We start from the raw sequence: 102,056 nt of genomic DNA, 5'->3' as shown, positions 1-102,056 counted from the left end.
CTCTAAGTGGCTTACATTAGCAAACAAGAGACCATCATTATCTGTACTGTAGTCAAGACCACCTACACCGAGACCAAGTCATGACCAAGACTAGAGTCTATCGAGACTGAGGCAAGACCAAGACCTTTAGGGGTTTAGGCCAAGTCGAGACCAGAGCAACTCCCACACTGCATGGCACACAGTGAATTGTGGAACCTGCAAACGACAGGTTACTTGCACAGTTACTTGCCAATATCATTGTGTTGGTTACTAACACAGAGGAAGGTGTTGTTGTTTCACGTAGCGATGGGGATTTGATAACAGTACATGCAGATAGCAGAAGGGAGGGGGAGATGTAGGCAACCACTGACTTTGGCTTCATACCAACATCTGGTTAATCAGAATAAAACAAAGTAGCAGAAGAGCATTGAGAAACAATGTCATTGCTTCATAGGGGCATCCAGTCAGAAAATGCTCCGATGTCTAATACTGTATGGCCGCGACTAACAGCAAGACTTTCCTTATGATAAAAACACCAACACCAGTCGTGGTGTCATCTTCTGCGAGGAAGATGGAGATCATGTGATCATGTGAATCAATCTATGCACTTGGCTCCAAACCACAGGGGTTCTGTCCAGTCAGCTTACTATTAGGTACTACTTGCAACTATGGACGTGTTTAGGTGTGACCATAGCACAAGCACCAGCAACTGTCTATACTGTATATCAGAACTGACAAATTTATTTGACTGAAAGAAGAACAAAGACTAAAGGGTGGAAACGATGTTTTCACTCTTGAATTGCTTCAAGGAGAGTTTGAGTAACCAACTATCACTCCTGGTGCTCGCGTTCTCCCACTGTTGATCTGATTGGTTGAAGTTGGCCCGCGGTAGACGGCCTGCCCAAACAGTTTCCAAGGAAGATTACCATGGTTGTGTGCAACAAATAATCTGTCAAAAAAAGGTTAAAGAAACAGCCTGTTTATATTCAAGTGACAAAGCCTTGTAGTGGGTGTAGTTATTATGACTCTTGTCCGTCAGGAGCAAAGAAGGAATCAGTGTGAAGAGTGAAAAAGTCAGCAGGGAGAGGAGATCAGGATGGTTGGACGGGTAAACAACTCAGACCAGTGTTTGTTTCCTGTTTCTTACCAACAATCAATGCTAGTTTCTTCTAACCATGACCATCATCTTCCATGACCGCGACCAAGTGTGCATAAACATTACCTAACCCAAAGCCTCGGCAGATCAGAGGACAGTTTGACTTTTGAAACAGGGACTTGTGGTTAAGTAAGCACAGACAGATGATGTGGTCCTGCTGATAGGACAGATGGAAGAAAACAGATATTCACTGCTCGTTAAGCTGTCTGTAATAAAAACCTAAAAATGTGCAAACGAGAGGAAGTAAATCATTAGTGTGGCCGTATGAAAGCTAAATGAAGTGATCACACAGAGCAGGAGGGGACGGACAGGAGGTTTAATCAGCAGAGGAACAAGACTGTCTGTCAAGCTCCTCACCAGATCTCAGTTGTGATGAACAACTGTGTTATTTTCTGAATCAAAGAAAAGCGTTCTCTGGTTTTCTGTTGTTTCGGCTTTTTAGTTTGGTCAGAGATATTTATGTAAATAACCCAGATGCCTTTCCTGCTCTGCTCCCTCTCCTCCCTCTCTCTATCTCTGTGTTTCTCCTTGAACTTCCTCCTCAGTGCCTCCCTTTCTTCTATCAGCATCCCATTTACCCCCTTTCCTCTCTCCTCCTCCTCCTCCTCCTCTTTCTCTATCATCATAACTTCTTCCTCTCCCTCCCTCTGTCTCCTCCTGACATCCCCCTGAGCTCTGTCCCTCTCCTCGACAGCCTTGCCTCCCTCTCTTTACTACCTGCGTCCCTCAGTCTTCCTCCCCCGGTGTTTTCAATTTAGCAGCACTACGAACCAGTTCAGATTGTAACGCTATCAATTAGTCAGCAACTCCAGCACGTTTATTCAATGGGGCCGGTAGTGAGCTTTGGTGATTTACAGCCTGCGAGGGAGATGTAAGGGAGAGATGTGCAGACATGAGGCTGATATGGGTTTTTAAAGTCTGTGGGAACGGAGCCTATGTAGCATGTACCTTGAGGATTTGGTCCTGCGGTTTAAGGTCCCTGCAGTAATGTGGTGAAACCTCAATAAGATGAAACAGTTTGCAGAGGAAGGGAAGAAATGCAAAGGAAAGAGAACATGTTGGAGATTTTGTGGAAGGCTATATGCCTCTTTTCATATGTATTGGGTTTCAACCACAGCCTGTTTTGTGCAAGAGCTGCATTCTTGTGATATGCTATGGAAATGCTTTAAGATAAAAAACAGAAGGTATACATAATGTGTATTGATCTTGGATGTTGCTTTCAAAGAAAAAAACATAGCCTAATTCACTACGACACTGTTAAGAGTGATATGCAGGGCAGGTTTTGGTTAGGTTTGTTTCTGTTTGGTGTATTTCTACTGAAGCGAACAAATGTTGATGAGGTGATGTCACATGGCAGCATGTGGAGATGGAAGGGCATTATGTTGTTCAGCTGGAATAAAAGAAAAAACGTTCTTTTTCAGTAAACTCACCATAGAAAGCAGCACAAATCCATCATTGAAGAAATAGAGAACTTAGTTTCTACTCACTCATGGAAAGTCAGTTTAAGTTTTGTAGTCCACAAAACATTTCTGGAGCTTCACAGCAAAGCAACATTGCAGCATTGTCCTAAACAGCTGAAGAAGATGTAAGTAAGAAGTAAGTAAGTCTTCATTGTAGCTGAGAGAGGTGCACTGAGCACCCTGCCAGAAGTGGGTGCACGAGGTCGACCACACATCAAGTGTGTAAATAATTCAACCTAAAAATAAACTGTTTGCATATTTGAATAAATCTCAAGGCTTCCAAAGACATGGATTGTGCTGGACGGAGATTTCTTTTAGGTTGTTTTTTTTTAATCATGGATACATTTTTCCTTTAAGAGCAGACATGAGAATGACCCTTTTAAATTAATATTAAACACTGATGGGTGAATGGTCGTCATGTTAGTCTAACAGCGCAGGGTGCACGCGTCCTCTTATCATTTGATATGTTACACATCAGTGGCTCCTCTGTGCTTCATTCAGGTCCCTACAAAGAACTCAGTTTGGTTTTGTCCCATCCACAGACACAGAGGGAGAGAGGAGCAGATATTCAGTCCCAGTTAGATGTCATACACTGATACTATCATGTGTTCATATTTCATTGCACAACATTGGGTTTTAAGTGGACCTAATGACCGAGTTAAATCTGCAATTCCTAAAAGTGTTTCAACAAAAACGCTGGTCATTACCGCTAAATGGTAATTGATTGTTGGGTTGTATAAGACTGCATTAGTCTTGGCTAGGTGTACCCAATAAACTGGCTGCTGAGGCGAGCTGCTCCTTAAATCAAGTTTTCAACACCAATGATTGGAATCTTGAAGTATACTTTAGATTTATTACAATTGTTTTGGCCATCAATCCCATCACTAATAATAAGACTGTGCTCCCAGAGGTTATTGCTGGATCTGTGAAAGAGGTGGCAATGCTAACAGCAGTCAGACAAGGCAACAAATGTTCACAGTCATAGAGTTAGAGATGTATTAATCAAGGCCCAGGTCAGTGGCAAACCCCAGAAATTTCCCAGAGGGATGGCTAGATGAAAATCTTAGGGTGGCACATCAAAACCACCGACATACTTTCTTATTTTACAATTAAAGGATAACTTGTGTGCTACTGCATATGTGAAAAGTAGTGTAAATACTCTTTTGAAAGCTGCATGCAAATCTGATGAATTGTCCCCAGTGGAAAAGTTATATTGTGGGTAATGTAGGAGACAAGTTTTGGTTTTAAATCCATACAGTAGAACCAGAGATATCACCTTTCATCACACATCGTTCTTCTTTTGCAGAACCACTGAGTGTCATCACTGGAGGCAATTTTCAGATTGCATGCAACTTCCTGTGTTGCCACAAATGGCTCAATACTACTTTTATCACGTATGCAGTAGCACTACCCAGGACCTCTTGGACACTTTAATTAGCAGAGTTACCCTTTAATGTCACTATATGTCAGATGTGCATAGACTAATCCACAACAATCCTGTCTCACTGGTCTCAATGGTCATGGCCTCCTCTGGACACCCTTTACAGTGCCATGGCTCAAATGTTAGCCCATCATAGCCGATAAAGAATCGAAGGATTAACCAAACTATCTGTTGGAAACATTCATTTAAGTTTCCGTCCAATGTCCTAAAATTCAACTTTGACCGTTTGTACTCAGTAGTTAAATGACAAAACCTTTTTCTTTGTTCCAAGATCTCCTCCAAATAAAGCACCCTTGTGTGGTGTCTGCAGTTTTATTATAACTGCTAGAAATGATGTGCAGAACAATTAAAACACAACCAAAGTTGTAACAAACTGGATTTACCCTTAAATATCCTCAGTATATGTCACTTTTTTTTCTTTTCTTCTTTTTTTTTTTTACTTTTACTACATAGTAAGTATCAGCATGTGGCATGTAGTTGGAACAGCAGGGCATGTGTGTGTGTGTGTGTGTGTGTGTGTGTGTGTGTGTGTGTGTGTGTGTGTGTGTAACAGAGCAGGGGACCGGCCTGTTATGGGAGAACCAGAGAAGGGTTTGTTGGCTTGTCGGTACACACAGCCAATGGCCTGTCGCCTGTCACCAAGCCCCCGCCGTGTCTCTCAGTGTCTTCCTCTTAATTACCCATCATTCCTCTCGCGGCAAGGCCTCTCACAAATTACAGCGCATTGTCCCCCGCCGATCGGCCTGTCATCACGCGGCTCCACGTTTCAGAGTGCGGCTCATTGTGGACGGAGAGCAGAGCTGGGGGGCCCGGGGAGGGACTCACACACACACACACATACACACACACACACAGAACCTGTAATGTGTATCTGCATGCACACCCACCGATTAATTTAAATAGACATACCGTTAGTGTGTCCACACACACACACGCACGCACACAGGGGCCAGGCCCATTAGCCCTGGTGCCAGCTGACTCTGTGACCCAGACAGTTTTCTGCCATGTCAGCAGGACCAAATGACAGTGCTATGGTAGTAATACCCCCACACTCACACTCACACACACACACACACAATAGTGCAGAGCTGTCACTGTGGAGAATTAGACATCTTCTCTGTCAGTCAGCTGAATGAGTGCGTCGCCCCCGGAGACGAGTAGAGAGAAAGTGACCCCCTGTTTGAGCCGTGGACCAGCAGCAGAAGATTCAGTGTTTACAGCAGGACGCTGCAGCAAACAGCAAATGCAGATTTAGTGTTTGTGTTCCGATCAGTGACAAAGACGTCTTTTTCCCCTGTGGTCGAAGGATAAAGCTGGAGATAGGTTGTCTTATTACCAGCCATTACCAGCCACTTCTAGCAAAGGTCCAACTCTTGGTCACCCTCGCTGTAAGCCGCACTCTCATTCATTCCTACTGAAGATCTTAATGGTTAAAAACAAGTCAGAAATATTTCAATAGTTTTTTTCCAAAAAAAATAAAAAAATAAAAACATTTCCCCACACGGCTACCCACAGTAGTTTTTAACACTACTTACAAAGGAGACGATTGTACCTTTGTTAGTGGATTATACGCACTGTAGTGAGTATTTACATCAGTCAGATTTTGTGTGTAGAATTCCGTCAGAGTCTTGAATATGTACATCTAATGTAAAGAAAAAAACAGTCAACCTGTATAAAATGTTGCTAATTTACTTGAATAGTTTTTGGACAACAATGTAGCTGTATGGCACAGAGGAGGTTAGGCTTAACTACACAAAATGCTGCTCTGGCTTTTTTTATTTTCATGGTGTTTTTTGACAATAGCAAACAAATATTGAATATTACCAGACTAATCCTTATATATGTAAAATTATAACAAGACAATTGAGGCTATTACTGAAAAGATAGTGGCTCGATAACAACATGACCCACAATGTTGAATTTACCCTTTGAAATGTTCTATCAGTCAGCCAAGGAGGTAATAAATTCACTACATTATTTGGTGACTCTTTTTAATAACCATCACTAATAGATGGAACATTTATAGTATAATCAACTTTTGTTCGTTTTTTTTTTTTTTTACTGTTAACAAACAATGACATTTTTTATGAAATATTTGTTGAGCAATTGTTGATTGTAAATTTTGAACCTGATGTTTTATAAACATTTACAATTGCTTAATAAATAATTTATAAAGCATTTTGTTGTTAAATATCATCAGATGATTTACAAACCATATGTTTACAATTCATAGATGATGGTTATTATCAAGTGTTATCCAAAACTTGTGGAATTCATCTGAATTACTGCACCTTCATCACCTTTAGAAATGAAGTTGCAGGAGCTTTGTTGAGCTCAACGTCACCGCACATCAAACCATCAAAGAACAGTAGTTAATATCTCAAATACCATAAATACATCATCAATATTATGCTGCTGACAGGTATGCAAAAGTATATACTTTTTAAATCCCAGACCAAACATGTTTTTTCTTCTTCTTATCTCTTTTTTTTTTTTCTTTTAAGCTCCTTATTCCAGTTTTCGGTTTTAAGCAAAGCAGACATTTTCATTAATAAACTGAGATCTCTGTCACGGTTGTTCCCTCCTCCGGCTCACCTCGACAGACGCACAAACACAACTAGGAGGACTTCTGCGCTGACATCGTCCTTCAGCTTCATTCTCCCTCATTCAGACTCGCTGCAGCTTTGTTTATCTTGCAGGAGGAACTTTACCCGCGTCTGCCAAGTTGTTGCATCAGCCGAACGTTAAAAACCTATTGAAAAACAAACACATAGTAAACTTTAATTGTAGGCATTTGCCTTGGGTATTAGGACTCACAATTTTACTGGTTCTCTCTCTTATTACCTTAAAATGCAGGCGAAACACTGATTAATAATCACTAGCATATGCTGGGTGAAGCGTGGAAATCTTTTACTGTGGCATTAGGTGCAAATGAGATTAAAAGTGCAGTAATGGCTGCTCAGATATGTTCACTTTAAACTGCACCTCTGACTGCTTGTTTTCACTGAAATAGGCAAAAATGTTGAAAACAAATTCACTTTTATTGAAAATCTCATTTAGAGAAAAACACCGATCTTACTGTATCTTAGTTTAACTCCTGAGCTATGTCTTTGTACTGCCTTTCCACTGGAGATGTTGCCCTTCAGTGTTGCTAATATGGCAAAAAAGTGCCATGTGTATGAAGAATTTCGCACCCCGCAGCTCCAAAACAAATACCTCTTAATTATAAGCAATTGGCCCTCCTTCCCCACCGACCGCTGACTGGGACACATGAAAGCGTTGGTAATTGTAAGAGTTGCTGCGTTTATGTGGAGGGGTGGGGGGTGGGGGGGGACTGAATGTGACGCGGTTGTAAAAAATAAAAATGGAAGGCTCTCATTGAATACAATGACTTCCTTCCTCTCCCTCTCACGTCGCCTGAATCGCCCAAGCTGGGAAAGAGCTCCATTTGGCACTGATTAGGGAAGACGCAAATTTGAAGGAGGGGGCTTGGAGACCACAGGGGTTACACACATGTATCTGAAGCCACGACACTCCAGGCCCCCTCTAATTTAGATGTCTAAGAATTTGCTGTATGTGCTGCCTCATGCCAGTAAGTCTCAGTCTCACTGTAAATAAATGGCACAGGGCAGTGTGCAGTCACCCCCATTTGTAATCCATTAAAATATTTTCTCTGTGACATATTAATTAGAGTGTTGCGTTCGTGTCTTCTCGCCTGTGCATGAGGGGTGCTAAAGTTACACATGTGTATGTTTAAGAGTGTGTGTGTGTGTGTGTGTGTGTGTGTGTGTGTGTGTGTGTGTGTGTGTGTGTGTGTGTGTGTGTGTGTGTGTGTGTTTGGTTTCATTCATGCTGCATTATGTCCCAAATAGGGACAAGATAGCTGTGCACACATTTCAACCATTTGTATGCAGCGGTCTATCATTTAAAAACAGAGACCCATGTGTGACAATGACTCACACTGGAGGTTTAACTGAAACACACTCTGGGCTGAACGTTTTAACGAACAAATGTTGCAGTAGCCGCGATTCTAAACACTGAGGCCATCATGTGGTCTCAACATCCACCAGCCACCATTATCTGTAGCTGTATTTGTTCAACCGACTACATTACGTCTGTTTGTAACCATACTGGGAATGAGCTTGGCTTCAACTGGGAAGTAGGTGGTGCTTAAACAAAAAGAGGGCGGGGCTAACAAGGGGTTTCATTTCAGACTGATAAACCATTTAGCCAACAGCTACAGTGGTGGCTTTGAAAAGGGTGTGAGTATCGACTCCCTTTAGTTTAAGCCTTAAATTGATGTGAGTTGATTCAAATTTGTTATATGTACTATTATTATTATTATAAAACTATTCATAGAACAGCCTCAAAAATGGGCTTATACAATATCTGTACTCATTTCCTCTGAGCTCAAACTACAACAACAAATCAACTTCCTGTAAAATAAATAAATAAATAAAACCCCAAAACAAAAAAAACAAAAAAAACAAAAAAACCCAAACCATGTAGATGCTGTTTTGAAGCATTCTCTGAATATAATCTTGATGCTGTAGAATTGTGCATTATTTTCATTTCGTTAGCTTAACCATAGACAAACTTAAACCTATATTATTATTTCTTTTCTACTTTTTGGTCATTATAAGGGGCAGCAGAGAGAAGCTGTTGTCACCTTTTACTTTGTGTAAGTGTTGGCAAACACTTGCTTTCTGACATCCAGCAGAAAAAATGCAAAACATCCGATATTCATTTTCCTCTGTGTCGTTCGCCACCAACTCCTGAGAGAAATATCTGACACTTTGGCTTCTAAATGCATCAGTATGTTCACCAGTTAGTAATGGATTTTGCCCGTGGTCTGGTTCTGGTAGTGCGCAGTAAAAGAAATGCTGTGTGTGCTGCTGTTGATGACAGTGAGAGAGAATCAAAACAGTTCACTTGTGGGGTGTAAAATCAAAACAATGAGCTAAAAGACGCTTAAACCGTAACTTTTGATCAAACAAAATGGAAGCAAAAAGAGGATATAGCCATATTTCATGTGTTAATGTTGGTGATATAAGGTTGGCTTCTGGTTGTTGCAAAGTGAAACTATGGAGTATAATCTGTTCTAACATCGAGATCACTAGAGTAAAATATGCTGCAAACATACCTACCTTTTCTCTCAGTGACTTTTTCACAGAGGAGAAAAATGTGGGAGATTAAAGGGAAACACAGTCAAAACTCTGATTGGGAGAGCAAAAGCAAATCTATTTCAGCTTTAAACTAACTGAAATAGAATCAGTGAATCTCTGAATCTTTTTCGTTGATTTCCCTCCAGCGTGTCTTCTCTCTCTTCATGTGGATTATCTTTGTATCTCTTGGCCCACTCAGAGAATTACAGCACTAATAACTTTCATTCGAAGCCCCTGTAGCATCAGTAAAATGTTTACTACAAGAGAGCGCAGAGGTCCTTTGGTGAAGCCATGCGTTCGTTACAGAGCCTTTGACTCAATTCGGTGTGTATAAATATATCCATTTCATTATGGAGGCCAGTCAAATATTTGTTTCAGCGGTTTTCCCCCCATATAATGTAAATTGCTGCAAGCTGTTGCACTTGGAAAATGTTTTCTCATAATGCTTTTTCTGCCTTCACATAAATCACGGCTAAATGTTGCATTCAAATGACTACAGACAGGCAATTTATTCTTGGCTCCCCTCGTCCCCCTCGAGAGTGGCTTGTGGCAAGAGGGTCGCCTCGGTTTTTAATAGCGAGTGTCATTATTTGTTGACAGTTGTTCATCATCATTTCCAAATTTATTGTGTTTTCTTGAAAGTGTGTCTTTGTTTTCACTGCACTTATGACCACTGTCAAATGAAGTGAGGGGGTGAAAACATGTAGGCCACTGTGAGGCAATGAGCACATGACATGACATCTTTTTTTATTACGGTGAGGTTATGAGGAGATACATATCATGAGCGTCCTTATGTGTTGCTCAAGAGATACTCTCATAATTATCAATAACATGTTTTAACAAGAGCTTCTTGTCTCACACTTGGCTTCCGTGCTACTCGGTGCAACCAGACCCAGAGACCTGGAACACCACCTCAAATTGACAGTGACATTTTTATTCCCCTTAATAAAAGAGAGTTGCTTAAATTCTATATCATCTACGTGTAGCCAAAAGATCCGGTGGTGAAACTGTAGTTGCCTAATAACAGAAGGCCATGATTGTCCAGTGCAGCGTGAGTGCTGCGGCTGCTGCAGAGCCGCTCTGTGTCAGCTTTAACTTGGTCTCAGTGGGGTTTGCTGACAGTCGGCCCAGTGAGTCGATGTGCGTCGCCCGCTGAGGAATCTGTCAGCAGTGGCAATCAATGTTAATCCTGTGAAACTCTCTGCTTTAGCCGCCTGTTAACTGAAGTCCCAAATGATAATTACAATGTAGAGTATAAGTGGAAGTGATGGTGGTGTGTCGAGACGGCCTGTGCACTCTGGAACCAACCCGGAGACTGGGTGGAGTAAAGTGGACCCACCTGCTGATGTTAAAAAGACTGTTAACGCAGGCTGTAGACAGTGGCACTCACAGGTGGAATATGTAGGAGTTTATGACGCTGAATACAGGATAACATGTAACATGTAATGGCAGGTAATGTTTCTGCAAACCACTGATACATTCACATTTGTACATGTCAATTGCACCATATTGACATTTCTACAATACCCTCATATCACGCTTGTTGACCTGACCTTAATAGAGGGGATGGTGGTGGAGTTATAAGTCAGAAGCCCACCAAGCAAGTGACACTGTGTGAGACTGTGTTTCAATATCTGTCTTTGTTAAAATCACTGGTTATTTTCAACGATGCCTCAGGACAATTTCCAGTTGTGTTTGTAGCAATAAACACTGTGCGTTTTTGGAACATCATTAACACAGCAACTTACCAATAATAGTTTTTGTAATATAACAGTTTTGCTCCTCGTGGAAAAAGACCGGAAAAATACGCACAAGGGAGAAGTTATCATTTCTAACACATGTTAAGCTTTTTGAAAGTGTATATTTTAACCCAAACCATGTTTTCCAAAACCTTACTGAGTATTTGTTTTCCCTCAACCTTACCAAACTGTGACAGAAAACTGAAAAGAAACAGAAGAGAAATTGAACTTAATATAAAAAGAATTCAAGTGAAACTCTCGCCAAAAAGCAACCAAGGCTTTATTTGTGAATATATATGAGTCAAACCTTCGTGTAAAAGCATAGTTATGATGAAAGAGGCACTTTGAAGATTTACCCTAGTTTCGTTTTCAGGCAAGCTCATTTTCAATGGAGTGCACTGGGCACTGTTAAGCTAACATCAAAATAGCTATTTTTAAAATACCAAGAAGGCTCGGCACAACATGAATCTTTGCTCATAGCATCACCAGGGTCTCTACACATGAACACGAGCATTGAGAACATTGTTTGTGTACAAAACAATCACTGTAATGGTATGGTGGACTGCTGCTCAAGCTTTCCTGTTAGGGATCGATACTTTTTGACACAGTTACTGATGTGAGTTGTTCAAAACCCTTCTTTTTAGTAAACTCTGTGCACACAAACAATGTTCTCAATGCTCGTGTTAATGTGTGGAGACCCTGGTGATTAGGGTTGCCAACTGTAGAAGGTTGAAAAACTGAATCGTCCCGTATTTAGAAACAAAATTATGCATGCCTTAGTGAGCTGAAACGGGACGCACTTTGTCCCGTATTTCCATGAGAATCAAAATGGTCTTTAAAATATCAATGGAATCAATTAACAGGGCGTTGAAAATGAACATTTACGGTAATCTTATTACCAGCCCTCTCCTGCTCTGTGACCAATGAGCTGATGGCACATTCACACACAAGAATAACAATGCAGAATCCGGCTCTTCTCATTGGTCGAGGTACTGTTGCTTGCAAGAAGATACCGGAAGACAAGAGACTGGGGCAACTGGGAAAACAAACCAGCATGACAAGGATTCACAGAACACTGCAGACAGTACGCCTTCCACCACGAGCTGTAACGTTACTCCTCTGAGAAAAAAAAAAAAGAAAAGCCGGAAAAAATATAGACTCGAATGAGAAAAAGAAATATTGTGGCTGGAAAGTGTAGATAATTTCTGACTTTTTCTGTAGCCCATGGTAGACTGTTTGACATGAAACAACATGCTTCGAGTGGTTGACACATTAGAAACGTGAGGGACAACCAGGTGGACCCTTGACTGGTTTGTTGTCCACCAGGCAACACCGGAGGCAGATATGGTACGTAAAAAAAATAAGAATGTTTTTCAAGGGGACCCAATAGGGTCGACCGGCCCTGCCAACTAGGTGCCTTGTATTTCCAGGGAGTTGGCAACCCCACTAGTGATACTACGAGCAAAGTTTCATGTTGTGTCGAGCCTTCTTTGTGTTTTAAAAATAGCGATTTTGATGCTGGTGTAAGAGTGCCTGTAGCACTCCATTGAAAATGAGCTTGTCCAAAAACGAAACTATGGTAAATTTTAAAAGGGAGTCTTTCATCATAATTATACTTTTACACAAAGGTTTGACTCATATTTATTCACGTATAAAGCCCAGGTTGCTTTTTGGTGAGAGTTTCATTTTGATTGACCAGTGAGACAATATTTTCCAATCTGAACACAAACCCGGACCTTTGGGCTAGAGCCCTGTACTCAACCCTGTATAAAGCCACAACAGCTAGCTTGAAATGCCAACTTTTTTTTGCAATCACAAATGATGGTCCTGGAGCATTAACAATGACGTTCCAGGAACAACAACAACACAGCATCGTCCGACAGCTCATTTGTGTGTTTATGCTTTGCGCTAACTGGGTTAACTGCTGAACAATGGGCTCAGAGGCTGTTTACTGTGAGCAGAGTCAACCATCTCCCACTACCCCATGTCTCCTTTAAGAGACATGAGGTTTCTCCTGTAAGAAAACCCCTGCCATTATTATAATATGTGTAAACAACAAACATGGTTATTGCCCGTACACTACGAACTTGCTTAGCATTGGTTTTGTATCTGCGCCCGGCCTCGTTGAAGATTCTGGTCATGTGTGCTGTGTACAGGTGGGTAGGCAGGCATGTAGGAAGACAAGCAGGTAGGCTGTCCAGTCATTTCCCTCAATCCAGATGAAATGATTAATTGGGTCTGTTTGAGGCCTGCAATAGCCACAGGCTATTTTTTTGTTGTTGTTTATTACGTCACAGCATAAGATGTATTGATCAGTCTCAGGATGTTAAGAGATTTTCTACAAATATAACAAAAATGCTTCCAAAATAACTTACCAGCCCTCACTTTACATTCTTCACATTCTGAACAGTTTAACTGCAGTGCAGAGATCTCACTTAGTGGCTATTCCAGCATTACCAGTGACACAGAAATATGTTAGATAAATGAATGGCAGTTTGGTTTTGGAGCATCATGGTTCTTGGGCCTCAACGCCTTTTTCTGGAAGCCTACACGCTGGACGGGGTCCCTGGAACATGTCAGGGATTAGAAATTTGTCAGCGGTTGTAGATGTTGTCAGGGGCCCCAGAATATGTAGCCAGTAGCCACACCCCTGTTTGCTGGTCTGGACCTGGCAAAATTGTCATATTGTTAAAAACTGCTCTTAAATATATGGTCATGAAGAAAAGAGATATTTTACTAGTTCAATTTGAAAGAGTATGTTGATGGATCCTAATGCAGTTGTGTTATAAAAGGTTGGGCAACATTGGTTAGCTGGTACTTTGGCAGGAAATTACATCAACTTTGTTTTTTTGTGAGAGCTTTTCTGGCAAAGTAAATTCAGTCTCAAGTCCACTTGAAAAAACAAATTTGTTGTGATTAAAGGTTGGTTGTTTCTACAGCCCATTGTTATGATGAGCAATTCTAGTAATTGAGTGGATTTTAAATGATGATAATGATGAAGCGTAGCGGAAAGCGTTGTTTCTGAAATCACTTACTTATATCTACTTACTCATTTTTCACAACTTTCTATCCAGATGTAACTGACATGTCATTATTAGGAGTGGGTTCATTGCAATAAACAGCTGATGGCAGTAGTTCTCCAGTAGGGTGTGATCGAACCACTGCAGAAGAAGAGGTCGTATATTTATCACAGTTTGAACACTCAGTGACAGAAACGCGGTGCATTAACATAGTCATTTCGTAGAGGAGGAACATTCAGTGCTCTTGTCACAGTGAAGTGAAATCAATATGAACATTGTGTTCTTTTAATTAAACGATGGAATCCTAAACATGCTTTGTGTGTCAACACTGACACCAGCAGAGAGAGTTGGAGACACCCAGAGGGAGAGAAAGACAGGTCAGTTAGGACATCCTCAAATTAAGGAAGAGACAGACATGTGGAAACATACCGAGCTGAGAGAGAGACACACAATTCACCAACATGTGGTTTATATGTTGGATGTTTCATCAGATAAGGTTACAAATAGCATTAGGGACAGCAACCGAAGCTGTTAACTAACTAAAAATTATGCGTTACTGAGCTGAAACCATTAGGCGATTAGTAGATCAACAGAAAAGTAATAAGCAACTCATTTGATCAGTAAAAATAGTCAAACATCCATTGTGACAACTTCACAGTTGTGAGGATTTGTTGTTTTTCTATCCATGTGATCGTGAACTGCAGATCTTCAGGTTGGGTCTGTTGGTCAAATCAAGGAAGATATTTGATAGCATCTAACTGTGATCAACAATCAATCATTGAAATTATTATATGTTGTAAACCTCACATATCCACAGTAGTGCAGTTTACAAAAGTCTTCAGTTGATCTGTAGTGACGCTCCATTGGTTTAATGGTGCACATTAACCAGAGGGACTCTCTATGGCTATGTGTCAAGTAGTGGATCCTCCATTTCCCATAATGCAGCTTTCTAGCATCATTCGTTAGAACTCACCTTCTTGCCCAACAAGTAACAACTTCTGTTTACAACACAGGCTGTTTAATAGCTGTAGTCTTAACAGATGATAAATATGTTTTCAGACGTCAAGGGGAATAGTTTTCACAGGTTATGCTGTTGTCATTGATTGTGGTCAGCAAACAGATTACTATGTGTAAAATCCACAAAAACAAGACTCAGTGTGACTCTCCCAAAAAGTAAAAGGCACAGTATGAAATTTCTGCCACTAGGGGTCTCCCAATTAAAACAAAACAGTAGATGTTAGTAGTGAGGGTTCACTGGAGTTACTGTCTTCATTGTTAAACAGCAACCATTGTGGATTGAAATCAAAAAGTGACTCAGGCAGAAACGCTCAGAGACGGAAATGTTTGCAGATTATATTAACATTAGTCAGGCTCTCCGACTTCCCCCCTCACTCTATGACTCTCTCCTGGAGAGGTGAGCAAATGAAACGGGATGTTCTTTGAATGAAGCTGATTTCTTTGTTCTTGGTTTGAACATTGTTGGAAACAATGTGTACAAGCACACAACGCAATTTAGACACTTTAATGCAGAAATCTTGCACATATCTTTCAGCACATGTACATCAGACATTGACATTTGAAAGCTGTCGAAATGAGATATCATTCTGTTTTCCTCTGAGTGCTCCACTGTGATGTGAACATGGTGGAATTAGCAGTGATTATGATGAACAGAAAGCTCACAGCGAGAATATTCATCTTCATAAAACTAATGATAGCATCGTGCTGAAACCTCTTGTCTGGATCCATTTAGAAACCATGTTGGCTGACAGACAAATGTACTGTATGATGAACACAGTTTTGTTTGACTTTAACTTCTATACTCCAAGTTTCACACGGCATTTCTGCTGCATCATTACAGTGCAGCGTTCCCGCAGATGCGCAATTTCTGATAAGTCGTCTCGTGCTGCATCCGAGTCGTGGATTCAACAGATCTCCATTAATCACACCGTGACCTTCCCCTCAACCAGGCCCATCTAAAGCTCATTCATCCCCATTTGCCATGCAGCTCTGCGGGTCGATAATTGGCAAAGCAAAACACAGATTAAACCCAATTTGGAGGGTTTCAACTTGAAGCTTAGCAGAGACAGCCGGGCTCAGGCTGAACTGGAGTTCACTGGTCCTCTCTGCCTGTCTGAGGCTGCAGCGGGAGGGGACCGCAAAACCTAAATCAAACCAGGCTGTTCTCTGTGTTTGTGTTTGCGTGTGTCTTTGTGTGAGTGTGTGTCAGCGAGAGAGAGAGAAAAGGGGAAAAAAACACACTGAGGGTGAGTGTGTGTGTGTGTGTGTGTGTGTGTGTGTGTGTGTGTGTGTGTGTGTGTGTGTGTGTGTGTGTGTGTGCGTGCGTGCGTGTGTGTGTGTGTGTGCAGCGCATGCAACTGTGCACTTCTCCCTGCCATCCCTAATAGAAACCAACTTCCAGAGTTCAGACTCCATTTGTCTCATTAACCTATTAGCTTAAAGTTTAATTGCAGGATGTCGTAAAATGATTTGGTCTATGAGTAATGACAATATTTCGGCTCTGTAATGGCCAGAACAAAGCAAACTCAAGCTAAGCTAAGCAAAGCCGGTTGTTTTTCTTCCTCACGGCATGTCTGGGCTGCAGATTTGGGCCTTTACCTCGCCGTGTCGGTCGGATAATTGTTTACTGGCGAGGTTTTTGTTGCGTGAGGGCAACATCGCGGCAGGATAACAAACTAATGACTAATTTCATGGCTATTGAGTCATTTTAAGAAGACCATCATGAGGATCAACTTTAAAGAGCAACTGTAACTAATCTGATAGCAGGTATCAAAGGTATGGTCAAAAAGGTTTTAATTCCCTTGTTAAGTGGAAAAAATGAGGGTATTAGGTATTAGTCTTCATGTCAGCTTTTTAGTGACTTTAAAGGCTTCTAGGAAAACATAATCCAATTAAATTCTGTTTATCAAGCTAATGGTTCGAAATAAGCATACGGGAGACCACATTCCTCTCTGCAACCATGGGAGATGACCCCTAGGTGGCAGCGCACCTCATGAAACCTCCACCACTGTAACAACAACATCCCTCCAATTTCAAAACCCCCTCAATTGTCCTCGCTTTTATTTGCTCCGCAGGCCAGCGAACCTGGACGACAGAGTGTCCGAACACTCGATAAGTTATGATCAGCTGCCCCGGCCCTCGCTCCCGCCCTTTAAACAGCAGCTTGATAGGATCTGTGAGGCGCGCTGGGCATGTATAGTGTTACTCTCATCAAAGGGGACTGAATGGGGGTGAATGGAGGATGATGTGTGTACTGCCTCTGCTTAGTGGAGGCATTTCCAGCTGGCGCCAGGGCAGAGGAAACCCACTGAGACACACAACAACACACACAGACACAGGGGTCAGCCTGGATTCACCCTCCTCCTCCACCACCACCACCACCTCCATGCCTCTTGGCCTCCTCCGCCTCCTCTTCTTCTACCCAAACCCTCACCCCCCGCCTTCCCTTCCCAGGCCCGGCCGCCTCTCATCTGCTCCTTCTCTCTTGTTCATCTTTTCGTCTGCTTCTCTCTGCTGTCTCCCTTTCTCTGTCTCACTTTCTCTCTTCTTATTTATTAGACCTCTGAGAATTACTTTTACAAATGCTCTGAAGAGAAGTTCTCTGATGAGGGAGAGAGAAAAAAAAAGACATTTATTGATACAGGCGACTAAAGTCTCTCTGCCTCATCATCATTTTTGTTGTGTTCATTGGAAGAATAAGTTGAGGCTGTTACCGGTCCCAAAGTAAAAGTAAGTTAGCAAGTAAACAGTAAGTTCAAGTAGAAATCATTCACAGATTATTTTGTATAGAATCTGCTTCTTGTCATGTGATATGCATTATCATGTGTGCCTGTATAGACGGTGTTAAAACGCTCATCTGAACAGTTAATTTTATTTTAAAACCCTGTTTTAAAAAATTCCTGCAAACGCGTGGAATGGCCATTTTACTAAGTGACGTGTTACTGTCAGATTCTAATTTACAAAAAAAATTCTTGTTTTAAAGATTTGTTAAAAACAAATATCTCCATTATTTTTCTATTTTAAAAAAAAAAAAAAAAAAAAGTGAACCAAGAGTAAAATATAAAAGCCTAGTTCACCCTTTTGAGAGTATTCTTTAAAACACTGTTTTGAGAAGTCTTTTTCAGCCGTAAAGACTGAAAACTGAGTATCTGAATCTTCACCCTGGAGGGAGTCTGTCTCAAAAAGTCCATTTTCAGTGACCTAAAACACAGTTTACAGAAAAAGCTATGTTTTAAGAAGCACCGATGTAGGCGTCCCACTCTTTTGCCCTCAAGAGAATTATAAACACACTGCTGTTTTATAAGGTTTATTCAGTTTAAAAATGGAATTGCACAGAAAGTGTCTTCTCACTCATCTTTTTCTGTACTGCAGTTAGATCTATTCCTAAAAAACAAACCTCTGGAGCACTCGTATATTTAAGAGTATTTTTAGATAATAATGATAATACTGATAATGATAATACGTTTAATTCTTTAACACAGAAGTTGTACAGTTTTTGAAAATATACTTGTCATGACCTATCAAAAACCATGACAAATACTAGAATATGGCATTAACACAGAAAAACCAATTACTTATTTGGAACAAAAACCAAAAAACTAAGGAGATGAAGTGCTGTGAGGTACTCAGTCAGTCGGAGGTGCAGATGTACATGCAATAAAAAGCAATCATGAATGCTGAGTGTTGCATGGGAAAAATAGAAAAGACATGGATGTGGAGCACAGAGCGTAGGGAACAGTTTCCTCTTTCCCCTCTCCCATCAGAGCGCAAGAGGGGTGCGCTCTCATACTGGGAGCTCTGGGCTCTGTGCTCCCAATAAACCACGACCTGGCCACACCTGCTGGGCACCTGCAACCAAACACCAGCCCGTCAGCCACAGGAGAGGAGGCCGCCGCACGCTTATTCGCGTTCTTACCACAGTTTTCTGAAAGTGGTATCAATCATTTCGCACACAACCAGCAATTCCAGCCAGTCATTGCTAACTAAACTTCTAATCAAGATGTCATTTATGGATTTTGTTTCTCTGTCATCGCATCAAGTCTAAGACTACACAGTTATTTAACGCTGCAAATAGCCAAGCCTAAAAACTACTATAATAAGTTGCATTTTGATTACCTCTGCAGCCTTTCTGTCTACATATTTCTGCATCAGGATGTGCGGGGAATATTATTCCTGGCCTCTATGAGTCAAGTAATGTTCATGAGAAACTGTTTTACACATTTATAAGAAGTTCTACAACATCATGTCCTTATTGCAATAAATAGTGAGGTAATTCAATCAGGGGTCCCATGTGGACTGGATGAGTTGTGAGTCTGGACGGCCCTCAGCACCCGCAGAGTTCCAGTGGACGTGCCCAAAGTTCGGATAGTTGGATGCAGTCAAAAAGATCCCCGCCATTAAGATTACTCTCTTGTTCAGATTCATCTTTGTCGGTGCCAGTGCATAACCACGGTGAAGTGCTGTGGTGCAGGGGCATACACAAAGCATCAACTTATGGAAGGTGGAGACAGGAACTCCAAATGTCACATTTCAAAATTCCTAAGCCATGCCAACAATCCCTCAGTCCACAAAGGTTTGACTTTTGCTTATAGCTTGCTAGAGCACAGAAAAGCACTAGGATGACATGCTTGCACCTCCAACAGTATGGCTGGATTATAATAATGGAATTGTGGGTGGATTATGACGTCGCGGTGTGTAAAAGAACCTTCTCATCCGTCTCTCTGCAGGAAGGAGAACAAGAGTGTTTCCCAAGGTGCTTTCTCGTCTTTGTTTTCATCTCTTTCTTCCGCCCACATCTATCCGTCGTTGTTTTGCATTTTGCGAAATGCTGACACAGCTTCAGACGTAGCTGCGTCATAACACCTCCTGTCTGATCAGCTGCAGATGCACAGGAAGAGGAAGAGGAGCAGCGAGACAATACTGACATCACCACAAAGCTTCCTTCCCTCACTTTTCTCCAACATGTGAGTGACATCAGGGCACTCACATGTGACATCAGGGTTGAACAAATTCAACTCTGGTCGGACAAAAATGACTCTTGGCACGGCCCTCCCTGCCTCCCAGTCTTGTGAAGGGGGGGGACCCACGAACGGTCAGGACAAATTAAAAAGCCAACCTGCTATTTTACTGTTCAGATCTGTTGATGCTATAAAGCAGGAAAATGGGGTTTGGCGGCCTTAACATAACTACTCGGCTGATTTTACGTGATTTTCCCCCTGGCCCTGAATCTAAGCCTTTTTGGCACAACATGCCATACCTTGACCAAGCATGGGACCTGTAAATGCCCTAATAAATATTTTTTAGCACTTTATTTAGTTCCATGCCCTGGGCCAACTGCTTCTAAAGTATGTCACCCAGTAACAGAGGGGAGAAGAAAAACCCTAAAGGCTAAACAAGGCGTAATGTAGATTTAATTAACAAGCTAAGCATGGGCTCACACACACACACACACACACACATGCACACCCACACTAGGGCATAAACACACACATGGACACAGAAGCACAACGATGCAAAAAAAAAAAAAGAACAAACTTAAAACACACATACTGTATGTTAATGATTTCATAGTCATGCGCACACTTCTAACAAAGCAGCACACACACACAAACTTGAAGCCACACATCCCTGGCTTTAGAGCGATGGTGTGAAAATATGTGAGCGTAAATGAGATGCAGACAGGCTCACAGCAGTGAAGCCTGCAGAGGCAGAGAGAGGATGTGGCTTGGCTTTGAATTGCTAAACTAAAGTTTGAGGAGGAAGGAATCATATTTTGAATTCTGCGCATACTGATCGTCTCTGAGCAGCAGAGCGTAAATGGAGCCGTATTTTTTTTTGTGCTTACTTTGGATTAGATCTTTTTTTAAACATAAAAGTGAGAGAGATATTCAAATAATCTACTTAAGAAGAAGCACTGGATTGTGAAATTTTTAAAAAAAAAAATACTGAATTTCAAGTAAAAGGCGAGCATGTTAAAATGTTCCCCAAATAAAGTGTACAAACAGCATACAGGCTTTTGTCACTGGTAACACCCAAAAATAAATGTTACATGAGAACGATTGTGGGACATTTCACAAAAAAACTGGTATTTAAAGGAACTAATTGTGAATGACCCGTAAAAACGCAATAACTACAAGTTCATTTAAAAGCTGAATAATGGTGAGATAATTGTGAAGCAATGGAGGGTTACAAGTAAATTCTTAGCTCGATGTGTCACTTTGCCTGACGCTGATAATTCAAGGAATGACTCATGAAGAAAGTTTTAAATACCCTAGTGATTAAAACATATTTAATCTAGGGCTGTCATTAATGCACTAGAGGATTGGCCAAATTAATTCACGATTATATCATAGTAATATATGTTGAAACTTTGAGGTGAAAACATGCTCTCAGTGAAATTCACCTCAACTTTGTTTATTGTGTGTTTGGTCTGTTCTTGTCAAATGAACGTTTATTATGATAGGTAGGTGGAGAGAGAGTCTGTGTAAGCATTAATGTTGGTCATTTCAATGGGATTTTGCACAGCAGTAGTAAATGAAGGAGCCACACACTAGCCAGCTCACAGTTAACGGATACTGCAGCTTTCTCCTCTTCATTTTCTGTTGTATGGCGGTTGATGAGCAGTGTAAAGGTGTGTTACCGCTACCCACTTCAATAAAGTGCGAACAGAAAGAAACAGAAACAACTGAAGAGGCGCCAGATTGTTACACGATATCATTACATCTATTGTGAGCACAATTTCAATATTTCATTTTTCAAATATTGTCAACATCAGTTATCGATGACACTCATAATTCAGTCATGACATCTTATTGATAAATAATGCTGTTCTAATAAGTATTATTAGTGATGCTTTAATGTCTAAGCAGCATTTTACTGTTGTTGCAGGTTGAGGATGAGATAATTCCAACTATTTTATGTGATGCCGGACAATTTTTAGAAAATGTTATTGGCAGACAGGACGTGGGGGGAGAGACAGACGGGGTCTGACATGCAACAAAGATCCCCGGCTGGAATTTAACCATATTACAGTTATAAAACATGCACAGTAACCATTCAGCAACCAAGGTGCCCCTCTCCACCACATTTTAAAGGAAATGTTGTTTATTTGTGTTCAACAACATGTATTTCACAACTATAGTCCCTAGTTAGAGTAAACATATTAAAAATGTTCATACAGAAGTTACAATCACGTCTCACTTGATTATAACAATCATTAAAAGAAGGTGAATTTGTAGTTCATTACACTTTAGTTAATAGTTTGTTTTACAGTTAATAAACAGCTAACTGCTTTATTAACCATTTATTGAGCATTGTAAAGGTTTATAAAGGCTATCTAAATAATAATTATACAGTATTTACTAACCATTTACAAAGTATTACAAACATCAGTTGGGACTTCTAAATAAACAATTGCTTAATGAAGTTAAATAAAACATTTTTCATGGTTTCTTAACAGTGAAATAACTATCAAATAAAGTTTAATTAAGTTAAATAAGTTTGCCATTTATTAATGATGGCTGTTGTTACGTGTTATAATGTCCAACACTATAAGGTCGATAAAATTATCTGAAACTTTAAAATGCTATTGCATTTAATGGCTTTAATGATAATAATCTAATAACAGATTATACATAACAATATAAAGTAGATTTAGCATTTTTAGTTTTTATCATTAAAATATAGATGTATAAAAGATGAGCTCAGGGCTTTAACTTGTAATGGATTAGTTTCAAAGTGTGATATTACCACTATTCCTAAAGTAAAGGACCTGAGTGCTTCTTTGAGCTCTCAATAAACGTGGTGAAGTGAATATTCAAGAATTCATTCGCTCATGAAATGGAGAAAGTAGCACAAAGACACAAAATTGCACTTAAGGACAGCAAAAGTACTGCGATATATTTGACCCCTGCATCCATCTGAAATGTTACTTATAACTTATGATTTGACATAAAGAGACGAGAAGAAAAAAAAAGCCTTATGAATGTTCTCTGTTCAATCCGCCAACGTTTCATCGTTAATTCAGGTCATCGACAGAGAACTCAACACCTCAGTCATTTATTTCCATTCAGTCGGTGACGTCAGAGCAGATGGGTCTGATGTGGACGTTTGGCGCTTGAACCCGAAGGAACAAGCTGTGATGTGATCTCACATTCCTCCTGCTTACATGAACAGTTTTGTCCCAACATCAGAAATCTGGCATTTTGACCAAAAAGTGACTCTATACAGTCAAAGACACACAGAAAGGAAAGTTGTCTCAAAGTGAGTGATGGCAGATAATCACAAGATTTGTCAGAGGGTTATTTAAGATGACAGCTGACAGTCGCAAACTTGAGGAAAAACATTTGCTTCATTGTTTCCTGTCCTTTAAAACCGGATGTATGATGAATTAGAAAATAACTCAAGCCAGATTTGCCAGACACCAAATGACATACACCTAAATACTCTGTTAATTAAATAAATATAAATGTGAAGACAATAGAAGCTCGTAAGGTAGAACACTATAAGCATTAATCTACTGCATGATTAGAGCAGCTACTTCATACATTCATGATGAGTCACCCCCTGTGGTTACACTGTACATGTTCATTTACATTACAGAATACTTACAGCAACATGAATCAAAACCAACTTTAGGGAACAAAACTCAGATGGCGAACATTTTTTTTTACAATTAGCTTACAATCATGAGATCAATCAAGTAGATTGTTTGTAGTAATACATTAAAAGCTCTCAAGTTTTATCCATAATTACAGTAAGTAGCTCACATTATGAAGAAATGTTCAGTGGCTTCAGAGAGTGTTCACTTGTTGCACACTCTACTGAAATTTACATATTTATTCAAAATAACTGAACTGTTTTGACAATTACTCCAACACATAATTACCCACAGTGACATTGAGAAGATAAAAACACTAATACTGAATAATGAATGTGGTTTTAAATGTTCTGACGCTTTCCAAAGCCACTGTGTGATTCTGATTTAAAACAGCGAGTGTGCTTGTGGTTTGTGGAGTTAAAGTGCATAAACACACGTTCCTATGACTTTAGCTGCAGACGCACACAGAGCTGCAATTTACAGTCTCCAGATAAGAAGATGTGGACTCAACTCATTTCGGCCCGAATTTAAAACATTCTATTATGGTTCCTTGTCTTAATGGTTAAACTGTGAGCACATTCGCTGATGATTTCATACGTCCTCCTCTGAAACTAAATGAATAGACGGCGAGATAACGAGACGGAGTGATGAGGAGAAACTCATGATCTCATTAAAAACTTGTTATCTTCACTTCGCACTCCGAGCTCTCGCTTCTCTTCTCTCACCTCCGACTTTCTCACACAAGTACACAATAGTGTGCTCTCACACACACACACACACACACACACACACACACACACACACACACACACACACACACACACACACACACACAGTGCACATGACTGTAATATGTATATAGTACATATCTTCTCATATGCATTACAGCATCTACAGCGTACTGTTTTTACACACACACACACACACACACACACATACACACACACACACACACACACACACACATACTCACACAAACATGCAGATGGCAGAGTTTAGTCATGATTCGGTAACACTGTAAAAGTCAGGCACATTCTCCAACACTTTAATAACATTCCTGCCTCTAACCTCAACAACTCACCGCACACAGACACACACGCACGCACACACATGCACACACACGCACACACTACCACAGTTGGGTATTAGCTTGCTGTTTGTTTTTTTTTTTAAATATGAACTGAATATAACTGCATTGAAAACGAGTAAAGTTGTGGTTTACATTTTCAGTAGATGTGCAGACACCTTCCAGGTTTTGGAGCACCAAGTGATATATTGACCTGTGCGAGGAAAAGGGGAAATAAATCCTGAACACACACACGCACACAGACGGTTGAAAAATAACCTAAACTACCGCCCCATCATCATCATTTCCCTCAGCTCCTTCACTCCTCGCCCTCCGGCGCTCCTTTCAGCGGCTCGCTGCCTTGTTTGGCCAGCTCAGCCTCCTTCATGGCGGTGATGACTGGTAACCATGGTGGTGGCAGCTCAGGCCCCGTCCTCTTGACCTGGCTGAGGTGGCTGAGGGCCGCGTACAGCCCCCTGTTGGCGCTGCCGTGGAAGCCTGGCTCCTGCTGCTGTTGCTGCTCTGTGTAGTACATCTCCAGAGCTGCCGGGGTGCAGTGCTTCTGCTGTTAGAGACGAACATATCTTTGTTTAAATTTCGATGGCAAAGTACTGCGATTTGACATTGAAATTATTATTATTATGTGTTATTATGATAATTACTGACAGACTTGTCTGGGACGCGTGTGGTAAGTTTAAGTGAAATTAATGTTTTAACAAATTTGACAGCGTCAAACTCTGCTATCTATTTTACTCTAAAGGGGACCATTAATCCTTACTGAACCTCATACTGTACTGAAGCAGACTTGAAACTACTGATTGAGACCATGAACTCACTAGGAAACTGTTCACAGAGGTAATAAATCAAATGAGAAGCAGGGTTATTTTCTCAGAAGCTTACATAAAAAACATATAGCTCGAAGGATCACAGGTTTTAGTGGAACTCAATCATATTTTACAGAGAATATGTTTTCTGGTCTTCCCTCTGATGTCCTCCGGCTGCTCTGCCTGAACTCTGTGATTTACGGAGTTTCCTGAAAGCAACCTGTAACTGCTGCATGCTGTAGTTACAAGTTAGCTCCAAGGACATTACATTAAAACCTTGATACAGTGTTGGGGGAAGGACACAATTCATTCTGAAGAGGAGCTACTCAGTGGCGCATGAAGCCAAGAAAAATTCCAAGGAGATAAAATTACTCAGAAACACCATAGAGACACTAGAGACTTCCGCCAACCGAGCTGACTAACTTCCGGTTTAACGCTTGGCTAACTTGAATAGTGATAAAATGATTTAATCCAGATTTTATTGGACCGAATGGCTCAGATTATGATGTCGAATGAGTCATATCTAGTCATATCTTGGGGGCTGTGACACTTAAAAAGATTAATTCACCATTTTACAGCCACAGTGCATCACATGATGTTATTACACTATTTGGCCACTATGAAAGTTGGCTTCAGAGCCTGGCGCACTTCCTGAGGAGTCGGTTAGCTCTGTTAGCTTGACTCCACTCAAAGAAAGGTCTTTCGTCTGTGACGGCGGCGTAAGAGACAGTGTGGGTGACCTAAATCCAACCAACTGAACGTCCAGCCTGTTAGTGCTGTGTTTTCAGAAAAGGCCCACTGAGTTGTGTTGATGACCTTCGAGTGTTTCTCGACGGAGGATCCACTACCTGACCCTCCCTCACAGTGAGGAGTCCAACCTCTCAAAAGCCCAGCAGTGACTACGTCTCCCTCCATCCTCCTTCCTCGCTCCTCTTTTTATGTCTCCGACAACACATTAGCAGGAAAAAATGCTGAAAGCAACTGTAACCGGCAGAAACTTCAAAAGCCTTGCCGGAAGGTCCCCCCCTCCCCCTTCTCTTCCTCGCTTCCCCCCTCACTGTTAAGCCTTTAATCACAGTTTAGTCACGCTCAGCCCTAATTAAAGACCCCTCCGATTCACAGGCGGGCGTCCCAATCTCTGCCTGACCAGAAAGCGGGCTCGGTCGCCCCCTCCTTCTACCACTCTCTCCGTCGCTCTCATGCGCCCTCATTTTCCTACGCGAGACAGACTCTTTAACTAACATGTGTGGCAGTGCCGGCTCGCTACACGATGCCTCCAAGGTGTCGTTTGGAGATAATGAGTTTGCGTTTCTAGCCCCGGTTTTCAGAGAATCCTACTCAAGTGACTGATGAGCGGGTGTGTCGAGAAACAAAGTGCCAGCTGCATTGTAGACTGAGTAAGTTCCCTTTAAGTGGGTGTCGCACAGACTAATACAGCCTGAGTAATGCAATAAGAAGTCTGTGATATCCAAGGACGAGACTCTAATATGAACGGCCTCTGCTGGTCTGTGCTGAGACATTTAGCTGTTCTTTCTCTCCCTAAATGATGAAAATCCACTTGTGTGTGTGTGTGTGTTCCTACCTTCAGGATGAAACCCTCTGGGCAGGTAAGTTGGTCATACCACATGGCTTTGTACATGAGCAGGAGGAGCAGGCTGGTCAGAAAGGCCAAAGTGATGAAGATCAGACCTGTGATCTGAGCAAGACATACACACACACACAAAAATACATATATGGTAGCACTTCAGCGACAAGCATCATCAGCACCTATTCCTACTCCATTGAAAGACCAAAGCCAGGAACTAGTGTTAGTCTGTCTCTCAGTACTTTATAACTTTCCTACCCAGCCACAGGTTCCTACCGCAGGAAACTTTAATGTTTAAAAAAGGCTGAATAACTTCTGAAAACAGCTGGACTCTGTAGTTGTTAAGCAAAACTTACACAAACAGGAGAACACGGACGGTTTGTTAGGGACTATTTTCATCTGGGGATTAATACACATTTGCGATATACAGTTTTTCCCAATTGTTTAAACATGGTTCCTGAAACTACAGCTCATTTTCTCAAACATCTAAACACAACACTGAGATCACCATTTTGTCCAAAGACTGCATACTTCTTGCAAAATGAAACAAATGAATATGTCTAAAACACGACCATTAAAACACTTCTGGCCTCATGACGCCATGACACAGATTGTGTAGAAACTGTTTCCTTTTCCACCCTTTTTATTGTACCGGCATTAGTGTTCCTGCTCAAGTCTCCTCATTATAAAACTTGCAGACACGGACGCACATCTTGTCCTGAGCTCACCACTAACAACACGCTGTCTGCTCATGACATGTAACTACAGCACGTGAGTCTATTCTGCTGTCTCGCAAAATGCCAGCTGCTGTCGGTCCAGCACAGATATGGCCCTCCAGCCCTTGAAGACCAAAAGGAGCATTTCTGAATCTTTTTTTATTTTTTTATTTATACAAAACACTTAAGACTAGATTTTTTCACGGGGTTTTTTGACATCAGGAAAAACACAGAATATCGCCACACTTATCTATTAATGAGAACTGGAGCAGCGTGTCCGTTGTTGTACCTTGGCTTTATCTGAAACATCACTGTAGAAGTTGATATTCAGCTTCTTGATGCTGGGCACATACAGCTTGTTCTTCTTCTGCTGCTGCAGCTGATACTGTGTCGACGTCTTCACAATGACCTGAAATGCCAGAAACAACGCTCTGTCACTGTGACTCGAATCATAGTTGATGGATGATGTTGTCCTCCGTGTTCAGCTCCGGTTCAGCGATCCAGCTTCCACTGAAAAGTATTGTCCTGCACGTCTAAAAATACACAAGAGTTGTTTGAAAAATCAGCCAGTTTTAACTGATGCCTTTAAAAGACATCTGGAAGCTGCAAAGTGTGTTTTTTTTTTTTTTTTGATGTTAATGCTTCAGCAACATCTAATCAGCCTGTGGAACATCCTGTGCTCAATGCGTTTCATCCGACCAGAATGCGACTGTGTGTGGAGTATCATGCGTTCAGAGAGGTACGTGCATTGTGTGGGCAGCAGGTACAACAAGCCTCCTGAGCTCCTGTACCCACATCAATGATGTTTGTAGACGTGTAATCTGTTGGCTATTTCTGTCATGCCGTAATGCACGGTGTGTTGTGGTCGGCGGGCAACTTGGAAACAGTTTTCCAGAGAAAAACAAACATAAGAGGGCGGACATGTAAACAGACTGGCGAACACAGATCTAATGAGCTGTACTTGCCTTTTCTGCGAATGGCTGCTGAAGCTGGCTGACCTCCAGGGGTGTGATGAGGGGGATGTTATCAAAGCCGTCGTCCGCAGACGGCTGCTTCTCCAGCTTATCAGACAGATTACTTCCAAGCTTCACCATGGCTGCTCGGGTGCACGAAAATGCCTGGACGGATCTGGAGAGCAGGGGAGAGACAGCTCGGGTCAGACTGACTCTGACTGTTTGCTTTGTAACCAAATGTGACAGCACTGCTAGTAGCTCCTGCCGGGCACCCGAAGGAACGTGGAGAAGATGAAAGTGTGATGAGGAAAAACACAACAGGACAAGTGTAATGTAGAGCAAAAACTGAGGCCACAGAGTTATGGTTTTTTTTTGTGTGCGTGAAATGTATCAACAAGTATTGGTTAGATGGATGTGATTGACTGAATTTTTGTACTTTTCTTACATTTATCACCGAATGCCTGCAAAACTACAGGCATTCCCATCAGCCTCAGCTGTGCTCTGTGTTTCCTGATAATTAGCAAATGAAAGCATGCTAACACGCTAAACTAAAGCCATATCTACACATGCACTTTTACCCTGATATTCTCCGGACATAACCCTGAGGATCTGCATGTGTTGATGCGAATGTCCAAATCAGTTAAAGCAGACGTTAACCAGACTTTAAGCTGCCAGTTCACTTGTACAAAGTCTTTGTAGTGTCCAGTGGAGCCCATGTGTAAATAGAGCAGGTAATTGTCAAGAGGATTCACAGTGAGTGAGTGAGCATGTTGATGACGTCGCACAAAGTGTAGCTGCTTCGGACTCTTTTTCGCCCGCCTGTGTGCTGCTCTCCATCCTTTTGTTGATATTGTGAATCCATGCAATTACATTCAGGATATGCAGTCATCATTACTGATGAGTCTTTCTCCTCGTCCTCCTCCTGCACACTGTATTTCCAGAAGGTGAGAACACGTCCGACAAGGACAATCTCCTGTTGTGTTCTGCACGTTTTCGAGAGCATCTGCAGACAATGCCCAGACCTGACCATTAGTCCAGACAGTGTGTATCTACTGACTGATTTGGTGTAAGTCACTTAGTTTTTAAGACGTCTGTCTTCCCTTGAATATACTGGAATTACATGGCATTTGGCTTGTGGTGCTCAAAGTGCTAAAAAAAAAATACATTCGACAAACTCAGCAGCAAGGTTTCTCTACAGAAATCACGACCCATGCACTCAACCCACAGACCAACAGGGAAGTGTGCATCTACTCATGGATGAGAGGTTAGCCGACTAAGCTAACCATGCTAGCTAACGTTACAGCTCATCCGAGGAGGGCATCATTAATGTTTACATCCCGCTCTGTCACGAGTACAAGCCTCTCGACCATGAGCAGCTGCACGCATCTTTCTACAGTAGAAAGATTTGATGCTGCTTTTGAGTTTTATCACATGTATTATATTAACACCCCAAACTGAGTACCATCTAGTTCCATTATAACTGAAAGACGTCTCTGCAGCTGATGTCTCCAAAACACATCAACTCACACCAAAACACTCCAGGCGGGTAAATAGCAAAACAGGAAAGAGGAGAAATATGTATTTTTGATTTTTTTTTTTTAATTTTTGAGTCTCTTGAAGATGGTGAACAGCAAGTACACAGGGTTTTCCACCTGCTAATGCCACGACATTGTTCGTGTGAGTATGTTAGCGTGCTGACGTTAGCATCTGGCTCACAGGTCGACTGTACAACTTCACAAAGCCACTAGTGTACATGTCAGTCCTGTTAGCTTGCGAATCAAATGAAACATTTATATATAATCTATGAGTATATTTATATTCTCATAAAACCGCCGTGTGAAAACAACAGTCTGTTGTTTTACAGTAGGTTATGTGTTGGATTACTTCTTGGCTGGAAGCAGCAACTTTCTAGTGACTTTCACCGCTCACAGTAGCTTAGTTTTTATGAAAACGTCAAACTATTCCTTTAATGACTGACTAATTCAATGAGGTTAGAGTGGAATTATAACTATGTGGTTTTAATGGGGGATTATCTAAATGACTTCAGTCTTTTGTATTTGCAACCGTCCTCACTGGGAAGCTTTCCTGTGGCTTATCCAACCCAAGTAAACATGTTTCATAACTGCAGGGTATGATTAAGCTCATGTATCTCAGCACCATCTCTCCCCCCAACTCTTATCTGTAGTGTTTATAATCAAGTTATAAATCTAACGCGCCATCAACACAGCCCTGAACACCTCTGCGCTCCGATAATGATTCTATTTTCTGTCCTCCATCAAATGATCACCTAAATGTGGAGGGAAGAGGTGAGGACCCACTTATCTCATTCACACGGTGCAACACAACACCTTCCCTCAGCCAAGGACCCCACGGGCCCCGCTGACGCCAGCAACTCACAATGATGATACACGCAGCAGGAGGCTAAGAGCTCCGGTATTTATGCTGCAGGAGAAATCCCTGATGCACAGGAAATGTGTTCCTGATAAAGGAAACACAGGATCATGAGGCCACCGGACACATCAGCTGTAAATGGGCTGTCTGCTGTAGAGGGAAGTGGGAACACTGTGTGATCATACTGATGAACTATATGTTGTCACTTCAGGCTCTTTATGAAAAATTTCCAGCAGCGTCGCAGGACTGCTGGTGCAAAACAACCACCTCTAAAGTGAGTAAAAGAGCAGCAGTCTGTTCATATTGTAACAGTTAAAGAGCAGCTTTCGTCATGGGGATCTTGAACGTTACTCAAGTCATTGGTGTCCTTGGTGTGTGGGCGGCTAAAGTGGTCATCTGCGCTTCTGACCACCATGTTTCCCTCCCCACTGTCAGAGCGAAGTGTGGGTACGATGAATCATCCTGAATCTGTGATTAACAAATGAGCCGGGTGTCGCTGTCAAACGCTCCCACACTGTGGCAGGAAATGCATCCGGCAGCTCCACCAGGGCTGCGAATGGCATCTCTTAAATGCACACTCTAAATCCACTGTAAAGCCTGTTTGCACCAGAAATTACAGAGCGACCTGGTATTACATCTGTCCGCTGGCAGGACAGGGAGGAGGCGGCTTTCTGGAGGTTAAGACGGGCTGTGTTTTGCGAAAAAAGGAAAAAGGTATGAGTGGGCTGTTTTTAAGCGTGTGTGCCTCTCAAGTTCTTCAGGGTTCACTGGTCATGCATAGCCCCAAGTTGCTGCATTGAAGACAGCTGCGACAAGATGTACAGTACAGGGCAGTGTAACCAGAGAGACCTGAGATAGATAGATAGATAGATAGATAGATAGATAGATAGATAGATAGATAGATAGATAGATAGATAGATAGAAGCAGATTACAATTTCCAATCTAATTATCTTAAATTAAGAATCAATACATTTCTTTTTTTGCATACTTGGATGATCATAAATCTCACACTGTACATTTGCTACAAGGTGAGGCTTGTTTTTAATGACTTGCAGACTTCATTAAGGCAACCTGAAGCTACAAGGACAATCAATAAATGCGTTGTTTGTTTTTTTTTAATTGTAGCCTATTTATGTAAGGTGGAGGTAGGGCACATTAACAACGCCTGCCCCACGGACACACAACCCAACATGGCATTCATATACAGATGTGACGCCTGTCCATTCATTAGTTAAAGCGTATTGATGAATTACCTGTGCAAAAAAAAAGAAGAGAAAAAAAAAAGAAAGAAAACACTTCACCGTGTGAGGAAACAGCCCGTGTGTAAATGGAAAAAGCCGCAGCGGTGCAGGCTCTCCTCACCCGCAAAACACGCAACAGACAAATTACACACAGACATACAGGAGGTAGAAAAAAAGAGGAGATAAACTTACAGCGTTTTTCGGTGCTGTCCTGTCGGCCGTGTGTGTGTGTGTGTGGATGGGATCGGACCACACTGATGCTGACGGGGACTCGGTGTGAACGCCGGTTGCCGTGGTGATGTGTGATTCACGGCAGGACTGCGCATGTAATTCAGCCCGGAGCGGCTCCGTCCCTCAGTCCGCCCGTCCCTCGGTCCTCCGGAGGAAAACTGGCAGCTCAGCAGCCTGAGTGAATGAATGCGCATCTGAGCTGGTCGGGAAATTCTGCTTGGGAGGAAAGAAGAAGAAGCAGAGGAAGAAAGAAACCCCAGTCCGAGTCATATCTCGGTTTATCTGAGTGTTTGTCATCAGTGCGGTGAGGCAGCAGGGCCTCGGTCTGGAGCGGAAACACGCAGTGGGAATTATAAACCGCACAGTTGTTCAATAGCTGCACAACGATTTGATTTGCATTTGAAACACATGACTAATCGATCGATGAAAGACAAGCAATTATAGAAGCAAACATCGATGAATAGCAGCAGCCGCATGCAGCAGTGAGCCGTATATCATCATCCAAACTGAACTTGAATCAGCAACACTTACTCTGCGTTTATTCACTTATTTCAGGATGCTGCGTTTTTGTGAAAGTGAACGCTTCATAATAACCAGAACTAATAAACGGTACATTTCTTAATAATTCAAATGTATTTTTTTTTCCTGTAATAGTCATTTATTGAGCAGCTGTTTATTATGAAGATGTAACTGATGATCATAATATTTGTTTAATGTTTAATAAACACTGTGTGGTTCATCTGTAGACATCATCTGAGCGGCCATTTTGAAGTTGCACCTGATGCGTGCAAACCTTTACAATTGCTTAATACATTATTATTTTTATTTTTTTTATATATATAAAGGTTGTCTTTGTAAACAGTGATATAACTATTACCGGAAATTGAACTTACTATAAATTTACCCTTTATAAATGAGTGTTGTTAAAACTTGTCACCTTGTTCCCTCAAAGTAGTAGACAAAAACATTTGTCCACACTACAGGAGAGCATCCCGTGTGTGTGTTCAGTGTCTGCTAACCTCAGGGTGCAATTAAAACTACAGGACATTTATCTGTGGGCAGATCTGATGTGTTTCTAGACTGGAATATTTCTGTTTACTCTTACTGTTGCTCCACTACATTTGGTCTGTGCTTTTTACTGGACTACACTTATTATTTATTACGGCTGTAACTGGCTCTGGAAACACTCGGTAAATGTTGGGTCTCTGTGAGTGAATGAATTAAAAAGCAGGTTTAGACTGAAGAATGTCATGAGATAGCTTTTGTTGTGAGCTGATACCACACAAACAAAACTGACACGACTTGACTTCTCATGTATCAGTGTATAAACACTGAATAGAAGAGGAGTTAGTTGTGGACAAAGACACGAGTAAACATATATATCTGCCTACAACACTGAAGTGTGTTTTGAACCATTCATGACATGTTAATACACTGCTTATAAATCTAAATATGGCAACATCAAGTGTTGCCCTGGCTGCTTTGCAGATTAACATTTTTACAAACAAAGCTTGTGATTAACTTGGTGCCGGACCCCCCCAAAAATCCAGTGAGACGATTCCAAAAAAAGATGATGGGGCAGCACATTTCCAATTTCCAAATCAAAGAGGACAAAACACTCACATTTCACTTGTTTATTTGGCTCGCATCACATTAGATTATAGGATAAAACAAAGGATTATCTGTTGTGATGTGAGCCAAATAAACAAGTGAAGTGTGAGTATTTTGTCCTCCTTGACTTGGAAATCTTTCTGCTCAGAACCCCCTTGTTGAAGCACAACCTTCTTTTTCAATTTAACACATTTAACTTACACAGCAAAATGACACGACGGTTTATTAAAAGTACTGTAGTTCAAATTCTGCTCACGTATTCGTCCGTCAGTAATGCAGCATTCAAAAACGTCACCATGCTGCATGATTGCAGCTTGTTGTTACTAGAACCTCGGTGCTTTTTAAGCAGAATTCTGAACCGAGTACTTCAACTGGTGATGCAGTATGTTTACATTACGGTATAACTGTAATTAAAAGATCTGAAAAGTTCTTCCACCGCTGGCTGAAAATGTTGTGTGAAACACTTCAACCAAAGCTGCTGTGAATTTGTAACTAGCATTCTTTACTCGCTTTATATTATTTCATACTTCACCCAATTCAAAAATGAGCTCCTCCAGCTCCAGAGGTTTGTAATGGTGGACAGAGGGTCAGGGAGCAGCAGACACGGTGCAGCTCAGATACAGATATGCTGTGACCCGGATGACCTGACGACTCTTCAAAGACATATAGGAGCATTTGTGCATTTCTGGCTTATTGACTCTTGAATCAAAGACGCCCTACTGTGAGGAGGAGTTAGGTGGAGCGGCTTCCTGAGGGGTGTTTTGATCCACGGTGATGCGGTTCACTTCTCCCAGCGAAGGTGAGGAGGAGGTGACATGCAGAGGTGTGTGTCAGAGAGGAAGACAGGGATACTTTTGAGTATTTAGTCCTCCGCGAGTGAGTGTGAGTGTGAAACAAGCGCATGTTTGAGAGAGAGAGAGAGAGCACAGAGCGGCGTGTTGGAGAATGAGTGGGAAGAAGGAGCCAGGCTTGTCTGCAGATTTAGATCAACCTTTTCATGGGAGGAGGACCCATGCTGTTTTCCTCTTTGGCCGTGGCTGACTGTATGAATTCATTATGCCTTTAGTGGAGCACTCGTCCAAAAATCAGCAGTGAAACCCCCCGCGCCCCCCTGCAGACCCATCAATTGGGCCTACATTTATTATTTTGACCTTTCCTTTGCGGGGGAGTGACATCAAAGTGGATCCTCCACTCGTTGCTCTGGAAGGAGACGGAGGTGTCATCCTCACAGTGTGAGAGGCAGACTGCCGGCCTGCGCTGGTTTTGTTGTGCGTGAAGAGGAGAGACGGAGTCTGGGTCAGCGTAATTAAAATGAGAATCAATTAGGCTGCAGTGAATGGAGGAAGAAGTGGGGGAAACCAGGCGTGATGAATGTTTGTTTGTGTTTGCACAAATGTGTTTTACAGACCTTTGTGGCATTCTGAGGATTTGATCATTTCTCTTATACAAAGTTGGTATTTTAAACATGCATTACTCCTACTTTAGCTTTACACAAACACAATCAGTGTTCTTTATATTTAAAGAATGTAAGTACAAGCTGCCATACAGCTTGTAAATCATGTGGTAAATATTTTTATTTTCTATTTGCCTATTTTCAATATGTATTGTTTGGTGATAATAATAATAATGTTTTTTTATTGCTCATATCTTTTGCTTAAAAATCTACTAAACAAAAGCCATTTGTCCTTTTTTGCAAACAAAGCATAAGAAAAAAAGAATTCCTCTACAATAGAAAGGCAGTTCATTGTAGGTGAATCAGTTACCGTTGTTAATGGTCTTTCTTGGACAGGGAAATCTGCTACGGTTACCCGAGAGCACCAAAACTATTTTTGTCGTAAACTGGTTCCATTTGGCAAAGTGAGTCTTGACATTTAAAGGTTGAGGGAGAGACCAAAATATAAAACAAAAAGAGCAGCGTTGTCCTCAAAAACAAAAATAAAAGCCATAAAACTGTTTCGACTTTTCCATCTGCTGAAATAATAACTGTTTAAATGGGATTCTTTACCGTGAGATCAAATTATAACCAACAGAAACATATGGTTCTTTCTAAAAGTTGTTGGATTTTCAGGTCTAAACATGCCGACTCCACAGACCCATTCTTCACGTCCCTCTGGCTCAGAAACACTTCCACTGACTGTGGATTTGAAGCTTTGGTGTTTCTTTATTTGAGGTAGAGTGATGACGATGTGGTTAAAGGAAAAAGAAGAACAGACATTGGTGTTCACCATAAAAACAACAGAAGCACACTGCTTCCCTCAGTCTCCAGTGTTTTCACACAGCCACTAACTTTAACTACAAATTTGTATATTTCTCTAAGATCAAATTGATGTTGTTAGAAGAAGTTCTTTCGGTTAGACTGGTAAAGTTTTGATCGCTATTTAGTTTGAATTAAACTTTGCATTCATTTTTTCACAGGAGTAATTACAGATTTTCAGTGAGATCACACAATGCTTGTGGTCCTTGAAGGCAACACTTATTTTCACAGGAAAATAAAAAAACCTCATCCTCAGCCACATTTGTAGAGGCAGTGACTGACCTACGGTACAGGGTCTCCAACATTTATATGAGGATAAACAAGACACGGTAGCTCACACAGACCTGCAGAAGTATCTATCTAGTCCTTCACACAGCAGCTCCTGTTCTGAGCGCTCTGCTATCCACCTCCTCTCTGGCTCAGGGAGGCCCCGACTGTTTTCACTGCTCAAGTGGAGAGCCCATCTTCCAAACAACGTCGCCCTCTCCCAACTTTTAGAACTGATCCTGCCCACACTCTCTAAAAAATACCCCATCTGTCCGTCTCCCAATTCAATTCTGTTTCGTCCTCAGCATTCGTTGCTCTTTACGCAATGTAGTCACGCCAGTATTACACAGACGGGGGCCGTGGTGGTTCTCCCCTGGCTGTCGCAGATTTCTGTACAATTGAGGCAGATTATGCTGGTCTTAAAATTTTAAATACCAGTAAACACATCAGTGAAAGGCCTGAAATAAAATATATGGAATTAAGGATGTATGGTAATAAAAAGAACAAAAAAAACAACACATATATGTAAACTGTGAAGTAATGGGGATTGTAGTTTAGTACTGCAGCAATTTTCAAAATCTCCATTATAATAAAACTTGTTAGTTCTATTGTCTTAACAGAAACAAAAAGAGCACTTATCGGTATGCATCAACAGAGAATTGTCTTTTTTGGCATTTATTTAACCTTCGTTTTCACACTAATATAACTTTTTCAACTTGACAAAAGTTATATCTCTGATTAATTTGTACTCCATTTAATGGCTGCTGTACATTTTGTAATTAACTTAATGAAGTGAGTATGCTTGTGGATTTTATCCGTAAAACTCAAAAATGTTGGGACAGGCCACATAGTACAGTCAGCTGTTATGGTGTGGTTGACTTGGGCAGGGATGTTAAAATCAAAGTATTACAAAACACACAAACAAACAAACAAAAAAGTCTCACAAAGTATTCAAAACATAAAGCTGACGCTCATGTGGCAGAAATGTCTTTTCGAGCGAGAGTAAGACAAGCTCGAGTGAGGGTGCAGTAAGCTGTCAGCCAACTGCTTTATCAACAGGGCCATCTAGTGTCTGACGAGCCACACGGCCGCTCCAGTACACCTGATTGTGTAGTTGCAGCTTTAGTTGTCAGATGGATGAAGTCACACAGCTCAACCACGCTGACAGTGACACACCTCTGCATGAGGTGTTATTCATCATCTACAGATGGCAGCAGCACATCAGAGACAAGAGCTATCCAACATGGGAGTGAATTTGGTGATGAGGAAAATAGTGAAAAATAAAATTAACATTAACGTTTGAATGATTTTCAACAAACATGTTAGCGTGCTGTGAAGGATTTTTAACGCAAACAAATTAGATGTTACCTGTGAGTGAATGTTTTGGTTGAAGATTATATAAATTATTAATGATGGAAATATTCAAATAGAATAGAATAAATACATTTAATAAACTGTGTCTTATTTCAACATCCCTACATATAAAATACATTGAAGATAAGACAAGATGCAAGTAATGAAATTATTGGTGATGCAGGCTAGCAATTTGAGATAAATCTAAGGCCTACACCAAGAATAGATCTGACAAACCAGACGGGCGTCTGTGGCTCAGGAGGTCGACTGGTTGTCCAGAAATAAGAAGGTCGCTGGTACTGAAACCCAAATCGCACCTGATGAGCAGGTTGGCACCTTGGTGGTCTCTGCCAATGTGTGAGTGTGTGATTCTGATGAATATTGTCAGGCACAGTAGTCCCAGTCTATAACATATGAAACTGCTCATTAATTTGTGTTGTTAATGTTTATAAACACTTTTAACTATAATGTGTTACCAAATGATCACATAGAAACAGACCATGCTATTTTACCAGATTGTTTCCATTTCATTTTCAAGTCTTTTCAGCAACGGTTCATTTGTTTGTCCTGCAGGTGGGAGAAGTCTGAAAGGGACACGTGATGCTCTCTGAACTCATTTTGGCTGATCGCTGATACCAGTACACACCCATATTTATTCAAAGGTTTAAAATAGTTGAACAAATCATCTTAGAGTAGTCTTGAGGATCCTCCCGAGTCAAATGAATTATTAGGTTATTAGTCTTTGATAAACCAGGATGAATATTTTCTCTGACAGCCTGAACATTTTTATTTCAACTCTTCTAAGAAGATTCTCTCCTCCAGCAACACAGTGCTAAAACAAAACCCATTACCATTACCAAATTAAATTGTGCTCCAGCAGATCATAAGTAAAAGAACTTCACTGATGAGCAGTCTGAAGAACAAATGTGTAAAATGTTTACTTTCTCGACATTTTGTGATTTTATTTTGTTTACTTAATAGATTATTAGTAACAAATATCTCCCCACTGAAACTACCATCGTACTATCACCTCTTGCTGGTACGGAGTGTAAGAGACAGGACGGGCTGGCACGCTGACTTCAGCAGACAACATCAACATCTTCTGCATCAACACTGTTGTTTCTTCACACTCTTTTGATAATGCTGGTTCATTTTTTGGGGGTGTTTTAAACTAAAACACGTGGCTATATCTCACAAATTGCCCCTTTAAGTATTGTTTAGATATTGTTTCGGACTGACACACACAGGAACTCATCAAACTTGTCAGAACCTCAGAGGTTACATCAGTTTCAGTATAAAAAAAAAAACAAACCTTATTGTTGAGAGCTGTGTTGTGCACCAGGGGGACACATTCACACTCATAATAATGTCCGATAACACATTAACCCACAACTGAATTCCACTCAAAGGTGTTGATAAGCACACTTTAACATCAACACATGATGCAACCATATCAGCCTTGTCCCACGTGTATCTGGGGCGGAAAACATGGATGTGCTTGATTGTGAAAAGTAAGAAGCCACAAAGAAAAACTTACAACGATAGCGACGGCAGATAGAGAGGAGGGAAGGAAATCCAGCTGTGTGTGGAGCTGTTTCAGAGAGGATGTAGGTCAGAAAGAGACGCTCTGTATATCATGCAGCATTACAGTGGAGATACAAGCAGGCGTATTTAAACCATTGTGGTCCTGACAGAAGTTCTTAAGTATTTTGGTATCGTGTTCAGCTCAATCAGCCCTTTTCACAGCAGACATTTTGGCTTGACACAGTAGGGAACGCACATATGATACTAACAACATTAATGGTGGCACAAATGTACTTAAGCATCCCAGTGAGAGTGATCCAGCATGAAGAACACCAGGCCCGAAACTGGAGCAGCCACACAGAAATCAGAAATCATACATTTGATCGTTCCCATCTGTTCTTAAGTCTGTGAAAAAGGCCCAAACTTACAGCTGCAGCAGCAAACACACAGGGATCGAGGGATGGCACTCTGAACTCCACATCCTAACCGAAGCAGCAGTCTCAGGCACTTCATGACTGATGTGACCCAAGTAGGCAGCGACATTCACACAATACGGATATTAAGGATATTAACCCGAACGAGGAGTTAAAATTGGCAAGGAGTGTAAAACTACTCTAAAGGAAAGTTAGGTTGGATTGTTAGAAACCTTGGGTACTGGAGAGAAATTTGGACTGTGACCACATCCCAATATAAAACGAGCAAGCGAAGCTGGTCCAACAGGCTCTGGATGAGATAAAGCTCATCCAAGCTCTAGCTTTGGAGGCAGAATGTGTCATCCATTAATCGCAGGGTTGAGAGTTCAGTCCTGTCCACAAAAAGGCGAGCAGTGAATCTCAGCTGATGCTTCGACCAATGTCTTGCATAGCTGATCTGGTACCATCTGTGTGTGAGCATTTGTGAATATGAGTCAAATCCAAGGCTTCACTTAACAATCATTTTCATTGTCAGTTGCCTCTTGGTTCTATCGATTCATTTCTTTGTCTTTAAAAACGCCATAATTAGGAGTCAACTGGTGTGATCCTGATTTTGAAAAATCAAGGAGACCAATAACATCACTTGTGACGTGTAAGCAGATATGTCGTCGGGGCCACATTAAGTGATTTAATTCTACAACTTCCCGGAAATGAAAACTGAAATTTTCTTTTTGTCAGTTTTGTCTGACAAGTAGTCGAACAACAAAAGCTACATTCAAAATACAAGTGAGAAAAGCAGCAAATCCTGTTCGACCATCAATGACTAAAGCAAACAACCTAACAATCATAGGTCGGCAGAGTTCAGAGCCCAAAACCAGGTATACTTTAATCATCCACGATTTAAAATAAGACTAGATTCCAGACCCAAAGATGGCTCCTATTCAGTGCAATAAGAATTAGTCATCTGCCCCTCAAAACAAAAACCTTTTCTAGCTTCCAGGTTTACTTCCTGGTTATGAGGCCCGCTGAATATGTGCAGTAGCGATTCTCTCACTAACCCTCACCATGAGTTCCCATTACGCCAGCAGACGAAGTCTCAGCTTTTTAAATCAGTTTTTCTCAGTTTTACAAATATCAAACCTTCATGAGTCAAAAATTCATAACAGGCAGAGTCAGGACTGACCTTGTTTGCATTTCAGGGTCTCATGCCAGCTGTTTTACAGATGTCTCTTTGACAGTGGTGTTCTATGGGGAAAGGGCCACTGGCCAAAATTGGAAGCAAGGCTGAGCGTCGCCATCGTATCCCGGTCTAAATGTCAGAGGAGACTTCAGTTCCACTGCTGCGGTTTTGTTCTTGTGCTTGTGAAATATATAACAACTGTTGTTTCGAGGTGCTGCTTGAGTTTAGTTATGCCCTTAGTCAGTCAACCATTGCAGTAATGTTAGCTCCTGTCTTTGGATTACTGACAAGCCCAGATAACAGACTCGGATCCCCTCAAGGCTTCAAAGGTCCTGTGTGAAGGATTTACTGGCATCTGGCAGTGAGGTTCCAGATCATAATCAATGGAGGACTGCTCCCCTAACTCTCCCCGTCAAAGTGTGTAGGTGAACCTATGGTGGTAACACATGGCCAATCCCCCAAAATCCTACAGCCTAGACCTTTAAGTTCCTGTGACTCAAACACAACTTTAACAAAGCTTACACAGAAAAGTTTTCCATCTGTTGCACGAAACAAACATGTTGCATCAGGTATCAGTGGGATTCAAAGGGAAGTGTGGAGGGTGGAATAAGTGAGGGAGGGGTGAGGGAGATGAGGAGAAATGAAAGAAACAAAGAACAGGCTGACAGCAGACAGTGATGAAGAGGATGACTGGGGAATTGTGGAGGAGATAACAGAGCTGCACCATGTCTGGTACGATCAGAGAGCTGCTGGAGCTCAGCAGGTTCGGGTCATCGCCTCCCCTCGGCGGCAGACGATGGAGGGCCCAGAGCGAGCCGAGCTCTGCTACCCTCAGCTCCCGAACTCGTCCTGCAGGGGTCTAAAGCGTCCTCGCTCTGAGGCCGTGTCCCTCTACGCTCTGTTCTCCTGCATCACCCTGCTCACTGTAGCTCTCAACCTGCTCGTTATCATCTCCATCTCCCACTTCAGGCAGCTCCACACGCCCACCAACCTGCTCCTGCTCTCCCTGGCCATCTCCGACCTGCTGGTGGGGCTGCTGGTGATGCCGGTGGAGATGGTGCGCTTCACAGAAACCTGCTGGCTGCTGGGCGATCTCATGTGTGCTCTGTCTTACATTTTCGGCTTCACCCTCACATCAGCCTCTGTGGGGAACATGGTGCTCATATCCATCGACCGCTATGTAGCTATCTGTCACCCTCTGCAGTACCCCAACAAAATCACTCGCAGCAGAGTGGAGGTGTGTGTGTGTGTGTGCTGGGCCTGCTCACTCCTCTACAACGGGCTGATTCTGAAGGACCATCTCAGGCGCCCGGACAGACACAACTCCTGCCACGGGGAGTGTCTGGTGGTGATCAACTACGTCTCAGGAACTATCGACCTCGTGTTCACGTTCATCGGTCCGTGCTCGCTCATCATTGTTCTGTACATGAGAGTGTTTGTTGTGGCGGTGTCTCAGGCTCGAGCCATGCGGTCTCATGTTGCAGTCATCTCAGGCGGTACAGTTACAGTCACTGCAAAGAAATCAGAGAGAAAAGCAGCCAGGACTCTGGGTATTGTCATACTGATATTTCTGATGACCTTCTGTCCATATTACTACCCCTCTCTGGCAGGACAGGACATCTCAAACAGTGCTTCGTACTGGGCCATCGTGTCCTGGCTGTTGTTTTTTAACTCTTGTCTGAACCCTCTCATATACGCATTTTTCTACCCGTGGTTTAGGAAAGCTATCAAGTTCATTGTCACTCTGAGGATACTCGAACAGGACTCCTCACAGGCAAATATACTTTAAAGTCACTTACTCCAGTAACAATAATAAAACTGCTGTCTGTCATGTAAAAAACACTATATGCAGCACATGACATAGGGTCGGGTGTCTGATTTCACATTTTACATTTCCCTCTTTAAACAGCATGCCAGTCTGTACATTAGTACTCAGCACAGATGTAAATCAGAGCTGAAAAAAAAAATGAAGCAACAACATTTGGTAGTTTCAGCCTCATAAATGTTTCTGTCTTTTATCTTACATTATGGTATACTGAATATCTAAGATAACTAAAATCTGTTCTCATAAACATACAAATAAGGTCCCCAGAACACTGCTGGTTATGAAAATTGTGTTGTCCGTTAAGGTCAGTTTGTTTATTCAGTCATGAAAAATGAAGAGTTTGTTTAGGTATAAAAAAATATTACGATCTTTCTCTTTTGATTGAAAATTTTCCCTAATGCTACATAGTACACCTTTAATTCTTTATCTGTGTGGACCACAACAGGCTGAACCTGCTGAGCTCCTGTGACAAACACCGTATTTAGATTATAGACAACATAAATTAGAATCTGGTGACTTTTTCTCTATATAGCTGAAAAAATAAAAGCTGTCTAACTGCATCACCTCGTGTCATCCAGGTGTTGAGGGGGCAGAAAATGTGAAGCACTTCTTAAGTTGGATGTTTGATGATGTTCATTATTGTTGTCAGTGATTCCATTTACAAAGAAAAATGATCAAGGTGATCATACACGAGGGTTCAGGAGAATTACCAAACTCATGACGAAAACCATATTCACTCATCTCCCCTGGTTTGTAAAACTATTAATGCTCTTGTGAGAGCAAGACCTGCTTTCTGTCAGCTCAAAGAATTCAGAAGGATGAAACAAGCTGCGTCTTACGCAGAGATAAAACAAATGTCATCATGTATATTTTACCATAAAATACTGAGCTTTATTATGTAATTGAGCTCAAAGCAGTATACAGAGGAGAACTATCTGGAGGACAATCACCCTGTGTCTAAATGTTTGTTTCTTTTCAGATGTATAGTGTTCAAAACACCACAACAAAAATCTGTATTGACTTTGTTTTTCAAGATGATTGCATGTGACTAAATATAATAAAGACATCTGAGTAGAACACATTCTCGTTTATTTTTGTAAAAATAACAAAACATTTATATTAACAATTTGGTTTATCACAAAGGCATGTTAAAATATTAAACAGTTTTAAGAAAACACAAACACATTTGTTGGTGAAGTCCTCATCTTCTGGACTGAGAGCGGGTTTGTCTGACTTCTGTAATGAACACAATAAAAAATATGTTACACAAGCAGATTCATTTGTTTTCATTCATTCATTCACACAACTAAAGCAAGCCTGATTTACTGTGTAGTATGGAAAAGTAAAATAACAAAAAGAAACCTGAAAGAGCAACATATTTGTAATGGTGGAATGATCTTTTTCATGCATTCATCTGAATCATAAAATAAAAGCAGTATGCTGCACTAAAAGGCACTTCATCAGTAAATAAACAATAATTACCAGGGATTTCATGCGGCCAGAAGTCATCACAAGCAGGACACCGTGGCTCTGATCTTCCTTTAAAGTATCTTGCCACACATGGGTTGTGTATCTTTATCCCACATGAAGGATTCTCACAAATTTGGCACTGAAAATTAAAACAGACGTTTATCAATCCGATCCGATCGATACTGTGAGCAAAGTCATTTTGAATAAATGAGGTGTGACACGTAAGGATAATTTTCTTGGTAACAATGATGAAGGTAATCATGTAACTTGTAGTTCACGCAAAACACAGTTCTCCACAGTAATAATACACAGCATTTCTATTTTAGTAAGTAATTAAATGAAACAAGCGCCTAAAGGCTCCTATATGACGGGAATGGTTGCAATGTATTTAATTCAGGTATTTATCGCAGGAGTATAAGGATGACAGGCTCATCCCAATTTACCTGAAAAGCCATGTTGCGACAAATGTGACACATTTTCACCTGGTCCTGATACATTGTACGGATGTACGGCTCCATCTCGATTATACATCTGGTGGACAAAGTGTATTCACCCCGTTTCTAGATCAATGAGAAGAAATCAATTATTCAAAAAATTTCATTGCCAAAGTGGGAGCAAGATGAGGTTAGCGACCACAACGGGCAAACCTTGTCAACAAATGAAAATAATTTTATTTTTTATCTTTTTATTTACAATTTTATTTTGCCCGGATTTTGAACAGCAAAGTTTGGGAATATCAACAAATACTATTATTTGACTTTTTTCACCTCACAAAATTACAAAATTATCTTACACATCAGCCATCTACCTTCATCCTCCACTAAAAACATTTGATAGGACAAGCGATATGACTTAAAATATTATCACAATATTTTTAGGACATATTGTGATAAAAGATACATATCTCAGTATTTTAAAATCTTCTCAGAACACTAAATATACGTTAGGAATGGGCAACAAAATCAAACACCACAATTCTATTTTTACTAAATAGCCCAGTATTGACAATGCAACAATATTGTAGGGATGACAGTTGGTGCTACAAAACATTAACACAATGAGTTTTTTGATAAACAACCATCAGTAATGCGGATATAATGAAGTTGTTAAAGGCAAGTATCAGAACAAGTGGGACACCGGTAAGTTCAGATACTACATACTTTTACTGTAATTTAGCCTTTAAAACCTTAAAAGACAACACATCGCACATATCATGATATAAAGCTATACAGAATCTTGGACGATGAAGTCTATTTGATAATCCTCATCACCAATGTTAAGAGCATAGTTGGACATCTTTAGAGATATGCATCAGGAGTTGAAAAACTAAACTGACACTACTTATATATCTGTACAGCACCGGTTGACTTTGCACAGTATAGATGATAATCCAACTCATATGAAAGGCTACAAAAGTGTCTCTAAACAGTTGTGTGTCCATATTAAAAGTGCTTGAAGTTTGTAAAAAAAAGAAAAGAAAAAAACAAACACAAGAAGTTAAAATCAACTTTGGTATTTGTTTTACCTCATTCAGCCATTTGTCATGCACGAGTCGGTTCAAGACGTGCTCCGTCTCGCTCTTCTTCAGTTTTTTGGTGGTCAGGGTGTCGGCGCTGTTCAGGATGTCAGTGGAAGAGGCTTTGCCATTCTCAGAGCCCACGATCAGCTCAATCTGAGTATCAACAGCTCGAGTTCAGAAATAACAAATAACAGGTTTTGAAGAAGCTCTACTACTTACTGCTGAAACACGTCCCACTGAAATAAATACACATGATTTAGAACGGCCTACAAAGTTTACTTTTTCTTTCCGAAAATTCACTCACCGTTTTTCCGAACAGCTCCAGTTCATTGTCAGCATAATCTGAGGACATCCTGGTGACATCAGTCTCAGCCATGTTGACCTGGACAGGATTTAAGTGAAACTGTGATTAATAAAGCCTCCTGGTGACTCAACATGCTTTGGATGCAGACAAAGGTTTAGCAACCCATTTTTAATTTGCAGCTATTTTCACATTTCATACATCTTTCACCACCTACTGAGCAAATACTCAAACCGATAAATACAAAGGAGGCATAGCCGCCCCAGATATAAATATTCCCACCACTGTAGGTTTTAAACACCATGGTGTCATCCTCTATTCTGTTTGTCTCCGTATATACACCCTTCTGTTACTGACATACATCTGTAAATTGGACTTTTTCCAGTCATCCACTGTGAAATTCTAATATTTTAGGTGTTTGGCTTTTCTTCACTTCCTGAGATGTGGTTTAGAAACTGCTACTCATCCTCTGAGATCACCACAAGACAGCTTAATTTTTGACATTACATTTGCATATTAAAATATTACATTACTTCTTTAAGAAATTCTGTAACTGAGATACATTTGCTTTTCTAACTCTTAGGGAACTTGGCTTAATGTATTGATCTTCTGATGGTGTGGTCATTTTGAGACTAGACTAACAACTTAACTTTCATTTATCTTTCAAATCCTCAAGTTTTCTGATTATTTCCATGTTCATTCAATAGTATAAGAGATTTTCAATGTGATCACAGACTAATGGAACCTACTGTTGTGTTTTCCTGAGTCTTTGTAGAACATACAGACCAAAGAAAGCTGTTTTTTGTTGTGCTCCACAGCCTCGCATCTGTGTAACTTGCTCCCTCAATTCACCAACCAACCTGTGACTTCAAAAGAGTCACTAGTTAGGAATTCAGTTAAAGCCACTAACCAAGGCGTAGTACTGCTGACCGTTGTCCTCAGACATCCCTTTTCTTATCTGCATGAACATGGGCTGCAGCTTGGAGTTGATGGTCTCAATGAAATCATCCAGTTTGTCTGGGGTGTGCTGTGCTACAAAATAAAAAAGAAGAAAGACAAAGTGTGTTAGTTTCAACGATACACTTAGAGAAGCAGTAAGATGATTTGGAAACTAAAAGAATCGACACTGGTTTTAAATTCCTTTATTATTAAGTTTTCAATTTCTGTCTAGTTTATAATTTTTTGAATCAAGAGAAATTATTGTGTTCATGAAAATGTATGAACTTGAAATAGTTATTGTAAATGGCAATTCAAATATTCAGTTAAACTTCAAAGATTCATAAAAAAATACTTTCAAGGCATATTTATATTCTTGCCATTAAAGGATGTGCACAGGCCTAAACCTGCTGTTTGAAGCCTGTTTGCTACACAAGTGAACTCTCGAGCTACTCTGGTGTTGTGTAAGATGACTCACTGTTGTGGGTTTCACAACAATACTGATAGAGTGTCTTTGCCCCTTGTTGATCGATGATGCCACTGCCCATCATGGTCTGTAGGAACCTGCGATGGCTGTCTCCCATCTGTCGCGACATATTTCTGGACTGACCTTGACACACAGAACACAGACCTTGACACACAGAACACAGATATATATATATATATATATATATATATATATATATATATATATATATATATATATATATATATAGTAACAAAACCCCAAACACTTTTTATTTAGTATCATAAATGTAAGAATCTAGAACCAGAAGACTTTGATTCTCAAAATCAATGAATTTTCTTATGCATATCTAAAGACAACAAACTCACACAGGAGGTCTAACTCACCCCATCAGTCTCATCCTTTGTTTGGTAACAGCTATTAAAAGTCAACGTATTTTCCAAGGACATGCGTATCAATGAACACCACAAAATACATCATTATCTAGCTAACTATGAGATAAATTTGAAGCTACAAGCAGACATTTGACATCATTTATCTACTGACAGTGCAGAAAGTGATGTTGGCTAGCTAACGTCCATAGCAACATTAACGTCATCTAACTGTCAACCATTTGCCAAGTGTCGTCAGTAAACTGCACACATCGGTTATTTTCGGTTCAGTTTTATGACCTAATTTTTCTATCCTTTGCAGAGTCGAATGTCTTAAGTTAACTTAGTTTTATTTACCTTCTGCTTCCTGTAATACGCGCCTTCTCAGTTGGTTTTCCTCCTTCTTCTTCGTCTCTCCATACTTGTTATTTCCGGTTGCTTGCTGAGGCCTGTGTGGTGAGTTACCGCCACCTGCTGCTCACCACGTTCACCATGCCACTCAAAAATAAGTCAACATCTCTCCAAACACTGAACAATATACAAACTTTATGTGTAATTTTACTCACTTGTATACTCAAAGAAATGTAAACACAACTTTTTCGTAATTCTCAAAGAAAGATACGGTGGCCCTCAAGTGCAAATCATTACGGCAATTAGGAAAACACAACAGTGCTTACTGATGATTGTTGTGTTTTCTCCTCTGTTAAATTGATTTCCCATTTGCCTTTGTGTTTTGTGATTTATTGGCATAGATGTATGACCCTACTTGTTGTTGTGTTATATTTGTCGTTCTGTTTCCTTACTAGTTGTTATATGTTTTCCTATGCACTTCAGGGCCACCGTGAAACTGACATGGATGGAGGAGCAGTGACATGGAGTGCGGGGCTCTTGATGAAGCAATCGCCCCAAAGGTTTAATTTAGAGACGTTGAATCAGGACACACACAGGATCTGTTTACCTCACTGGTTTGTAAAGAAATGTCGTGACCTGCAAAGTTTAGTACCCATCTGTTGGTTTGATTGTTTACTTCAGGCCTAGAGGCTTCTTTTGTGAGGGCTTGCCTTTTGTATACAATAAAACCTGCTGAGTGTGAGTACTACCCCATACGTTCTGTGTGTATGTGTGCTTCTGCAGCACCACTCTGTAATATAAACCTCACACAGCTGCATGGACTGAGCAGGTTTCATGGATCTGTGTTTTAAAGAGAGGATACTCAAGGACTCATATTAGAGGCATGTTCTTTGGTGAAACTGTTCTTACTGTGTTTGACCTTTTAGCCGCACATTGAGTCCATGTAATCGTTGCCGTGGATCCATTGACAATAGTTCCCTGTGAAGCCAATAATAAATTGATGTCAACTGTATATTCTTTGATCAGTCATTGCAATCTATGTAAATATCATATTTAGATTAAGTGCTCTTTGGTGTTTCTGAGAGGCTATGAACGAAACTTAAAAGCAACACTAATGCACTTGTGTTTTGTTGTTGCGCGATTAACAAGCAAGTGGGGTGTGTGGGTAAGCAGGCAAGACAATGCCTTCAGTGTTACAGCAAGTAAAAGAAACATGATTTATTCTAAATGCTTTATTACTCTAACAAATTAAATAAGAACATATAATACAAGGTGTCTGAGTCTTCGATTACAATATAGCCTATTATTAACATTATTTAAATACAGTATCCAATGTCATCGAGCATTACTGTAGCATTTAACCTAATATTCCCAAACAGTATCCCAAATCTGCGTCAAAAATTGTCCAGTTCAAAAGGTGTCAGAAAACATCCAGGTGCTGATATTGATCAGTATGTTTCCATGAACACAAACAACTTAATTCATGTAAAAAGCATTTAGGTAAGAGTGTGATTAAACCGTTTACCTGGTTTGTGTCATTCTGCTGACACCAGTTTACCTAATATGTTTGCAAACTGATCAACTTTGTCATCTGGATTGTGGTGACTGTGATTTTGATGTACAGTACATATGTGAATTCTGTTATGGTGTCAACACTGTGAAAAAAGTCAGATTATTACCCTGGGAAGTTTATCGAATTATGAGCGCTTGCACAAACACACTGATTTTGAGGCTGTGTTCAAGATATTACTTAAGGGGACACCCACCAACTTGATGAAGGACCACCTACTGTCTGCAAAGAGTGACAACAGCCCAAGCTTAAGGTCTCCTGACAACACTGTCCCGTCCTTGCCTCCTGTTGGAGAGATTATCTTGACTTGTTAAAGTAACACTATTCTTACTGAATTACATGAAAATGTCTAGACCAACCTTTCCAATGTAAACAGGAGATTTGCAGTGCAAATGTATTTCCTCTCTCTGTCCAGTAGGCAGTAGGACCTTTCTCGAATAATAAAGGAAGGACATGACAGTGATCTCAGAGACAGCAAACACAGACTCCAGCATCAGCATTTTAACAATTACTTCATAGTGACATTTTCTTACTCACTGCCTGGAAAAGTTTGGGAATATTGTCCTTAACAACTTGTACTATCTTCCAAATGTGTTCAATTCACCAACCACTGGCATTTCTCTTAGTGAGCAACATAAATTCTAGAAAGAAACAAAATTCTTTCCGTCAAGTCAAAACTGGACAAAGAGCATGTGCAATGGAGATTATCCACTGTGTAATCAATCCTTAGTAATGTGGTAGTAAAGGCCAGGCAAATTACTCCTTCTCCCAGTTTTGGCCTCTTGTGGTGACTCGACAGCTTCTCCATCAAACGTCACCGGGCTTTGTTAGCTCAAATCTGGGCACAGCAGGCTTTTTCTTCTTTTCCTCTCTTTATTTTTTCAAGCCCAGCACTGCGATCGTCATATTCGTGTTTCTCCAAAGTGCCCATTGTTGACTCAGTGTGCTTTTTGTCCCCTCAAATGTCTTTATCCTTTTTAGTTGGCAGCAGTTGGCTGAGAAAACATCAAACCTGAGGAACAAATGTAAGAAAATAAGAGGATGATGACAAATAGAGGGAAGTATAGTCGTAAACAAAAGCCACCAGTGCTGCCTGTTGTGAAATAGTCAGCTGAGAACCACCGGTTTCCCTCCACAGAGACAGATGACTGATTGAGATCTACAGTCTTGCGAGTTTTCTTTAGAAATTACCCTTGTAATCTGTCTGAGCGTGTGCTGTACCTTGTGTTCTAGTGGCTGGTAGGAAACGGTCCATGTGTGTTGATAGACTGTTGCAACTTTTCCTCTTTGGCTCTTCTGCTGTGGCAAAGCTGTGGAATAACACAAACACGTTCAATACACCTTTCATCTTTTTATGTTCACTACTGAACATTTGATTACATCGACAATAAATAAATGTGTAAAAGCAATAGTTACACAAACACTGCACTCTTAGTTTCTCACCGTTCTTTTCTCCATGAAGCTGGTCAGAAATTCGTCGATGTCTGTGCGTCCCTCCAGGAAGTTTTCCGCTGTCTCCTCTGACTCCTCCTCAGCCTGGTGGGCTGCAACTTTTAACCGAGCCTGTAAAGTACTAAGACTGCAACTCTAGTGAGGGAGGAAAGATATCAAAGTAAGAAACAGATATACAGGCATTTTCCAGCAGGTGGGGGCTGGTTTCTTTTAAACTGCTCACCATTTCCTCCTTTAATTTCTTTCACCTGACAAAGTGAAAACTATGTGGCTTTCAACTTCAGCACTATGATAAACTGAAAGGGAACAACCCAAGTGTACTGTTCCAAGACATGCAAATGTTAAAACTAAAAATGAAATCAAGGACATTAAACAGGCAACTTGAACCCACAAAAGCACATCCATATTCAAACCCTCCTAAAAATGAAACTGCAGTACAATGAGCCTCTTACCTCACTGAGGTCATGCTGTCGCTGCATCCTTGTCTCAAAGGCCGATTTCATCTGGGTCAGCTGTTCGTACTGTCAACAGACGTCAAAAACATCAGAAGCTGCGAGAATATAACAGCATGAATGGGTTTTTTATGTGTCCATGGGAGAGACACAATGAGAGAGCACAAGATATGAGATGTGATATCTGACCTTGTAGAGCATTTCTTGTCTTTTTCCTTCGAGCTGTGGCTCCATCTGAAGGTTTTTCTCTGTAAACGACAAACAGTTGCACAAATATCAGGAAACTTCTCTTTCATAGTTATATCCATCAAAACCTTCAGATCAGGTATCGCAGAGCTACTTACTCGCCATGTCCACTATACTGGTGACAAGTTCTTCTTTATCATTGGTGATCTGCTTGAGTTGTGGCAAACTCACAAAGAACTCCAGTAACACGTCCTCGTTTTCAGACATGCTTGACAACTGCATTAAACTGGGAAGTGGCGCAGCAGAAGGTGGCAGATGTATCGCAGTAGGTAAGAGGAGAGGGGAACAAAGACATTAATGTAATGGAATCAAAAGAAAGTTTTCAGATCTCAATCAAAATATTTCAAGTCAAGAATATTTGGGATACTTTACTTCATGTCAGTGAGTTCAGGAAAAGACTCGGGAATCTCAGGCATCTTGTACATGTGTCCGTTCAGTCCAGCCTGAAACAGACAGTGGTAGTATGAGCAACTCATGACAAAATTATCTGAACACGACCAATCTTACTTTCCTTGGCTGTCAGAGTTTTAATGTTTGAGATGCTTTCACTACTTCCTTCTACATTGGTGTATATTATGCATTGTTGAGTATACCTGGGAGTCTCCGGTGGGAACAGGCAGTGGCAGGTCAGAAATCAGTCCATATGGGGCTGGAGCTCGAGGGTGTCCATGGGCACTTTCAGCCCCAGGGTGAGGCATGGGAGCTGGACACGGAGCTGGGCCTGGACCAGCAGGCGGCGTGTGACTGGGACCCATGTGGCGAGATCCATAGTGGAAAGCCTGAGTGGGGTAAGGAGGCTTGTACATATTGCTGCATAAACATGGGAGAGAAAAAAGATTATTTCACTTAGGGATAAAACCAAATAAAACACACATGTCAAATTTATTTTCAGAGAAAAATTTTTTACAAGTTACTTTAATAGTTTTCTTAACAATGACTATTTTATTTACGAGCTTCATTGAAGGATCCAGGGACTGAGGAAACCACCAGACAGACCTTTTCAACCATAATTATTCAGGAAAAGGCACACAGGTTCTAGTTTAACACAATATGTTTGATAGTAAAAAAAAACATAAGTTACATAACATTGCCCCAAATTTCCATTATAATAACGAACTGGGTTTTAGGGCTACTTATTTACTGCAATGCCCATAAAAAAACATTACTGCAAAAGTACTTAAATTAAACTCAGGTTACGCAACACTTGAATTTCCTGTTATAATGATAAAGTACCTCAAGACAAATGTCAATGAATGAAAGAGCAGACTCACTATGGAAAGCCAGCAGGGCCACTGGACATCAAGGCAGGTGGACTCTTCCAGAACTCATCCAGCAGACTCTGAATGACCTTACCCAGATCTGAGTGCATCCCAAACTACAACATACACAATAACAAAAAACTAAACTTGGAGGAAACTAAGAACATTGTCACTTATAAAACTACAGTTTGACCTAACAAAAGTTACATTAAATATCTAACAACCAGGAAAGATAAAAAAGAAGTTCATATTGTAAAAGTTGAACATTATGTTTGCATGTTATTATAACGATCAGGGGAAGATTCACTTGACTAGGGAATAACCCATGTTTACATGCAGCTGGGTGCAGTAATCAGATTTCTCCCCATCTCTATTTAAACTGACGACGCAGTAAGAGCACAGACTGACTCTTGCTTACTCTGTGCTGAAAGAAGCACTAGTCACATGTGACTGTATCTTGCAACGATCAGCTACAGAAAGCGTTTTACTGTGACTAATCATTTCAGTTTCAGTTTTGGTCACATTTATTCATCATGTATACAGCTGTGAGTCATGATATTCCCCCTTTCAACTTGCCGTTGTGCCAGGGTGATAATGTTTCAGTGCTGTTCTTTATTTGCGGTGAATCTCTTAACAATGAAACCATGAGGTGAGGTTATTTTAACCGTGGAGAAAACAGCAAGAACAATCATGTCACCGAGTATGTTGACAGTTTTAAAACCAGGTAACATTAGACATTGGTGGTTTTCTTGAATGACTTCAGATCACAGATTTGTAAGAACACAACCCCTTGATCCAATGGAACCCCTTCAAGAAACCAAGATTTGGAATCACAAGAAACAAAACAACTACTTACATTATTGATGAGGGGGCTGGTGATAATGGTGCCATTATTGCTGTCTACTAAATGATGACCAACAGGGGGGTAGACGCTAACCACCGGCTTCTCCTGGGGGAACTGAGGAGGCAGCAGACTAAGGAAAACAGAACAGAAAATATGATAGGTGACTGTGAATCGAGCACATGGCCTGCATTTGATACTGTGACCATGTGTGAGAAACTTTACTTACACATTAACACTAATGGTGGAGTTGTTGACTGTGAATGGTATTCTGTACTCGACATCTTTCTGGATCTCTGCGAGGCTGTTGGGAAACAGTAACAAAGGAATGTCATGGTCTGTAATCTTTCATCTGTTGACTTGATCAGCACATTTAGGAAATGTAGTATACATACATCCTTTATCAGTGTTAATGCAACTTCTGCTAGTTTGGAAACAGAATCACAAAGAGAGACCTTCCATGATTAACCTTGCACAATGACTCTATAGGCTTAATCCCTTACCCACTGACAATTACAATACATCTGCAATTTGATTCACTTACTGTTGTTTTGCTAAGAAGTATAGTGTTATGAAGCAGAACGCTATTTTCCAGGCAAGTGTACACAGAGTGCACTGTACAATCTAAAAGTTTCACCACTATTTTTTTTCCTAATCCGAGTTTGTAAGAGAACCTGAATTCAAGAAACTTGACTAACGAGAAAACATGTTTTTACTTCAAAATCATACAGATTTTTTAAATAAAATAAAAATACCAGTATCGGTAGTAACAACTTTGCCCAATGTTGATTCACATACTTTTTTTGCCTCACTGCGTTACCAACACATGACTACACTCCACTAGAGATAAAGATAGATAGAGATAGATTTGCCAACTGTTACTGACGTTGATATTGGTGCCAAAATGTATATCAGTTTTTGAAACAATCTGCACTTTACATATTATGCCTGATATAATCCTTTACCCCTACAGAAGTCTGCTATGGCCTGTTTAGGGGCTTTGCCTGTTCACAGTCTTTAAACAGTATGAAACTTGTTCTCCCACTGACTCATTCTTTGACATCATCGACACGCCATGAGCAGCATTAACCCCAGTACATTAGCATCTGTGGCCCGTGCAATTCTATTAAAGTCAACAAAGGCTAATACTTTAATCTCCACATCTAATTAGCAAGCTCCTCCTAAAACTACAGGCGTGACAGGTCCGAGGGAACACTGGAATGATCACTTGATATATCAGGCCAGCTACAACGTGTGTCATCAATCCTAAATATAGACACTGTAACTGTCACCGGCTGACTTGATTAGCTAGCCAGCTAACAGCGCCCTGTCAAACCATTCCTAACTAGCTAGTTAGCTACGAGGAAAGGTTAGCAAACATTAGCCACTCGGTGTCCACGGAGGAGCACATAAAAGCAGTGGCTGTTGGTTCACGCAATATCGTGACTCCGTTATTTTGACATATCTTAAGGATGGCAGCGATAAACGCGTGCAAGCATAAAGGCAATGAGCTATATGTTAGCCTAACGTACTTCTTGTTGACTCAACTGTCAGCCAAGTGGCTAGCTGTGCTAAGTAAACACACCGTGTGTGCGCGTGTGCTCTCGGACAACATGTTCTTGTTACCAACACCAGTAGCGACAAACAGCTGACCAATCTCTGCTTAAAAGGATAAAATAAGGATACTGTTAACAAGCTGTACGGCAGCACCGGGTGACCGGTTGCCATTCACGTTACCTCGGATGAGCAGCTTTGAGAGACTCGATCTGCCGCTGTTTTTGTTGCTGTAAGCTGTTCAGAGGAGGGTGAGGTCCGGAGCCTTTGGACAAGGGGAAAAGCCAGTTCATCCTCTCCTGGCAAAACCACGGACTGGACCTGGTGACAGAATCTAAAGGCCGGTGACAGACGCAGACGAAATGGAGGAGAAAGTGAGAGATCTGCGGTGCTAACGCCTGTTAGCTTGCTGACCACCGACGGGTTGTTGTCCTCACGAGGCTTACTTTACAGCTACGTGACAAAGTCAGATGGCATGTCCCAACGTGTCGGATAAAACGTCACTTCTGTTTAAACTCGGAGCAAGTCTATGATTTCACCACTGTCGTTAATATTACCAAAGCGAGAGATGATTCTGTCTTCAGAAGACAACCTTTCGACTAAGCAAGCCTGATCAACTTATTTACGTATTACGTCACGGAGCCCCGGCGCAACTTCCTGTTTTTAACAATGTTTTCATGATAAAAGTACAGCAATTAAAGCTCAACATAAATGATATTTAATTTTTAGACCTCAGATTTAAAAGTCATTGTAAGCTTCTATTAAAAAGATTATTACCATATAAAGCCCATCTTCGTGGTCCTCTTGGAGACAACTCACTCCATTGAGTATTTATTAAATCCATATTGTAACTGAAGAAGAGCTTGGGGGGTTTAATGCATTTCTATTATTTTTCATATTTCCTGTATTTTTGTTTTCCCTTCCTGTAGTAATTCTGTTACATAATGATCTTAATTGTTGAACCATAGACTGATTAATCAATTACATTTTTTAGTATGTTCATGTTGTATTCTTACTAGAAATATATAAGTTTATCTTCACATCTTGGCAACCACTCTGATCATATTCCCTTCCTCAGTACTTCATGGAGAAATACAGAACAATCATCAATGACAGATAACATGAACTTAATCATGACTCTCCATCAGCTTCATGCTCAGAAGGGAATATCATGACTCTTCATCGTGGTTAGCAAGACCAAACACTTTAGAAACACAGTTCTCTAGTCAGAAACTATAGAAATGATCCCTGAAAGTATAGTCTTAGTTTGAATGAAGGTGAAAACTGAAGGTGTTTCACAGGATGATCATTCTCACTCAGGGTTCATCTCTGCTGTCAAAAGTCTCCTCCAGTTGCTGCATCTCGTTCTGCCATGTGGCTCTTATGGAGACTAAACATACACCAGACAGTACAGGTAAGGCTGCATTATTTCACCAGTTTTATAACACCGGGATTTTCAGACAACACAATGATCACATTCTCTTTGTCATAATTGCAAAATGAAAATCTGTTGATTATCTTTTTAGATTACTCTATAGAAAACAGAGAGAAATGTCTACATTAGATTTATTAAGAACCTGAACAAAGAGAATAACTTGACAGTTCTTAATTATCAAGGTTTCTGTTTCTTAATCAACAAATCCATTACTACATTCTTTAGATGAGCTCTAAACCTTAGTCAACCTTTAATCTGCAATGTAACTGACTAACAATATTCTCTTGCAAAAAATCTGTCTCTATAAAAGTTTTGTAATTGTTCTCAAGTGTTTTCTTTTCCTTGTGTAAATTCATGCAACCACTCTGATCATATTCCCTTCCTCAGTACATCCAGAAGAAGTACAGCGCAAACATCAATGACAGAGAGCATGAACTGAGTCATTAGTCTCTGTCAGTTTCTGATTCAGAAGGGAACATCACAACTCATCATCGTGGTTAGCGAGACCAAACACTTTAGAAACACATTCCTCAAGTCAGAAACTACAGAAATGATCCCTGAAAGTATAGTCTTAGTTTGAACGAAGGTGAAAACTGAAGGTGTTTCACAGGACGATCATTCTCACTCAGGGTTCATCTCTGCTGTCAAAAGTCTCCTCCAGTTGCTGCATCTCTACTCACTGTAGAATTTCAGAAACAGAGAAATGAATGCAGTAAATTTGCCAGAACCTGAACAAAGAGAATAACTTAACAAATCTTGATTATCAAGGTTTTTGTCTTTAATCAACACATTAATCATTAAATTCTTTAGATGAGCTCTAAACCTTAGTCAGCCTTTAAACTGCAATGTAACTGACTAACAATATTCTCATGCAAAAAATCTGTCTTTATAGAAGTTTTGTAATTGTTCTCAAGTGTTTTCTTTTCTTTGTATGAATTCATGCAACCACTCTGATCATATTCCCTTCCTCAGTACTTCTAGAAGAAGTACAGAACAATCATCATTGACAGAGAACATGTGAGCTGAGACATTGTTCTCTGTTATTTTCATGCTCTGAAAAGAATATCACAACTCATCATCGTGGTTAGCAAGACCAAACACTTTAGAAACACATTTCTCAAGTGAGAAACTATAGAAATGATCCCTGAAAGTATAGTCTTAGTTTGGAGGACAGTGAAAACTGAGGATCATTCATAAAACCTTCATTCTCACTCAGGGTTCATCGTTGCTGCCACAAATGACCAAAAATGACCAATTCATGAAAAGTGATCAAAATAAAAGTACAACGTTAATTGAAACTGCCACTAAAGCTTTTAATTTCATGTTAACAACTTCAACATCAGATTTGTCACATTTTATTTCACAGACAGCAATTTGTAACAGGGAGACCTTCAACACCAGACCTACTCAACAGGCAGCTTGAGGGCCAAATGTGGTCCTCCAGCAACCTCACTCCTCATTTTGTAAACAATTCATTAGTTACGTCTGCTGCTAAGCAGAACAAATATTCTTTTTTATTAAAAAGGTAACACTCATGCCCTCCAAACAGGAAATTTACCAGATTGACCATCTACTTCTAATGTATGTATAGTCTTTTCTTTAAAGTGTGAAAACAAAAAAAGTGAAGGAAAAAAATGAAAAGTCTATTGTTTTAACATATTTAAATTCTGAGCTTTATCTCTCCATAAAAGCAAGAAATCTCTGTCTGTGTGTGCCTCAAATATCTCTGCAGATCAGGATCAGACTGACCTGAGATTTTCAACATGGCTGCTGCGTGGTTCAAGGGTATGCAATGTTGGATTTGTTTTGACTACAATGATACCGTTAACAAATTATTTCATAAATGATTTAGCAATTCTGTTAGCATTGTCAGCCATAACCACCATAGCCACGTGTGCACCAGAGCCAATCACTGAAGCAAACAGCAATTTATGTTTGCATTATAAGTAATAAAAATGGCTCATTAAACACATTTGTAGTTTTCACAGTAAATAATCTAACTTTTTCCTACTCAGATTTTATGTTTTTTTGTGATTTTAGGTCCATTGTGTTAATACAGTATGTCAAAATGAAAAATAACTGTACAGTCACACATGTGAGGTTGTGCTGAAAATAGTGAAACCAAGCAAGGCAAGGTAAACAGTTTATAAGGTGAAATAGTGTATAATGACAAAATCAAAAAAAGTAAAAACAAAAAAAAACAAGACAGCAAGTTACACCCTAGAATATCAAAATTCACAACATACCTAAATATCCCTGACGTCCCACCTTCAAATACAGTGTCGTTTGGCCATCCCGGAAAACACTACTTAACCTTCTACTTTTCTATGGAAATACATGCTCCTACAGGCTAGGCACTAAGCACTTTTTCTTTTTTTTTTTTTCCAGTAAAATCACATTACCACTCTGATCATATTCCCTTCCTCAATACAGAACAATCATCAATGACAGAGAACATTTGAACTAAAACATGGCTCGCTGTCAGCTTCACGCTCAGAAGGGAATATCGTAACTCTTCATCGTGGTGAGCGAGACAAAACACTTTAGAAAAGCATTTCTCAAGTCAGAAACTATAGAAATGATCCCTGAAAGTATAGTCTTAGTTTGAATGAAGGTGAAAACTGAAGGTGTTTCACAGGATGATCATTCTCACTCAGGGTTCATCTCTGCTGTCAAAAGTCTCCTCCAGTTGCTGCATCTCGTTCTGCCATGTGGCTCTTATGGAGACTAAACAAACACCAGACAGTACAGGTAAGGCTGCATTATTTCACCAGTTTTATAATGCCGGTATTTTAAAAAAAATCAACAATGATCACTTTCTTTTTGTCATAATTAGAAAAGGAAAATCTGTTGATTATCTTTTTAGGTTACTCTACAGAATTTCAGAAACAGTGAAATGTCTGCAGTGAATCTGCCAGAACCTGAACAAAGAGAATAACTTGACAATTCTTGATTATCAAGGTTTCTGTCTGTTAATCAACAAAACCATTATTACATTCTTTAGATAAGCTCTAGACCTTAATAAGCTGTTAATCTGCAATGTAACTGACTAACAATATTCTCTTGCAACCAGTTCATCTTTATAAAGGCTTTGAGATTATTCTTAAGTATTTTCATTTCCCTGTACAAATTCTTGCAACCACTCAAAACATATTCCCTTCTTCAATACTCCATTAGGAAGTAGAGAACAATCATCAACAACAGAACAGGAACTGAATCCTTATGCTCTATCTGCTTCATGCTCACAAGGGAACATCACAACTCATCATCGTGGTTAGCGAGACCAAACACTTTAGAAACACATTTCTCAAGTCAGAAACTATAGAAATGATCCCTGAAAGTATAGTCTTAGCTTGAATGATGGTGAAAACTGAAGGTGTTTCACAGGACGATCATTCTCACTCAGGGTTGAATTTGACATTATTCTCTCCATGATTAGCAGAACAACGTTGTGGTAAATCTTCAGTCATTACTAGACAACAAGTCCTCCAGAGGTGATCAGACAGGAAACTAAATGGATAAAGTATGATGAAATCTGTTTTCAAGAACACTAATATTTACATCATAAACCTCCTCCAGTTGGTGAACCACAGCGCAACACAGCCAATCACTGAAGGCCACTGACAGCACAGCTGTAACACACCTGGAATTCTCATGCTTGAAATGACAAATTATCAAAGTCGTTCTGTCTTTCAGTCATCCGTTATTTAATTCCTCATATGAACACTAAAATGGTTAGGGATTTATTGGATTAACTGGATTCAGCAACAACATTGTTGTCTGTTTTTTATCTGTTACAGGCAAATAATGTTTTATGTATATTCTGGAGAGTCTGTACAGTGCAATCGGTGGTAGTTGTATTGAATTATAAATTATGTTTGGAGAAAAGAACATGTTTTTTGGAGACATTTCTGCGATGAAACCAAATTAATTGTAGACAGGTTAGTGCATTTAAACCGTGTGAATGTCTGTTTGTAGCATCTGAACCTGGACCTGAGCAGCTGGAGGGAATCACTGGACAAGTAGCTGCTGAGCTTGTTGAGATGTGTGAGCATTCGGAGCAGATGAGAGTCCAGACCTTCCTGGATATCAGCAGCGTGGCGAGGCTGCTGCACATCAGACTGAGTCAAAGAAGCTTACTCAGCAAGATCAGAGTGACACAGGAGCTGAATCTGAACATGGAGCCACTGAGATGTATTTTCACACCATGACAGCTTAACCCCTCTTGAAGTGGCTGACGGGGTTCACCAGCCACCATGCACACGATCAGCAGCAGCTTAACTTCAGCTACAATATGAGTTTGCTAAGGTTGGTGGTGGAAAACGTGTTTGGACGTCTAAAGGGTTGCTGGAGGAGCCTGGCCAAGAGAAAAAACATTTCAGCCGCTTGTATGCCAGATGTCGTTGTTGCTCGTTGTAAAGTGCTTTTTTGTTTGTTTGTTTTTCTTTATAGCGGGATCAAAGTTCAGAAACTCCCAGAAGTGGAACTCATCTCACTACAATGACTGTGGACACAAATGAATAGTAAACATGTGTTTCAAGTCAAAATGAGAGGAAAGGTTTCAGTATGGTTTCTAAGGTTTAGATCATACCTTGTGTTTTTTAACGGCTTTGTATGTTGGGCAATCAAAAGGCTCTGTGTTTATATAAGAAACAGGATGTAGATCAAACAGGTGCCTTCAAAAAGAGAATGTGGTCTGTAGCTCAGTCACTCTGGCTCTTGGACCTCACAGCTGCCAGGTACACTGGCACCAGCAGCACTTCATATCACTGCAATAAGTGAAGAGTAGGATGAGTTGTGGACCTCTATCTGAAACAGTTTGATGTCTCAGTATCAACAATATTTATGCTATTGTTTTACAGCTGTACTTCCACCACTCTGAACATACTCTCTTCCTGCATACTCCATGAGGAAGTACAAAACAATCATCAATGACAGAACATGTGAACTTAATCATCAGTTTCTGTCAGCTTCACGCTCAGAGGAGAATATCATGACTCATCATCGTGGTTAGCGAGACCAAACACTTTAGAAGCACATTCCTCAAGTCAGAAACTATAGAAATGATCCCTGAAAGTCTAGTCTTAGTTGGAACAGAGGTAAAAACTGAAGGTGTTTCACAGGACGATCATTCTCACTCAGGGTTCATCTCTGCTGTCAAAAGTCTCCTCCAGTTGCTGCATCTCTACTCACTGTAGAATTTCAGAAACAGAGAAATGAATGCAGTAAATTTGCCAGAACCTGAACAAAGAGAATAACTTAACAAATCTTGATTATCAAGGTTTTTGTCTTTAATCAACACATTAATCATTAAATTCTTTAGATGAGCTCTAAACCTTAGTCAGCCTTTAAACTGCAATGTAACTGACTAACAATATTCTCATGCAAAAAATCTGTCTCTATAAAAGTTTTGTAATTGTTCTCAAGTGTTTTCTTTTCCTTGTATGAATTCATGCAACCACACTGATCATATTCCCTTCCTCAGTACTTCTAGAAGAAGTACAGAACAATCATCATTGACAGAGAACATGTGAGCTGAGACATTGTTCTCTGTTATTTTCATGCTCTGAAAAGAATATCACAACTCATCATTGTGGTTAACAAGACCAAACACTTTAGAAACACATTTCTCAAGTGAGAAACTATAGAAATGATCCCTGAAAGTATAGTCTTAGGTTGGAGGACAGTGAAAACTGAGGATCATTCATAAATCATTCTCACTCAGGGTTCATCGTTGCTGCCACAAATGACCAAAAATGACCGATTCATGAGAAGTGATCAAAATAAAAGTACGTTAATTGAAACTGCCACTAAAGCTTTTAATTTCATGTTAACAACTTCAACATCAGATTTGTCACATTTTATTTCACAGGCAGCAATTTGTAACAGGGAGACTTTCAACACCAGACCTACTCAACAGGCAGCTTGAGGGCCGAATGTGGTCCTCCAGCAACCTCACTCCTCATTTTGTAAAATTATTAAAAAGGATTCACTTTTCTTTCATTTACCAGACTTTTACAGTATCATGAATGTAAACTGGAACTGTGTTAGTCTGTCTTACTTCTTCCAGTCAGTGAAAGAAATTCAACTCTTTTCTCACCAGTACTTTGAAATTTGGCTAAATGTAGTCACTGTATTGTTTATTTTATTTTTTTTTTACTTTTCTTATTTTGTTACTTACTAAAGACTCTCATACAAATGTTTTTTCTTTATTTCAGCACTTCCTTAATCTCTTGTCTGTATGCCATGCCAGAGCTGTGCTGTCAGTGGCATGCAGTGATTGGCTGTGTTGTCATTTACATAAAACCACATGGCAGAATGAGATGCAGCAACTGGAGGAGGGTTTCAACAGAGACAAACCCTGAGTGAGAATGATCGTCCTGTGAAACACCTTCAGTTTTCACCATCGTTCAAACTAAGACTATACTTTCAGGGATCATTTCTATAGTTTCAGACTTGAGAGATGTGTTTCTAAAGTGCTTGGTCTTGCTAACCACGATGATGAGTCCTGGTATTCCCTTCTGAGCGAGAAGCTGACGGAGAGCGATGATTAACTTCATGTTCTCTGTCATTGATGTTTGTTCTGTATTTCTCCATGAAGTACAGATGAAGGGAGTATGATCAGAGTGGTAACCAAGATATGAAAGTAAAACGAGTTATGTTTCTAGTAATATTACAATGTAAATGTACTAAAACTGAAAAATCTAGTTGTTTAATCAGTTGGTGGATTGACATTACTACAGGAAGAGATACTTTCAGTTTAAATGTTTGTCTTGTTAAAAAACACATTTATTGTGTTCATTTCTCTGTTTTCTACAATTCTATAGAGTAACCTAAAAAGATCATCAACAGAGATTCATTTTGTAATTATGTCAAAGAGAAAGTGATCATTGTATTTTTTTGAAAATCCCATTGTTTAAAAACTGGTGAAATAACGCAGCCTGAACTGTACTGCCTGGTCTATGTTTATGTGAGCCGGGCGGAAAGGTTAATATAAAAAAAAAAAGAAGATAAAATAGGGCCAACAACGCCACCTGGGTTTTTGGTTTGAGGCCTAGGACCTCTTAAAATAATCAACATTAAAATTTGGATAAAAATGTTAAAAAGGTTCATTTTATCAGGGGAGCGCAGTTAAAAACAAGTGGTGCTTTACAACAGTGAACACAATCAAAATAGAGGAGAAACAATATTTATTTTGAAATCACTCGAAGTTCCTCCCTAAAGAACTAAAAGAGCACAAACAGCTAAAACAGATAAAACAATAAACATATAAAATAATGCTGCAACACAGGGGCAGGAGGTTAAGAGTTCATGTACTGCTGGGGTCCACTCTAATTTCTCATGCCTCCTTCTCTGGGCAGAGCCTGTGGAAAAGAAAACTCAGAGCCAGTCAAATGTCCTTTTTTTCCCATCGCCACCACAGTTCTGTCCACTATTCACCACAACCACACACCGGTCTTTTGAGAGACTTGTGCGGAAGGGAGAAGTGTCACCTTCTCCCACTTGTAGCTGCTAGCGACCGATGTTTGTTTCTCACTGTGTGTCGTCCTCGATTTCCTCCAGGCCAATGCTGATGCCGTTCTTCTCCCTCCATGATGCGCCGTTGTGCTCCGTTTCTTGTTCCTCAGTCCGTGGGCTCTCTCTCTCTGTTCCCCCATGGTCTCGCTCAGCCTCTCCAATCCGTCCTCTGCCTCTCTTCTGCCCCTCTTTATCTTACCTAGTCCAAACTTTTTTGGGGGGGGCTCAAGGTGCACGTCCTTAATCTTAATCACGAGGCGGAAGTAAAACCAACATTTAAACACACACACACACACACACACACACACACACACACACACACACGCACACACTTCAACAAACACTAAAAACACCAATTCAAGGTAAAAGCATGCTTGACAATAAAATCAAAATCACATTCCGCCTTGTGACATTTAGTCTCCGTAAGAACCACATGACAGAACGAGATGCAGCAACTGGAGGAGACTTTTGACAGCAGAGATGAACCCTGAGTGAGAATGATCGTCCTGTGAAACACCTTCAGTTTTCACCTTCGTTCCAACTAAGACCAGACTTTCAGGGATCATTTCTATAGTTTCTGACTTGAGGAATGTGCTTCTAAAGTATCTGGTCTCGCTAACCACGATGATGAGTCATGATATTCTCCTCTGAGCGTGAAGCTGACAGAAAGTGATTATTAAGTTCACATGTTCTGTCATTGATGATTGTTGTGTACTTCCTCATGGAGTACGCAGGAAGAGAGTATGTTCAGAGTGGTGGAAGTACAGCTGTAAAACAATAGCATAAATATTGTTGATACTGAGACATCAAACTGTTTCAGATAGAGGTCCACACCTCATCCTACTCTTCACTTATTGCAGTGATATGAAGTGCTGCTGGTGCCAGTGTACCTGGCAGCTGTGAGGTCCAAGAGCCAGAGTGACTGAGCTACAGACCACATTCTCTTTTTGAAGGCACCTGTTTGATCTACATCCTGTTTCTTATATAAACACAGAGCCTTTTGATTGCCCAACATACAAAGCCGTTAAAAAACACAAGGTATGATCTAAACCTTAGAAACCATACTGAAACCTTTCCTCTCATTTTGACTTGAAACACATGTTTACTATTCATTTGTGTCCACAGTCATTGTAGTGAGATGAGTTCCACTTCTGGGAGTTTCTGAACTTTGATCCCGCTATAAAGAAAAACAAACAAACAAAAAAGCACTTTACAACGAGCAACAACGACATCTGGCATACAAGCGGCTGAAATGTTTTTTCTCTTGGCCAGGCTCCTCCAGCAACCCTTTAGACGTCCAAACACGTTTTCCACCACCAACCTTAGCAAACTCATATTGTAGCTGAAGTTAAGCTGCTGCTGATCGTGTGCATGGTGGCTGGTGAACCCCGTCAGCCACTTCAAGAGGGGTTAAGCTGTCATGGTGTGAAAATACATCTCAGTGGCTCCATGTTCAGATTCAGCTCCTGCGTCACTCTGATCTTGCTGAGTAAGCTTCTTTGACTCAGTCTGATGTGCAGCAGCCTTGCCACGCTGCTGATATCCAGGAAGGTCTGGACTCTCATCTGCTCCGGATGCTCACACATCTCAACAAGCTCAGCAGCTACTTGTCCAGTGATTCCCTCCAGCTGCTCAGGTCCAGGTTCAGATGCTACAAACAGACATTCACACGGTTTAAATGCACTAACCTGTCTACAATTAATTTGGTTTCATCGCAGAAATGTCTCCAAAAAACATGTTCTTTTCTCCAAACATAATTTATAATTCAATACAACTACCACCGATTGCACTGTACAGACTCTCCAGAATATACATAAAACATTATTTGCCTGTAACAGATAAAAAACAGACAACAATGTTGTTGCTGAATCCAGTTAATCCAATAAATCCCTAACCATTTTAGTGTTCATATGAGGAATTAAATAACGGATGACTGAAAGACAGAACGACTTTGATAATTTGTCATTTCAAGCATGAGAATTCCAGGTGTGTTACAGCTGTGCTGTCAGTGGCCTTCAGTGATTGGCTGTGTTGCGCTGTGGTTCAACAACTGGAGGAGGTTTATGATGTAAATATTAGTGTTCTTGAAAACAGATTTCATCATACTTTATCCATTTAGTTTCCTGTCTGATCACCTCTGGAGGACTTGTTGTCTAGTAATGACTGAAGATTTACCACAACGTTGTTCTGCTAATCATGGAGAGAATAATGTCAAATTCAACCCTGAGTGAGAATGATCGTCCTGTGAAACACCTTCAGTTTTCACCATCATTCAAACTAAGACTATACTTTCAGGGATCATTTCTATAGTTTCTGACTTGAGAAATGTGTTTCTAAAGTGTTTGGTCTCGCTAACCACGATGATGAGTTGTGATGTTCCCTTGTGAGCATGAAGCAGATAGAGCATAAGGATTCAGTTCCTGTTCTGTTGTTGATGATTGTTCTCTACTTCCTAATGGAGTATTGAAGAAGGGAATATGTTTTGAGTGGTTGCAAGAATTTGTACAGGGAAATGAAATTACTTAAGAATAATCTCAAAGCCTTTATAAAGATGAACTGGTTGCACGAGAATATTGTTAGTCAGTTACATTGCAGATTAACAGCTTATTAAGGTCTAGAGCTTATCTAAAGAATGTAATAATGGTTTTGTTGATTAACAGACAGAAACCTTGATAATCAAGAATTGTCAAGTTATTCTCTTTGTTCAGGTTCTGGCAGATTCACTGCAGACATTTCACTGTTTCTGAAATTCTGTAGAGTAGAGTAACCTAAAAAGATAATCAACAGATTTTCCTTTTCTAATTATGACAAAAAGAAAGTGATCATCGTTGATTTTTTTTAAAATACCGACATTATAAAACTGGTGAAATAATGCAGCCTTACCTGTACTGTCTGGTGTTTGTTTAGTCTCCATAAGAGCCACATGGCAGAATGAGATGCAGCAACTGGAGGAGACTTTTGACAGCAGAGATGAACCCTGAGTGAGAATGATCATCCTGTGAAACACCTTCAGTTTTCACCTTCATTCAAACTAAGACTATACTTTCAGGGATCATTTCTATAGTTTCTCACTTGAGAAATGCTTTTCTAAAGTGTTTTGTCTCGCTAACCACGATGATGAGTTGTGATATTCCTTTCAGAGTGTGAAAGTAACAGAGAACAATGTCTCAGCTCACATGTTCTCTGTCAATGATGATTGTTCTGTACTTCCTCAAGAAGTACTGAGGAAGGGAATATGATCAGAGTGGTTGCAAGAGTTTATACAAGAAAAAGAAAACTCTTGAGAACAATTACAAAACTTCTATAAAGACAGATTGTTTGCATGAGAATATTATTAGTCAGTTAGATTGCAGATTAAAGGCTGACTAAGTTTTAGAGCTCATCTAAAGAATTTAATGATTAATGTGTTGATTAAAGACAAAAACCTTGATAATCAAGATTTGTTAAGTTATTCTCTTTGTTCAGGTTCTGGCAAATTTACTGCATTCATTTCTCTGTTTCTGAAATTCTACAGTGAGTAGAGATGCAGCAACTGGAGGAGACTTTTGACAGCAGAGATGAACCCTGAGTGAGAATGATCGTTCTGTGAAACACCTTCAGTTTTCACCTTCGTTCAAACTAAGACTATACTTTCAGGGATCATTTCTGTAGTTTCTGACTTGAGAAATGTGTTTCTAAAGTGTTTGGTCTCGCTAACCACGATGATGAGTTGTGATATTCCCTTGTGAGCGTGAAGCTGACAGAAATTGTTCAGTTTATATGTTCTTTGTTGTTGATGATTGTTCTGTACTTCTTCATGAAGTACTGAAGAAGGGGATATGATCAGAGTGGTAGAGGTACAGCTGTGAAAGGAAAACAAACAACACAAATCTACAAATATTGAGACGTCAAGCTGTAGGTTTTCATACAACATGGATTGAAAGGCTTTGCTTAAGTTTCAGAAAACAAGTAGATGATCAATAAGTTAATGGGCCAAAATCACTAAAACGAAAGTTAATCATTACAGGAAGATAAACAGTGAACATGTTAGTGGCCATGTTAGTGTACTTGAAAACAGATTTTATTATATTTCTTCCATTTTGTTGTCTGTCTGATCACCTCTGGAGGATTTGTTGTCTAGTAATGATTGAACATTGGGGCTTAAACAACTTTGTTCTGCTAATCATGAAGAGAAAATGTTTTAGGTTTATGATGGCCAAGATGAACCCTGAGTGAGAATGATTGTCCTGTGAAACACCTTCAGTTTTCACCATCATTCAAACTTAGACTATACTTCAGGGAGCGTTTCTGCGGTTTCTGACTTGCGAAATGTGTTTCTGACAGTATACTGCAAAACCAGGTTGTCCAGCTGGGGCTGGGAGATGAAGACAACAGAGCTGCTACTGTACGCTGTTAATGTGATTTGGGTGGTTGAGGACCTGTTTTGGCTTGCCGTTGCTGTGTCTTTTGATTTTTTATTCACTCGCACATACCTTGAAAGGCTAGCCGGGTGCTTTAGTTCAATGTGCCATTTCAGGTTTGCTGCTGTTGATGTATGGAGTTGCTTCTTGAAACCTGGCAGGCGAAGTTCACACAAAAAGGTCAGATTTTTCCCACCTGGATCATCACTGACCTTTTCATAAAATTGTTTTAAGTAACCATACAAAGATGCTGTATTAATGGTGGAGGCAGAGTAGGGCTGGGTATTGTTAAGAACCTCATGATTCGATTTGATTTCGATTCTTTAGGTTGCAATTCGATTCAATATCGATTTGAGTCAATATTGATTTAAATGCTTCGACATTGATTCAGTAGTAAGTAGTAATAAACAAATAATTCATTAGAGTACCTGTTGATAATTTTTAAATTCAAAAAGTAATCTTAAATCATAAATCTTTCCTCTAGGAAGTTCTAGTTCGAATTGAAATGTAAACAAAGGCACATGATGTGTTTAGTTATAAAATAGTGCAACCATAGTTAAGCTGAGATAATGCCATTGTTTCTGGGACTGCATGGTCCATTTTTGTCTGACATAAACATAGACATAAACGCAGTCCCTCCGCCCTCAGGCTAGACGCGAGGGGGTAAAATGTTGAACTGAACCCCCCTCTCTGCCCGGAGGAGAGTGCTATCTGCGGGCGCCCGGTGCAGCGGCCAGGGTGAGACCGGCTGCGCTGGGAGTTTACTGTCTCCGAAAGAGCGGTGCGTCAGACAGTGGCTAGCCGCCTCCGCAGCTCCGACAGCGTTTCTGCGGCGCATCACCCTCCGACCCTCGACCTTCCTTTGTTTTTGCCTCAGTGCTTTGCATTTTGATGATGCATGCCGTGGGACGACTCTGTGGTGGATGGTGTTGCCAGATTGGGTGAGTTTCCGCTACAAATTAAGGCCTGCTGATGGTGTGTTTCAGCTGGTTTTCGCCTGGAAGGCTCTATGGAAAGCTGGCACTCTCTTGAGTGAAGTAAAACTTTTTTTTTGAGAGCGCTGTTCACAAACGCCACAATGAACGCGTTCACAATAACAATCAGGCAAAATCAGGCAGAATACATTTGCCCAAAACATGAACGAGCTCATGAACAATCGTTCACTGAACGCGTTCAGGCACAACACTGTCAGTTCATAGGTCCTCTGTTGTTGATGATCATTTTGTACTTTATCAGTTCTGAGGAAGAGAACATGATCAGTGTGATTATTTTTATGTGTCCCTGAAAGTATAGTCTTAGTCTGAAACTATAGAAATGATCCCTGAAAGTAGAAAGTAATTTTAACTCAGCCAGAAGCACAACATGATTCACAGGAGAATCATTCTCACTCAGGGTTCCTCTCTGTTTAACCTTCCTCCATTTGCAGCATCTCATCCTGCCATGTGGTTTTATGTAAATGATACAGCATAGCACAGCAAATCACAGCATGACACTGACAGCACAGCTGTGACACTGTAAAGACAAAAGATTAAGGCAGTACTGAGATAAAGAAAAAAATGTATGTAATGAGCATTAGGTAAGTGGCTGCTATGAGGTATAAAGATGGTTCTTGGAAAGATTATCATATACATTTGACACACATTGTAGTCTGCAATATATCATAAAGCAGAATTTCTGACCTGCTCAAACCTGCTGTTGGATTATTCCTTTCATTTGTACATCTCATATTTCAAGATAATACTTACCATAACACATTCCAAAGTACTGTACATGTTTTTAACTCTGTGCATATGCTATAAAAGTTGACTATGGCAATGTCTTTTCTACAGCAAGACATCACAGCCATTGGGGACCCATGACTACCACAATTGATCAGCATTAATAGTTTTCCTTTACACATATATAACCACTCTGCTCATATTCCTTCCCTCAGCACTCCATGAAGAAGTACAGAACAATCATCAATGATAGAGAGCTTATGAAATGAATCATTACTCTCCATCCGCTTCACGCTCAGGAAGGAATATCACGACTCATCATCGTGGTTAGCGAGACCAAACACTTTAGAAGCACATTTCTCAAGTTAGAAACTATAGAAATGATCCCTGAAAGTATAGTCTTAGTTTGAAGGAGGGTGAAAACAGAGAGTCATTCACAGAACGATCATTCTCAGTCAGGGTTCATCGTTGCTGCCAAACACATGGCCAAAATAACCGATTAAAAAGGAGGAAACAAACTTTAATCGTAGCACACGCACGAAATGTGACTTTAGTCTGAATTGCTACTAAAGCTGGTGTTTTACTGTTAGCGTTCCATTTCAAAACACCCATAATGCTTTGCGAAGTGAGCGACACACAACCATACATTTTATATATTTGTTGATGTTTATGTAAAACGTAACTTTGACAATATATCGGACTGCTTGGTTAAGAAACAATGCGAGAGAAGGTAAGACGTTATTAGCGTTATTAAGTGTGGATTTACATCGTTTACACAAGATAAATGCTCAACGGTGCGTCGGTGATTATGTTCCTGACAGACACCTGGAAAACAAAACAGTTCCGTTTAGAACGACAACCCTAGATCCGGCTCGTTTTGCGGATATTATTTTAGCGATATATAATCTCAACTTAGACAACACTCACGCATAAAGAATAGTTATATGAAAACTTACAGCCGTCGTCATAGTACGCTGAAAATCGCGCCCGTCGGTCCCTTCTGCCGTAACATAGAAAACCGGTGTATAGCTACCTCAGTTTTCTCCATGCTTTAAACCAGCAGTGTGGTCGATGTTACACACGGGGGCGCTGTTCAGGCGACATTACGTCAACTTCAGCTCAAACTTGTCAAGAGCTCTTAACATTCACAATAAAAAAAATAGCCTACGGTCAAAATGGGCTGTTATACTTATGTTTGTTTGTTTTTTTTTAAACTAAAACTGCTACCTCACAATCTGCAAGCAAAACCTTATATGTCTCCTAATATTAGCTAGATAACGTTACCTACCACAGGTGTCTCACTCACAGAGGCGGCCAGGTAACCGTAAAATTCGTTTAGGTAACAATACTTCGATTAATTTACTTAAACACAGATTAAAATTTATTAAATGCTGACTTCAGCACAGAAAAAACAGTACTGGTGAGAGTAACCACATAATCTACGGTGCCTCATAACGCGAAGTTAGCTTAAGCGCTATCGTGTTTATTGAGTGAGTCGCCAGTTTCACACACAGCGCTGTGGTGTCAACTACGTGACCTTTTTCTCGACACTCCAATGCTGCCAACATTTCTAAAATCAACTCACCAATGTTGGAGCCGATAGCCCGAGGGACCTTCTTTTGTGTTGCAGGATTGTGCATTTTTGACGCCAAACCCTGCTGCTACATGTCTGCCTACGATTTAGACGGTGGTTGCGTAAAGGATTTCGTTGCGCATGCGCAATAAATACCACGGACTGCGTAGGTCTTCCTAAAAAAGTTTATTCATGCAAGAAAAGTTGTTCACCAGGTCCACTGATGAGACGAATAAATGAATTATTGGGAAGACAATGACAAAAATGTACATTGTGCGAAATAACTCCGGACTCCACCATTCTTTACTCATCTAGACTTCTTCCTTCATTTTCAAAATATTCAAAATATATTCCATATTTCACACACAGGACATTCAAAAATTATATTTAGTGACTCATGATATATTACAACATTGTTATGGACATATTCAATGTTCTGTTGCTGTTAAAAGCAACATAGTGCTGAATTATGTGGTACAAAGTCTGATTTGCTATGTGACATGATGATAATGAGATGATAAAGGGAATAGATAGAAGGCACCTACACACACGCATGAGACTCTGAAACACATATAGGTCAAGGCAATAAGGATTCGGTCATCTTAAACTGAATATTATAATTACAAAATAAAAATAATCAGCATGGTCCCTTGTCTTTTATCATCTATGCGGTCACTACCTGCTCAAAGTTTTCCTGCTTTAGTAATATTATGATAATAAAGCATTCCTAACTGTAATAGCGTTTATATAGTCACTCCGTGCAATAAAATAGTAGTATACAACTTTACTAGCTAGATGACATCAAACCAAATTTAAGTTAAAAAAGGCTGACATGACTAAAATGAGGTGAGGACAATACATATTCACAATACCTCCTTTTAATTTTTCACTGTACTGTTCTGTATGTTAATATAATATATTATGTAGAATTTATTTTAATATTTAAATGTTAATGTCATCATCATCAAATCAATTTTGTAATGACTTAATTATTGTTGTGCTCTTTCAGCTGTTACAGTTTATAACGCCACAGTTCAACAACTGCTAAGTAGTTGTGAAAATAGAATTCTGTATATGACACATTCATTAGTTATGAAACAAATACTGTACTTTACACTTTTTTGGCCGGATCAGAATAAGTACAATCATTAAAATATTCTTTAACAGCTTAATTGAAAAGAAATTGACATATTTTTTCAGTTCTTCATACCTTCTTCAAAGTAATCAACGTCTAATCTAATGCTGCTTTGTTTTAATACACAAATAAGAATGTAAATCATACTTGGGATAACTGACATCAGATCTACATGACTTGTGAAACAGGAACCAAAAACGGAATGATGTTGCTCATTATCAGAATACAGAGCATCTGTCAGCTGTGTGTGGTCATGCTTAGTTATCACAAGTTCATTGGAGATCTGCCCTTGGAAATGCAATGTTGTTAACTCAGGTCAATGACTAGAAAAGCCAGAACCCAAATGCCATTTATTCTGCCCTCAGACTTCTTCCTCCATTTGTTTTTTTGCCTTCTTTCACTCTCCTCCTCTACGGCTTCTCCTTGAACCTCCTCAAGAGCTGGTGCACCTGTCGTCTGGCTCCAGAGCGAACACAGCTGGAGAAGGAGGTGTGGTGTTGGCGCTTCACCTGGTAAACACACAGCAGAAGGAGGCACAGTCACTCTGGAAGCCAGATGCCAGTTCTCTTAACTATGAGTTATAATATAGCTACAGAACACCTTTTCCCAGTCATAAGAAAATAGACTCTTCGGGATGCTTTCCCTTCATTTCATCCAATTTTTGAGGAAAAAATGTTCTCAAAAGTTAAAAAATACTTTGCACATAACTATGAGCAGTCTGCACACTCTGGACTCTCCAAAATGAGGACATTCATTAACCCACAGTTGCAACCCGGTGCACATACAGGCACATTGTATAGTGACCTTGGAAATATTACAGTTTTAAGGAAGTGTTAGTAAGTAACCAACCACTAGTGTGGTTGTAAAACGTGATGAATGTCAAGACATGTGTGTCTGAGCAAGGGGTGTATTGTGTAATAGACACTGAGCTAGCAACATGAAACCTTCGTTTACCAGGTAACTGCCAATTTGAAGTCATACTGCCCCTGGCTAATACACCCTAGTACATTTTCCTAATATAAGTTGTAGATAATAGGTAACGTTTAATGACTGGGCTGGAAAGATCATTTAAACCCCATTATGATGCTACTGATAGAAGTCAGATAGTTGAATGAATGTCATGCATTGAATCCAACTTTCTGCTGTTGTTGGTACTTATCTGCTTGCCAGCTCCTTCTTCAGACAGGATCTAAAAGAGGTGGCGCGCTCCACAGATTTATAGCCCTGAGAGGTCAGTGGATAGACATTGTGAAGAGGAGGAAGGAGGAATTAGAGAAAGGTGCAGGAGGGACAAAAGGAGGGGGATAATTAATAGAGAAGAAGAAAAAAAGGTATTGGTGTTGTAGCACAGGAGAGATTGGGTTTACGGCAGCATAGATGAGTATGGCAGAAAGAGATCAAGGATGCAAGAAAAGCGAGGAGAGAAAGAGATGAGACATTGTTAATAAGCCAAGACTGTGAGGCCAAGAGAGCATCCAAAGAAGCCTACAGGGTCATAAAAACAACTTCATTGCACTGCAAATTTTAAACTTGAGTCTATTCTAAGTTAGGAGGCTGTTGATGGTGGTATTGTACCATTAGACACCACCAGAGGGCAGCATCCCTCCTTGGGAACAACACTTGAAGTTGCTCAAGGTGATTTCCAGTTCAGTCACAGTTTTTCATCACTTCAAGTAATTCATTACAGTTGGTATCAGCTTCATCCTGAAAATTGTTACCCTTCACGACAAAGATTAAACCCACTGAAATTAATCACAGAATCCTCAATATTGTGCCTTAAAAAAAAAAAAAAATCAACATTACATTCAATGAATGCTCAGTTTAAATCGGAAAACTACTTAAGTTTGTTGAAGGACAATATTAGCCTGTGCTGTTTTAAACCCATTTACAATAAATGGACACAAACAGCAGGCGAACAACTTGTTATGGAGGCTGTTCTCTAACTGGCTCACAAAACCCCTTTTTATGACTCTAAGACTGACTATCAGTTTTAAGCTCTTCTGTTCCCCAAAAATTCTACCAAATATGAGAAATATGCCACCCAGGAGCTCATTTCAAATGAAAGAGGAGATCTCATGATCACTGTAACCTTTTGGAAGTTTGACCTGGAAATTGAGTGTGAATTCTACCAAGACGTGATGGTGATATAATGGGATCATATCTATCAGAATAAAAAGTTCAGCTCTTTTTATACTTGACCTTAATGCTAAAATATTTTGGATTTCTCAGTAAATCTCAGCATTTTCAGCATTTTCTCAGCATTGTCACCGCCCTCTGTAAATGTGTACAGTAAACCCCAACCAACTTCTGCAGTAGATCTTAACCTCTTACCTCCATGTGGAGGGAGGGGCTAAAACAAATCAATAAAGATCAATAAAATCTCACTAATCTCCTTGTCCTGCTTGCTGTGACTGGCTGTGATTTAGTCTCCTCTTAGTGGTTTTCAAACGCAGGTCTTTTATTTGGACCACAGATCCACCCCCAGTCACTTTTATGTTTCATTTTATCAAAGCCCGACACTTCAAAGTTTTTCCAAGCTAAAATAACTTCTCTGTTTCCCACAGTTCCTCACCCTGGCTCCCCTGTGTAGTCGGTCCTTCATTATTCCAATGAACTCCTTGTAGGAGAGCTGGTCGTCGTGATCTACATCAAAGATCTTGAAGATGGTGTGTACAAGGTGACGTGTCAGCTTCAGCCCAGTGGCCACGTAGACAGCTCTCGCAAACTCATCTAGTCGAAGAGAGAGTTAAAAACTATTTAGATCAATTCACACCAAACTAAGAGGGAAAACATGCATCATCTGTGTGCAGATACCCTCAGCACATGCAGCCACAGCTGTCACTCCTCTCCACCTACCTTGTCCAATGGAGCGAGAAGCAAAATTGTACATCTGCATGGCGATGGCAAAGTCCTCGAGGTTGTTGAGGAACTGGAAGAAGGATCTGAACTCATCAAAGGTGATTCCCTGAAATCCCAGAAAAAAGCATATGTGAGGGAACACATTTTAAATCAGCCCTGGAAAGAGGAAGAGGTAATGATGGAAATTATGTTCTCTGGAGAACAAAAAGCAGCTTGAAAATGAAAGTAATGAGTGTTTCAGCACAGGCTGCCATCCACAGGGACCTTGACAGACGTGACATTCCAGGAGGCAGATCACCTCAGCTGTCTGAAAAACGAAGATACTAAAAAAAAAAAACGCAGCTGACCACATCTCATAGTATTAATCAATAACCAATTTATTCCATGAAATAGTCCCATTAATGACATGGAATGCCATTAATGTATGCTCAGGATTATGTGTTGATGATAAGAAACATTTCAACAGCAGCCTTCTTGCAGTGGTTCATAACCCTAAAGCCATTCAAAAAGTAGCTGTACCCGCCACATGCTCTTTGTTGTGAACCAAGATCAAACCTATGATATCTAGATTAACAAGAAAATCATTACAAATAAAAATGAAGCGAATCAAATGAGGCAGTCTTTGCAGATCTATATGAAAAGATGCAGGACACAATAAATAAATTAATACACAAAGAGCTATTCAGCCGTGGTTCTTAACCTAGACATGTCATATATGCAGAAACAAAGAACACAGTGACGTAATTAAATAGCAGACTGATGTGTTTCGATGGACAGGTTGCGTGTTGTACGAGGCAGAGACCAACCTGCTTCTTTAACAGCATGAAAAGGAAAGAAAGAAGGAACAGAAATAGAGTTGGGTTGCATAAGAACTTGCTGGTGTAGGAAGGCACATAGATAGATAGATAGATAGATAGATAGATAGATAGATAGATAGATAGATAGATAGATAGATAGATAGATAGATAGATAGATAGATAGTGTGTGTGTGTGTGTGTGTGTGTGTGTCTGTGTGTGTGTCTGTGTGTGTGCATGTCTGTGTGGTCAAGTGAAGCAGTGGGGCGCTGAAGTGTGGAGAGCCACAACAGCCTCAGGCAGAGACAGTGGTGGGAAATTACAGTGGCTCTAGATGGCTAGAAGGCAGGAGTATCCATTAAGGAGGAAGAAGAAATGAAACAGATAAAAGGACAGTTAAAGTTTTCGGTTAGAAGATAAAGGATTAGGTAATGTATCCGATGTTATATAAAGATACATCGACAACTCAAAGTCCTGGTCAAAACTGTACTGTTGCAGCACTCTGTAAATTGACAGTTTATTAGCATCATTTGGCTATTTCACTGCTCTGTTTTCATATATTGTTTACTTCAGCTGAAAAAGCACAGCTACACCTATGAACAAACTGATTACATGGTTTTTTAACAGATGTGTTGATTTGTCCATACTATGTGCATGTATGATGTATCTGATAGCGTTTTATTGTAGGGCTGGGTAATATATGCTATATATATATATCGTTATTGGGATTTGAGACTTTACTGTATATCATCTTAGATATTGAATATTATTATATCGTGATATGGTATGCGCTTTACCTGGCTACTGATGCAGCAATATCAGATTGTGCTTAATTGGCCTGTACCTTCTCGTCGGGTATACACTGGCGAACATTCTCCAGGTAGGCGCTGATATTCTCCACGTTGGTGAAGCGCAGCAGGATTTTTGCAAAGTCCTCTTCACTGATGGTGGTCATCCCTTTAGAATAGGTCAGAAACTCTATTTCCAACACCTCTGTCTGAAGGTTATCCATAAACCTGAAAACACCAGGGAAGGGAAATCAAAGATTTAAAAAAGAAGCATTTTACTATATGGTGATTTGTTTGAGCATTAGCACATAGTTCATGCCATCCACTATTATTTTTCAGTACCTGTAGAAGTCATCAAATGTAAGCTCTGCCTTCCCTTTCTTCCCAAAGAAATGGACCAATAGGGTGGTGTCAATGGTGATACTCTCATCTGCTCGCTACGAATCATCAGAGATGAACAAAAGAGAGGATTAATGAGTGACTAATCAATAAATATCAAGTGTTGTGGATGGACGAGAAGCAGTGAGCGGGACGAGTCCATCATCAATCCAACATGGCCAGCAGGAAGCAGGGATCTGCTGCACAACAAACTGTCAATCAAACGGACCAGCTCAGACAAACAGTCAGCAGCCATTGTGGCGTCAAACACAGCAGTCTAGGCAGCAACAATGTTCACGTTAAACCTCAATAAAAATAATTCACTCAAAAATAGAAATTGGATAAATAATTGGCAGATTCAGTACATTGCTGCCATGATAACACAAATAAAAATGTTAACAGAAACATTGTTCAAGCTTTTAAGCAAGATTAATTGTTTGCAGAAAAACATGTACAATGGAGTAATGAGGTCAAACGGACATAAGCACATCCATTCTAATTCTAACAATCAAACAAATGACACAAAACAAAGGGTACATGAAGATAGGTTTTCCATGCTGCCTAGACTGTTGAGGAGTATTACTGTAGCAGCATGAAATATACACAACACTGGTCTGGTGAAGAAACAGGAAGTGTTCAGGTAGCAGCACACACTAAGACAAATGGACGAATAAGAAACAGAGACATGCAAATATTTATTTAGCCGGAGATGGGAGGGTGGGGGATGTAGGACGACAAAGTGTTGACCAGCAAGAGAGAGAAAGAGGAGACACGTGGAAGAACAACTAAGGGTGAGACAGACAAATACACAACACTAAACTGCCAGACACACAGAAACATTAAAGCCACCACATCCCATGCATTTCTCTGCAAATGCCACATTGACACAACCAGACAGGACCTTACATCGCAAACAGCAGCACAGTAAAACAAAACCCACATAAGCACAAGTACAGAGAATGTGAGCCGATTCCACCTTTTTCCGTCAACGGGCCAGAATCATAGCGTCATATTTGTACAACTTGGATCTGTTTATTTATTGTTCTCTTTTTATTTTTCTCTGTTTACAAATTCTTCAATCTTAGCCCCTCAGTCCTCCCTCCACAGCTTGCAAGCGTGTGGTTGCTGAATGATTCTGATCATCTGAAACTCATTTAAAACCATCAAACCATTGTTCTGTTTGCTCATACTTAAATCTGTTTTTAATCTTAATCCCTAGGTGACGTGTACATTATATGTTCCTTTAAGAAAACCGCCCAAGTGTTAATTTAACTATTTGCCTATGTTCATGTTCTCAGAAAAAGGTGACCGTGCTTTGGGCAGTTTAAGATAAGACTCAGCCAGCATCAGGGCAGAAAGAGAGGATGTCAAAGCCCAATCTTCAGTCTCTCTCCCTGCCATGCCCCACCCAGCCAACCCCCCGTCCAGTCCATGGCCATGCTGAGGAATATGCAGACATCAGATTGGGTGGAATCTCATGTCTTTTCAAGGAGGAAGAGCATTTATGCCATTTCCATTATAATCATCATCATCATCATCATCATCATCATCATTATCATCATCACCACGATGCCATTCGTGGTTCTACCTCAAGAGTAAAATCCTAAAATCCAAAGTGGGACAAGAAGGAAATGTCAAACAAGATGACACAGGTTTACAAAAGTTAAAAAAAAAATATGTTTGACCAAGTTGTCAACTACAGATTCACAGCTTTGACAGATATGGCAGTTGTCTGCGATAATGTGTGTTAACATGCAAAACCCTCCATTAGTTTCTAAAATGTGAAGTGTATGATAGACTAGTGCTCCCATTTCTTTGTCTAGTTGCCCTTACAAATGAATCAAGGACCCTCAACAGGTTAAATGTGGTATTTAAGTTCAGGCTGTTTGATGCTAATACTTTTAAGAGGCCTTCAGGGATCAATCAGTCTGGTATTTCACAAGAATAAACAAAAAAATAAAAACAATTTCATAGGACAGAAACATTTTTTTTGCCTTTCTTTTCAAACTTGTTGATCATATCTTATCAATCATTGGGATCAATCATTTGCAAACTCAAAACACCACTGGTACGAGTCCATTATGTGATCATTCATAGCCAAACTAGATCATGTGTCTCACTTCTGGGTACACTATTTATATTTCTTTACAGTGATATGTTGTAGATTGACCAAATTTGAAACAAAAATACATCTCTCTGTAATAGATGCCAATTGTTCACTCAAATGATAAAAATGTCTTCTGGGAAACAAACATTAAAAGTAAACGCTGTTTTTAGGACCACCAACAATAATGTGTCTCCCAGCGTTCAGTCTGTTTCTGATTCACTTTGCAGTCTGGTCTCTCAGTCTTTGATTAGGGACTTTGTATAAACACAGACAAACTGAAACAATTACAGACGTATCATTCCAGTGTCTTTTCTGCCACTCACTGATTTGAGCGGGGCCTTTTCATTAAACCTCTGATTACGGACAAACAGGACAAAAATACTTCTGCTCTTTTATCTGGTAATTGATGCATTACTGATGTCTTTATGACACATGGGCTGTTCATACAGTACATCTAGACAGCATCCAGGTGGTGTGTCTCTGCATTAAACTGTTGGTTTTGCTGTTCTGCACCTCTGACGACAGGGACATTAAAACAAAAGCCTGGTAAACAAAATAGCAATTAGTTTGTAAGTGGATCCATGTCCATAATGAGTCTAGTTATTGTTGAATCACAGTTGCAGTGATTTATCAGGTGTGTCCCAAAGAGGTTTAAACTTCCTTTGTATAATTAGGTGTACGTTTACGTTTACTTACTACACTAAAACAATGTAAAAAATGAGCTGTTTTTTGCCATTTTGGAGTAGCTTAACAAGCTGTAAACACAACATTGATGCATTATCAGCTCTTAAAGCTGTTTTTGGTGAATGTGCTATCACATGTTTGGACTTTTTGCACGTGGCCACTAAAATCAATTCTTCTTTTAGCTCTGTTTTGTTCTCCAGTTACTCCTGTCGGAAATATTTGTCTCTAAGTAGCTGCTGTTTGATGCTGGGCAAGTCATGTACAGTAAGTTATCACAGCTTTTTTCATTGGAAACAGCTGTCTTCACGGTTGATAAGGCAATATGCTATGGACTATCAAATCAAAACAATAAGCTGAATAACACTAAAATGCTTGAGAGCTAATGGAAACTGTAGAGTCGTGTGATGATTCTCTGCGGGTTCATCACCATAAGACACCTCAACAGTCATTTGATCCATTCTTTATATCAAAATATTGATTAGTTTTGTCTAAATTGAAGCATTATGTAACATCAGAAACTGTCAGTAAAAATATGGCTTTTAATTTCAATCACTGTAAGAACCCATATCAGTTTAACCTTGGGCAGACGTAATGCCAAACTGATCATAACAAGCTCATCATTCCTGGAAGTGTGGCTGCACTGGTGTGAGCTCATCATCTCCATAAAGACGTCATGGTTACCACGCCCACAAGGCACGAGCCGACACCTGGTGCACGCATGTGTCTATTTGGCCATCTGCGTGTGTGTGTGTAAGCTTCAACAGACTTTGATCATGAATCTGAAGGCAAAAACAGTAATTATTGATGTAAACACTAAATGGTCTTCCTCACCCTCCCTATCTGTGAGTAATACCTTGGAGCAAGAGCTCATTGTTGCTCTTTAGTCAAGTAAGTCAGACTGTCAGTCAGCCAGTCAGTCATACCTTCCAGGGTAAAAACAGCTAACCCCCTTTCCCCTCTCACGACCTTTTCGTCATTCTCCCTCCCAACTTTGTCTCCCGCCTTCTCTCTCTTCCTTTTTCTTTCCCTCTCCTATCATTTCCTACTGCTCTGATTACTCTGATTTCCTTTCTCCTCATACTACCCGTCAGTACCTCCTTCACCTCACATAGGTGTGATTCGCTCTTCTCCCCCCCAAGCCTGTCAGTCAGTCCCTCCTTCTCCAGACAAAACCAAAGAGATATAATGGTGACTAATCTGTTGAGTAAACACATCTTTCACTAAAAACTACCTGTTCCTTTCTTTTCCTCGTAAATGTGCTTCCCGAACTTCTTCTCTCCACACCCACTTTGTTCCTCAACATTTGTTCTCTCTGGTGACCTGTGTCATCCTCTTTGAGCCTCTCTCACCTGTTTGTTGTCTCTCTGATTTTATCTCTTCCTCTTTCCCCCTCAACCATTAGTTTTTCTGCTTATCTGATGGTGTTATGTTACAATTACGATGATTTATCATTTCCTCTTTTTATAGTGCTGCTATGTCTCACCTTTTTTGTTAAATCTACATATATATATACACACATTCATACATACACAAATGTTTTAATCCCTCACACTTTTAATGTCCTTGTTTTTCTTCCTTTAATTTCTCTCACCCCTTCCTCCCCCCTCTGTCTGATTTGTCTGTTCTGTCGTCTGACATCCCTGCAGATGAAAGGCTGCTCAGTGTAAATACAAGGTCAGCCCCATTATGCTCCACTGTCATTACCTCCACCTCAGTTTCCGCTGCCACCACAGCCCACAGCCTGTCATTAGTCAGCTAGCCTGCTAACACTGTTAGCTGTTATTAATCATTACCAGCAGTTTCACCTTGTGTCAGGCATATCAGAAAGGCAATTTGAGCTGCACAGGAACAAGTAAATGAAAGGTAAAACTGAAATGGATTTTCAGTCCTGTCTGTCTGTTTTGAACTTGTTTACTGAGATGTCTAGTCGTGTATATAAAAGCGAGGTTGTTGAAAGGTATCAATATCCTGCTAGCCACAGGACTTTTAGGATACTAACTTCTACATGATTTAGTTTAAGTGTGTGGTATGTTTTTGCATTTGCGCTATAGTCATCATTTTATGAGTGTCATTAAACATGTTGTGGTTTAACACCGAGAATGATTTGACACCAAAGCTACAACACTAGCCACGACACAGCACAGATACACATAGAAAAGCATGATGAGGAGACCAAATGATAGAAGGCAGGTGAGAAACAGATCAGGTTATTTGGACAATACGGACATTACAATATCTATCAGCTAACTTTTCAGATCAATACGTTCACACCAGTGCAATATAGAAAATTCCTCTGAATGTTAATAAATAAGAACAAATATGAAAGAAGCTCTTTTCATATTTGTTCATTGGGAATAAGTAAGTGACATGATGAAATGGGGAGAACAGTTCAAACATTTGGAGGAGCTTATATTTTTAGTAAAAACAAATTTGAGTTTTTGATATGATGTGTTTGGTGCAAGGTATTTTTTTAGAGCTCATCCAAACATAAATGATTTCATGTGAGAAAAGGGAGTGGAGCAATGGATTAACATTAGTTTCTGTACCTGACTTGGGTGAGTAAAACAGTGAGACAGAATGATGGAAGACACCGCGTAACCTAAATTATTTCTTATATTAAGAAGTAATGCTTAGGAAAGGTATGAAAGAAGAAAGGTGACAAGTCATGTTATGTGAATTATCAGTATCAAGCCAAACCAGAATACAACAGTAAAGGTGATCAGGACTTTTTATAATGAGCCCATATCAGCAAATTTTTTTCTTTCTCCAGCTTAACACCATAATAAATGAGGATGTGTCCTGAGAGGGCATTCAAGGTAAAATAAATAAAATTGAAAAAAATGAATTTCCTCATCCCTTGACTATACTACTATACTATACTATACTATACTATACTATACTATACTATACTATACTATACTATGACAAATAGCAAATACAACATTTATTTTAAACAACTTTCTTCGGTCCATATGACTGTTGAGAAGCTAAGCATAATTTCTCCAGAAATCAGAGATTAAGACCTTCATACTCTGTGCAAAAGATTTTATTTTGAAGCTAAACATTTCTGGTCTTATTCTGGCTGAGCTTGATGCTGCTACATTACTCCACATGAATCTATGGGGCAAGTTGGAGGATCATCACTAACTACAGGGAGCTGAGGGGGAAGAGTGATGGATGAAAAATGGAGGGATGTAGGGACAGAGGACAGTTGGATCAGTGTACCTCGGCCAGGTCAGAAAAGAGGACTTGACTGGCACTTCGCCTCAGAACGTCCCAGTAACTCCTCGCCACAAACTCCTGACTGTCTTTTTTTAGCACCTGTAGGAGCGGTCAAGCAGGCTCAGAGTCAGTTCACCTCCGACTCAACCACTTCAGGAAGTAGACGTCAAATATTCACGCTATTGATTCTCAACATATACAGACACATTCACTAAGTTGTTTTTTGTTTGTTGTTATAGTATACACTGTAAAGCCATGTACAGAGTATCATATGGCAATTATAAACAGTAAATCAAAGATCAAGATTCTGATCTGGTATCTTGCAATTATTGAACTAACTCTACAGCGATTAGAGACACAACTATAGGGAAACAAAATGAAAATGTTTAGAATTCATGTTCTGTCATCAAAACAGATTATAATGTTTAATTTCACTTTAATTTCATCCCGTCCACTGATAAGCACCACACATAAAACCGATTAGTGTCAAACAAAACAGGAATGGGGGGTGGTCGCATTTAGGCAAAAGCTCTTTTTGTCGCTACAAGCGGAGTTACAGTACATCACAGCAAAATATATTTTTGATATATATTTTAATATATTTTGGTTTAACAATATGAGGAAACAATAAAGATATCTGCTATAAAGTCTTTCTATTAAGACACTTTAAAACACAGACTGCCATTTGTTGCTTTCCCTTTGTGCTGAATCTACTGAAAACAAGCTACGGAAAAGCCAACGACACATTTTCACTACGGAGGACAATGGAGTCAAACAATCAAACCAGCATAAAAATCTAACATATCTGATTGATATCTGAAGCAAATATACAATTTTTTCACCCAAATGATCTGTCCAATGGTAGTGAACCAGCTGAGAGTACTAATGTCACATACAGCACAAAAGAGTGCTTCTTTTAGTGTATATGCTGCTTTGATAAAAGACAACCATGCTACTAAGGTCCTGACCACCCACCTAGTTTCTCTCTCTCTCCAGGGAGAATGAAGCAGCGGCAGCCATTTTAACATGACCCCGCGCTGCTCTCAACTTCACAGTGACAATGCAGCTATCCATCACAACACTGACAGGACAGGGAGTGTCTGAGTGTGTGTGTGTGTGTCTACGTGAGACAGAGAGAGAGAGGGGGAGAAAGATCCTGACATTTTTGCTGCACTGTTACTCCATCTCTACAAGAAAATAGTCCCTGCTGGACACTTCAACAGTTGCTATCATTGTATCTTAAGGGGAAAAAGGGCAATTGATGTTAAAATGATGTTGACCATGTTAAAGACTCATTTACAGCCTATTTGATCAATAAGTATATAACAAAATGATATTTATTGTAAGAGAATAATTCTTCCCATCTTTTCATACACCTGTACGCTTTCTTGACAATACAAATGTGAAGCAATTTTCTGTCTGTAGCTTTCAATAAAAATCACCTGCTCCCTAACAGGAACACACACAACACGTGCTGCCAAACAAACAGCACACATCCAAAAACAGTCTCAAATGGACAGTGTCTGATTGCGTTTAGAGCTTTGGAGGGTCTCCAGTCATTCTAAATCACATCATTCTCCTTTTGAAAGAGTTCATCTCGCCTGACCCCTTAAATCTATTACTCCTCTTCTGCCCTCCCTCTCTCCATTCATCCCACCCTCTGCCATCATACCTCGATCAATCGCTCAGCCAACCTGACAGATGGACACCCTGTCTTTCTCTGTCTCTCTCATTCTTTCTGTCCATCCATCCTTTCAAGCAGTCTACTGTGTATGTCTTACTGACAACAGAGGATCAGGTGGACTGGGTCAGAGTTAGGGTTTTTTTTTCAAAGACCAGGTCAGGACACAAAAGTGGGTGACAGGGGCATTAAACAGAGTCCTCTAAGTATCCCAGTATAATTTACATTTACACCCAACAGACCTACTAGAGTCACTAGAGTGAGGGAAAACAGATATGAGCAAGAGTGGAAACTGGATCATGAGAGTCATTATTTGCAGAACGTGAGTACAATTAAACTAAATGTGTGAACCATTAAGCAGCCCTTACAATGCCTGTTTCCATACCTCCCTGCATCCATTGCTCTCGCTCTTCAATTTCTATCAGACGGGGGCGACAGTATCTTTTTGTGATACGGCAAGATTGAAAAATTTCAAGGGAAATTAAACATTTCAATATTTTCAGAAATATTCTGCATTGGTTTTTTTTTTTTTTTTGCACACTCATGTATGTACTCTTAATGTTATGGTAAAACCATGTTATGGATTGTGTAAAATAAAGACTGAAGGCAATGAGAAACAACCGGCCTGTGTCTGACTAAAGTAAAAAATTCTGTCACTTCCTGGAGTCTTCGCGTCTCGGTGCCAGGTAACCAGTGGAGACTTCAGAAAGTCACTGCGTCTGGCCAAGACACCCCATTCCACCCCACCAAAAAAAAAACCATAAAAATAGAGGTGGTGTAAGTATTTTTATTCCATTGAAAAGGACAGTGCTAATTGTTCCCCCCACCCTTCCCGTCTTTATGCTAAGCTAAGCTACGAGGCTGCTGGTTGTGGCCTTTTATTTAATGGACAGAGTGGTATTGAACATCTGACATAACTCTTGGCAAAGCGAATAATTATACTCGAAAAACTGGAACATCTGTTAAATTATATTTCCCAATATTGAAAAATGCACACTGACTATAAAATGTTGTCAACTGAGAAATGTCACCACAAAACATTAGGATAAAAATGACACTGATTTTGAATCCGTTCAACACAAAGTTCAGAAAATAAAATTTGTCTATAGAGACTGCTCCACCATGTTTGAGTCCCTGTGTATTTTACTGTAATCTGAAAAAAATGTCAACTAAAACCACATGGAAAAAAAAACAAAGCTAAAACTAAAGCTAAAAACCAAGCTGACAGAAACACCTGGCTATCTGTTCCTCTGTTCATCTTTACACCTATTTCTCTAAGCAGCTAAACAAGAGCAGAAAGGAAACAACTGGGTTATGGTTTTGGATACATACGCTGTTCATGGGGGCAACCTGATATCCATAGAGCTGCATACTCTAACACACAGAGAGAGACATGGGGAAGAGAGAGAGGAGGCCAGAGCATGCAGTCAGAGAGGAGGAAGAGAGAAGGTAAAAGACATGTTAGTACATGCAAGGAGAGGCTGTGGATACACTCTGCAGAGGGATGTCTCATTTTCAACACATCTATGATTAAATTTTAGAATAACACACGTTTCCCATTATTTCACTGTGTACTGCACTTCCAACAGATGTTTAGTGAAACTGACTGCGTTTTAGGGATTGTGTAACATTTTACATTGTCAGATTTATCCTTCTGTTAATTCAGAATAACTGTTAATGATATTGAAGTCTTTTCCAGTGAGGTGAAAGCATTTCTACTAAGTACCAAGACAGTCATTATTTAGAGTAACACATGTATAAACACTGATGTAATTATACAGTTGTGACTAAAATTAGTACTGTCATGTTCTACAGTGGGCATTTAATTTTTTTATCCAAAAATGTTTCTTTGAGTAGAGTGCAGTCTGTCCTCTGCTAAGAGCTCATAATGAGTGATGTGGAAGGACCACTTTATGAACTGTCACCTGCAGACAGAAGATGGTAGACACCTGAGCCAACTGCCTAAGCCCCCTAGCGGGCTTTGGAGTTATTGCAGGTAGGCTGCATGAGGTCTTTTAATGTGCAATTTAATTTAAAATTACCCTGAAATATTGAAATTTAACGTTGTAAAATAAAAATAAACAACAAGTGACACTATTGACACTAACTGGTAAAAAAAAAGGGGGGGTTAAATTGTGAGTAGTTTCCCATTGATACGCATGCCAATTACCTTAATCTGCAAAAGTGTTTAAAAATAAAGCATCTCTGGTGGACAACTTGGTAATGGAATTCATGCATTGCCTCCATAAATCTGTGGCATTTCTGCACTCATATGTCTTGTTCCTTTTAAGCCATATACTATCTGCTAGCACCGAAATAGGTAAACACCTGATATTCACCCAATTAATAATTTGGCTCTAATTCTGCCTAATTCTAGTTAAGCAAGATGACTTGTGTTATTCTTAATCCTGAATTCCAGAAGTGTTGAAAAGAGTGTATCAAGTTTACAAAGTACACAGTTGGGATTACTGTCTCAGTAAACAGAAAGAAGATACCACACTGTTAAAAACTGTTTCTATAAGGCAGCATGCACTCATACATGGTTATATGAAAGGTTTAGCTAACTTTAGTTTCTCCTTACAGATGACAATTAATTTGGATGATGATGTGCTGTTTTCAATACATCCACGCGCACAGTTTTGACTGCATTCAATTCACGCCGTCTGTAATATTAAAGAGAAAATAGCAGAGGTGCTGTGCCATGTTACATGCATGGATGTATTAAAATGCCCTTTTTATAGAAATGTTTAGTTTGTACTGTTATATAAAAGCAAGATATTTACTATATTTGTATTTCAGGTTTATCTCAAAAATGATAGCAGCATTACTGCAGTTTCCCTGCAGATTTCGATGTCCATTTCACTGTTGGCTCTGCTAAGGTAATTAGCAACATAATTTACATCCATACAACTGTAACTGTCCTCACACACAAACACTCCCTTGTCCTTTGTTACCAACTTTCTTACCAATTGTGCTGATTTCTCAGCATCTCCTTTCCTCCCTCTCTTCTCATTTTTCTTCCGGAATATCTCCTGAAGCTGTAATAAGAGACAGAATTAGGATCTCATTGACAATTCAAAGCTCTGTTTGAAGCTTAAATGTTCATACGTGCAAACACAACTTTCACTGAGTTCACAAAGTCACTCTCACAAGTTCACTCTTTCATGCTGGCCTATGATGTGATTTTGGCCTTTTGACAACACCACTGAGAGAGTGTTGGTTTTCTGGTTTGGCTTTCAAAGGGACCTCTGGTCACATATATTAAAGGGTAACTAAATGCTGAATCGCATCTGGCAGAAAATTGCAGCTGCAGGGTAACCATTATCAGAATTTTAGCATTAAATGCCAGTTAGCCACAGAGCTAACTGGCCTCTTTAGCTGAACTGGGAGTGTGTCCATGCCACAATGCTGGATGAAGGGGAGGAGTCAACACAATCCACAGGCCTCAGCTGAATCAGGCTTAGCCGCCTCCCACTGAATATGGCACCAGTAGGGACTCAAAATAGACCTTGAGACCAAAAATACCAGTTTGCATCAGTGGATACATTAAAGCGGTGATTTACATTACATCTTTGACATAACATCAATAATGTTGTTTCCTCAGACACTGTAGTTAATTTATTGAATGTCGCCAAGCTGGAAATACATTACAAATTCACCCTTTAAACATTAACTTCATTTGAAGTCATTTTTTGGTTAAATTGATTCAAGACAGCAGAAAAAGCAATGTCTATTGCCACACCCTCGGTGTGGGAATTTATTTGTCTATCTTGCACCTGCCCACTCCCACAGGACCTTCAACCATTACCACCCACTACCTCTGACGTGAGATCCCACTCCAACCATCCTCCACCAAGAGTCTGACCACTTTGCGCCTGCAGCAGTGTTTTCAACTGAAAATGTATTGGTCCAATCACACAGAGCTAGTAAGACATATGTAGTCCTTACAGGTTTTTAATATTAAGAATTACTGCTTATCCAGCTATCTTTGAAAAGGGAAAATAAAAATTCAGCTTTTAAATGCTTCATATGTAATAATATTTTTTTTTTTAAAAAAGACATCAGCTTAAAGCGATGGGAAGATTTTATCTTTTCTACCCTGTTTCATTTTCCATCATATGCCACTTTACACACACTGTCAATATCTAACTTTTGCATTTTGTGATTAACGATAACATGTGAATACAGTAGGTTTTTCTCTCAGTATCAGAGACTCACCACCAAGAACTCCCTCTTGTCCACCATCTGGTTGCCGTCTGCATCAAACATATTGAAAGCAATCTTAAAGCCAGCATGGGGCTCTGGAGAACAGAGAGGAGAGCACATAGGGTGAACGGTGAATGTGTGTGTGTGTGTGTGTGTGTGTTGAGGGCAATTTTATATCCAGAAATAGCATGGATTCAAGTGGCCTATAGGTGAGACAGGAGGGAGATGTGGCGGGTGGATAAATCTATATGGACCACAGTTTACATTTGAATTCTTCTTCATTGCTCTATTGCTGCTCATCTACCAAATAAGATAAAACTTGAGTCACTTTATTTGCCTATATTAGCTATTCTAGAGCAGGTATATTTGCTAAGAAAGAAAGTCAATAATACACATAACTAGTCTGAACTGACTATCAGTTATCAAAAACATATCTTTATCCTCACATCGTAATTTCAAAGAAACATTTATTCAGTTGATAAAACAGCAATAAGACAACCCTTTCCTGGTTAATGTGACAACTTCTGATTAATGGCGGCCTTTGATGTAGACACACACTGAGACATACACACACACTAGATACAAAATTACTTCAGGTTTCTCTAGGAGAAAGTATCAAAAGTTAAAAAAAAAAAAAAAAGGATATGATCATTTATGGAAGAGAAAAAGACTGAACAGTTGCTGTAGTCAATTTTGAAGGGGAAACATTTTAATACCCAGTGCTCCTGTTCTAAATAAGTTTTTTGCCTGTAGCCTTTCATTTGAAAAACTTTTTTAAAGGTTATGAGTAGAAGTATCTGTTATCTTCTTCTCTCCGTCTTTCCCTCAATTTCTGTCTTACCCCAAGGGGAAGGGAAAAACCACCAGATTTGTGTCATAATTGGCTCTTGTTAGTTCTGGGTGGGCCTAAGCATAGTTCAGATCATGTATCTTGGCTAAATATAGAAGAAGAAAGTAGAAAATGAGATGGAGAAGGATGAAGTCAAGGAGGATGTATAGAGACTCACTTGTAAGGATGCAGAGCAGGAACAGGTATTCTGTGTATGAGATGATGCCTATTAACGACACCAAGACGGAGAGAGTTAAAGAGAAGGTCACATTCAATACACACACACACACACACACACACACACACACACACACACATACACACTGTGTTTACAGATGTTCAAAGACTATGGGCCTCCTGACACACACACACACACACACACACACACACACACACACACACACACACACACACACGCTAACATAATCCTTCCTTTCAAGAAGATAGCATCTTAAAATGTGTCTTGTGGAGCTGAGCTGCCAACAGCCATTTGGCCACACACCGTTTCTTTTTCTACACCCCAAGTGTCCAAAGTGAAGACACTGGCTGGCAGGGGTGTGTGCGTGTGTATGTGTCTGTGTTTGGATAAGCAAGTGAAAAATGTTTCAGGAGATGATCCTTTCTTGCCTCGGGCCCATTTAGGAATCTTTGTAGCTCTGTCTCTGCTCTCTCTCCTTCTTTTTCGCTTTCTGTCTTGATCGTTCAGATAGTTCAGGGTGACTCGCTTGAGTGTTACGGGAGACTGCTTTCCCATGTGTGTGTGTATGTGTGTGTAGGTGAACATGACACCAGCTAAAGACCAGTGTGAGCCTTGTGTTTTCCTGATGCTCTGCTGCTTTGTGTAGAGGAGCTGGTTCGGAACTGAATTCTCCTTTCCCCCCATGTAGCCTGAGCTGTGCAAAGACCAGGAGATACACTGTGAAACTACTCAGGTTTCTAAAATACATTCTGCATGTTTGCATTTGAATTACTCTCTGTGATATAATGCTAAGGTGGGTTTAATGCATTCATATTTTCTAGAATGTCTATGAGTTTTTGTGTATTCAAATCTGCTACTAAAAAAAGGTTTGTATTTGGTGTACCGTCCACTGAAAAGCACAGAATAGAATTACTGAATAAATTAAACAGAAAAAGAAACATGATCTATTTCCCTAAAGTTTTGACAAAAAGTGTAAACTTGTTATATAAAAGTGTTGTTAAATCTGATCTCACTGATAATCAACACCATAGACTTCAGCAGCTGTGAGCCACTTGTTTTGATCAGTAGATCTCCATCAGTCCTGACAACTCCCCACACAAAGCAGCAAGTTAACTGTGAACGACCTGTCGAACAAGAAAATGTCATAGATGTAAAGTATAAACAAGGACTTCAAGGCCCATGTCAATCCATGTTCCTAACCTAAATAAAGACCTTTATTAAAGCTGCAGTAACTTAATAATACTTTATTTAAAAAAAAAAAAAAAAAAACATTAAAGAAATGGCTGGTGCATGAACGAATTTCAAATGAGATACTTCCAAAGGGCATCAACTATTGGGTTTGTGAAAAAAAAAAAATGTCTATAAAAAAACTTCTTAGATGATTTGAAATCATCTGGTATACATCTGATCTTTCTCAATCAAAGTAATACTATTACTGTGCCAAGTTACTATTTAACACAAGAAACCAGTTCGAACATATCTTACAGCCCACCACCCACACACACACACACAGACACACAATCACATGCACGCTCGCCAAAACACATAGTCAACATTACGCATTCCTTTGTCTGACACATAGCTCTGTCAAACCATCCCAAGGATTTTGACTGTCCTCGCTCATCGTGGTATGAAGAGGAGAGCATGTCCTGACACTAGCTCTCATTCATACACGAACACCAACACCGCATATGCACACACACACACACACACACACACACACACACACACACACACACACACACACACACACACACACACACACTGCTTATTCATGTCTCATACAAGGGATGAGAAAGAAAACTGAATTAAATAAATATGTGAATTAAATTGAGTTGTTTTAAGGTAATACAAACACAGAGTACACATCGAGAGGTATTGAGGTGTGTGTGTGTGTGTGTGCGCGCGCGCGCGTGCGTGTGTGTGTGTGTGTGTGTGTGTGTGTGTGTGTGTGTGTGTGTGTGTGTGTGTGTGTGTGTGTGTGTGTGTGTGTGTGTGTGTGTGTGGTCTTGGCAATATGCCACCAGCAAAATGCATTAATAGAATGTCTTCCTCTTTAAGACCTGGGATAGCTTTACACACTTTCTCACTCTTTCAACTTTTTCTTCATGCTCTCTTAATTTCTCCCTCTCTTTTCCTGTCATTCCTCTCAGATTTTCACACAACAGTTACAAGGGGTAGAACATTATCATGGTAGAGGAAGACAGGGAGCGTTATATTTAGCATCTCCCAGTGTGGGTGTGTGTGTAATTATCACTACGGGGACTCATTCCCAGACTGTGTGATTCCTATGTTATACTCTCTTAAAGAAAATGCTTTGATCAGGGGAGCTTCTCTCTTTCTCTCTGTGTCTTAATAGGAAGAGAGGAGAGGAGATTTATTTTTAGTTTTTTCAGCAGGTTGTTTGGCTGTAAGGAGGGACAGCATGGCTCCAACCCCGGATTAGAGACACCTACAGTGACACACGCATACATGTACGCACGCACACACATGCACACACACCCATACAAGCTCACATGTGCTATTTAGTCACACATCAGCAGGTCAGCCCTGGTATACATACACACAATCAAGTGAACTAAAAAGCTGCAAAATGCATTATAATGTTCGTCACATACTCTGTGTTTTAACAGCAAATTAAGCTAAAGTGAAATATGAATAATATAGTGCATATATTTATATGCAATTTCAAGTGTAATAGCTTAAAAACTCCAGGTTTTAGTCCACTGACATTCACTGACCTTGATATTATCTCACTGTGACTTATTTGCTGGGTGCTTTTATATCAGTGAGTACAAAGGTACTCTAGGTGCCTTTGCTCCTTTTTATGTTTGTTTTTGCGTGCATGCGTGCGTGTGTGTGTGTGTACTCTCTCCGACCTCGTTCTCTCAAGTTGCGGAACAGTTTGGAGGATCCTCTCCACACAGGGGGAGTGTCTGTCAAAATCTTCTCCAGCTCCTGATGCACACACACACACAAAAGTGCAGAATTTACAAGAGAGTGACTTTTATCTGGCTTTGTTCAATCCTAGAGACACCACCAAAGCTACATCGTTATGGAAGCCAAGCAGAGAGGATCAGAGACTGCTCATTCATATACCACCAGCCACAACATTAAATTCACCTTCCCAATATTGTGTAAATTGTTTAGGCCACCACCAAAACAACTCTGACCCGTTGCTAGAACCCGTTGCTGAAGATGTCCTGTGGTGACCTACACCAGGAAGATCAGAGTCCTATGGGTTGAGGTACAGGGTCCTGTGAATGGGGCTTAAGATCTGGGGCATTTGGAGGCTTAGTCAACATTGAGGTCTTTGTCATGTTCCAGAAGTTTTTGTGTATTGACAAGATTATTATTGTCCTACCAGGACGGGGTGTGCTCGGTCTGCAGCGATGTTTATGTGGGTTGTGTGTTTCAATGAGCATACAAATGAATGCCTAGACCCAAGATTCCCCAGCAGAACAATGCATCGTAAGTAGATGATCCACGTTATTCACTTTACCTGTCATGGTTTTAATGTTTTGGCTGATCGGTGTATATCTGTTAAACAGTATTAAAAATGATAACTGCATCAGTCTTTGTGCTGTGCAGGACCCATTTCTTGTTTTGTGAACTAATGCAATCTAAAAGATTTCAAAATGTCTCAGCATAAAGTGTTAAATTCAGTATGGATACCAAAAAAGTCTTGCAACTGACTTGTTTTCCAAACATACTTGAACAATTATCATGCACAGATGCTAAGACCATTTACATTTACATTAAGAAACTTCTCAACAATCCCAGCAAAATCAGGATTTCAACTTTGCAGAGGACACAAAGTCTGCAACAGATGTAACATGCAACAGATGCCTGCAGCATGGCGGGGCAGAAGAGAGAAGCCTTAAGTGTGTGTCTCCCACCTGTTTGGTCAGGGACCTCCAGGGCCTCTTGCCTGCCAGGGAACAAGACAAAAGAGGAGAGAAGAAGGGAAAGAAGAGAAGAGATTTTGGGTGGGCTCGGTTAGATAGCATCTGTATGATCTAGAAATGGGTCTTAATGTGCCGGGTACAGTCACAACACACAGACGCACACACACAGACGCACACTGTATATACACTGTCATCATCACAGGCCCATTTGTACCATCTAAAGTGCCCTGTGCTTGTCTTTGTAGTATGTGGAATGTCCCTGTAAAAGCACATACTACTTTTGTTCTGTTTTATACAACAAAGTTCATCTAATTCAACATCAAAGGGGGCATTAGAGGATGTCAGTTGCTGAGAGGGCTGGGGCGGCTGTATCGTATGTCAGTGAGCCAGGGTAGATGTAAACACACACATACAGGTGCACAGTTTGCACGCAATGCAATCAGATGGCCTCTGAAGAGAGGAACGGTTGCTTTTTCTTGCAGGGGTGTTTTGTGATAACCTCAACTCACCAATGCCATGAAGGGAAAAAAAGTGCCAGGTTTAGATATTTACTGGTTAAGAGTAAATGTGAGCAAAAGGAATGTGGACAAGTCGAGGAGTGTGTGTGGGTGTGTGCGTGTGTTTGTGTGTGCGTGTGTGCTAGTGTCTGACTAACATTAACCTCAGACTAAACAATAGCTGTAAAGCCATCTGCTTTAGGCTGGCTGGCCAGGAGTAATCTGTTACGACTGGCAGCAGGCTGACAGAAACAGCAAGAACATGTTTAAAACCTGAATTTTAATGTGTTTTCCGAGTTGGTTTCAGCAAAAATAGAAAAAAGGAAGGAAAGAATCTATTTTTAAGCCTGGCACTGACATCAATGTTGGGTGATCAGTTCATAACAAGGTGACTACAGGTATCAGACACCTACATGTATTCCTTTTCAAGATCTGTTTTTGAGACAAATCATCTTTTCTTAGTTAAGCATTGCAGGTAAGTACAAAGTAGTAAATAAGAAGTAGTAAAGAGCAGCACACATCTGGTCTAATGCAGCAATAAGTATAATGTAGAAATAGTTTTTTTATCCTGAGGTTTATCTATTATCTATCCTATATCATTTTGCCAAAAGTATAGTATGGATAGAGTGGTAAAGTAAAACACAGTGGTAGGTTTAACAATTTGTAGAGCTTGACTCATTTTGACAAAAAAACAAAAACAGCAACAAATTAAGACCTCCATTTAAATTTAAGACTACTAAGTGACTTTCAAGGCCTAATATTACTTAAATACTTTTTTAGGACAATAAAATATATGTCTAAAAACAAATAAACTAAGGAAACATAACTTAATTTTAATTTTTGGATTGAACCAGTGCACAAATTGGTACATTACTATGAACACTGTAAGATTGTGAGACATTAGGATTAATTTAATGCATAATGCCAAATATTATAATGTAACCTGTGCATATAATCAATTAGAAGATAGATGCAGCTCAGATATAAACCACATCACAACCACATCAGGTCAAAATGGGACCAAAGTAATAAAAAATAACTGCACATCTAGTGGATAACCAGTTGAAATGGCTTGATGAAGAATATAATTTCCCAAAAAGTAACAATCTTCAGATGTTTTCTGATAAGTTCGACACAAAGCCCAATCATCTCAGTGTCTGAGGCCAAGCAAGCAAGTGTAAAAGCTGTGTGACGTACTTCTCGGTTCGCTCATGGTGACCGACTCTATGAAGTTCTGTGGAGTCATGTACAGCTGCCCTTCATACTCCACAGAGCTGAACATGCGGAAGCGATGCTCGTGGGATGACATGTACACATCACCGTCCTCAAAGTCAAAAGGACGACCCTGCAGACATAAGACCAACAAATGAAACATAACACTGTGTTATTGACTGTTAGTTGCACCACACTATACTTTATATATATATATATATATATATATATATATATATATATATATATATAATTTCAGGATATTTCTTCCGACCAAGAGTTTTTAAGGTTACAGGCATTTGAAAAGAGATTGAACCAATGAAACAACTGAACAAGGAGCTAGAGAAAAAGCAATCAAAGGAATGTATTTCCTTTATTTAGATATTATTACATTACTTACAATATAAACATTGTATTTAGTGAGGAGAAGGGAGGTTTCATGTCAAAAAATGTACTTTTAATATTCAACCAGCATATTTAAATAAACTTTATAGTGATAGGTGTTGATTTGTCCTAGAGATTATAGTTTGAATGTGACTTTCCCTGCTGATAGCTTCTGTGAAGAGAAACTCTCTGGCCTCTCACACTGACAACATAATCTAAACTATATCTGCCTCTTCACTTCTTTTGAACCTCTATAATGAGGAGATCCATCTATTCTTGGCAACAACTCTCTCCATTTAGCTCTCTGAGATTATCAACAGTCAGCACCTCTGGCGCAGTAAGATAACAGGAGAACAGGGGCACACACACACACACACACACACACACACACACACACACACACACACACACACACACAAATACTTTGTCACTACTTTCTACTTGATTAGCATCTCTCTCGCTCTCTCTCTCTCAGTGAGGAGCCAGGGTTTCAACCTGATTAGCTGCAGTGTAGGAGAGCTGCTACGCCAACAGATTGTGCTGCATGAAGCTGCGTAATTAGCAGAGAGGTTTCCAAATTTAAACCTGTTTGGCTGCAGGGCCCAGTGCACCGAGGTTCCTGCTCAGCTCAGCTAACATGCTAATGAGCACACAGATTCATTCATAAAGCTTTGATGCTGCCTTCACCAAGGGGGCGTTTGAAGGCATGAATAGGATATGAGTGCTCAGCTTCATAGGAATGCAGTGTAATAAAGTGTAAGAGTACAGGCGCCCCTGGCTTTGACTCTCACTAATGAATGAAGTTTATAAAGTTCAGCAAAGGAAGCTAGGTTCATATGCCATGCTGCACAACATGATGTAAAAAGTAGTGTGAAAAAATAACAGCGATTGGAAATTATCAGTGTGGTACACGTTGTACTTGTGTCGTTACAATGTCATGTAACCACAAATAAACCTGTTCCTGTTGCCTGGTCTTGTTCTCCTGACTGCAGAGCAGATGCTCCAGGTGTTTTCCCCTCAGGCAACCTGGTTTTCCCCATTCCCAGCTGCAGTTCTTAGTCCATCTCCTTTTCCTCCGAGCTAAACTATCCAAACCCTATCCATCCAGTGTTCAGACATCACATTTAGCTATTCAAATGGCATTAACGTACAATCCAGCCAGCTAAGGTCAAAGCAGATGTCGATCAGTTCTTGATTCTGAAATACAAATTGCTGACACTCCAGTCTTCTCTGGTGTACAACAAGCCTCTCGCTGGACCGGTGAGTTAAGACTACCGATGATAAAGCAAAAGACCAAAAGCCAATTTCAATGAAAGCTCGTGATATAAAGCTGCAAACTAATCCCTGTGTGATGGGTGTGGCGCTAAAAATCACAGTTTAGCAGGCCTCGACTTTCAGCCATGACTTGGAGATGATTAAGCTGGCTGCATTTGGCTGTTTTATAACTTTAGTTGCTCATTGTATGAGCATAGCATTAGTCTATGACAGTCTCCAAGCTGATTGACTTTCCAGAGAAATGAGAACACAGCTGCCAGACATTCCCATGAGGTCTTGTGTCCCTCCAAGCCCAGCTTCACCCAATCAGCTTCACTCTGGTAGAGCCATTGTCTCTTCATGTGATTCTAAATGCAGTCTCTATCGTCCAGACTGCAAATCAGTTATAAAATCACTATGTATGCCAATCATACAGAATCTTGACACGATACTCCTGTCGATGTCATGGTTATGGACATTTTTAGGCACTTTTTCCAAAACAAGTTGGCTACCAAGTTCGCTTAATCCATGTGATCCACTGTATCTTTTTTGAGCAAGTAAGAAGTTAAGTATCCCTGCCGCTTTGTTTTTCTTTCCCTGCAGGAGAATTCTCCCAATTTCTTTAAACCCAATTATTCTGAATCCATAGACTACCTTTACTGAAGAACAGATGGCTGTTTATCCCTTTCCCCACTGGAGCTATCCTGTTCCCAAGCAGGGTGGCCATCTAGCCAACTTGTCAGGTAATGATGGGGTTAGGGGGTTCCATCAGGCAGCTTATTTATTTTATCTCACATTCAAGACTGATAAGTTTTCTAATTTAGTAAATACATTTTAGATATTTTAGTAGTCTTTTGGTGTAAATATTCCTTTAAATATACTCTAAATTAGTATTATTTTGCCTTTGACATGTGTCACTTCAGTTCAGTGAGGTGATGAACTTACCGTACTAATTAATATGCACACAACAACAAAAAGTAATGATTAGAGTCTGATTCATACCAAGCTGATGACTGGGAATGGCTCCTCAACAATCATCATCATTCATTTAATTTTTAACTTAAAATAAATGTGCTTGAGTGCAAAGTCAGCCAAAACAAAATGTCAGCAAAGTGTTAGAAGTAGACAAAACATGTTGGTGGAGACTGTACCTTATTTAAACTACCATTCTCACAAAAAAATCAACATTTACAACATGTTTGCATGAGCCAGAAAGTCCAGACACTTTGAATGACGCAGGCACATCATGAACTAAGTACTAAGAACTAAGTACTAATTAAGATTGCATGCAGATTTACACGTATCTAGTTATTAAGGCGGCAGCTAATACACTGAATTGAAGTGAATTGAATCAAATCTAATCAAACTGAATTGAGTTAATACTAATGGTTTGGTCTGTAAAATGTATGAAAACATGAAAATAACATTTGGATAAATTACATTTGGAAGTGTCAATAACACAATCATAAAGGTCTAAACTTCTAAAAAGGTCCCCTCTGCATTCAAAATGAGTTCCTGGAGACACCTTCTGTAGCGGGAACTATCACAGAAGTGACTTTGAGAATTGTCCCGGTGTTTATTTGTCTTCTTGTCTGTCTACGCACAGAATTGTGTCACTGCAACAGCATCACAACAGTGCAAGATACAGTCCCCAAACTTTACAGGTGTGCAGGATGCAATGAAAGGCTGGGTTTGAAGATGGGCTTGATCTGAACACGAGGGCCCCAAACTTGAGAGGTAGGAAGTAAGAAATGGGCTATTGACTCTCCAATTACGCCATTGTCCCAAATTGGTTTAAAGTTGCAGATGACTGTCACAAGTTCAAATCATTACACAGTCCACTCTTGTCTTCACCTTGTCTGTTTGTCTGTCTGTCTATGGACATATTTGTGTCATCATGATAGTGTCAAAACAATGTACGATGCAGTGGGGAAACAAGCATGCACAAGCATGCACTTGAGCCTTGCCTCACAAAATATAGTGTAGCACTTCAGAGTGCTCCTGGGTCAAAATGGGACATGTTGACAGCCATCTTATCCAGCGCAAGATATTTGATTTTGATGGTTTTTTTTTTTTTAATACTTCCAATATTTGGCTGCAAGAAGTAAATTACACATTGTAAAAGCAAAACTTTGATGGGTTGGTTTCAATTTGTGGTATTGCTTCTCAGTATTTAAATCATCGGAGCCTGTTCTCAAGTACACCACGTGTAATATTAGGCTGGGAGCACACAGCTATATACAGCTGTGACCCCACAGCTGGCTGGCTGTCAGTCACATCCTCAACGTGCTGTCATTTCAGCACCAGCTCGAGCGGAGAGCGCCATCCCAAGCAGCATCTGCGCGCGCATATCGTCCTGCAGCCAGACCGTGAGCGAAGTGTTTCCACTGGGCGTGATGGGAATGAATGACACAGTTCACCCGCCTGAGAGGAAAACATAAAGTGCCAGCAAATACCATGGATACAAAACAGAAGTAGGCCTCTCTGCGTGAGCCGTGTGGCTCTAACCTCAGCGGAAGAAGACCAGTCGACGCTCTCTGCCCTTTCGCTCAGTGGTCTGCCGTGTGTATCCCACGGTCCTCCACACCGAGGCCCCTCTGTGTCAACACTGAGGACGAAACAGTCTCTGCCAGCAACCCAGAAAGTCGCTACGTGTCATTCAGCCCGTGTTGTTAGCATTCAGTTAGCATGCAGCGCAGTTCAGGTCAGGTCCTACCTTCTCCTTGGCCTCTACGGTCGGGATGGACGGCAGCAGACCGCTGATGCTGCTGGGACTCCCCATCCTCTTCCTGCCTCTGCCGCTCGTCATATCGCTGTAGAAGTAGAGTGCCACCGCACCTCCCGTTGCCAGACACATACCAACAGCCATACACCTCCGTGCCCGTCCTCCACTGGCCGTCTGACCACCGACGAGCTCGTTTCTCGCAGCAGACCAGAGGTTTAGCTTACCGGCCAGCGCTGCCACTCTGCGGAAAGCGGCCATAGCTGCTGCTGCCGCCGCTGTGCTGCTGTGATTATAACTTTGCGGGCAGAACAAAAATATCGCGTTTCTTGGCTTTCATCGCGAGATGTGCGGGCACTGTGTTGATGCTGAGGCTGAGGGCAAAGTCTCAGTGCAGAGAGGAGCGGTTTGATGCTCCACTGAGTGACAGGGAGTGATTCATTTGATCTGGGTCGATTATACACAACACACAACTCACCCATTCTACACGATTCTACTTTAACCAATTCACTGCTCAGTAGGCTACATATAAAAGCCAGAAACATAATAAACATAATAATAATTAACATTATTGAGAGATGCATCAGATCTAAAAGTCTGTGTCATCACTTTGAGGTCACATTTTATTCCCAGTGATGGAAGAGGTAATCACACATTTTTGCTTAATTAGACAGGAATAGCATATCACAATTGTAAACCAGTGTTGGAAAAAGCACTCAAAAGTCGTATTTGAGTTATTAAAAGAGGACAATG

General features: G+C 40.2%; 5 protein-coding genes, 12 non-coding genes and 1 pseudogene across 26 annotated transcripts; 6 read left to right on the top strand and 12 right to left on the bottom strand.

Moving 5' to 3' along the window:
• Positions 1-23,019: 23,019 nt before the first annotated feature.
• caly (calcyon neuron-specific vesicular protein) lies at positions 23,020-42,439 on the bottom strand. Of its 2 annotated transcripts, XM_037075970.1 has the most exons (6): positions 42,425-42,439; positions 32,546-32,590; positions 28,733-28,895; positions 28,057-28,176; positions 27,049-27,162; positions 23,020-25,207 (listed from the first exon to the last, which is right to left on the bottom strand). In XM_037075970.1, exons 3-6 carry the CDS (start codon positions 28,859-28,861, stop codon positions 24,962-24,964), a joined length of 609 nt encoding a protein of 202 aa, XP_036931865.1. In that variant the 5' UTR covers positions 28,862-28,895; positions 32,546-32,590; positions 42,425-42,439; the 3' UTR covers positions 23,020-24,961. The 2 variants fall into 2 exon arrangements, with proteins under 2 accessions (XP_036931865.1, XP_036931784.1); XM_037075889.1 differs by lacking the exon at positions 42,425-42,439 and having other exon boundaries at positions 32,546-33,057.
• Positions 41,338-43,940, top strand: LOC119006713 (trace amine-associated receptor 13c-like). The gene has a single exon (XM_037075767.1). The coding sequence runs from the start codon at positions 41,827-41,829 to the stop codon at positions 42,973-42,975; it is 1,149 nt and encodes a 382-aa protein (XP_036931662.1). The 5' UTR covers positions 41,338-41,826; the 3' UTR covers positions 42,976-43,940.
• A 143-nt stretch (positions 43,941-44,083) lies between these two features.
• Positions 44,084-48,567, bottom strand: nsmce1 (NSE1 homolog, SMC5-SMC6 complex component). 3 transcript variants are annotated; one of them, XM_037076064.1, is made up of 8 exons: positions 48,432-48,567; positions 47,716-47,847; positions 47,212-47,333; positions 46,305-46,382; positions 46,007-46,153; positions 44,925-45,041; positions 44,494-44,620; positions 44,084-44,247 (listed from the first exon to the last, which is right to left on the bottom strand). In XM_037076064.1, the coding sequence occupies exons 2-8, from the start codon at positions 47,831-47,833 to the stop codon at positions 44,213-44,215; spliced, it is 744 nt and encodes a 247-aa protein (XP_036931959.1). In that variant the 5' UTR covers positions 47,834-47,847; positions 48,432-48,567; the 3' UTR covers positions 44,084-44,212. The 3 variants fall into 3 exon arrangements, with proteins under 3 accessions (XP_036931959.1, XP_036932119.1, XP_036932031.1); XM_037076224.1 differs by having other exon boundaries at positions 44,213-44,247; positions 47,716-47,868; positions 48,432-48,556; XM_037076136.1 differs by lacking the exon at positions 48,432-48,567 and adding an exon at positions 48,090-48,228 and having other exon boundaries at positions 44,213-44,247.
• A 1,075-nt stretch (positions 48,568-49,642) lies between these two features.
• On the bottom strand, positions 49,643-56,409 carry vps37a (VPS37A subunit of ESCRT-I). Its single transcript, XM_037075634.1, has 12 exons — positions 55,983-56,409; positions 54,475-54,549; positions 54,261-54,378; positions 53,417-53,520; positions 52,739-52,955; positions 52,518-52,588; positions 52,244-52,371; positions 52,089-52,147; positions 51,900-51,968; positions 51,439-51,582; positions 51,217-51,305; positions 49,643-51,007 (listed from the first exon to the last, which is right to left on the bottom strand). The coding sequence occupies exons 1-11, from the start codon at positions 56,090-56,092 to the stop codon at positions 51,225-51,227; spliced, it is 1,176 nt and encodes a 391-aa protein (XP_036931529.1). The 5' UTR covers positions 56,093-56,409; the 3' UTR covers positions 49,643-51,007; positions 51,217-51,224.
• Positions 56,410-56,849: 440 nt separating this feature from the next.
• LOC119029803 lies at positions 56,850-57,063 on the bottom strand. Its single transcript, XR_005078087.1, has one exon. It is a non-coding gene; the product is annotated as a small nucleolar RNA U3 (small nucleolar RNA).
• A 530-nt stretch (positions 57,064-57,593) lies between these two features.
• LOC119029784 lies at positions 57,594-57,807 on the bottom strand. The gene has a single exon (XR_005078081.1). It is a non-coding gene; the product is annotated as a small nucleolar RNA U3 (small nucleolar RNA).
• A 371-nt stretch (positions 57,808-58,178) lies between these two features.
• On the bottom strand, positions 58,179-58,394 carry LOC119029765. Its single transcript, XR_005078074.1, has one exon. It is a non-coding gene; the product is annotated as a small nucleolar RNA U3 (small nucleolar RNA).
• A 1,240-nt stretch (positions 58,395-59,634) lies between these two features.
• On the bottom strand, positions 59,635-59,835 carry LOC119029840 (annotated as a pseudogene).
• Positions 59,836-60,372: 537 nt separating this feature from the next.
• On the bottom strand, positions 60,373-60,584 carry LOC119029778. The gene has a single exon (XR_005078079.1). It is a non-coding gene; the product is annotated as a small nucleolar RNA U3 (small nucleolar RNA).
• A 1,522-nt stretch (positions 60,585-62,106) lies between these two features.
• Positions 62,107-62,320, bottom strand: LOC119029845. The gene has a single exon (XR_005078111.1). It is a non-coding gene; the product is annotated as a small nucleolar RNA U3 (small nucleolar RNA).
• Positions 62,321-62,691: 371 nt separating this feature from the next.
• On the bottom strand, positions 62,692-62,907 carry LOC119029787. The gene has a single exon (XR_005078082.1). It is a non-coding gene; the product is annotated as a small nucleolar RNA U3 (small nucleolar RNA).
• Positions 62,908-63,651: 744 nt separating this feature from the next.
• LOC119029770 lies at positions 63,652-63,865 on the top strand. The gene has a single exon (XR_005078075.1). It is a non-coding gene; the product is annotated as a small nucleolar RNA U3 (small nucleolar RNA).
• A 1,430-nt stretch (positions 63,866-65,295) lies between these two features.
• LOC119029836 lies at positions 65,296-65,509 on the top strand. The gene has a single exon (XR_005078107.1). It is a non-coding gene; the product is annotated as a small nucleolar RNA U3 (small nucleolar RNA).
• Positions 65,510-67,031: 1,522 nt separating this feature from the next.
• LOC119029776 lies at positions 67,032-67,243 on the top strand. The gene has a single exon (XR_005078078.1). It is a non-coding gene; the product is annotated as a small nucleolar RNA U3 (small nucleolar RNA).
• Positions 67,244-67,785: 542 nt separating this feature from the next.
• LOC119029775 lies at positions 67,786-68,001 on the top strand. Its single transcript, XR_005078077.1, has one exon. It is a non-coding gene; the product is annotated as a small nucleolar RNA U3 (small nucleolar RNA).
• A 371-nt stretch (positions 68,002-68,372) lies between these two features.
• On the top strand, positions 68,373-68,584 carry LOC119029773. Its single transcript, XR_005078076.1, has one exon. It is a non-coding gene; the product is annotated as a small nucleolar RNA U3 (small nucleolar RNA).
• A 2,473-nt stretch (positions 68,585-71,057) lies between these two features.
• LOC119029759 lies at positions 71,058-71,273 on the bottom strand. Its single transcript, XR_005078073.1, has one exon. It is a non-coding gene; the product is annotated as a small nucleolar RNA U3 (small nucleolar RNA).
• Positions 71,274-72,614: 1,341 nt separating this feature from the next.
• On the bottom strand, positions 72,615-101,644 carry micu3a (mitochondrial calcium uptake family, member 3a). Of its 7 annotated transcripts, XM_037075112.1 has the most exons (15): positions 101,298-101,643; positions 96,929-97,076; positions 95,226-95,257; positions 94,206-94,284; positions 91,306-91,353; positions 90,311-90,393; positions 89,059-89,130; positions 87,425-87,466; positions 84,415-84,510; positions 78,363-78,457; positions 78,077-78,248; positions 76,435-76,543; positions 76,151-76,308; positions 74,738-74,802; positions 72,615-74,090 (listed from the first exon to the last, which is right to left on the bottom strand). In XM_037075112.1, exons 1-15 carry the CDS (start codon positions 101,562-101,564, stop codon positions 74,084-74,086), a joined length of 1,473 nt encoding a protein of 490 aa, XP_036931007.1. In that variant the 5' UTR covers positions 101,565-101,643; the 3' UTR covers positions 72,615-74,083. The 7 variants fall into 7 exon arrangements, with proteins under 7 accessions (XP_036931007.1, XP_036930931.1, XP_036931248.1 ...); XM_037075036.1 differs by lacking the exon at positions 74,738-74,802 and having other exon boundaries at positions 72,615-74,087; positions 101,298-101,644; XM_037075353.1 differs by lacking the exons at positions 74,738-74,802; positions 84,415-84,510 and having other exon boundaries at positions 72,615-74,087; positions 101,298-101,644.
• Between the last annotated feature and the right edge of the window lie 412 nt (positions 101,645-102,056).

This window comes from Acanthopagrus latus, chromosome 1 (genome assembly GCF_904848185.1).
Source record: "Acanthopagrus latus isolate v.2019 chromosome 1, fAcaLat1.1, whole genome shotgun sequence".
NCBI classification, from domain to species: domain Eukaryota; kingdom Metazoa; phylum Chordata; class Actinopteri; order Spariformes; family Sparidae; genus Acanthopagrus; species Acanthopagrus latus.
The sequence above is the reverse complement of the archived record's forward strand: the minus strand, read 5'-3'. Positions and strand labels throughout refer to the sequence as shown.

Coding starts and splice junctions, on each gene's coding strand:
- micu3a (XM_037075036.1), bottom strand. CDS start 101,564: ATGGCCGCTTTCCGCAGAGTGGCAGCGCTGGCCGGTAAGCTAAACCTC. Junction 94,285..95,225: donor GGAGGTCCCTGACCAAACAG/GTGGGAGACACA, acceptor TGTGTGCATCAG/GAGCTGGAGAAGATTTTGAC. Junction 78,458..84,414: donor TCTTTTCTGACCTGGCCGAG/GTACACTGATCC, acceptor GATGATTCGTAG/CGAGCAGATGAGAGTATCAC.
- caly (XM_037075889.1), bottom strand. CDS start 32,778: ATGCGCATTCATTCACTCAGGCTGCTGAGCTGCCAGTTTTCCTCCGGA. Junction 27,163..28,056: donor ATGTTTCAGATAAAGCCAAG/GTACAACAACGG, acceptor TGTCTTGCTCAG/ATCACAGGTCTGATCTTCAT. Junction 25,208..27,048: donor CAGAGGGTTTCATCCTGAAG/GTAGGAACACAC, acceptor CGTCTCTAACAG/CAGAAGCACTGCACCCCGGC.
- LOC119006713 (XM_037075767.1), top strand. CDS start 41,827: ATGAAAGAAACAAAGAACAGGCTGACAGCAGACAGTGATGAAGAGGAT.
- vps37a (XM_037075634.1), bottom strand. CDS start 56,092: ATGAACTGGCTTTTCCCCTTGTCCAAAGGCTCCGGACCTCACCCTCCT. Junction 54,379..54,474: donor TCCACCATTAGTGTTAATGT/GTAAGTAAAGTT, acceptor TGTTTTCCTTAG/TCTGCTGCCTCCTCAGTTCC. Junction 51,583..51,899: donor GACAGCATGACCTCAGTGAG/GTAAGAGGCTCA, acceptor CTCCCTCACTAG/AGTTGCAGTCTTAGTACTTT.
- nsmce1 (XM_037076064.1), bottom strand. CDS start 47,833: ATGTCGCGACAGATGGGAGACAGCCATCGCAGGTTCCTACAGACCATG. Junction 44,621..44,924: donor GTCGCAACATGGCTTTTCAG/GTAAATTGGGAT, acceptor TTTAATTTTCAG/TGCCAAATTTGTGAGAATCC. Junction 44,248..44,493: donor CTGGCCGCATGAAATCCCTG/GTAATTATTGTT, acceptor TGTTCATTACAG/AAGTCAGACAAACCCGCTCT.